Source organism: Pseudorca crassidens, chromosome 16 (assembly GCF_039906515.1).
Source record: "Pseudorca crassidens isolate mPseCra1 chromosome 16, mPseCra1.hap1, whole genome shotgun sequence".
Lineage (NCBI taxonomy): Eukaryota > Metazoa > Chordata > Mammalia > Artiodactyla > Delphinidae > Pseudorca > Pseudorca crassidens.
Window position 1 is genome coordinate 70,074,047 of NC_090311.1, and position 144,179 is coordinate 70,218,225.

At 36.7% G+C, this 144,179-nt stretch overlaps 1 protein-coding gene across 5 annotated transcripts; it reads left to right on the forward strand.

The window, feature by feature from the left end:
* The first annotated feature begins 14,766 nt into the window (after positions 1 to 14,766).
* Positions 14,767 to 95,799, forward strand: RTKN2 (rhotekin 2). Of its 5 annotated transcripts, XR_010935984.1 has the most exons (13): positions 14,767 to 15,007; positions 21,460 to 21,656; positions 37,697 to 37,755; positions 47,534 to 47,587; positions 48,840 to 48,957; positions 51,307 to 51,501; positions 62,001 to 62,095; positions 71,353 to 71,459; positions 72,425 to 72,556; positions 85,929 to 86,094; positions 90,218 to 90,325; positions 91,790 to 93,936; positions 95,240 to 95,799. XR_010935984.1 is itself a non-coding variant. In XM_067710843.1 (12 exons), exons 1-12 carry the CDS (start codon positions 14,948 to 14,950, stop codon positions 92,323 to 92,325), a joined length of 1,827 nt encoding a protein of 608 aa, XP_067566944.1. In that variant the 5' UTR covers positions 14,767 to 14,947; the 3' UTR covers positions 92,326 to 95,798. The 5 variants fall into 5 exon arrangements, 4 of the variants coding, with proteins under 4 accessions (XP_067566944.1, XP_067566947.1, XP_067566946.1 ...); XM_067710843.1 differs by having other exon boundaries at positions 91,790 to 95,798; XM_067710845.1 differs by lacking the exon at positions 14,767 to 15,007 and adding an exon at positions 23,699 to 23,893 and having other exon boundaries at positions 21,533 to 21,656; positions 91,790 to 95,798.
* The last annotated feature ends 48,380 nt before the right edge of the window (positions 95,800 to 144,179 follow it).

Here is a 144,179-nt window from a genome sequence, read left to right on the forward strand (position 1 = left end):
GACTTTCCTGGTGGCACAGTGGTTAAGAATCTGCCTGCCAATGCAGGGAACTCCATTCAAGCCCTGGTCCGGGAATATCCCACATGCCTCGGAGCAACTAAGCCCGAGCGCCACAACTACTGAGCCTGTGCTCTAGAGCCTGTGCTCCGCAACAAGAGAAGCCACTGCAGTGAGAAGCCCGTGCACTACAACCAAGAGTAGCCCCCGCTTGCCGCAGCTAGAGAAACCCCATGCCGGCAATGAAGACCCAATGCAGCCAAAAATAAATTAATTAATTAAAAAAAATAATAATTGGTTGGTAGAATTTTCAAAAAAGAATTGTGTTTTCAGGTTAATGATTCTGCTTATCTTTATCCTGCAATTATTTTCACAATTTTTTCCATTTTATTATTCATCTGTAACTTAGCAATTGCTAAATTAAGTGGTAAATTCTATAAGTACATAAAGGGAATGAACTTTCTCAAACATAGAAACTATGGAAGAGCTTAAGCCTCTGTCAAAAACCCAGCATCTCTTCAACATGCCTAAGATTCAAAGGTTTAATTCTTATTAAACATTTCAGATCTATATTATTTACTATAGCTTGTTAGATAATATGACTCTTGCTAGTATTATATCCTCTGCTAAAAGAAAATTCAAAGAGTTTGATCCTTAATCTTTTGGACTCTAGCCTAAATTAATGACAGATTTGTGTACCAAACATGAAGTCATAAAAATCCAAACCAGAGTACAAAATAATTTAAAAATTAAGGATGTTAATGTCCCCTTTTATACTTTTAGCTAAATATCTTGAAAATAAGTTTCCCCTAATCAATGGTGTAATAATGAGAATGATGTTTGTACTCTGAAGTCAAATATGATTAATTTTAGAGTAAATCAATTTTACAAAATTTATTAGAAGTAGAACTAATAAAATTACTGTGGTATTATCATATTAGTATATGATAATTAAAGAGAAAATGAGCATATCAAATTTAAAGGATCAAAACATGATTTATAATATCCATAAGGATTAATAACTTACAAGAGAATCACTCATTTCTTTAAACAGCTTTGGTTTATTAAAAACTAAAAGTGTGAAATGACTAGCACTCATTTCATGTTGACCTATTTTAGAAAAAAAGCAAGTTGATTATTAGGAAAGCAAATGAGAGCCAAGAGAAATAATCTATCCTAATTGATCATTAATTAATTTTGACTGGTTGTTCTTGCTAGACATTTGTATGAAATTATTAACATTGAAAGTACTTCAATAATTTAGCCAAGTATTTGACACAAGTTATTTTAATGATACATGAAAGACATCTTGTTAACATTCTGGAGTGAATAATGTTATTCATACAATCATAAATATGATGATCATAATAATAGATTCAGATTTGTAGTCTCATTTTTTAAATTGATTACCATGGCATCAGACCAACATTTTATCTAGTTTTGTATAACCTTTTGATATTAACCTTGTTAATTTGGGGTTTATAGCCACAGAAATAAATAATAATGATCCCGAGGAATTATTTAATTCAACATACAGAATTTTATAAAGTATATGGGAGAATTGAGACTGAGGGTGAAGGTGGTAAGGCTTTTTCTTATACTTTTCATCTGAAAAATCAAGTACATAAAATTAAGCAGGTAAAATCCTATGTTGGTTATACTTCTAACAGAAACCTTTCTCTAATAAAACCTGAAAATGCATTCAACAACACTAAGGCTGACTCTTGACTTTAGAGAGAGAGAGATGTGACTACTGATCAAGAGCTCTATCTTAAAAGCTAGATTATGCTTTATTTTTCAAAAGAAAAATTGCTGCTACTGCTAGGAAGAAAAAAATTACTTTCTCAGTGGGCAAATGAATATATTTGTTTTTTGGTTAGTGCAGCTGTACCATAGTGCAGTCAAGGAAACGTTTTATTTAAAAGACATTACAGCTGTCACGACCCCTGAGCTCCTGGTGATTAATGAATCTTACATAAACTATGACAATTGGACATGGAAGACTGGAAAACAAGTGGCACAGCAGGATCTTCAATACTAGGCATCTTTTCCTTCTCACTCTTTTCTTTCCATTTAACTGTTTACATGTCCAATAGGACATGTAAACGTTTAGGCTCACAGCCTGAAAGAGAAACCATAGCAGGAGCCTTTCATATATTTCTGTTGATGTTGATGAACATGAGGAGATGGCCATTGGGGAAATCATAAATTGCTACCTGGGTGAAACCTTTACCAATACTGTAAGCAGTCATTTTAAAGTGATGGAAAAATATTGTGGTAGCCAACCATTAACAACCAATTCATGTCCTTCAGTAAATGTTATCATCAAAAAGGCCACATCAGAAAACCACTTTATGAAATGTTCTTTTGTCAGATATAGGAACTGCACCTTAAGATGCCTTATAGTATATATCAGTGTTTATACAAATACATAATAAATGAAAGCTAGCAATCTATCATATTACTAAAGATCTTTAGGAAGAGATTGCCAGTATGCCTCAGTAGCGTATTAAAAGTATTTAATAAGAAGTAAATTCTTTGTTATTTTTATAACATTTTACAATCATTACATTGTTTCTATCCTCTTTTATAAAATTGTGGAATAGAACTAGATAGATAATCTCTAAGGCTTGTTCTAATTTCTAAAATTCTGTGATTGAATCTTTTTTGCTCTGGAAGTCCTATAGTACATTTTAGTAATAGTCACAAAAATTCTGACCTGATAAGCCATAAAGAATTGACATCAACCCAGATCTTTTTCTGCTAACATTGTCACACAATACGTTTTATTCTATACCTTAGAAAAACATAGTATAGCACTTATCTTGTTCATCTGGTGATAATTAATAAACCATTCTCATATTCAAAATATGTATTGTAAGATCTTCTATTTATTTAATAAATTTAATCTGTTATTCTATTAAGATGAATTTTCTGGGACAACCTACATTTTTTCAGGGGGAAATATTTTGTTTGAATAATAAAAGGTGATTGACATTATCAGTTTGAATTAAAAAGGTGATTAACATGCTTAGTCAACAATTAGTTTGTTTCCCCTATTAATGAATTAAGGCATAGAAAAAAAAGATACACTAAGGGCTTTTAAGAATTTTTTTTTTTTTTTGCGGTACGCGGGCCTCTCACTGTTGTGGCCTCTCCCGTTGCGGAGCACAGGCTCCGGACGCGCAGGATCAGTGGCCATGGCTCACAGGCCCAGCCGCTCCGCGGCATGTGGGATCTTCCTGGACCGGGGCACGAAACTGTGTCCCCTGCATCGGCAGGCGGACTCTCAACCACTGCGCCACCAGGGAAGCACCAAGAATTTTGAAAATTCTAGACATCTTCAACTTATAAAACTTATATTTGTTAAAACTGCAGTATGTTAAAAAGTAACTTAGAGTAATCCCGATTTTGTTAACCATTATTTTAATTTTTTTAATTTTATGAATTTGAAACACAGTTAACAGAGGCAAATTTAGTTTCAGTAAATAAATATAATGTTCAAAAGGGGAAACTAATTTCACATTAGGTAATAAAATACAAATCATTTTGTATGTAATTTCTATAATTAGCTTGAACATAAGAAACTATTAAGCAAAGATGCGAAGTAGAACTCAATTAAATAAAAACTATGCAGAAAAATAAGGTATTAGGCATTGGGAAGAAAATTCTTTCAACAGGGAAACTACCTCATCTTTTCTATTTAGTATAAATAGCCTTTCTCAGTACAGCAACATTTAAAAGAATATTTTGGTTAGATACTTTTCAAGTAAAAATCAAGTGTATGATTAGTACATAGAATTCTTCAAAGTATTTAGAGCTACACATTAAACCTGCATGTAAAATCTCGGGTTTTATTAATACTATGCTAGGGAGAAAGAGTGACATTGTTATACTAACATCTACAAAGCAACAAAATGAAACTCCAAAAGATGAAGATATTGTTAGGACATAAAAAATACAGATGTACATCTAATGACTATATGCTTTGGCATGCACAAATGTCCTTTCAAGAACTCAGAGCCACATTATTTGAGTTACAAGTGACAAGTTTCTTGTTGATGCTATACTATATACTATTCTATATTTTACTTATTTCAACTAAGGAGTTTAGTGCATGTTTTACAAAATGAATATTTTTCTGTAAGTAGCAGAGAAATGATTTGAAGAAGTAACTCAGCATTTCATGTATAATTATTCATCACACATCATCATCATTACTGTGATAGCACCAGACAACCAAGCACTTTATAGAATTAGCATGGAGCCCCACCCTACCTGCCTGGCCATTCATAACACAGCAAATGGCAAGCCAAAATAACATTCCCATAAGACCCAGAATTCTCTCTCACGGACAGCTCTAGTGAACAGTTTAACCAATTCATTGGTCGTCGTTAACCAATGAAGAAGAGCTCAACAGGCTCACACACTTTGCAAAGTGGTCAAAGGATTCTCCTGCCTCTAGGTTTTCAGAAAATAATAGAAACAGCATTTTTACAAGACTCTGTGATTCATTCTTTCCAATGTGAGGATCTCAATGGAAGACAGGGGTCAAGCCCTTGGAACTCAGAATGTGGGGGTGAAGGAAAGGCAGATGGAGTTTGAAAACAAAACAGTTTAATAAGCTTGACTCTGCAATTTGTGGTAAACAAGCCAACTCAGTGCTCACGTTGACATCACACAAAACAAAAATGTAATATTTTCTAAGGTCAAAATAAACTTTTTTCTTCTAAAATTACCTTTGGTTTTACTTTTGTTAGTCACAACTTTTTAACTTACAATAAAATTTCAAAAGCATTAAAGACTCTTTAAAGAAGTTTATGGTTGTAAAAGAAGGTGTGCATAGTTATTTAGCTACTTTAGATGGAAATATTACTACTTCATGCTGAAATTATCAAGTCATTCATTCCACTGTTATCTGATTTAAATCTAGAGTTTTCATAACTTCCCTAATGTTTTCTTCTTGGGATTAGGATTATATAGGGGAGAATAAACCAATTCAGTGTTGTTAATGATACTACTGGCATATATTTGCACATGCTTTACATTTTTCAAACACTTTCACAAATACTGGATACCAAAAAAAAAAAAAAAATCCAGTGACAAGGGAAGAATGATTAATCCTATATCACAAGTGATGAAACTTACATTTACAGATGTCAAGTGACTTGGTGCATAGATATTTGGTGGCAGGGCTAAGACTATAGTTTAAATACCATCTCTTAGTTTGGTACTTGTATCAATCAGGATGGGCTAGGTAATGCTGTAGTGACAAACAATCCCCAGATCCAGAGGCTCAAAACAACAAAGATATATTTCTTGCTCCTAATATATGTCCATCAATAGATGTCTGTGGGTTCTCCAGTTCTCTCACTCTGAAGCCCAGGATTTTGCACCATCCACTACCTGTAAGGTTGCCTGTCACTGGGACAGGGGGAAAGAAAATTGTAGCAAATCACATACTTGCTCTTAAAGCTGCCGCACAGACACTTCTGCTCACGGTTCATCAGCCAAAGCAAGGCTCATAGGCACAGTCAACTGCAAACAGGCAAACTTAGGAGCAAGGGAACCAAACCAAAACTATTTTGTGAATGTCACTGATTACAACAGTCAGTCCTATTAGGCACTAAACATTCAATTCACTCTTCTTCCTATAGGCAATATGTACTCACCTGTCCCTGAAGGAGAAAACCCAGAAGTGTCTTTCAGTGAGAACATCAAGTTCAAAGAGCAGAATCTATGGGTGGTACAGTGTAGTCCCTACATCAGGAAGAAACATGCTTCATGTCTGAGTGTGGCTCTGCTTGATCCAAAAAACTTCTGAACTAAAAAGGCAAGTCATCAGTTCCCTAAACATCCAGTATACACTGGTAAACTTGTGTTCAGGGTAACCTCAATAACTATCCCCTGGAGAAAAATAGGAGACACAGCAGTTGCTGGTGCGTAGCAGGTGTGAAATCCCAGTAGGCAGATATTGTGAGGATCCTTTATCCCGAGACGAGAGAAATGTTCCTTGATTAGACCCGGATGGGGCTTCCCAGTCCAGTTATTCTCCATGGGTCTCTGTTCTAACCTTTGAAAAATGCTGTCTTTTCCATTTTCCTTTTTGGACACATTCAAAGTGAGCATCAGAATATGACCTTGTTAGGACACAGAGCAGCTTCTTCAGTGGCTACATGTGCAGAAGGAGAAAAGCAAAGATAATATGGTGAGTTTTCCTTAAAATCAAATATGTGCAATTTGACTGCTTTTTATTCTGTAATTATTTACTTCTTATATTTGTGGTGATCAAATACCCTTTCTTGTGGACTTTTATATCAGCAGCATGGTGGACTTCATGAATAATGGTTCCTCTCACTTTTGAGTAATTTTGCATGAAACATAAATTTTGCATAAAATATAACTTTTGTAGCATTGCTGAGATCTCCAGAAAGAAGAAAAATCTCTAAGGGACTAAAATTAGAATAACAACAAAAATAACCAACCAAACAAAAAAACCTTGAGTTGAAACCAGAGCTGTAAGCTATATGTGCACACATGCATATGCACTCACACACAAAGCATTTTGCTTTGTCACTGGCAAGTAGGAGGATCTGTACCTGAGAACCTTATATTAAACTTAAGAATCTGGCCTGACTGGTCTTAGGTACCTAGAGCCTTTTGGCTCCAAGCAGAAGCATAGGCAAATTCTCTCTGGAAAAAAGTCGAGATTAGCTGAATTTGAACACAATAAATAAGACGATAGAATAAGGTTTAACCTCTGTCTAATTGTAGTCCCTGAATAACAGAATAGAGAGAACAGAGGAAAGGCAATTTTTGAAGAGTTAATGCTTAAAAATGGAGAAAATAAATCCAAAGTTACTAGGTGATCAATGTATATACTTAGTGAGATAAAGAGTTAAACATTAGAAACATTTCCTTTAAAATCGTGAAGAAAACAAATATACCCACTATCACCACATCATTTAACACTATAATGGCTGCCTGTCTCAGCCACTGCACTAAGTGAGATAAAAAGAATAAGGAAAATTAGAAAAGAAAGAAACAAAATTGTTATTATTCACACTGAGTCATTTACATAGAATACTCCCCCCCAAAACCTACAGACAATTTATTGGAAATAATAAGAGAATATAGCAAGGCATCTGGATATAAAACCAGCAGATGAAAATCGGTTTTATTTCTATATACTAACCACAAATCGAAGACATATTTTTAAAGCATTATTTCCAATAGCAAGAAGAGATACATGGAATCCAAAAATGGAACAAAAGATATGTGAGGCCTATGTGGAAAAAACTGTAAAACTTTAAAGACATTAAATAATCTAAATTTGCAACATATGTGATGTTCACGGATAGGAACGCCCAATAACCTAAATATATCATTTCCTTCTAAATTCAGTGCAATTCTAATAAAAATTCCAGTAGGCTTCTTTTTTATTTCTTTGGAACTTGAAAAGCTGATTCAAAATGTTATGTGAGAGTGCACAGGCCTAGTATGTTGGCTGGATACTCTTGAGACGGAGAAAACAATGGTGCATATCCATAAAGAGAACCTTAAAAGAACCAAAGCAGGAAGAGAAGGGTCTGTCTTTAGCCTAACTGATGGCATTAATGCGCCTAAAGAAAAAAGTTACCTAGAGAAGGAGCTGGGTTTGTCTTGGAAACGAGGGGTGCATATGAGAGGCTGTGAGGGAAGATGGGGAGTGGAAGAAGCAGAATTAGAAAAATTTGAGGAGGTGAGTCTGCAGGTATGCCCTCTGTTAAACATAGATGGGTCTGAGTATTGTAGCGTGATGCTATTAGATATGTAAGTCAGCGGTTTTCAAACATTTTCGTGCAAAACACCTAAAAGAATTTTTTTAAACTTTTTACCCCTTACATATTTTTAAGGCGGCATCTGTTATGTTTTAGCATACATCTAAATAGTTACAAAGGATGTAATTGCTGATGTATTAAAAAAATATAATTTAAAATTTAAAACATATTTATTTAGTGTATCCAATGGAATCTAAAATGTCAAAGACCCAGCCACCATTTAAATATATGAACAACTTAATCTATAAGTTGGAAATTTTAGTGTTACTTTTCCTACTTGAACTTGTATTTTTATTCCACTTCCTCCACAGAATTTTATGCTCATATAAAATATTTTTATGCTTGAGAGGTCTTTATTGCTCATCCTATCATGTTTCTCTGCAGCAAACATATGCATGTTAATTGGAATTTTATATTTAACTGTCAAGAGTTTTCTTTTGGGTTGCATTATTAAAATCATTAGTAGTACACAATTGATAAAAACAAAATAAGTATATTACAAATTATAATGGATCAATATTAAACATCAAAAGTGAAATTTTCCTGGCAATGAACCTCATAATGAGATGGATGAGCCCCTTCTTCCCTGCAATTAGTTTATGTATCCATGGGTGAATATTAAATAATGCTAGAATGAGCCAGCTTTCAACATCAAGTCCACATCTGGTTTTCATTTTTATAAATGTAAGCCCTAAGCTTGTGGTTCATTGCTTATAGCAACATCAATACCAATAAATTTAATTGTCCCTTTGGCTCCCAGATGGCTTTTATACCCTGGGGCATGCAGTAGGAATGGGTAAAAGTGATGCCTTTCTTTTTTAAATTTATTTATTTATTTATTTTTGGCTGCGTTGGGTCTTCGTTGCTGCACACAGGCTTTCTCTAGGTTGTGGTGAGTGGGGGCTACTCTTCGTTGCGGTGCACGGGTTTCTCATTGTGGTGGCTTCTCTTGTTGTGGGGGACAGGCTCTAGGCACACGGGCTTCAGCAGTTGTGGCACGTGGGCTCTAGAGCGCAGGCTCAGTAGTTGTGGCGCAGGGGCTTAGTTGTTCCGCGGCATGTGGGATCTTCCCGGCCCAGGGATCGAACCCGTGTCCTCTGCATTGGCAGGTGGATTCTCAACCACTGCGCCACCAGGGAAGTCCTGATGCCTTTCTTTTGTCAAGTGGGAACAGGTGGCTGTGAAAAGGGGCCTTATGTGAAGCCTAGAGAGCAGGCAGGTCATAGGATGGGGAATATAAGTTGAAGATCATGATGATGATTCCTTTAAAACTGCCCAAGCCTATATAAACCCTGACAAGGTCTTTGTGTGCTATAGTTTGTGGCTCATTGATTCAAGTCCTAAAACCAATTCCTCTGGCTGATTTGCTTGCTCAGTATGGAGCCCTCTGATTTTAACGCCATTCGAATGTCCTTAGGCCTGTGTGTAATATGCATGGCACGTTAACAGTAATAACTCAAACTGCACTTAATTTCGTCCCCACCTGCTGACAGAACCTCTCATCCTTTGCAAATTCCACCCACCCAACCCCCCACCCAAGCTCCTAAACAGCGGCTCTTAAGTGTTCACAGATAAACCCACATGGCCAGTTCTCGTCTCTCACTGGGCATGGGCACCAATGCATTACGGTTGTACTTTTAACTTTCACATAGTATAAAATGTACTGGAAATGAATTAAATGTAAATTAAATTTTGTAAGCCAAAAAATATATTGTTATTTTGTCAAGTAAGTATCTGTTAAAATACCATACATTATTACCATTGTTTAACTTGTACAAGAATATTTTAAATGTTTTAGAAATATTTCTTATTATGAAATGTTTAAGACACACAAAAGAATATATGTAATATTTAGGTAAGTTACCAGGTAAACATTAAAATGAATACATGTGAACCCATCACCCAACATAAGAATTAAAGCATTACCATTACTAAAGCATGCCGGTTCCATCCCATCCCACTGCTTTTCTCCCAGAGAGTCACTATCCTGAGTTTTGTTTTTAGCACTCTCTTCCTTTTTAAATATAAACTTGTAAATACATATATAAGTATATGTATGTATTCCTAAGCAATGTATTGTTTAGATTCTCTTATTCATCTTTATAAAAATTATATATTTTATGTACTCTTCTTCAACTTGCTTTCTTCATTCAGTATTTCTAAGACTCAGGCATGATGTTACATGTATCTATGGTTCATTCATTTTTGTTGATATATAATATTCCATTGGGTAAATCACCACAATTTTTTTGCCCATTCTCCTGAAATGAACATTCGGATTGTCTTAATATTTTTGTTATTACAAGCAGTGTTGCTGGTGCACATTTGCAAGAGTTTATCTAAGGATATATAGATCTAAGAGTGGAATTGCTGGGTATTCCCATTTTCAACTCTGTTAAGATAGTTCTGATTTTTTTTCCAAAGTGATTGAACAAAGTTACATCCCCTCTACCAGTGTATAATATTTTCTTGATTTTCACTTTCACCAATCCTTAGTATTATCAAACTTATTGTTACCAATCTAGTGACTATAAAATATTATCTCAATTTTACAGGTTAAAGCTAATGATAAATTTGAGCAACTTTTCACATTTTATTTGCCATTTGGATTTACTGTCCTGTAATATGTGCCTACCATAACTTTTGATCATTTTCCACTGGGACTTTTTTTGATTTGTAGGAATTCTCCCTATATAATCTAGGTATTATTTTTCAGTGGTGGGTAATATATCTTGAATATATCCAACCCTATTCACATAAGCTTTTCTCATTCAGTTCTCAGTGTTCCTCAGGTCCTGTACGTTAGCTCATAGGCACTGGTGTTTTCTTCCTGCAGTAGCAATGCCTCATGTTTATGTGGGATAGCCAGTTTACAAAGCACTCTCACAAATCTTATCTCATTTGAGTCTCTCAACAACTTCTAAAAGAGAAGTTGGGTATTATTATACTTGTTTTATGGATAAGGACACTGAGTGGCTTGCCCAAGGTCACAGGGCTAATAAGTCCTCAGACTCCGTATTCCATATCCCCCTTATGATTATATGACGCTTCGGCTGTTTATAGATGATGGCTTATTCATTTAAGCAAATGCTGCACTTCTGCTTAGCATCTTTACTTCAGTTCCTTCTTTTTTATGTTTATAATTCAAGATACAGCTCTAGTCTATGAAGTTCATTCTAAATTCATTACCGACAAGATAATGTAAGTATCCAGATGAGTAAAGGAAGCTCCAATATGATTATTTAATAGGGTTTTTAAAAAAAGAATGTCCAGGGCTTCCCTGGTGGCGCAGTGGTTGAGAGTCCACCTGCCGATACAGCGGACACAGGTTCGTGCCCCAGTCCGGGAAGATCCCACATGCCGCAGAGCGGCTGGGCCTGTGAGCCATGGCCACTGAGCCTGCGCGTCCGGAGCCTGTGCTCCGCAAACGGGAGAGGCCACAACAGTGAGAGGCCCGCGTACCGCAAAAAAAAAAAAAAAAAGAGAAAAAAAAAGAATGTCCAGGAGGATACCAGAAACCACAACAGTTACCTGTTCTGGGGCAAATCACATTTTTGAAAGTAATGGGTCTATTATGTAAGAAAGCTGATTTCAAATTCAGTATTTTTCTTTCTTTTGGCCTTTTAGAGAGTTAAAAAGAGGAATACGGTGAATAAAGAGAAGAAAAATGTACTTTAATATTTATTAGTATTATCTAAATTGGCTGTTCTATTTATGTCAAATACTGATTTTCTATTTATTTATTAATTACTAAATATTATTTATTTGTTGTATTAGCTATAATTAATACTTATAATTAGTATTAAATGTTGAACTTATAATGGGAAGTGATATTGATAGGACAGTAATTCCATCACTCAACCTCTGGCTGAAGCTCCTACACCTGGGCAGTTGAGTGAGAAACCACCTACTGTGCGAGCCCAAGTGGGTGGGCTGTTAGCTCTCAAATGAGAGATGCCCAAGTGTCACCTGTCAAGCATTTGAGACGGTGAAATGTAGTACTTCTTACTTTCTGGGAGTTGTTAAATTCGCTCATTCATTCACCCTCAAGCTGATCAAACCACTGCATGTGAAACCTTTAATCATTTGATAGTTTTCATAGATTATTCAATTTTTATGTACATCACATACACCAGAGAAAACTATGTTTGATGAAATTAGCAGTAATAAGAAAGGACCTGAGTATAAATAAAGAAATAGCATTCCTACTCTGAGGTATTTTAATCACCATAATAGTTGTGTCTTAAGCACTTCCTGGGTACATCCCTTGATGAGTAATAAAGAGATAGAACCTCATTGTATCTTCTTCTCCAAAGAGAAAAGTTTTAATAGCAACTGTCTGTTCTACAGATAATTACTAAATATGACCTTTCCTAGGTCTCTTTTTTCTAGTATAAATGCATCTCCAATTATATACCTAGTATTTACTCATCAAATATTCCTACATCAGTGTCCAATTTAAAATTTGTTGGCTTGCTATTTTATTTTTGATTAGTGGCATTTTGCTACTTTAATTAGGGTACTGAACATCACTGTCAGTACTAAGGTTTTTGTTTTTGTTTTTCTTGGGTCTTGCTTTTTTGGCACGTGGAATTTTGTTTCGTATAAAACAAAATGACTTTCTCGTGGTCTCTGATGATGGTCTCCTTTAAAATTAAAGGAGCATCTGGTTTTGGTGTGGGGATGATCCACGATTACGTTGTGACTGATCTATATTAGTTACTTGTACATTTTTTTTTTTTTTTGGAATTTCACAAGGGGAAAACTACAAGTAACGAGTTTTATATAATTAAATTTGTTACAGATTTTCATGTTCAGGATAAACGATTTTTCAACCTTGGGTGAAAAAACTTGCATCAGTTTAAGGTGACTGTGTTTTACCTTAGGACAACTGTTGCATGCCAATTTGCGCCTGCGCACACGCCTGTGTGTGTGTGTGTGTGTGTGTGTGTGTGTGTTTAAACAGTTAAAACTGAGTTAAAAGATGTAAATTTAAAATTGGTTGTGTATCTAATCTGCCCCAGGTTCAGTATATAAACAATTCTTTAAAAACAAACAAACAAAAAAATGGTTGGCTTGGTCCTATTTCCATGAAGTGATGGTTTCTCTCAGTATTTTGTTCTGAGTCTGAGAGCTGTGTATATGAGAAATAATATATGGCTGATAACGAGTACCCTGTGTGTATTTCTGAGTCAGGTACTATACTAGGCTCATAAGGCTCACTTTGAATAGGGGATAATTATACCACAAAGTGGTAAGCATGAGAGAGAGGTGTGCATAAGGGGAGAAGGGTACCTAATGACTCTAGAATTCAGATCTGTGTTTGGAGAGAATGAGTTGAACTCTGTATTGGTAGTTTTGAACTCTACATATTTCATAGTTGTGTGTAAGGATATGGGTCATCCCTAATGACCCATACATTCCTAATGTAAGGGGAGAGCCATTCTTAGATGGGCAGCTTCTAGTGTCACTTGGTCCAGGGCCTTGAAGAGGCAAACTACCCTTTTGAGAGAAAGGGCTTTCTTTACATTTTCACAAATTCATCTCCAAACTAACTGGTTTAAAAAAGTCTTGTGGATAATGTGACCACATAACTTAATATCCACTTTGCCTAGGACAAGACAAGATTTGTGGGACATTGGGACGACAGACCCAAACAAGGACTGTCTCAGGCAAATAAACAGTCACTTTATATATGGAATGAAAAGTGACCTAGGCCTTTAGGAGGTGAGCTGGGATGGTTGATTTGATAGATTCTACCCTCAGGAGAAAAAATTGTCAGAAGCCAGAGACTTCTGTTGCCTTTTCAAGGGAAGGACTGTGGATATTTTTTGTTGTTGTTTTTAATAAATTTGTTTATTTATTTATTTTTGGCTGTGTGGGTCTTTGTTGCTGTGCACAGGCTTTTTCTAGTTGTGGCGAGTGGGGGCTACTATTTGGTGTGGTGCGCAGTCTTCTCATTGCAGTGGCTTGTCTTGCGGAGCACAGGCTCCAGGCGTGTGGGCTTCAGTAGTTGTGGCACATGGGCTCAGTAGTTGTGGCTCATGGGCTCTAGAACACAGGCTCAGCAGTTGTGGCGCACAGTGTAGTTCCTCTGCAGCATGTGGGATCTTCCCCAACCAGGGCTCAAACCCATGTCCCCTGCATTGGCAGGCAGATTCTTAACCACTGCACCACCAGGGAAGTCCAGGACTGTGGATTTTTAAAGAGTTTACAAAGGCCTGAAATCTTTGGCACTTCAATTTTGATTTTTAAAGATTCCATGCTTTGCCATTATATTTAATTCCCAATAATTAGTTTCCCAATATGATTAAAAGGGTCTTTATATTGGTCTTTAGTGACAGCAAGAAATGGGACTCTGGGGAAATGATACCTCTTTCAGCTGTCACTTTGGATGTTGGTGGGGAAAGAGTAATGAAAGAGGTTTTTTGCAAGAAATAACAGACTACTCGGCTGGGGGGGAGGGGCATCTGGAATTACAAAGAAACACTGTGGACACAAGAAAAGGGCTTGTGAAATGCCTGACACGGTGTCTCACCAGCCTGATTAATAAGGCCATGATCTCTAAGTGACCCCGGGTGACAATCTGCGCTGTGTGTGAGTGATCGCTGGGGGCCGTGTCATTTGGTTCTCTGGGAGTGAGACCACGGGTTGTCTGTGGGAGTCCAGGGACTGCAGCCTTGGGTCAGCCCACCCCGAGCGCTTTGGAGGGCCTACGGTGGGATGCAGGCCGAAAGCTCCCTGCGCAAAAGGCTGGCCTTGAAAACCAGCAGCCGAAATCGTGCACCAGGTCAGGTGCTCTCATTGACCAGTGCTTTCCCCACGATCCCGCCTACTCCTGTCTCAGGCCCGCCCACACCCCAAGCATTGCCTTAAGTCGGCCCACCGCTCCCTATTGTCCAGCGGGCACTGAGAACTCGGGTCTCCGCAACGTTCAGGCGTGGGCGGCGCGGGGCGCGCCCACTGCGCGTGCGCGCGCCGGCTCGCAGGCCCCCTCGCCCCCTCTACGCCGGGACTTGGTACGGCCGGGACGTCCCGGCGGTTGGCGTCCTCCGCTGCTCCAGTCAGGGGCGGGCTTTTCAAATCTTACCTTTGGAAGAGTGGCGGCGGCCCAGGCTGTGGCGCTGGTGATGGAGGGGCAGATCCTGAGGGGACCCGAGCTCCGCCCGGCGGGGCTTCCCGCTCAGCAGGTGAGTGAGGAAGGGAGCCGGCTTCAGGTCCTCAAGCGGTCGTTTTGCCTGGACGACGGGAAATTCCCCCCCCCCCCCGGCCCCTTCGCGTCTCGTATTCCGCCGTGGCCAGGAACAAAGAACTAGGCGACTGCACTTTTGAGGCCTTAATGGAGCTTGGAAATCTCCCCGTTCCCGTCTCCCCACCCTCTCCCCCAATTTTCTTAGGGAGGAAACAGGCCCGGAATGGGGAAGCGACGCCGGAGTCTTGAAGCGCGTTTTGGGGCGCACCTGTCCGCCGCCCCTCCTCCCAGGATTGGGACGCTTGTCTTTTTGCAAGGGTGGGTGACGCAGGGGGAATGGGAGCCCCGGGATATCCCGGGAGCCCACCCGAGGCCCGTGGAGGACACTTGGCTTATTACTAGATTTGACGCAAAGCACAATCACTGCAGGAGCTTTGTCTACACACAGTATAAACTTGGTGGAGAGGGTGGAGAAGTAAACTGCAACCGCTGAACTCGAGAAAAAGTTGGTCTGATAGTGGATTCTTTTTGAATTGGATAGGAGAGAAGTTTGGTGTTCGGTATTTATCCATGTAAAATGTGTGTTAGGAACCTTTCTACTTAATATAGTCCAACATTATTTCTTGGCAGTTATTAAAAGTTTATACTTTCCACTCTTAACCTTTAAAGAGAACTTAAAAGATGGGACTTAGAACTCTGATGTCTTTGATCTGGATCTCCACTTCCAGTTTACTCTCCACCGTGTTTTCCCTATTTTTAAAGTAGATTAAACCATATGAAATTCCGAGTTTTGTAGGTCAAAATTGGTAGAATATTAACAATTTTGTATGGTCCCACCTATTACCTTTGCTTAGCAACGCATTTTCTTTTCTGTAAACCTTAGAACCCTCAGCAGATAGAAAATTGTTAGGAAGTCTCCATAATGCTGTGAAAAGGAAAGCAAGACCTTGAGTCGTTATGCAAAGAGGGCAGTAACTTTATCAGTAATTTATGCTGTGTTATGCCAGCATTTCCAAAAATTTCAAACATTTCGATGCAGAGTGTTTCTTTTCTGTTCTATCCTGTTATGTACTTTTGTTACCGAAATTGGGGCCCGGCTGCTGGCTGCTCAAAAGCCAATAAAGAGGCAAGATTGGTGGAAAGGAGTTTGCTTTGTTTTGGATGCCGGCAAAGGCCGGGGTCGGGTGGTGGGGTGCAGTGTTGGACGCCTGTCCAAAGGCTGACTCTGCCCCGCTGACAACCTCTGGACATGAGCTTCTGTAGACAGAGGGAGGGGCCACATGTGGAAACGGCACAGCCAGCTCTGACAGCCTTCTTGAAATTGGTCTTGCAGTGGTCTGACCAGTGTCGTCGTGATTATTTTAAGCACAGTTAACCTTCAGTTCCAGGGTTGGTTTGTTCCCATTTCTTTGAGGCTAGTTCTCGGATTCTGGCAGCTTATGTCTCGGCGCAGTCTGGTCGCCATGTAGTTAACGTCCACCTGCTGGGGGTTTCAGTACCTATCAGACAGCTCCCAGGATGTGGCTCAGAATATTACCTATAGCCCTTGAGAAGGAACTGAAGGCCCTCGACTTGGCTTACTGACTAAATTATTATTGTTTTGTCCCATTTGACTGCTTTTCTTTGCTTCTGCATATTCTCACTTCTCTGATTAAACTTATCGTTTGACTCAAGTTTTTCCACGGGCAAAAAGGCAGGCTGAGGACATGGGGGGCAAGGACCACAGGGTCCTGCTCCGTTTCCCTTTGATTGTACTAATTATTTTTTTAAATTTGATTTCTAGTGAATTGGTGATCTTGAGGTTCTTGCACTTACCATGTAGGTGTTGGTGAGGCCGATCAAGTATATTTCTTGAGCTGTGTGCACCAGTAAATGTTTTTGTATGGTACAAAAGAGATAAGAGGATAAGGTCATAAAAGAAGTTTAGCTACATGGAATGAAAAGAAATATTTAAATATACGTAACGGCTGGATTATTTACATGTAGGAAAGTACATTACTTAAAGATTCTTAGGCAGCAACAAATTAAAATAATTGAGTTGTGGAATTCCTTCTGTTTGGATCTTGGAGAAAAATTGCAAAATAGTAATAGGTTTTAACCTAACAGGAATATTGAGGGTCAGTAAGAGAATTTTATACTTGACTAACACTGTCTCTGTGTTTCCTTTGATCCTAATGAACCTGCCGTCAGATAGGGATAGCACCAAAGATTTTGAGATGGTCACTCACTAGTGTAACACCTCTACTCAAACCTTGGAGTCATCTGTGACTACTCACAGCATAGAATATTGGCTTTGGAGTCAGATTAAGGTAAAATCCAACTCTGTTTGTTGTGCAGCCTTGAATAAGTTACCTGTCTTTTCTAAGTTGCAGTTTCTGCAGTTGTAGAATGGTAAACTGCTTATCACAGAAATTTGTTGGAATTTGAGAACCTCTTTAAAGTACTTGCCACAGTACCTAGCACTCATACATGCTTGAGAGATGACTTATTTTTGTTATTATCTTTTGTCCCATTCATCTGAATAGTTGGCATAGCCACCTACCTTTTCTTACAAATGTTTAAGCTTTTGAAATTTTTATAAAAATAAAATTTGAGAAATAATATTTTCTCATTGCAGAAAAATAAACATAGACAGAAACATGAATTTAAGAATTCTTTCTCCAATTCCATTCCCCAGAATGAGCACTGTTAACAACTTCTAGACTTTTCTCTGTATGTAAACAACTCTTAAAATACACAAAATTTCTTTTGGAAAGAATGTATACTGTATATACTCTTCTGCAATCTTTTTCATCTTGCTCTCTTAGCTAACATGGTTTAACTATACCCATTAGGTGGGTGATAGTTTCTATCTGGATTACTACAGTTTTCTTACCAGCAGCCCAACTTCGTTTGTTTTTTTACTTTTTTTTAGTCAGTGCCTAATTCCAACACTAAAGTCATTTTCTTTGTACTTCCTTTGTGCCCTTCTAGCTCTTAAAATCTAGTATATTTCCATTTTCTACATTATCTAAGTTTGCACATTTAAATCATCTGTTTCATTCTTAGCCTTGCCCTATCCATTTATTTTTACCTGCCTGACTTTAAATACCTACGAGATAAGGCTTCTCTTTGACCTGACAGCAAGCCCTTATTTAGAAAATTGAAGAAGAAATAACAAAAGGAAGGCTCTCTCCCCATTCTCCGCTCTTCTTGGAGGCTTGAATTCACACACTTCTAAGAGGGATGCATACAGGGAAACATGCTTTTGTCATGGGCCCTAGTCAGTCTTGACTCTGCCATTATGGTTGAGGCAGTGATGATTTTCGCTCCCTACTCTTCCTCTTTGAGGTCAGTAAGCATCATCATTGAATGCCACCCTCATTACCTGATCATTGTTCTCTCTGTGGTTCGCACTAGACATCACTCCTAGCCTAGGAGCACTTTGTACCCCTTTTTAACTTAAAACAAATCCTTTGACTCCATTATGTTTTTCTTGGCTAGAGTAGTTTGCTTGACCAGAGATGTTTTCTCTGCATGTAAAGTATAGATGTGTACTATGTATTATAGTATATACTATACTAAAAGAACTTGTATGGAGAACACAAAACTGGCTAATACAATGGTCCTTTTTTTCACCCTGAATGTGTTAAAAAAAGAAACTAGCACAACATTTTAAATCAACTATGCTCCAATAAAAAAAATGCATACACTTAATTTATCCGTCTCTGTCAGCCCTCCCAGATCCACATCCACTCACTGTAGAGCAGGGGAGGTAAGGTCATAGTTTACTAAGTATGTTCATTTGGCTGGGTTAGGGATCAGCAAACCACTTCTGTAAAAGGACAAATAGTAAATATTTTCAGCTTTGTGGGCCACACAGTCTCTTTTGAAATTATTCAGCTCTGCCTTTGTAGCTTGAAAGTAGCCATAGACAACACAAACGGGCATGACTGTGCTCCAGTACAACTTTATTTACAAAAACAGGTACTGGCCAGGCTATAGTTTGCTGCCCACTGCTCTAAAGGACAGAATTCTAATATAATATCTGCTAGCTATATCTCATTTCCTTACTGAATATTTAATCTTAAAAATACTGTAATTTTTTTTAAACCCTGACTTTACATTTCCTTTCTCCACTATATCCCATGCCTCTCTACTTTTATGAAGTCTTTATCAATAAGTGAAGAAAGACAATCTTCATTTACCAGATGGAAACCTTTAGAAGACCGAACTGATTCCTTAGTGTTGTCTCTGGCCACCTACTGGTTTCTAAAGGTTGTTGCAACTTTCCAGATGGCTGGGGAATTTCAAGTAGTGCAGCCCTGGTTCTCTGCCGTGGCTGTGCACTGAATCACCAGGGGAGCTTTAAATAAAAGAGCAGGTTCCACCTCCAGAGATCCTAATTGTTTGGGGGTAGGTCATAAGCTTAGGTACTTTTGTAAGGCCCTTCCTCTCTGCCTGAGGTGATTCTAATGTGCAGCCAGCTTTAAGAAGGACTGTGCTAGTCCTTCAACTGGCTGCCTGACTGTAGTATTTAAACTGGCTGCCTGACTGTAGTATTTAAAAAGCAAACTTGAATTTAATGGCACCAGATGGTATTCGTTTATATTTGAGTTGTGGGGTAAAGTTATTCATCCCACTTTCAAGTTTCTCCCTAAGTAGACTCTCTAATGCTAACCCGCCTGCCAGAGTTTATTTCTATAGACATATGGGTCACATAGATAATTCTTATAATTGATTACTAATTACATTAAAGAAGAATTTACTTTGGGACTGACAAGTCATAAAAAGATGAGATGGAGTTGTTGAAATTCAGTCATGTGTAAAGAAGGAAAAGCAGCAAATGACTACATTTATATAGTACATCAGTTTTGAGTTATACTACAAAAGAAGGTTTTTATGTGGCGATTACATGATGTAATTACAGGAGGTAATTAAACAGATCTGTTTTCTGCGTGTGAATAGCACATTTGATTGATTTGGATAATCAAGTTAAATCATCTGCAGTTTTTCTTTTTGGGTAATCATAGACTATTGCTCTAACTTTCAGCTTTTCTTTTTGAAAAGATTGTCCTTTCAATATCTGGAAATTTTGTTATTAGATTCATTCAGATTTTTGATATAAATTTTATTCCAGTTAAAAGGTAAACTATAGCGTTCATTTTTTGTTTTTTTTAACTGCAGAAGCTAGGATGATCTCTTCATTTTTAGAAATAGACATACTGAAGCATTATTACATGTTTGTAGTATATTAAAGAGTATCTAGTGATTTATAGTTTTTAAAAAGTCACTGAATTTAAATCAGAAAAATACATTTCAGTTTATAGAATTTTGATGTTACGTATGAAACTTGTTTATAGAGCCAGGCCATTTTAAGATCATTGTACAGAATGAAAGACTTTCAGAACTAAAATGATTTAGTAGTTTCATGGTGACTCTTAAAGCTAAAATAAATATATCCAAAAACTGTGTTCTAAATCTCTGTTCCAGGTAGCTAAAGCTTCTGACATTTTCTTAGCATAGTTCTTTCACTCTCTTGCTTCTGAGAGTTTATTTACATTGCTTACCCTAACAAATAGCCTGTTACCTCTCTGCTGTTAAACCTTAGTTCCTTTATTCAGCATCTGTTCTTTTAGAAAGTTTTTCCTTGGTTAATTTAGTGTCATCAGTTACATCTTGCCATCTCACAGTGCAACTTACATAATACATGCACGTGCTGTATTGTTCACATTGGTTATTATATTCTTGTATTGGTTTCCTGAGGCTGCCATAACAAATTACCAAAACTGAGTGGCTTAAAACAGCAGAAATTTGTTCTCTCAGAGTTTTGGAGTCCAGAAGTCTGAAAGCAGGGTACCTGCAGGGCCATGTTCCTGCTGAAGGGACTAGAGAAGAATCTGTCCTTGCCTTTTCCAGCTTCTGGTGGTTGCTGGCAATACTTGGTGTTCCGTGGCTTGTAGACTCATTACTCCAGTCTCTGCCTTCATCTTCACATGGAGTTCTCTATGTATCCCTCTGTGTCTTCACTTGGCTTTCCTATGAGGCCAACAGTCATTGGATTTAGGGCCCACACTAATCCAGTATGACCTCATCTTAACTAATTACATCTGCAAAAGTATGTCCAAATAAGGTTACATTCTAAGGTTCTAGGAGGACAGGAATATGTGGGGGACACTGTTCAACCTTGTACAGTTACAGTAAGAATATATATTATTTCTCACCTTTGTTTCTGTTCTGTTTATCCAGTAGATTGTAAAGACTTCCTAATAAAGCAAGAAATTAAGATTTTGCACAGAGCCTTTAAAAGATTTTATACTATCATACACTAAAACTTTGTTACTTTCCCAATGTATTATAAAATTATAATACTAGATAGTACATTTTCCATCTATTAGGGGTAAAAAGAAATGTTATAATTTTGGGTTTTGCTACCTTTTAAAAATGCTTTTTCTCTCTCTTTTTTTTAAGGACTGCAGCATTCAAGAAAAAATACATTTAGAGATGCGAATACGAGAAGGGGTATGGAAACTCCTTTCTCTGAGCACTCAGAAAGACCAGATTTTGCATGCGGTTAAGAATCTCATGGTGTGCAATGCTCGAATAATGGCTTACACATTGGAGCTGCAGAAATTAGAAGAGCAGATTGCAAATCAAACTGGAAGATGGTTAGTGACATTGTTTACCTATGGCTTTTAATGTACTTAAGTATTTACATTAAAAACACCATATAGGGCTTGCCTGGTGGCGCAGTGGTTGAGAGTCCGCCTGCCAATGCAGGGGACACGGGTTCGTGCCCCGGTCCGGGAAGATCCCACATGCCGCGGAGCAGCTGGGCCCATGAGCCATGGCCACTGAGCCTGCGCGTCCGGAGCCTGTGTTCCGCAAGGGGAGAGGCCACAATAGTGAGAGGCCCGCATATCGCAAAAAAAAACCCCAAAAAACGAAAAAAACAACACCATATAATTTAACCTGAAATGTCAAATCATCAAAGCTTTTAAAAATTACACTGAAGTAGCCTCTGATATCATAAACATTTTTAAGTAGGGCTCAGAGTAAACTTACTATTAAGGCAGCAGTTTTTACTGGCCAGTTTTGTTGTGTTCAGTACTTCCAGATTGTAAAATGAAGTGGTTAAGAAGCAAGGAGTGAGGAAATATTTTAAGAAGAAGGACTAAGACTGATATCTGAGTGTATAGAAATGTAAATTAAAAAAAAAAACTAATTGCTTAAAAATAAACTGATAAAAAGATACTAGCTGAGAGTAATGGAAACTTAGAAATTGAAATGAGTGGGCAGCAAAATTAAAGATATAAATGGAATTAAAGCTATGAATGGGATTAAAGCTATGAATAGACTTAAAGATATGAATGGAAGGGAACTTAAAAATCTGGTAACACATTCCTTTCATATGTTGAGTGTAAGTTCCAGAGAGGCAAGTGACTTACTCAAGGACACTTGAGTGACACTAGTGACGCTAGAACACTAGTGAGTGTTCTAACTAGTGACAGAAGCTAATGAGAGGTTACTTATCATTTGCTAAGTAACTTCTGGTCCTTGTTCTCTCTGTCACTACATGCTGCCTTTTTGGGTCAGGTCTAGAGTTTGTGTATGAAATTTACATCCTATCCTATTTACAATGCCAAGCCTTATTTGGACCTTAGGATTGACTCGATTTAGTGGCTAGATATTGGTTTCCTTTTTTTTTTTTTTTTTTTGTGGTACACGGGCCTCTCACTGTTGTGGCCTCTCCCGTTGCGGAGCACAGGCTCCGGACGCGCGGCTCAGCAGCCATGGCTCATGGGCCCAGCCGCTCCGCGGCATGTGGGATCTTCCCGGACCTGGGCACGAACCCGCGTCCCCTGCATCGGCAGGCGGACTCTCAACCACTGCGCCACCAGGGAAGCCCTGGTTTCCTTTTTAATATAAATGGTTTCACATTATTCATTGTTGATCAGTCTTAAAGCTGTAACACTAATTAAAAGTTTCTTTTTCGACATTAGTGGCCATTGATTGGGCTGTTCATGGTACACCTCCATGAAATTCTTGAAAAGTAAGGTAAAAACACAGGTCAGAGAAAGAGATTTTTGTAAAAATAGAATATTGATGAAATCGTATAATAAACACGTACGAAGTGGCTAATATTTATTAGCTTTATTCCCTTGGGATAGCTATTTAATCTCTTTGTGCCTTATTTCCTTCATTACAGTTGACATAATAATATTTACATTTTGAAAATTAAGATGATATATATTAAAAACCTAATAATACCTTTTATGTAATTAGTACTCAATGTATGTCAAACAATTTTCACTATTATTTATCCCTGGCATTATAAAATGAAATTATTCCAGTATCATAATCCAGGAAAATACTTTTCAGATACACATACACTGGACTAAGTCAGTGCTTCACCAGCTGTGTCAAATATATTACTTAGAGTAGATGATTTTGTATCACAAGATATGCAAAGCCAAAGAATAAATATGGCGTATCTTTTTATAGCATGAATTTTTAAGATAAAGCATTAGGAATTTAGGATTGTGGCATGGTTTTGGATTATGCTGCTCATCGGGATACATGTTCCTTCTCCCAGCCTTTATAACAATATGTTGTCAAGGGGCGGGACTGTTTAAGTGGAAGAATTTTAGAAGCACTGGTTTAAGTACAGTGTGGGACTAAACACTCAGTATTATATCATTTCTCACAGTTACATGGAATGTTCCTCCGGGAATCATGTCTACCCTTCATATTCATGTTCTTTAAGTATAACGAATTGTGAACTGGCCATTTTCTTTAACAACTTTCCTGAAGTTGCTGATTTGGAAAAATGTTAAATAAGCTTAATTCCTGTTGGATTTATATAACAAAGATAAGAAAAAATATCTGGGACTCTCAACTGAAGGTGTGTACAATTTTCAGTTTCTTTACTGATTATCTTTGATAGATGAAAATAGCTTTGATGCTATATTTGTTTTATATTTGAACATTTATATTTGTTCATCACTCCTTGCCTCCATTAATTATTGAATTATTTCTTTAAAAAATCTGAATATTCTATATGAATTATTTTGTTTACAACTTCATTTTGTTATGTACAGATATAACCTGAGGTTACTGATCAAACGTAACTGGAAATTATAGTACTTTCCTTCTTACTACATAAAAATGATCTAAAGATAAAAGAGAATCCCATGATCGTTTTTTTAGTTCCTTGAAGAAAGTTATGTAAATTATGCCATTTGATTAGTCAATCCAATATTTATTGACTATCTACTACTTGTAGAACACTTATTTAGTATTGTGCTACTGTATCCAAATTCAAAGAACAGAATTTGTCGAAATGTGAGTATGTTTGTATATTCAGCAGTCAAATACCTTACCTTTAGAGACTCGGTGGTCTGTTCCTTAGCTTGGTTTTGATGGTCTTTAAGATAGAAAAGTGCTCCACTTTTACTTTGCTACCAGAATTAAAATAGCATTTTAACGAGCCTCCTGCCTACCACTAGTCTACCTTCTCTAAAATTTTATGATAAAATGTAAAAAAAATTAATACAGACAATACATCTAGACTCTTTCAAAGAAGAATCACATCAGTAAGAAATGGTAGACTCGAGGAAGGTCTAATGGAAGAATTGGGTCTGAATCTTCCAGATCATAAAGGATGGGTAGAGTTTGGTTTGTTGAGTAGGAAGAAAGCAGATTAAAAGTAAGAAAAATAGCAAAACAAAAGCTTAGGGTGAAAAATGAGCATGAATTCAAGAACATTGAAGAGATGTGTTTGGTTGAGGCTGAAGATCAAGCCAAAGTTGAAAAGGAGGTGGGTAGCAAAATTCAAGAAAGTTTACAATGACATCAGGTTAACTGGTATTGACTGACAGCCTTTCCAGGTGCCAGATACTGTGCTAGGGTTTCACAAATACCACATCACAAACTGAGAGAGGTATAAACCTCTTTATTAAAGATTTGGGAACAGGAACTTGGAAAATATTAGATAACTGTTTCAAAGGGCACACAGTGACTCTGTGACTAGGATGTGAACCCAAACGACTTAAAAGCCTGAGCCTTGCTTAACCCTCCCCAGAGAAGCCCATGTATTTTGTACTACCCCAAGTTGCCCTGTTAAGTTGTTATAGGACTTTACATTTATTTCATTGTTTATCTTTTACCATTTTATTTTCAGTGAGAAAGAGGCATGATAAAATGGGTGTTTAAGAAGTTATCTGGCAGTAGAGTATTGAAAAGGATGGTGAGACAAAATAATTGAAATAATAAATTTTTAGGGAAAATATTTAAGAACAGGCAGAGAAGTGATCAAATAAGTAACTTTTGATGAGATAAATGAGATAAAAACTAGTGCATGAGTTTTGGGTTATTTTAATAGATATTTACTCAAGGTCCTCTTGATACAGTAACAACCATTCTGCAAACAGTTTCACTTATTTCTCAATTTATTATGAGTTTATTAAAGTAAGCAAATAGTCTTACTTCATTTTACAGCCTGTTTAAACTGGGGTTCCAGGAAAGAGTTAAGCCCTAATGCCCCAAGACATGCATTGTATACAATGACTTAACTTCCGTGTATTTAGAATACTACTAGTTTGGTACCATTCTTGGGAGAATTGAGAAAATAGTCATTCTCTGGTTTAGTTGAGGAACCCCACTTGAGAAATCAGTGATATAGTCATATCATTTATTCTTTTTTTTAACCACCTATCTGAGAATATTGGTAATTGGTTAAATGTTCCATTACCATACTGTTCTAATAATGTAACAGAAGCTTTGTTCTCCTTAAATGTATGTAATTATGAAACACCTTCTGGTATACTATCTATTTTTTACATCTAAATATGCGAACGATACCCAGGTTTGTGTAAAATTCATAATAGAGTTGTGTAAAATTCATAATTATGAAACACCTTCTGGTATACTATTTTTTACATCTAAATATGCGAAAGATACCCAGGTTTGTGTAAAATTCATAATAGAGTCAGGGTGACTCAAAAAAAAAGTAGAATATGGAAAGTTTTCTAGGTTGAGTAGACAGTAGCTAGTGAGGGTATGGAGTGGAGCATGGACAGCTGACTGCCTTATTAGTTCAAAGGGTAGGATTACTTGGTTACAGCAGTCTGTCAGTATGCTAGTCTTTTAAGTGGTAAATGAGACTATCTCCCTGCCTTTTCCCTGCATGTTATAGCCATATATACCTACTTAAAAGACTTGCTTATATTGGTCCACTTCTTAAAAAACAGCTAATGGTTTCCATTTACTAAAATTCCTTAGGTAGGCATCGCATTCCAGGATCTTCGTGGTCTGATCTCAAACTACTTTCATAGTAGTTTACAAATTAGTTCTTAACTTTCTACTTTACGGAGTTATTTCAGCCAAATGCTTGATCTGTATCCCCAAAACAGTTCTTGAATTTTTCTGTCTCCAGTGCTTTTGCTTATACCGAAGTGCCCTATCTTCCATTCCCATTTCATAAGACCTCTTTTGCTCTGCAATACCCTACTTGCATCATCAAAGTTTCCTTTGAAATTGTATTCAGAAAAAGATCATTTCTTCCTTTATGCTCATAGTAAGGACTCAAAAAATGATTATTTGCCTCCTTTTAGTTCTAGTAGCATCTGAACCATGAATATCTCACTGTAGTATATTATATTCTAATATTCTGTATTCCATTTATGAGCATGTATTATCAATTAAATTATAAACTTTTAGGGGCAGGGACAATGTTGGTTCTTACTTATTAGATGAAGAAGTAGAGATGATATCACCGCTCATTTCATACGGTCACTTTCGAGGATTTAGTGGCTGGAGCTTGGAGGCAACTCAACTAATGTTGATTCTTTTCTCTTTCTTCTTTGTATCCCCAGAACACCTAACAGTGCTATATAACTATTTAAGAACAATTTAATTTGTGCTTCATAACGTTTTGCCTCCTCCTCCCTTCCATGTGTATGATGAGCAAATAGGGCTTATAATTTAATAACAGTTAATTATATGGCAGTTACTCATTTTTCTTCTTGTTACTTTCTTCCATGTTCTTAGGTTCTTCCTGTTTTTGTTGGCCTCTGTGCTTGACATGTTCCAGATTATCATTTACTATTTTCTATTTCGTTCACTTTTTTAAAACCAACTTTTTATTATGAAATTTCATATGTAAAAAGTTTAAGAATAGTATAGACGTCATGTATATTCTCCACCTGGAAGGACCAGTTAATAGTTTGCCATATATGTTCATCCATTCTCCTTCTCTATCTTGGTACTCATACACACAGACACATGCTCACACACATATGCATGCATGCATGTACACATATACACATTTTTCTTTTTCTGTGTTGAACCATTTGAAAATAAGTTGCAGACAACATGGCATGTATATCTCAGTAGTTCAGCGTATATCTTCTAAAAACAAGAACATTCTCCTATATAACCAAAATATGGTTATCATATATAAAATATTGACAGTAATTGCATAATCATCCACTAATATTCAGTCCATATTCAATTTTACCTAGTTGTCAAAAGAAAATTCTTTATAGTTCCTTTTCCAAAACCAGAATTCAGTCAAGATTCATTTGGTTATGTTTCTTTAATCATTTTACCTTTATCTAAAAACTCCTTGCCATTGATGCTTTGAAGAGTCTAGACTTTAAAAAATATCCTTTAAAAATATTCTGCACTGTATATTTGTCTATTTAGGGGAGGGAAGAATTTCTGCTCTACCCCTCTTGGTTCTTTTGACTGGTCTAATAATTAAATAGGTACAAGACAGATTAATAGGAGAAAAAGAAATTTAATTTCGTACATATGGTGGTCCCATAGGTATAAGACTCAAGAGGTGACCAAAGCATGTTGTTTATACACCTTTTTAGACAAAGAGTAAATTATTTGTGAAGATTTGACAAAACAAAAGGGTTTGGGCTTGCAGTAGCAAATTAATGAAGAAGTAATAAAGTTTGTTTATACAGCTTCCTCTGCCCCAAACTCTGTATCTCTGGTAATAAGGATGCCCTCCATCCGCCAGCATAGGGAGGATATCTTCCCATGGGAGCTTTGTTTCCTGCTTTCAGGGGAACAAAGGAGGGTTAGTGTGTTCTTCTTGCATGGGCTGTTTCTCAAGTGACTTGATTTCATTTTATTTTTAATAAATTTATTTATTTATTTATTTTTGGCTGTGTTGGGTCTTTGTTGCTGCACGCGGGCTTTCTCTAGTTGCGGCAAGCAGGGGCTGTTCTTCATTGTGGTTCACAGGCTTCGCATTGCGGTGGCTTCTCTTGTTGCGGAGCACAGGCTGCAGGCACGTGGGCTTCAGTAGTTGTGGCACGCGGGCTCAGTAGTTGTGGCTCACGGGCTTAGTTGCACCACGGCATGTGGGATCTTCCCGCACCAGGGCTCGAGCCCGTGTCCCCTACATTGGCAGGAGGATTCTTTACCACTGCACCACCAGGAAAGTCCTCTCAAGTGACTTTAATTCAAAATAGTCAACATTCCACTTTGGCATATTTTGGGGTAGCCTCCCACAAACCCCATCATCTAATTGTTTCTTTTGGTATTATTGAACCTTTTCTCACCTTCCCTGTTTTTGCTGTAACTGGAAGTTGGATCAGACTTAATCAGACTCAGGTTAAACATTTTTTTTGCAAGAATTTTTCTTGGTTAGGTTGGGTACTGTATATGCTGCCAGTGTGGTACGATGTGATGTTTGTTTTTACCGCTCTAAATGATGCTGAGTTTGATCCCTTGGTTTAGATGGCAGTTGCCACATTTCTCCTCTGTGATATAATGGTTTTCCCTTTGCAATTCATAAGTAACCTTTGGGTTATTATATTGGGGCTGGGAGAATATTCTGTTATCCAACAAGCTTTCACTTAATGACTGTATCCATTTATGATCCTTGCCTAAATTATTAGGGCTTTACAAGACAGTGATTATCTAATTCTATTATTTTTTCTATACTTTTTAGCTAATATTCTTCTGTAAGGAAGGCCATTCCTCTTCTTTCTCTCTCCACAGATTTGTGGATTTTTATTTATTCAATGTTTTATCATTTATAGTCATTAATCATTTTGATAGATTAAATTTTCCTAATTTTGTTCAATGGAAGTTCCGTCAAACTGGCTTCTTTTTTCTTTTGACCTGCTTCTATATAAGTCTTTAAGAACTTTCTTACTTTCCGGCCCAAAAGGTGACCCAGGGTTGCCTTGTATTTTCTGTGCCTTAGACCTAGAGTCGGCCATTTCTCTAATGACTCCTGATTCCCTTTAATGGTGAAGAGTACTTTGAAACCAAGATGTGGGCACTAGGTGTGCTCATTGTTATTGGGGATCACTTCTTTTAGGCCTTGAAAAGGACATAGCTATGGGAAAGACTTTTTTAAAAATCATGAGTTTATAGTGATATTTATAGGCTTTGTTTTCTTGAATTACTTTATATTTGTATCTCTTTTTCTTATGCTGAAAATCTTAATTGCTAACCAACAGTAATATATTTCCTTATTTGTTTTATATGTTTCTTATTTGTTTTATACTATGATTATATAAAATAGTTTCATAATTATAGTACCAATATGATTGCTGACATAAACCCACCTGAGCAAGTTCAAGATGTCCTTGTAGTTCTTTTCCAATGTACAGAAATTATGGAAACTTTCCAATATACAGAAAAGTTAAAAGAATTGTACAGTGAAGACTGATATATCCATCACCTAGAGTCTGCAGTTAATATTTTACTATATTTACTTTATCCTATATCCTTTTATTTATCTGTCAATTCATCTTATTTTTTATGATGCAGTTCAAAGAAAGTTCCTTTTTGTGAGTGTGTATGTGTGTATACATACAAATATACATACATTCTTGTGGATAAAGGGTTAGGAGACTATGTTTAAAAGTTACTTAAAATGATCTTTTTCTCTCTGTATGGTTATGTTATCAGTTTCATAAACAGTCATTTGTTACTTGTGTCAGTTTGGGGTTGCCTTTTTTTCCCTCTTTGAATAAATCATGCTTTCTGGATATGTTGTATTTCTTTTTCCCCAAAGCTGGATTAGTAGTACCTGCCTCTGTCCCCACTTCAAGAGGCAGCCACTGTTCTGCTTTTTTTTTCCCCACCATATGTTTTGCCTATTCTAGAACTTAATACAAATGGAATTGTCCAGTGTGTGCCCTATCCTTTTCATCAGCATAATACTTTTGAGATTCTTCAGGTAGCTAGCATGTATCAGTGATTTGTTCCTCTTTATTGGTAAGTAATATTTCACTGTATGAATATACCATGGTGCCATTTCTTTCCTCTGGGGTTGACTTTTCTCTAATTTCTTCCTGGTTTTGGTTGCTTGCCAGTCCCTTCAGGTAGTTGTTTTTTAATAGTTTTTCCATATTTTATATTGTTTTCTATGGGAGAATTTCTCTGATACGAGCTATTCCAACATTACCAGAAGATAAATTCATTTTGTTGCATCTTGAGCAAATAAATTTTTAGTTTTTTCTACTTTATGAAATATTTTGAAATTTTCTTTCTGACTTAATATGGTCAGTTTTCATGACTGTCATGGGCTTTTGAAGTTATATTTCATTTTTCAGAGTACGAAGTTCGATATGTATATATATATTTATATATATGCAAAAGATTTATGTTATTGATTATGTTTTTATCTTTTGACCACTTGAACTATCTTGGACTGAAAGAGATAGGTTAAGATTTTTGTTATTAAGGTTTTGCTGTCTTACCCTTGTATATCCTGTACTTAATGTTTTATGAAACATTTGGTACTTTAGTACTTGTTATATATTTATTGCCAATTGCAGCCTTTAGCATTATAAAAGTGTCCTTTTGTTGTTGTTGTCCTATAATGCTTTTGGATCTGAGTTCTACAGTTTCCTGATAACAAGATCATATACCCTGATTTCTTATTGTTTGCATTTGTTTGGTGTATCTTTGCCCATCTCTTTAGTTTATTAGCCTTTATGAATTGTTTGGTTGAAGGTGTGTTTCTTGTATTCATCCCAGAGTTTGGTTTTACATTATGAGCCTATCTGAAAATCCTTTTACTAGAGGAGTTAAGCATACTTACATATATATTACTGATATATTTGGTTTCAGCTTTGTCATATGTTCTTTTATGTTATGTTAACTTACGTGTATTATAATTATAGCTTGTCTTTTACCCTGTGGTCTGTTTTCTTTTTTTTAAATATTAATTAATTTATTTTTGGCTGCGTTGGGTCTTCGTTGCTGTGCGTGGGCTTTCTGTAGTTGCGGCGAGCGGGGGTACTCTTTGTTGCGGTGCATGGGCTCCTCATTGCAGTGGCTTCTCTTGTTGCAGAGCATGGGCCCTATCTAGGCACATGGGCTTCAGTACGTGTGGCTCGCAGGCTCTAGGGCGCAGGCTCAGTAGCTGTGACACATGGGCTTAGTTGCTCCGCGGCATGTGGGGTCTTCGCGGACCAGGGCTTGAACCTGTGTCCCCTGCATTGGCAGACGGATTCTTAACCACTGTGCAACCAGGGAAGCCTGGTCTGTTTTCTTTATTTAATTTAAGAAGAGTTTTATTGGTCATAGAAGTTACTAGAACTTTATATTTATAAATATATCAGTATATATATATATACTGTATATATATACTGTATATATACTGTATGTATATATATATATCAGTATATATATATACTGATAACTTTATAATGACCTTAGTTCTTTTTTTCTTAGGCTTTTCCTATTTTGTTTTTCTGCTTTAAACGATATCATTTTGTTTCCACTTAATATTTTCTGTGTAGAAATCAATGAACTTACTCTATTTTCCCATGTCTTTCTTCTCTACCTTTCTTTTTTTTTTTAGGGTTGTATTTCTCCTTTGGTAGGTGGATAGTGTTTACATACTAATCTTGTACTTGTAACTTCACCTTTGTTTTAGTCTTTGATCTGCAATTAAATATATATAATGTTCACTACCTGTCCTTTTGTTGTACTTTCCAAAATTATCTCTTGTTTAGAGGAAACTCATGAGCTAGTAGATTCCACAACCTGAGTGCAGTTTTCTTCACATTCTTGCATGTTTAAAGTGCTTTTCTTTAGTGTTGGTACCTAAAGTGCAGCTTGGCTAGATACAAAATCCTTGGCCAACACTTTCTTTCCTTGAGCTTCTTGAATACCTTGCTCCATTGTTGTCGTGTTATCAACAAATCTAATGTCTAATTTTTTTTTCCTTTGTGGACTGATTTTTTTCCCTGTAAATGACTTGGTCTTTTTATCTGGAAGCTGAAAGATGTTTTCTTTATCTTAAAGGCTGGTAATTTTACTGGAATGTGACTACGGCTGAGCATTTTAGCTCATTTAGTGCCTTTTAAATATGTAGATTCAGTTCTTTTATTTTCAGGTTTTCCTGGAATTAAAGCCTCCAGAAAACATTAATTCTGTCCTATCTCATTATTTTATTTTTCTTATGTAAGGACTCCAGTTGCACACAAGTTGGATCTTCTTTGCCTGTCTTCTATGTCTTTCACTTTTTCTTTGATGTTTTTAAACTCTTTATTTTATTTTTGTTCTTTTGATTCTTTGGGTTCTCATCCACTGTGTCCCTTAGTGTACTTTCAGTTTTATATTTTTGTCCTTGGGCACCTTGTATTTACTCTTCATTTTAGAGATGATTTAATTTTTTCCAGCTTCTTTCCTTGTTCTCTTATTTTTTTTTCTTCTTTTTGCATTATTTACCTGCTCTTTATCCTTTACTAATGTGAGGTGTTAGATTTCAGATTCATGGTTTCTCTCATATTTGCAATAGCTTACTTAGCTACACGTAATTTATTTTGGAGTATCGTGTTACCTTGTTTGTTATTCTATATTTTTTGGAAAGTTTTTGATGGGGTATTTTTATCAGCTGAAGCATTCTGATTGTTTCTACTTTCACTTTATAATAGCTTTCTATGGGTGTTTGGATCCTTTTTTGTTGTTGTTCCTAATGAAACAAAATGAAATACGTAGGATATAGCATTTTCCTGGGCCAAGTGATGACGGTGGGGAGGGGGTTGGGTAAAAAGGCTTACTTGGTTTCTTAGTTCAAGAGTGTTTTCTATTATTGGAACTATGAAAAGTAGTTTCTTTAATAAATGGTTCCTTTTGGGATGTTGGTTGGTTGGTTTTCTGATACTTTGATACTGGTTTGTTTCTTAGGGTTTTTAACTTAAGCTGCTTTCTCCTTCTTCTCCTCTTCCTCCTCCCCCTCCCTGTCCCTCTCCCCTCCTCCTCCTCCCTTTTTTTTTTCATGGCCCAGTCTTCAAAGGATACCTCCCCTATTGCATGTCTGTCTTCTCCACAAGACTAACAACTTCTGAACCAGAATTATTTTGGAGCCCCTACCAGTGCTGTGGTAGCACTGGTTTTATATCCATTCTCTTTTCTTATGATCTTCTAGAGGAGATCATAAGTTGATCTTATTTGCGTTTTGCAATACCAGACTCTTTACTTGTGTAAGGCCTCCAGGAACTGGTTTTGATGTTTTCAGTTGTCAGTTTCCTCTCTTACATGTAAATTGAAGTTTGTGATAGTCTCTTTTCTAGTTATGCTGTCGGTGTGGGCTGTAGATGATTTTGCTTTCCTTGTTGACGTGAAACCTTTTGTAGGATTTCCTGGAGAGATTCCAGTTTAGGTGGCTACCATTATTTTACACAAACTGGAAAGTCATACTCTGATCACTTTAACAAATGATTTAGTGCCTCTTCCACATAAGCTCCAAGTTAATACTGAAGCCAAAAATACAAACACTCACAAAGTAATCCTAGTATTTGTGTAGCATTTCTAAGAATGATTCAGAATACATTAAAAATATTGCATTCAGTAGCTGTGAGGTAAGTAGATACTTCCTGCATTTTACAGATGAGGTTGCTGAGGCTAAGAGATTAACAGCAACTCATTAACCAGTTATTGATGGATAAGAGTCACACCTAAGACTTTAGTCTAAATCTACTGCTTGCTCTACCAAAAAGACATATCCTATTTTACTTCATTTAGTATTCACTAAGTCTTTACTGAATGCCTTAGAATGTACTGAGCTGTATACCAGGCACTGGTGATTGAGCAGTGAACAGAATAGACAAAAAAATCCCTATTCTTGCAGAGCTTACATTTTAGCAATAATATTCTCCTCTGCCCCAACCCACTAGTCTATCTCTTGCCTTAACTTCTTAAAACTGTATTTGGCTTTGTGAAAATAATACTAGTCAAAGACATTTATAGTACCTAATTTTAGGTATCATTCACCATAATTCTGATTTTAATAATGCCACAAAAACTAGTTTCTCATACTCCAATTGCCTAGTTTAATTGCTTATATACTACAATATAAACAAAAATAAAAATGTGGGTTGCCAGTGAAAATTATGTACTCCTGGTATTTCTACAATAAAACATGGTATAGTTAAGACATTAATTATTTTTTTAAACTTTATATTGTTTGGTATCTGTTGAAAAGAGGTTGTTGTCTCAAGGTTTGAAGTAGAAAACTCATCTTCCCAGCTTAACATAGTTATGAAGGTATTAATTTTATACCACATAGTTTTAGGATGGTTTAAAAGTCCACATTAAGCATTTCTGTGTGTTTTAGTTTTCACTTATTTGCACAAGAGGTGAAGAATTTTATAACCTGCTTTGAAATAATAGAATAGTATTTAGAATTCTTCTAAATGCTTTGTTAATATAAAATTCTTTCATCATTGTGTTATTTCTCATTGTATCTTGTTAATTCTGGAAAAGAAATGCTATTTTAAATTACCATATGGAACAATATAAAATAGGATAATATGTATTTACTTGACCAATTTTAATACAGATTTTTGAGCAACAAAGTGGCTGATTGGCACCCTCTGTTGGTCATTTTATTTACCTACAGGCAGAAATATAAGTTAATAAAACAAAGTTAAAAGTTTGTCTTATATATTTTTATCTCTATCTTTTAAATTACAAGTCTTACCAAAATAATGCTCTAAACTGGGTTCATAAGAATAAGGTACAAAAAAAAAAGAATAAGGTACACTATTATTTAGCTGTGTTTTTGTTTGAATGATTTTGTGGTTATTTGCTTTTTCCTCAGACTGGCTCTCTAACTGTAGCATTTAGAATTGACATTAACATTGCAGATTTTAAAACAACTATTGATTTAACTGTAGCAAACTGTTAGCTACAGTAGCACATTATTAAACAGATAATGTTTAACAATTTATTGTCAATTTGGATTAATTAGAAAAACATCACATTTTAGCACCCTAAATAGCAGTTGAGTTATTTGAAATGAAAATAATTCAAGCTTCTGAAACATGAGTCTGGATTACTTTAGTTCATCTCTCAATTTTTTAAAGAAAGAATCATTCTGTAAGATTATATGGTTAATTGGATTTATATTATAATTTGATAATATTTGTATATAATAAGTTTGTTGACAGGTCCTGAAAATGCCTATGCAAGTAATTTTATACTTATAGGGGAGAAAGCTATACTCTGCCAGGTGGTTGAATAGTTTGGAGGGGAAAAATTTTTTTGGTAAATGTTCAGCAAGTTTGCTTTTGGTGATTCTAGTATTTTAGAATTTCACTTGTCTGCCAAAGCCTCAAGTTTAATCCAATTTAATAATGCCTAATGGATTTCAATTTTAACATAATTTATGACCTATTCCATAATACTCAAGTTACTCACTGTATTAGAGCTTCCTTGTATTTTTTCACTGAAATAAATATTTTAAGAATTTATATTATGCATTGCTCATATAGAACGTGTTTTTAGAAGTATTACAAATGCCAACCAACTGTATTTATATTGTATTTCTTGTACCAATTTGAGGAAATTGAGATTTGTGTTTGGTTTCTAGTGGGCCTTTCAGTATATTATTTTCACCACAACATAGTAGACTATTCAATTGAATTTTTCACTCTGATGAATTAATAAGCCAGCTAAAATTCTCCAACGTGACAAACTGAACTTGAGTATAAAATACCGAACTTGACTCTTTTTAAAATTTATGATTCAACAAAACATTATTTTGAAATAATGAGTACTTTTATTTTTCACTGAGTGAATTTCCTTTTAACTTAAATACCAGTGTGACCATAAGGTAATTAGATAGGATCCTGAAAATTTATGGCTGTAAGTCCACAACATTACTTTAGTTACACCTAGTGCTTGATTCTGTAAATACCGTATAAATGTCCCATATAAGCTTATCGACTTCAATACATCAGTAAATTCTTTTTGCTCCTTTGGAATATATTTCACCTGTAATACTTATGTGCTTAATCCACTAAGAGAGTAAAAAATGATGGGATGATGTATTTTGTTTTCAAATTTGGATGCATGATAATGAATATATATGCAATCTTTTTAACAAGGCTACTGAAATGTGTTAAGGTGTGTCACTCTCCTGAAACTTAGTTAGATACACTTCAAACTCCCACCCAAGCTTTCTCCAAAAGCCCTTTTAGAATCAAAGCAGTATTCAAATGAAAAGTTTCTATCTTACCACGTATTTGAAGTACCTAGTTAAATTAACTGGCAGTTAATTGGCTAACCAAATTAAATAGAGGCCAGAAAAAAGTGCAAAGAAGAATACTCCTGGATACATTGCTCTAGAAATGGAATGCTAATCTCTAAATGCAGGTTATTAGGAAATAGGATATTGGATAACTATTCAGAGATGGGATTGATTTGGTCTAATAGAAGATAACTATTTTGAAAAAAAATTTTTTTTAATATTTAAGTATTTATTTATTTGGTTGTGTCGGGTCTTAGTTGCAGCTCGTGGGCTCCTTAGTTGCAGCTCATGGGCTCCTTTGTTGTGGCTCACCAGCTTCTTAGTTGTGGTACGTGGGCTCCTTAGTTGTGGCATGCAAACTCTTAGTTGTGGCATGCACGTGGGATCCAGTTCCCATACCAGGGATCGAACCCAGGCCCCCTGCATTGGGAGCATGGAGTGTTAACCACTGCACCACCAGGGAAGTCCCTGAAAAAAATTTTTATGATAATAGTATAGTCTACAGTCAGAACTGGAAGTGTCTTATATCCCAAGAATTTCCTTTGAGACCTTTTCTATTGTCATGATAATGTTTTCCTCTCCACATTTTATTCTCTCTAGAGGGCTACTCCCTTCCTTTGCCAACTTAGTTCATTTATTGTTTCAGTGTATGCTTAGCTTTTTAGAACTTCAAGGAAATGAAATATGATATTACCACACATGAATATGTAGCAGAGAGTAATCTTTTAAATATTTGTTAGATTTTATAAGGATAAGATACTCTTGGGCAGCATGTTCATGGTTGGGAAGTTCATTAACTTTTTCAGGCAACTATAATCTGGTAAGCTAGAAATATAATTTATGAAATGGTGATGCAAGGTATTATACTTCCTAGGACCTGTACAAATATTGCACATCTTGTTTTTAAATGTAAGAGGTCACAAAAGCCTTTCATTATATAATCATCAGGGAATGTAAAGCTTGTATGAAAAAATCAAAGATAATGGCTCTATATATTTCTTTTAAAGCCAGCTACTGTTGACTAAACATCATAAAGTTTAAGTCAAATAGTTTATGTTAACTGGAAGTCATTATTATTCAAAGATGTGTTTATTTTTAATATTTAGGCATTTGTGAAAGTTCGTTAAAACAATTGCTTATTAGAGAAGATCCTTTTTTTCATTAGGGTTTTTTTTCTTTTGACAGTGATGTGAATTTTGAAAGTAAAGCACGAACAGCATGTAAGGGAAAGATTGCCATATCAGGTATGCTATATTGGATCATTTTTCTATTGCTGAATAAATTCTATAAAGTAACTTCCTAGAGTTAGTGGGGCTTTTTAATTCCCTATGTCCATTTTCTCTTTTCATTTTATTTTGCATACCTCTATCAGAATATTTGTTCTAAAACACTGTTTTCATCATTATGCTCTACATTTGTGTAGAATTTTACAATTTGAGAAAACTGTTTCATGTATATTACATATATTATGAAGTTTTCTCCTTACTGCAACACTGTGTAATAGGTAGGGTAGTTCCCTTTTTCTATAGACTCAGAGGTTAAATGACTTTGGTTGAGCTGGGCTGCAAACTCAAGTCTTTTGACTCCCCATTCCGTTTTTGCTCAGAAGTTTCAATACTGTGTTTAACGTTTGTCTACTCCAGAATTTCCATGAGGGTTGGAACCTTGTTTGCTTTGTTTATCACTATATACCCAGGAGCTAACACAGTGCTTGTACGTAGTTATCACTCAGTGAATATTGATTGGATGGATGACTACACTCCATTGCCCATAGGATAGAGACTAGACTTCCCCCTAGAGTTTTCTATTCCCAAATATTTTTCTAGTCATATCTTCCACTACTCCTATACATAAGCTGTCTGCTTTAGCGAGACATTTCTCTTCCTGTTCTGTCAACACACCCCATGTTCCTAATACCCAGTTAGCTCTTGAAATAACTATATTATCTTCAGGATCTATTTGCTCATCTATAAAGCCTTCCCTGTTCCCTGCTAGAAATGTTTTTCCCTTCTGTAATTCTTAATGCAGTTTGGAGACACTTTACCACTAGATGGCACTTATGCTGTGTTGTCTCAGTTTCTCCAAAGTGTTAAGGAAGCTAAAGACAATGGCTTGGAGTTGCCACAGATTGAAGTGAATAAATACATGGCTGACTCATGTGTATACTAGTTAGATAATGTACCTTTTATAAATATTATCTCATTGGTACGTTTTGGAAACAACAGACCTCCAGCGGTCCTTAAATAATAACTACTTTGTTTCATTGGCTAAAAGCCTCAGGGAGGCTGCTGCTGTATTTCAGGCCCTCTTATCCAAGGAACTGTTTGGTTGTTTTTTTTTTTTTTTTCCCAAGGAACTGTTTTTAAAAATGTCTTCATGTTAAAAATTCTCCTACAGGAAGGATATACCTGAATTTTACATATGAAATAATTGTCCTAAATCAGAGGAATTACCCTCAGCAAAAATTCTTCAGAAAAATATCTGAGCTATATATAAAAATCCATTGCTTGTTTTATAGTTATTTATGTTTTCATCTTTCCAATTATGAATGGAATAAAACATGTTTTATATCTTATTTATCCTTTTGATGCCAAGCATAGCACTTTTACATATTAGTTGTTCACTATGTTCAATACATTTTAATGTGAAAAAACAAAATATTATAGATCTTTAAAGGGGGTTTTCTAAAAATACTTAAACATAATCCTCCATTCCTTGCTTCTGGTGTAGTGCCACTCAGTACACAAATGAGAGGTGTTAAATTGCTGTTGAAGACTGAATGCCATGATAAAGTTAGCCTCTACTGTCATTTCATAATAGTTTATTGACTGCAGCAATCATGAAATTAGCATTAACTCTCCATTTAGAAGAGTGTTTAAATAAAAACATTTAAAGTAGAGAAAAAACTATTTTCTTGACCATGAATACTCAAGTATAGAAATTAAACTTATTTCTGCATGTGTTTCTTCTTTTTAAAAGATCATTTTAAATTAAATTAAGGAGTCAAAAGTCTCAGAAAATGGGATACATATGTAATTTGTTTACATCTTTGCGGAGGCTTAATTATATCTTGTCTGTATATTTGTGAAAGATAAAAACAAAGAACATTAAAAACTAATTCACCTTTATAAATTCATTTTCTTTTGACATGGGAATGAAAATGTGACTTTTGTTTTGATCAAAATGAATATTTGCAACAAAGTTTCATAATGTTTCTGAGATTACATTGATTTCCAGGAGATACCGGGAATTTCTATTTCTAGCTTCACCACTCACTGGCCAGATCTTTATAAAAGTAAAAAGAATAATTGAGGTTTATCCCGATTGTTTCTGCTCAACACCAAATAATTGCATACGGTAATTGTCTCAGCCTATTCACTAACTACTGATTCGATGACTAAAGCCAAATCAGTTCACAAAGTACCTCGGTTTTCACTTTTGAAAACGATAGACTTCTAGGACCTGATAGCATCAAGTTAGCGATCCTATTATGGCTCTTTCACTTTACCATTAAAGTGTCAATTAAGACATTAAAAAAAAGACAAAGGTAAGAGTACTGTAAATTAAAACTGAGTCAACCATTTGCAAGAAGCTGGAAGGAATTTCTCCTCTTCGAGACTGAATTTTAAAATGTAGCTAATGAGTTACACATCTTTTGCCATCTGAACAGTACGTGACCACCTGGGAAATAGATAAGAAATGTCCACCTTCTCCTCTTGAGGATCTGACATAGCTAGGCATGGGAAAGGGCAAGACTGACCAATAGGCCATGGTTGTACAGCAAAGTAAGTAAGGGTCCATGTTCCTTCCAAGATAGTGTAAATAGTTAATACCACCCTACTAGAAAAAGAATAGCTGTGAAAAAGAACAGTTGTGAACTGCAGTGAGTCAGCAATTCTGGTCAAGCAAGAAGCAGGCCCTTTGACAGGACACCAGCCAAGTCATAATTATAAAACAATAAAGGTGAGCCCATTAAAATCAAGAACAAAATAGCAATGTCTATTATATTAATATTACAACAGAGTTTTAGAAATTTTAGCTAAAATAGTAAGAATGAAAGATGAAACTACTGAAAATAAATAGATAAATTGAGTACTATTTGAAGATAATAGATTGCAGACCTAGAAAATATAAGGAAATTTACTGAAACATTGTTTGAATTAATAAAGAATTCAGTAAAAGTGGCTAGATTCAAGATATATACATAAAAAGTTGTAGCTGCTCTCAACACCAGCAAGAACGAGTTACAATAAAAGCAGCAAAAAACAAAAACATTAAATACCGCATGAATAACCTTAATAAAAATATGAGGGTAACTGTATTATGCTACTCTATGTAAATAGCATATTGTAAAGTTAACAGTTCCCAAGTTACTTTGGATACTAGAATTCTAATAAAACATTGGAGGGGGAATTTTGACACATTATTTCTAAGATTTACTTAAAGAAATTAGCAAGAGAGAATAAAATGTTTTTGGAAGGACATATTTCTGACAGACGGTAAAGTATATTATAATGTTTCAATGGTTATGATGGTATGGTATTGGTATCAGGATAGATAACGATTCAATTAGATCTATAAAGCATATAGCCAAGGAAAGAACACTTACTCAGAACGGCATATATGATAAAGATGGCATCATTCAATCAGTGAAGAAGAGAAGGCCTATTAAATATATAAATGGAGCTAGAACTGTTTTTATAAGAAGAATATTTATATGTTTACCTCACATACTCAAAAATCTTACAAATATTAAATAATTTTTTAAGATTCATTCATTCATTCATTTATTTGGGCTGCATTGGGTCTTCATTGCCACGTGGGCTTTCTTTAGTTGCGGCGAGGGGGGGTTATTTGTTGTTGCCGTGCATGGGCTTTTCATTGTGATGGCTTCTCTTGTTGTGGAGCACGGGCTCTAGGCTCACGGGCTTCAGTAGTTGTGGCACACAGGCTCAGTAGTTGTGGCTCACAGGCTCTAGAGCATGGGCTCAGTAGTTGTGGCTTGCAGGCTCTAGAGCACAGGCTCAGTAGTTGTGGCGCCTGGGCTTAGTTGCTCTGCGGCATGTGGGATCTTCCTAGACCAGGGCTCGAACCCGTGTCCCCTGCCTCGGCAGGCAGATTCTGAATCACTGCGCCACCAGGGAAGTCCCTAAATAATTAATTTTTAAAAGTACAAACCATAAATATATTTTTAAAAAGAACAAGAAAAATGGGCCATGGATACAAACATATTCACTGAACTGACCAGTAAGTTTATTAACATTTTTCTTAGTCAAGAAAATGCAAATGTCCAGTGGCTAAGACTCCATGTTCCCAATACCTGCCTTCGATCCCTTGTCAGGGAACTAGATCCCACATGCCACAACTAGAGATCCCACATGCAGCAATGAAGATCCCGCGTGCTGCAACTAAGATCCGGTGCAGCCAAATAAATAAATAAATATTTTTAAAAAGAAAAGAAAACGTAAACAATTAAATCCTGTCACTTGACTATTAAATTAGTAAATATATGTATATTTAATTGAAGTACAGTCAGTTTACAATGTTGTGTTACTTTCTGGCATACAGCAAAGTGATTCCGTTATACATATATGTGTGTGTATATATATATATTCTGTTTCATATTCTTCTCTATTATAGGTTATTACAAGATATGAACATAGTTCCCTGTGCTAAACAGTAGGACCTGTTGTTTATTTTATATATAGTAGTTTGTATCTGCTAATCCCAAACTCCTAATTTATCCCTCGCCCACCCCCTTTCCCCTTTGGTAACTGTAAATTTGTTCTCTGTGTCTGTGAGTCTATTTCTGTTTTGTAAATAAGTTCGTGTTGTATTTTAGATCCAAAATATAAATGATACCATATGGTGTTTGTCTTTCTCTTTTTGACTTGCCTCACAGTATGCTAATATCTAGGTCCATTCATATTGCTGCAAATGGCATTATTTCATTCTTTTTTATGGCTGAGTAGTATTCCATTGTATTTATGTACCACATCTTTTTTATTCATTCATCTCTCAATGGACATTTGAGTTGCTTCCATGTCTTGGCTGTTGTAAATAGTGCTGCTATGAACATTGGTGTGCATGTATTTTTTCAAATTATAGTTTTGTCCGGATATATGCCCGGGCTGGGATTGCTGGATCACATGGCAACTCTATTTTTAGTTTTTTGAGGAACTTCCATACTGTTTTCCATAGTGGCTGCACCAATTTACATTCCCACGAACAGTGTAGGAGGGTTCCCTTTTTTCCATACCCGCTCCAGCATTTGTTACTTGTAGACTTTTTCATGATGGCCATCCTGACCAGCATGAGATGGTACCTCACTGGTCAGGTAATTTTTGTAGTTTTGATTTGCATTTCTCTAAAAAATAGTGATGTTGAGCATCTTTATGTGCCTGTTGGCCATCTGTAGGTCTTCTTTGGAGAAATGTCTATTTAGGATTTCTGCCCATTTTTTGATTGACTTGTTTGTTTTTTTTATTACTGAGTTGTATGAGTTGTTTATGTGTTTTGGAAATTAAGGCCTCATGGATCGCATCATTTACAAATATCAATACTTTCTCCCAGTCCGTAGATTGTCTTTTCGCTTCGTTTATGATTTCCTTTGCTGTGCAAAAGCTTTTAAGTTTGATTAGGTCCCATTTGTTTGTTTTTGCTTTTATTTCTATTGCCTTGGGAGACTGACCTAAGAAAACATTGGTATGATTTATGTCAGAGAATGTTTTGCTTATGGTCTCTTCTAGGAGTTTTATGGTATCCTGTTTTATATTTAAGTCTTTAAGCCATTTTGAGTTTTTGTGTATGGTGTTGAGGGAGTGTTCTAACTTCATTGATTTACATGTAGCTGTCCAGCTTTCCCAACATCACTTGCCAAAGAGATTGTCTTTTTTCCATTGTATATTCTTGCCTCCTTTGTTGAAAATTAATTGACTATTGGTGTGTGGGTTTATTTCTGGGCTCTCTTTTCTGTTCTGTTGATCCATATGTCTGTTTTTGTGCCAGTCCATGCTGTTTTGATTACTGTAGCTTTGAGGTATTGTCTGAAGTCTGGGAGAATTATGCCTCTAGCTTTGTTCTTTTTCCTCAGGATTGCTTTGACAATTCTGGGTCTTTTATTGTTCTGTATAAATTTTACGATTATTCAAGTTTGGTATAAAGTGACAGGGGTTAATGTGACAGGGATTGCATTAATTCTGTAGATTGCTTTGGGTAGTATGGCTATTTTAACAATATTAATTATTCCAATCCAAGAGCATGGTATATCTTTCCATTTCTTTAAATCATCTTTAATTTCCCTTATCAGTGTTTTTATAGTTCTCAGCATATGTCACCTCCTTGGTCAGGTTTATTCCTAAATATTTTATTTTTTTGATGTGATTTTAAAAGTGATTTTTTTTTTTTAACTTTCCCTTTCTGGTATTTCATTGTTATCGTAAATAAATGCAACAGATTTCTGTATGTTAATCTTGTATCCTGCTACCTTGCTGAATTTGTTTATCAGTTCTAATAGTTTTTGTATGGAGTCTTTAGGGTTCTTTCTATGTACTATCATGTCATCTGCATATAATGACAATGTAACCTATTGCCTTCCAATTTGGATATATTTTATTTATTTTTTTCTTGTCTGATTGCTGTGGCTAGACTTCCAATGCTATGTTGAATAGAAGTGGTGAAGGAATTCCCTGGTGGTCCAGTGGTTAAGACTTTGTGCTTTCACTGCTGTGGGCCCGGGTTCAGTCCCTGGTTGGGGAACTAAGATCCCACAAACTATGAGGTGCGACCAAAAAAAAAAAAAAAAGTGGTTAGATTGGGCATCCTTGTCTTGTTCCAGAATTTAGTGAGAAGGCTTTCAACTTCTCACCATTGAGTATTATGTCAGCTGTAGGTTTGCCATAAATAGCTTTTATTATGTTGAGATATGTTTCCTCTATACTCACTTTGGTAAGAGTTTTTATCATGAATGGATGTTGAATTTTATCAAGTGCTGTTTTTGCATCTATCGAGATAATCATGTGGTTTTTGTCCTTTCTTTTGTTGATGTGGTGTATCACATTGATTGATTTGCATATGTTGAACCATCCTTGTGACCCTGGGATAAATCCAACTTGATCGTGGCGTATGGTCTTTTTTATGTGTTGTTGGATTTGGTTTGCTAATATTTTGTTGAGAATTTCTGCATCTGTATTCATCAAAGATATTGGCCTATAATTTTCTTTTTTGATAGTGCTTTTGCCTGATTTTGGTATCAGGGTGATGGTGGCTTCATAGAATGACTTTGGGAGTGTTCCCTCCTCTTCAGTGTTTTGGTATAGTTTGAGAAGGATTGGTCTGAGTTCTTTGTATGTTTGGTAGAATTCCACAGTGAAGTCATCCAGTCCTGGACTTTGTTTTGCAGGGAGTTTTTGTTTTTTGTCTGTTTGTTTAATTAATTATTTTTTTGTTAAATTTTTGGCTGTGTTGGGTCTTCGTTGCGGTGCGCGGGCTTCTCATTGTGGTGGCTTCTCTTGTCACAGAACACGGGCTCTAGGTGTGTGGGCTTCAGTAGTTGTGGCACGTGGGCTCAGTAGTTGTGGCTTGTGGGCTCTAGAGCACAGGTTCAGTAGTTGTGGTGCATGGGCTTAGTTGCTCCACAGCATGTTGGATCTTCCCAGACCAGGGCTTGAACCCATGTCCCCTGCGTTGGCAGGCGGATTCTCAACCACTGCACCACGAGGGAAGCCCCTGGAGTTTTTGGTTTTGGTTTTTTTGGAGATTCTATTTCACTTCTAGTGATTGGTCTGTTCAAATTATCCATTTCTTCTTGATTCTTGATTCAATTTTGGTGGGCTCTGTGTTTTTAGAAACTTGTCCATTTCTTCTAGGTTGTTCAGTTTGTTGGCATATAATTGTTCATAGTGTTCTCTTATGGTTTTTTGTATTTCTGAAATATCCATTCTTTCTTCTCCTCTTTCATTTCTTATTTTGTTTATTTGGGTCCTCTCTCTTCTTGGTGAGCCTGACTAGAGGTTTGTCCATTTTGTTTACCCTTTCAAAAAAACAGCTCTTGTTTTTATTGTTTTTTTCCTATAGTTTTTAAATCTCTATTTTATTTATTTCCTCTTTGATCTTTATTGTTTTCTTCCTTCTGCTGAACTTTAGGTTTAGTTTGTTCTTTTTTTTTCTAATTCTTTCAGGTGGTAGGTTAGGTTATTTATTTGAGATTTTTCTTGTTTTTTGAGGAAGGCCTGTGTTGCTATGAACTTCCATCTCAGGACTGCCTTTGCTGCATGCCACAGATTTTGAATGGTTGTGTTTTTACAGTCATTTAAACTTAATTGATATTTTCAGGACATTATATCCAAAAAAATCCAGAATATACATTCTTTGCAAGTGCACATGGAACACTCTTTAGGATAGACCCACATACTAGGACACAAAACAAGCCTCAGCAAATTTAAGAGGATAGAAAGTTTTTCAAGCATCTTTTCCATGTACAACAGTATGAAACTGAAAATAAACCACACAAAGAGAAACAAGAAAAAACAATTACATGGAGACTAAACAACATGGTACTAAAAACCCAGTGGGTCAGTGATGAAATTGAAGAGGGAATTAAAAAATACTTTGAGACAAATGACAATGAAAACACAACCATAAATTAGTAAATATATTTTAAAAATTATTGTTGGATGAAATGTATGTAAAGTGTTTAGCCAAACTTTCTACCTGGTTGGGCAGAATAGGGATGGAGTAATACAAAGATGTTCTAGAAAGGAAATTGGAAATAGGCACTAAGAACCTTAGAATGCTAAACAAATAAAAATGTAGACAAAAGATCATGGGATCTAAAAGTGAAGCACATCATAAAGGTGGCCAAATAGCTTATGTTCAGAAAGATTTATAATTATTTGAAAGTGGCATAATTAATAGGTATGAAAAATATGCAAATAAACTTCCTAAGTGTAATAAGGAAATGTCTTAAACAGAAAATTTCCAGAAAGGTTCGATATCGTTTTTGTACTGAGTACAAAATTAAAAATTAAAACTAACTTCACTTTATCATTGAGATTTCTACTGTGCTGTGTTATGCTGTAATCACACATCTTAATCTATTTGGTAATACCTTAATTCTCTAACTTTGAAACTATGCAGATAGCATAAGAATGTCAGAGGAAAATTGTTACTACATAATGTTAACCTAGTATTAAAAGTAAAGGGAAGAATGGAGAAAACTAGGAAGGCAAAATTTTGACTGTGTCAAAGCTCTAGATTAATTTCCGGAATAAAGATTGTTAACACAGTCACTTTGGAGTTTGAAGAACATGTGAATGAGAGAAATATGTTTAGCTCACTTTTAGAACGTACGCCCTTTTCTTGGCCTGAAAGAAGTAATACATTCCTCTTTTTAGTTTTCTTAAGGAAAATGCTACAGTTTGTAACATGAATATACAAAGATCTGCAAATTCTTTTGTAGACAAGTTAAATCTTCTTAATGGAGAGACCTTGGATTTGTTTGTTAAGAGCTGGGTCTCTCCCAGAAACCAATGATCTTAGACAAGTCAATCTTAGACAACTTAATTTTCTTCATCTTTAAAGTTTGCATAGTGGACAAAAGTTCTAAAGTCATTTCTACCTCTACTATTCTATGATTTTGAAATATATTTAACTACATTTGCTGCTACTGCTTACCCAAAATAGAAATTGAACACTAGGTTACCCAAATTTCACCTATTTCAAAAACATAAATCATGAAAAGAAGATTTTATGGCATAAGCTTATTACAGACCTTTCTTAATCAATTAATTTCTTGCGTAGTAGTTGGTGGGTTTTTTTAGTAAAATAAATATAACAGATTTTATATTCCTAGTCTAAGCTGTTTTTAAGAGAAAACATTATTGTGTTTGAATATTTAAATAATAAATAAATATTGGCTTTAATGGTCAGAATCCATTGTGGAATTCAGAGGTTTATTTCACTCTTAAGAAATGAAATTTACCAAAATTATTACTTGTCATTTCTTTTCCCCTTCCTCTATAGATATTCGTATACCACTAATGTGGAAAGACTCTGATCACTTCAGCAGTAAAGAACGTATGTATGATTTTAATTGTAATTGAAATATCTTCTGTAATATGTAGTAAATTTGAGATTATTAGGAGAAAAAACTGCTTCTCCAGTGAAATAAATGGATGTCATTTGACAGAATAAGCAGAATCTTGTTGATAGGAACCTGTGCAAGGATGGTGAGTAACAGGTAATAGAGAAGGGAATTGTGCAATGGAAGGAAATGTTTGAGTCATGGTAAAGGCAACATTATTTGACCAAGATCTTGGAGATCTTTCTGCCTTGTTTTCTTACTTCAGATTATTTAACAGGATGTAAGAGGAAAAGATTTTTAGCTTGATCTGATTGTTTTCCCCTTCAGCATTTTATGGCTTCATATAGTCTTAACAAATCCATGCATTGTGGGTCATGGAAATTAACCTCAAATGATTTTTAGCTGTTAGAGGCAAAGCAGAAAAGATATGATAATCCTTTATCTTTCTTGTCTATTGTGATAGCTTTGTTCCTCATACTTTAAAATCTGAATCACATTGAGCACAATTAGTTTTATATGAAAAATCCAAAATCAGATTAGTACATTTGTTATTCAATTAGGAAATATAAATTACTTTACAAAGGAATACATGCAGGTATTAAGTACATCTTCCTGATTGCAGTAGAGAGTTAAGTTTTTCTGAAGAGGTACATTTTCTCAGTAATGAGGTTTCAGTCCTTTAATCACCTAATACTTCTTAAAAACATCATCAAATTAGAAGGCCCAGCAGCTATGGTTTTTGTGTTCACATGTCTACTTTTTATTGTTTTTGTGGTTTCCTCCCTTTCAGTTTGGTGGAAAATGTTTTGCTGTTAATGTGCTTGCTCCTAACCTCTCATAATAGAAAACTTATTTTTCTTAAAATATACTTGGAAACCAAATGACAGGGGTAATAGTATGTACATAAAATAATAAATTTGCTATTAATTAAAGCTTAAAGAGTTTTCTAGGAATAAAATTTGTGAGTTTGGTGGGTACTTTTAGGCTGCTGAGAGGCCTCTATTTTTAACTTTATTTTTTGATACTCCCTACTTTAATTGTTGTGCCTTAGTTGGGCAAGCTATTAATATATATTGGCAAAACAGTCTCTATAAAAAGTTAAAGGATTACAGTGTACAATGTATGAAAATAAGAATCTATTAGCAAATATTTAGACTAATTATTTTCATTTTCAAGCAGATTTTAACATAATATAGGCATGATTCATCACATGAATCATTGTGTTATGTTGTTTTTCTTCTCTAGGATCACAGCGCTATGCCATTTTTTGTTTATTCAAAATGGGAGCTGAAGTTTTTGATACTGACATGGTGATTGTGGATAAAACAATCACAGATATATGTTTTGAAAATGTGACCATATTGTAAGTATTTTTTAATCTTCATTGAATGAAAAGAATCTAAAATTCTACCTTTTTCAAAGGAAGGCAAATTTATTGGATTATTTCTGAAGCATTAAAATCTTTAAATTGATTTTGAACATTGCATTGTTCAAAATAAGCCCATCTCTGCATTTGAGATTTTTCCAGTGTAAAATAAAGTGGAAATCATGTAATATTAGTAGTAACACTATGAATACAATGGAATCTCATTATAACATTATTTTATGTAGAGTGAATTTGGGCATAAAAGAGGTTCTTACATCTCATATAGGAGATTTGGTTACAGAAATACCAAAATAGTATAACAACTTTATGAGATAGTTCTGAAATATGTACCATAGGCAAAGTACTTTGGTAAAATTTTGAGATATTTTTTTTCTTATGGTGCACTTCCATGTTTTCACTCCAAAACAATAAAAAGTTGGGTGATCCTCAGGGCTGTTTTTATTGCCCCTGCTCTTTTACAGGCTCATTTTATTGTGGTCATAATATAGAATCAGAAAGAACTCCTCAGGTAGCCATAGAAATCATTTTTAACTAACATAAGTTTTTCCTGGCCTTTTTTTCTATTGGCCTAAATCAGTATGTGATTTTTATTTCTTACAGGGTTTCAAAGACAGTATCTTTGCATCCAAATATTAATAACTACTTAACTATTAAAATCAATATACATGTTTTTTCCATCTTTAGCTATGGAGCTATATACAGTTGAGATTGAAAGTACTAGTTTTGCCACTCATGTAGCATTAAAAAAATGATTGCAAACCATGTTTTGTGGCTTTGGTTCAGTGTCCCGTAAGGAATTGTACAGCACAGAAAAATATAATACATTTTTCTGAGTTATCAGCAGTAGTGCAGGCCATCTTATAAGCTCTGTTGAACTAAAGAAATTTACTTAGGATGCCCCAAATATTGCCAAATGTTTACATAACTGAGACTTAAAAATAAATATTTATTATTTACCTAAATATACTTATTTCCATTATCAACTATTACTAGTGCATCTTTTCCTGCCAAAATCATCCTGTTAATGGACTCTTTTCTTCACATCACTTTGCTATTGTTTGTTTTTACCACAAAGACAAAAATCATAATTTTTTTCACAGAAAGAACAATGCAAGTTACTTGGGAAGACAACTCATGATTTATAATTTTTTTTTAATTCTGTAAATATTTTAAATTGTTCTAAAAATAACTGCTCACAGATGTTCTAAATGTTATTTTAAAATGTGCTTTTTGTTATGATTGTTTTAATAAGTATTCAATATTTATGAATCTCTGGTTTTTCTCTAAATATTGACATTTGTTAGTCATTACCAGGAATACTGTATGTTTCAGAGTTGCCAAATAATAAACTATGAAAATATTTGGAAGTTATTCCTTGGATTTATTCAAACTATAGTTTGGCTATTTAAATCTTAAAAAGTCTATGCTGTGTTTTTAAAATCTCTGAGGCTGATGGATTGTCCTCTACAGACAACATCTACTGCTGATGGACCTCCTTTGCGATTTGAAGTATATTTTACTGTTACTAACATCACCACAATCGTTTATAGTAAAGATAGTTCACTGTGTCTGAGAAAGAGCAAAGCCAATCTTGGCATTGCAGATTTTCTGCATATTGGTTTAATAAATACATACTGAATATCTTTTATGCTAGATTAAGAATACAAAGATTACCAAGACATCACTCCCCCTCAAGGAGTTCATGCCTTGAAATATATCTCTTTATATTCATTTTTTTGTTTGTTTTCTCCTGTACAACTAAATAGTGAAATGTTATTTCAGAGTTATTAGGTACAAAGGTGGAGCGGGGAGGAGGGGCGCGGTGTTGAGTGGACTGTATGACTCTTTATGAAAAAGGCGTGAAAACTAAAGGTTTCAGCAGAAGAAAGCTTTTGTTTCTTTTAATTTTCTTTGTGTTCTTTGTTTTCAAATCTTTTTCCTTTGGAGGAATCGTGATTTCAGGAAATCATACATATAATGTAAATACCTTAAAAACAGCTATATTATAGGAATGAAAAGGAGAAATAGCATTGGCAACGAAATGACCAGGGCATTTTATTCTTTTCCTTTAAATAATTTGCCTGTAAATATTGGTTAAATTGAGTTAAGATTGCCCTACTTTAGAAGCTGGTAGCTCTCGAAGTTGTAGTGACTCTCTCAGGTCATTTAGATACTAAATAAACACTGAGATATTCTATCTCATTAACATATGTTAACATAAACCTGTTCCAAATGCTGCTTTTAAATGTTATGAAAACATCACAGGATGTTATTTTATTTTCTACTGAGTTAAATTTCTAACATTATGATTGTCCTTGTTTTTAGTAATGAAGCAGGGCCAGACTTTCAGATAAAGGTGGAAGTATATAGTTGCTGTACAGAAGACTCTTCTATAACCAACACACCAAAAAAATTAGCTAAGAAACTGAAGACATCTATAAGCAAAGCTACAGGGAAGAAAATAAGTTCAGTGCTTCAAGAAGATCATGAAATGTGCTCGTCCTTCAGTTCTGCTATTTAGTAAGTTTTCTAATACAATATTTACAGCGATACAGTATAATTATGTATTTGTGACATTTTAAAGTATTGTATATGGAGAATATCTTTACATTTTAAATGGGAAAAAACATCCTGAGGCAGGAATATAACTTGGTTGTCTGACATTTACCCAGCTGAGTTATCCTTAATACCTTCCTTTGAAAGTAGAAAGTTGGAGCTTCCCTGGTGGCACAGTGGTTAAGAATCTGCCTGCCAATGCAGGAGACACGGGTTCGAGCTCTGGTCCCGGGAAGATCCCACATGCCGCGGAGCAACTAAGCCCGTGTGCCATAACTACTGAGCCTGCGCTTTAGAGCCCACAAGCCAAAACTTCTGAAGCCCGCGCACCTAGAACCTGTGCTCTGAAGCAAGAGAAGCCACCGCAATGAGAAGCCCGCGCACCGCAACAAAGAGTAGCCCCTGCTCGCCGCAACTAGAGAAAGCCCGCGTGCAGCAACGAAGACCCAACGCAGCCAAAAATAAATTAATTAATTAATTAAAAAAAGAAAGTAGAAAGTTGGGTGACAGTGTGCTTTCAGTGATTTTGAATTCCAGTATCTAGCAGAAAGATGAATTATTTTTCTTGAAAAGGGACTATCTACATGTTAAGTTGTTTGCTACATATCAGTCTACTAATTGGATTTCTGCATATGTCATGCATTAGTCTTAAAGATTTTAAAAAATATTTTATTTCTTTATAACAAAACCACATTACCATTATCACATCTAACAAAATAAAAAATAAGTTCTGAATATCATCTGATGTCCAGTCTGTGTTCAAATTGCCCCAATTCTGAGGAAGTTCTCTTCTGATCTATGCAAGTCAAGATGCAAACAAGGTCTACAACATTGCATTTAGGTGAGTCTTTTAATCTTTAACAATTTCCCATCTACTTTTTTCCTTGCCATTATTTATTGAAGAAGCCAGATCTTATAGATTTCCCATATTTTGAATTTATCTGATTCCATCTTTGTGGTCTTTTTAAACATCTTTTTCTATCCCCTGTGTTTCCTACAACTTGTAGTCAGATCTAGAGGACTGATTAGTTTCAGGTTCTCTTTTAGGACAATGTACTTTCTACTGTATCCCATTTGGAGGTCTTGTCTCACTTTTACTCACGTTAAACCTGACCAGTGGGTTCAGGTGTTGTCAGCCTGATCCATCCATTATAAAGTTCCCTATCAATCTTTTATCTAATGGTGTTAGCAGCTATTGCAGGTCATTCATTATTTCATTAGGGGTTATAATTTGGTGACTTTCTAAATTTGTCCTTTATTTATTTATATTTTATCTTGATTCTTTTCTCTCTTTTTTAAAAAAATTATTTATTTATTATTGGCTGCGCTGGGTCTTTGTTGCTGCATGCGGGCTTTCTCTAGTTGCAGAGAGCAGGGGCTACTCTTCGTTGCGGTGCACAGGCTTCTCATTGTGGTGGCTTCTCTTGTTGCAGAGCACGGGTTCTAGGTGCGCGCACGCGCTTCAGTAGTTGTGGCTTGTGGGCTCTAGAGCACAGACTCAGTAGTTGTGGCGCATGGGCTTAGTTGCTCCATGGCATGTGGGATCTTCCCGGACCAGGGCTCTAACCCATGTCTCCTGCATTGGCAGGCGGATTCTTAACCACTGCGCCACCAGGGAAGTTCTGCATTTATTTTTAAACCTAGAATTCTCTCAAAGAAGAACTTTCTTTTGTTAACTCTCTGGATATAAATGCAAAAAAATTGGTAGAGGAGAAGGAGGAAAAAAATACTCGGTTCCTTCATTTTAGAATAATAAGTTGATGTTCTACCATGGAGGTGATCAATGTTTTGTTTTATTTGAACTCTTGTATTTTTATATATTTGTGTTTCAGTCTATTACAGTTATTCTCTTTGAAGCCAATTTGTCCCATCTTTGATCAGTGGGGAACCTTTAAGCTGACTCTGCGTCCTTTTGACACAACCTAATCTCTGATTAGCTTCTTTGCTCTCTGGCCAGGGAACATGTTCCATGTTCATCTTCTGTTTTTCTGCCCACAGTTGGAATCACCATCTCTTAAGAAGCCCTGGTTTCTTTCAGATACTTTCTTTAAACATTGTGTTTGCTTCTTTACAAGTATTTTTATCTTTTATGTTTCTTGGGAAAACTGTTGTACAGGCTGCATTCCTAGAATTTCTTTGCATGTCTTGGTAGGATTGGCTCTTCAGCATGTAAGTAATTTTACTGTAATTACAAAAAGCAAAATATTTTAGGTGTAGATCCTGGAAATATCAATCATCAAAATGTAACTAAATAACTCTTTTCATATCAGATATATTACATGTGAAAGTGACTTGGGACCCTAGCATTGTGGCTTTCAGTTTATTTTGATTGAGAGCCACAGTAAGAAATACATTTTACATTATTACTGCATGCACAGTAACATAAGCAGACAGATTTCGTGAAGCAATACTTAGCCCTTGCTATTTATAGTATAGTCACTTGACTTTTTTTATTCTAGTTATTTTCAGTTTCTTTTAATTCAGTTTATGAATCATTAAATTGATTTCATGATTGTTGAATGGGTCCCATCCACTGAAAAAAAGAAGGCATAGAAGATGTAAATCTTTGCTAATATAAATGTCATTAAAAAGGAGGGAGGGATACCCTTTCATTTTCTTCCTTTAGAATTAAGGCCGTCTTAAAACTTTTGTAGATTAAGGTGATAATCAAGTATTTGCTGGAAAATGCTTTAATTCAACTATAAGGTAATGGAACTCTGTCTTTTTGATGATTGAATGAACAATTGTATTTCTAGTTTGAAGCATAGATTTTAGAACTGAAAGAGATAATCACCAAGTTAGTAGTTTTAAAACGTTTTTAAGCAGCAAAATTCTTTATTTAAAAAAAAAAAAAACAGGACCAACATAGGCAGAACACTCTGACATAAATCACAGCAAGATCCTTTTTGACCCACCTCCTAGAGAAATGGAAACAAAAACAACAATAAACAAATGGGACCTAATGAAACTTCAAAGCTTTTGCACAGCAAAGGAAAACATAAACAAGATGAAAAGATAACCCTCAGAATGGGAGAAAATATTTGCAAATGAAGCAACTGACAAAGGATTAATCTCCAGAATTTACAAGCAGCTCATGCAGCTCAATATCAAAAAACAAACAACCCAATCCAAAAATGGGCAGAAGACCTAAATAGACATTTCTCCAAAGAAGATATACAGACTGCCAACAAACACATGAAAGGATGCTCAACATCACTAATCATTAGAGAAATACAAGTCAAAACTACAATGAGGTATCACTTCACACTGATCATCGAAATATCTGCAAACAATAAATGCTGGAGAGGGTGTGGAGAAGAGGGAACCCTCTTGCACTGTTGGTGGGAATGTAAATTGATAACAGCCACTATGGAGAACAGTATGGAGGTTCCTTAAAAAACTAAAAATAGAACTACCATACGACCCAGCAATCCCACTATTGGGCATATACCCTAAGAAGGAGTCATGTACCACAATGTTCATTGCAGCTCTATTTACAATAGCCAGTACGTGGAAGCAACCTAAGTGTCCATCGACAGGTGAATGGATGAAGAAGATGTGGGACATATATACAAGGGAATATTGCTCAGCCATAAAAAGAAATGAAATTGAGTTATTTGTAGTGAGGTGGATGGACCTACAGTCTGTCATACAGAGTGAAGTAAGTCAGAAAGAGAAAAACAAATACCGTATGCTAACACATATATATGGAATCTAAAAAAAAAAAAAAAAATGGTTCTGAAGAACCTAGGGGCAGAACAGGAATAAAGATGCAGATGTAGAGAATGGACTTGAGGACACGGGGAGGGGGAAGGGTAAGCTGGGACGAAGTGAGAGAGTGGCATCGACATTTATACACTACCAAATGTAAAATAGCTAGTGGAAAGCAGCCACATAGCACAGGGAGATCAGCTCGGTGCTTTGTGACCACCTAGAGGGGTGGGATAGGGAGGGTGGGAGGGAGACACAAGAGGGAGGTGATATGGGGATATATGTATATGTATAGCTGATTCACTTTGTTATAAAGCAGAAACTAACACACCATTGTAAAGCAATTATATACCAATAAAGATGTTAAAAAAAAAAAAAAAACAGGACCAGTAGTGTCCTGAACAAGTTACATTATTTCCTGGGCCTCAGTTTTCTCATGAAAGGTAAGGATGCTTAGACATAATCATCTATTTTTAGAAGGCTCCTTAGAGACATTTTAGGGTTTCATATACCTTTCAAGCATGTAAAAACAATGACTGGGCTTCTCAAACAGTTTAAAATTTCATTGTTTGGCAGGGAATACTTGATTTTTCTATCCTGTCATTTATTATTTGTGTGACCCAAGACGGATTAATTTACTCTGGGTTTTTATTTTTCCCTCTGTAAAATGGGAATAATAAAAATGTAATAATATCGAACGCCATTGGATTATTATGAGACTCAAAAAGGTAATTCATGAGCTTGGTATGTAGTAAGCATTTAATAAATGTAGCTGTTACTATTATTGTTACTATTTTTACTGTTCTGAGACCAGTGCTTTTTCTGAAATTTTTTTTCAAATTCATGCTGAAGCACTTCAGTTTAGAAACCTTCATAGGATTATAAAATGTAGACAGATATTTTAAAATTGAAAAACCAATGTTTATCATTTCATAGAAGATAGTCTAAGTGATGTTGGAACTTGTGTTTAACCTATACTCCTCTTCAAAGCCTAGAGGTGTATTTGAGAGTAACATTATTGCTATTAAGCTCTTTGTAATAGGGACTGCCATATTTGTCTTGAAGTGTTCATTCTCCTCTTCAGATTTGTCATTCTATTTGGTTTATTTCGTGAATCCAAACACCAATTTTCCTTATCAACATTTCCCATGAAACTTGCATGCCATTTGCTTATTTATACCATTAAAGCTGATCAAAAGATAGGGTAAAGCCTTTTATAACATTTCACCAAATTATATTCTTCTAATACCAGCATTCTTTTGAGCTTCTGGTGTGAATGCCAAGTATACTAGGTTAAACTCATAGCCCAGAACTACTCTTACCTGATACTTCCTTAAGTGACCACTTCAGCACCCTGATAGGAGTTTGAGAATAGCATTAGTAATCAGAATGCATAAGAGGATCAATTTTTATTTCTTTAATAGTGATCTAGTTCAATGAGAAGATTCCTAATATAGCTTTTAATTTTTAACCAAAATGGGCAAACTATATCTTCTCTAATTATATGGCATGTGCCCAAATATAGCTGTTCTTCCTAACAAAAGAGTGCATTTTTTTCAGACTACCGTTTAAGGTAGTCATTTATTTTTTCATAACATTTTTGGAAACCCCGCTCCATCAAATGTTACAACAATTGGCCTATTTGCTTTTTTAAAAAAATGTAGCTGATTAAACTTTTGGGAACTCAATATTAGGGTTGGCTAAAAAGAATGAGAGTAATGTTTTAGTAAGAAAACGTTATCCTGACAAGAATGTTTTAAAACTGAGATCATTGTTGATTTTGGAAGCATTGGCATTGTAATTAGTCATGGTTTAAAAATGAAGTAACTTGAAATATCATCATAAAGTATTGTTTGATCTGAAAGAAGACAGTGAACATTTTTGGTAATTTTTAGCATGCTCCCTGGTGTGATTCATTTACTCATTTTATTTGTGGAATTTAGCTTACTGAAATTCCTGTAGCTAGATTTTCCCAGTGTTTCTAATAGCTGAATTAACTATTTTATGCTCCTTGAGAACCATTTAGTACATTATTCTTCATTGTATAAATTGTAATTTTAAAGAATTGTGAAAACTAGTAAAATTGAGAGTGATTATTTACTGGACAAAAATGTGTATTAAAAAAAATAAGCCCCAATACTACATTTTAAATTGGATTGAAGTTACAAAACAAATATCCTTGGGCAGAATAAGTGGATTATTTATGTTTTGAGGAACAGTGGTGTTAATGGTTTGGTAGTGTGAAAGATAATGCAGTGTTCAAAAATAACTAAGGAATTACTCACCTGTTGGGTATAATTTTGTTTATTCATTCATTTAATCATCTTAGAAATTATAATTCAGCAGTTATGTCACATGGTACTTTGGATCTAAACGTTAGTAAGTCATGTTTCCTGCACTCAAAATTCTTAAGGAAGTATGAAGGTAGTAAGTAAAGTATAGTGGGATTCTGTTTCCAGTGTACCACTTGCTAGTTATAGGCAAGTCAATTACATTCTCTGAACTTCAGTTTCATCATTTGAAAATATGGACCGAAATATCTGCCCTGCCTACCTTAAGTAGCTATTGTGAACTCTTAAAGATATTGCATGTTAAAGTGCCTTAAACTGCACATAGGTAGATGTAGTATTACAAAGCTTTGCATGTCTCTGATTTTTGGGGGAGGTTTTCATCCTACCACCACTTCACAAATCCTATGGCATTTATTATTTCATTACAAAAGTAATATAAACTTGAGAAATAGAATCTAGAAGAGAAAAAAATGTATTCATAGTTCACCCTAAATCAAATACTTTTTATAATTTTGAACTGATATTTTTCCTCCAGGTTTTAAAATTCCTAGCCTTGGGGATAGATATTCATAATTATACTACACATTCATATACATGCATGTATATACACACACACATTTTCTTCTTGAGCTATTACAGAGTCTTCACATGATCATTTTAATGACCACTATCAACCGTCTCTCTCATAGCTTATTCTTAGGGGAGGTTATCAATAATGTTTTTTGTATTGTTATTTTAAGATGTGTAATTCATTGGAAATAGAGGCAAATGTATTACATGTTTACCTTAAAGTAGTTGAGGGAAAGGTGTCTTAGTTACAGTTACTTTTTAAGGCCTGAGAAAAAAATTAAACATATACTTGGGTCATCACATAATTTTAGCCTCTTTTGTCACACAGGTTGTCACCTCTCCAGCGCACTCAGTGCAAATGAGCTTTATTAAAAGTTATATTAGCTACTTCCTGTGCGCACTAAAAGCAGTATTTCGTACTGCACTGTGTATGGAAATGATGCTATTCCTGAAGTGACGCATACTCTAATGTTTTTAGTGGTCAGCGAGAATAAATTACATCACTCCTAAAAATAAAACGCAAAGTATCTTCATTCTCTTTCTCTCCCAGTCTCTGCCTCTCACTATTTCAGGTATTTTTCTTGTTGGATTTAAAATACATACAGACTGTCCATCTAATACTTTGACCTCTAAGTTTGATGACCTCTTTGCCTCCAGTGATCTTGTTCTCATGCCTATTTTAGCCATCCACCCCACAATTGTACCCTAGGTCTTATCTGGTCTCTGTAGTAGTGTCCCACACTATCTACCACCTCCCACGTTTCCAGCTTTCTCCTTTCAGTACTCTGACTCCAACTTAGCTCAAGTTCTATGATTTACCATTTTGTTCTTTCCTAGCATTTCTCTCCTTTTGTCATACTTACCTTGGAAAAAATTCAACCTTGGTTAAATCCTGCCTTTAGCTCTTCTGCACCTGCACTCATGAGGAATAGATGAGGAACCTGGAGAAAACAGTCATACTGACTGGTCTCACTTTAGAGGGATCACTAACCTTAAGTGAGTTCCAGTATGTGCAGTCCTACTAAGTGTCCGTAGCCCTCCACTTTACCTCTCGTCAGAGTATTTCACATTGTGTCACTCTCTCTTATGAAACCTCCAATACCCACTCCTCTCCACTCCTTATTCAAAGCTGATGACTTCATTTCCTATATCATTGATGCTGCTGAAGTAATCAGAAGAGAACTTGCATATCCTCCATCAACCAAATCTATCAGCCTACCTGCATCTGTATATTTATTTGCTGCTTTCCTTCCTTGTAACTGCCTTTGCTCCATCTGAGGCCACCCACCTGTACACTAGATCCCATCTTCTCAAGTACACAGAAGTAGGCTCCTGCACATGTCCCCCACTTCTACTACATCTTCAGTGTTTCTTTTCCTGCATCATTTCCAAAAACATACAAACATGCTGAAATACCTCACATTTCCTCTGCCCCATTTAACAGCTATCCTTTACAGAAAAGTTTTTTATATTCTCTATCTCCACTTTTTGTCCTCCCATTCTCTCTTGAACCATTTCAGTCAAGTTTCATCCATCGTTCAGAAACTGCTCTTGTCAAGGTCAGCAGTGATCTACATGTTGCCAAATACCATGGTCATTTATCATTATTCCTTCTCCTGGACCTTTCAGCATTATTCAACACAACTGATCACTCTCCTGAAACACTTTTTGAACTTGGCTTCCAGGATACCACTTTCGGGGTGTCTCTTCTGCCTCAGTGACTGTCCCTTGCCTGTCTCCTTTGTTCATTGCTCTTCAACTTAATCTGAAATGATGGAGTACTTGTGTCCCAATATTCAGTTCGCACATTTTATTTAACTAACTTTCATTGAATTTCATCTATATACTGTTAACTCCCAAATTTAATTTCTTGAATAGTTTTTCCTCTCCTAACTGCAGATTCATATATCCACCTGCCTACCCTACAACCCATTCTCAAACTTAATCTGTTCAAAACTAAATTCTTACTTCCCATATCCATTCTCTCAGTCAGCCTCCTTGCAGTTAATGACAATTCGCTTTTTCTGGTTGCTCAGGCCAAAAGCCTTGGAGTTGTCCTTGACTCTGTCCTTTCTTTTACATCCCATGACCACATTGGGTCAACTTTAAGACTATATCAGGCATCTTAGCACTTCTCACTACCCCATCAACTACCACCCTGTTCCAGGCCTGCACCAGCTCTGGACTGGTGAGGTGCAGTAACTCTCTAGTTGGCATTACCATTTTCAATCTTGGCCTCTGTGGTCTGTTCTCAACATGGCAGCCAGAGAGATCATTTAAAAATACAAGTCATATCATAGCATATGCCTCTGCTCCAAATCTACCACTTGCTTCCCATCTCACTCAGAATAAAATCCAGGGTCCTTATCATGCTCTACAGGGCATGCCCTACTGCAGTGTAGAGTGTCTGCCCCTTCTTATCTTTTAGACATCTTGTCTCACTCTCCCTCACTGTACTCCAGCCACACGGCCGTCTTGTTGTTTGTCAGATACACGCAGCATCACTTATCCACTTACTGTCAGTAATCTGTTCCTGAAAATAACATGTTTTGCACTAAAATGCTGATAGGGAGTCTATTTACCATTATTGTAAGTAGGAACAATTGTAATGTAGTTGCATAAAACCTATGTTATCAGTTGACAAATTATCATGTTGAGATCATGTTTAACACATTGTGCCCTGATCACCAAACAACTCATATGATTGTTAATAGGCAGTTTTGTGTGTAGTAATATTTACTCTTCATTCTAATTGCTGTTCTCAATTGCTCCTATTCTTTCTCCACAGTTTTTTAAAATACTTCCTCCACTTTGGGGGGGCACTTTTTATGTAACAGTAGGGAAAAATAAGAGCTAATTATGGAAGGCACTACAGAAATTTGTTCAGGATAATAGCAGAGAATGGCCCACACTGAGAATGAGGCTAGTGCCTCTTAGCTTTAGAAACAGTGGAGATTTGTTGATACTTAGTGGACTTTCCCAGTAATCTACACAGGAGTCTGAATTATACCAGTCGTATTCAGAATGTAACTTAAAATTCTACTCGTGCATTGTTTTGTTAAAATTTTTTTGTTGAGTTTTGGAGAAAGAAACATAAATTTTCCTGTGTAAACACTGACAAAAAACATTGGCTGGTGAGAGATACCTCTGGTCTATATTGGTTGTATATTAAAAACCAAGATATATCAAACCAATAAATCAAATGCTTTAAGCCTTAAATTTATACAGTAATGTATGGCAATTATTTCTCAATAAAACTGAAAAAAATACCCAAAACCAAGAGGCATTCTCCCAGGGAACAACATTCTGTGCGGTATGCCATTGTTTATTAAAGAAGTGCATGCATGCATTGCATTCTTGCTACATGTATATATATATTTTTGTGATAGAGATTTTATTACATATTTAGTAAGAGACAAAGAAGGTTTATGAAACATATCACCTGGCCCAATTAATAAAAATTCTCATCAGACTTTATATGGTAATTCTATTTTTAATTTTTTGAAGAATGACCACACTGTTTTCCATAGTGGTTGTACCATTTTATGTTTCCATCAGCAGTGCACAGTGGTTCCAGTTTGACCACATCCTGGCCAACACTCGTTGCTTTGTTTCTTTTTATTTATTTATTTTAGTAATGGCCATTCTAATAGGTGTGAAGTGGTTTCTCATTATGGTTTTGATTTGTGTTTTCCTAAGGATTAATGATCTTGAGTATCTCTTCATGTTTTTATTGGCCATTTGTATATTTTCTTTGGAGAAATGTCTGTTTAAGACCTTTGCCCGTTTTTTAATCGGGTTGTTTATTTTGTTGTTGTTGAACATCTAAATATTTTATGTAGTGGAAAATATACTAAAATACTTAAAACATGTCTTTTTTCTCACTATTAGTGGTACAAAGTACAGTTTGCTAGCTCATACTACCCTGAGCTTGGAAAGTGCTGAGAATAGCTTCAAGACCCATAATCTGTCTATTAATGGGGATGGTAAGTACAGTCTATATTTTACTTATTATACATGTTATGTCAATATATGTGTGGTGACAGTAATAATTTTTAATTTTAATATGTTCCCCTGAAGTGATTATTGGCTTAAATAATGTAGTCACGAGTAACTCTGTGGATTCTTGAAAATATGTCTGTCCCTTTTCCCCCAAAGCAGAAAGTTTATTTTTCTCTTTCTACTGTTTGCTAGAGATTTGTCTGTGAGGCTTGCTTGGTGAGAACAGAAAGGTTTTGCATATTCTGAATCCTTGTCTTTGACTTGAAATTGGTGACTTTACCACTCTTCTAGTTGTCAAAGATGTATCTTATTTTTAAATTTGAAATTGAGGAAGCCAGTAAAAGCATGAAGAGCCATCTATCTTTACAACAAAAGGTATAAGGAAGGTAGTATATAATTTTATATATTATACTTCAAAAATTGAAAAAGAATAAGTAACCCAAATCATATTTCCAAACTACTTTCCCAACACTACTCTATGTTTTTCATCATAGGTAAAAATAATCTTGGAGCGTGGACAGTGCTCCTGCTGTTTTACAAATCTTCTAATCACTTACCTCCCTTCTTCACCTTGCTATATATTTCTTTTTAATAAAATATAACTACAAATTATCATCTAGAGAAGAAGGTTTAAGATTAATTTAGCCCTACCTTCCCATATATCCCCTGCTTGCTACCAACAGAAGGTAGGCATGAGTGGTTCTGTGGATCACTCATTACGTCAGTATATGTTATGTCAATGTATGTGTAAACACTGACAAAAGCATTGGCTAGTGAGAGATATCTCTGGTCTATGATGGTTGTATATTAAAAACCAAGATAAATCAAACCAGTATTTTACATTCAGTATCAAATGGTTTATAACCCATATTATATGATATTAAGTATTTGAGTTTAAATCTACCATCATATTCTGTGTTTTCTGTTTGTCTTACTTATTCCATGGTGGTTTTCTCTTTCTTGCATCTTTAAGGATTGATAGTTTTATCATTTCAGGTTTTCCTTGTTCTAATTAAAGTTATAATTCTTTTTCTCATCTTTTAGACATTACCTCTAGAAATTTTATTAATCATACTTAAGTCTAAAATTAAAAGATAATTTTACCTTTTTCTCAGATCCTGCAAGGACTTTAGAATAAACTCCATTTCTTTGACCTATGTGCTGTTGTTATACATTATAATTCTGTTTGGTTTTTAAATTTCACAAGATGTTTTATACACTTAATATTTATTTAGATTTGCCTGCATGTTTCCATGTACTGCTTGTGTCTTATACCTTACATCTGGTATTATTTTCCTGCTGCTTGAAGTGTAATCCTTAGAATTTATTTCAGTTTGTTCTGCTAATATCATACTTCTTAGTTCTTTGTGTATGTCTGAAGATGACTTTGTTTAGCTTCATTCTTGAAAGATATTTTTTACATGATGTAGAAACTTTAATATTTTACTTTGTGAATATTAAAGATATAATTCCAGTACCTTCTGGCATCTCGTACTGGCTGTCGAAAATCATTTGTCAGTGTGTTGCTTCTGTGAAGGTAACTTTTAATTTTCTCTTTGTCTTTGGTTTTCTGAAGCTTCACCGTGCTATAGGTGTAAAATTGAATTTTATTTATGCTGCTTTTGGACATCCTTGATCTTCTTTAAATTGATGGATGTCTTTCATTATTTCTGGACAAAATCTTACTTGTCTATTCAGGCAGCCTCTGATCCATTCTATTGCCTTTCTCCCTGTAGCATTCCTAGTAAACCTATGTTAGTCTTTCTGACTGTATCCTCTATGTTTAGTACCCTTTATGATGTATTCCTCATCTTTTTGTCTGTCTTTGCTGCTTTTCTGGATTTTTAATGCACTATCTTCTGTTTCCTTTATTCTCTTTGCAGCTCTGTCTGATCTGCTGATAAATCTATATACCAAGTTCTTCATTTCACTTATTGTACTTCTTATTTCTAGAAGTTCTGTTTGACTTTTTCAAATCTGCTATGCCACTTCTCACTTTTTATTCTCTGCATATATTGTTAATATTATCTTTTAGGTTTTTATTAAAAGAGTAGGCATAGCTGTTTTATAGTCTATGGCTAATGATTCAGATATATAAAGTCCCTCTTGATCAGTTTCTCTCTTTTTTTTTTTTTTAACTGGTTCTCAGTCATGATGTCTCAATTTATTGCACGTCTAGTTATCTTCATGTGCTTGTCATTGTAATTGAAAGTCTACATAGAGGAATAAATTAATGCTCGGTGTCTCTTTTTGCATCTCGCAGGCACCTGGTGAGACTATCATTCTGGCCTCACTTTATCCAAAGACCATGTCTGAGTTTCTCTGCATCCCTTCATCCCTACCTCCGGGCAGTGGGAATCCTGGGCAGTTAGGTTGGTTTACTCATGGTTCACCACTGTTGGTGATTCCTTTGGGATATCAGTTTAATATGAGGAGAATCGTCCCATTAATCTGCCTACATTGTTCAGGTCCCAGACTGTGGTTTCTGTTCTGCTTCCCTCGTCTTGCAGGATCATTAAGTCATAAATTGAGATTTTCTGGGATTGGCAAATGCTCTCAGGACAAACACAGCTTCTGTGCTCATTTAACTCACTGGTTCTCATTTATCAGATTTGTACTGGAAGTTTATTATAGTTTTGTTACCTCTTTCTTGCTCTGGGGAAAAGTTTTAAAATATTTTGGTTCAGCATTTTTAGTAGTTTTCAGTGGGAAGATTGGTCTGAACAATCTAATTAAGCCTTCTATCACCCAAAACTTGAAGTTTGCAATAGTATTAGCATTGTCAATTTTATCAGAAAACTTGGCAAATTAAGTTTGTTTAATTCCATTTGTGTTAGTTCTCTAGAATTACCAATATTATCACCATATGTTGAGTGCCTATTATGTGCCAGACATTGTTCATTGAAATATTATTCAGCCTTGAAAAAGGAAATTCTGCAATATGTGACAACATGAATGATCCTTGAGGACACTATGCTAACTGAAACAACCAGTCACAGAAGGACAAATACTACCTGATTCCACTTATATGAGGTATCTAAAATAGACAAACTATTAGAAGCAGAGAGTCGAATGGCAGTTCCTAGGGGCTAGGAGAAGGAGAAAGGAGGAGCTGCTAATAAACAGATCTAAAGCTTCAGTTATACAAGATGAATAAGTTCTAGAGATCTGCTGTACAACATTATAACATTTGTTAACTCTACTGTATTGTACATTAAAAATCTGTTAAGAGAGTACATCTCCTATTACATGTTCGTACCACAATAAAATATAAATAAATAAATGAACACTGTTAAAGCAGTTTTTATTCTTAGTCTCTGTGAGACGTAGTTATAAGGGAGCATCACAGTGAAGTGATTAATAGTGGAGACTGGAGCCATCAGCCTTAGGTTCGTATTCTAGTTCTAGCACTGGCTAGCTGTGTGCTTTCACAAGTTCCTCATTTTGTTATCATTTATATTTTACAAATGAGTAAAATACAGCTTAGAGAATGTAACATGCCAGATTATGTAGCTAGCCAGTGGTCGAGCCAGACTTCAAGTAATCTAGGAAAGGCTGTGCTCTTTCTGCTATGCATTCCGGTTAGGCATGATTACTGATAAAGCACCTAAAGACTCAAAATACTATTGATGTGTGAATAATGGAATTGGCGATGAAAGGTCCCATTCTTTCAACCAAGTCACCTGAAAGGTTGTGGAAGGGAATAAAATTCACAAAGAAATCATCGATTTTAGCAGTGTCACGTCTTCAGTGTTCTATAAGATATTACTAGATTCTCCTTTAATAAAATGCTCCTGAGCAAATAAGCATGGGAACTATGTGGTATACTTCTTTCTTTGAGAAACACAATAAAGACTAGCGTTAAAGACTGTGAAAAGACCTGTGCTTACAGCAATAATACCCAACCCCTGTTGACATTGGAACTTGTAGATTCCACAGAAAAAAATTTCAAGAACACTAACCTATATGCCTAACCCTTTTGATGTGATAGGTATATCTCTAGAAATGTGTGTAAATTAAAATCTTGTAAATCAATTATATTTTGAAAAAAAAAGAAAGCTTGTAATTAAAAAGAAACAAAATTTTATACAGAAAAAAGCCACCCTCGGATTTATTCATTAATAAATCTATGTTTAATAGGGTTTCCTAAATAAATTTATGTCAGTGTCTACCAAATACTATAAAATAAAGAGGAAATACAAGATTTTTGAAATTTATAACTCAACTTTATTACTTGTGCTAGTTTAAGGAAAAAGCCAAAATGATATCCTAAGGCTTATATTTGTCATCAAGAAATTTTTATACTTTTTACAAAACAATGAAACCACATTGTAAAGATTGACTCACATGGAACTGAGATGTTATCGATTCTTTCTCTTGCCTGTGTTTTGTTTTTGTTGTTGCTGTTGTTTTTAAACTCCATTTTGCTCCCCATCTGAAACTACAGATGAATTAGATAAAATCTTTAAGTAATGAAAAGTCAAACTGCTCTTTCACTTCCTGTTTCATTTCATCTTGTCCTAATACCACCTTTGGTTAGAAAAGAAGAATTAAGTATTTTGATTAATGTGTTGCACAAGGGCAGAAAGACAGCATTGAGAAATGGAAAGGATATGGTTTGGGGAGTGAGAGTGCCCTGGATATGAAATTATGAGAAGCATCTTTTACATGCCAGACACAGTGATAAATGTCGTGCACACATTATCTTATGTGATTTCACAGCAACCCTAGTACTTAATAGGTAGTATTTTAAGAATGAGAAATTGATACTCGGGCAAGTTAAGTGAATAGCCTAGATGCTGTATTTCTTGTCAGAAGTAGGGAGAAAAAGCTGTGACTGTGCTTTATTCCACAGTGGTCATGAGCTGTAGAGAAACCTATGTAGGAAGTAAGAGGTGATTGCAGTGTATGTGGCACGTGATCTGTAGAGCAAAGAATTTTACATCCAGTATATCTTTTCAAGGTCTGCAGTGAGAAAGGAATTATTTTTCTTGGTGTGCCATGAAATCTGAACTTATTTTACTAGAGAAGCACACTGTTACATGTGGTATTTAGGTTCCAGATACATTATTGATTGTGACTGGTCTGAAAAACTAATCATTTATGATTCTGTTTCTTTAGGAGGTGGATCCTAACTTAAAAACAAGCCATTCATAAATCTGGGTTTGCTATGTAAAGAAATTCGCTTTTGGGGCTTCCCTCGTGGCGCAGTGGTTGAGAGTCTGCCTGCCGATGCGGGGGACGTGGGTTTGTGCCCCGGTCCAGGAGGATCCCACATCCCATGGAGCGGCTGGGCCCGTGAGCCATGGCTGCTGAGCCTGTGTGTCTGGAGCCTGTGCTCCACAACGGGAGAGGCCACAACAGTGAGAGGCCTGCGTACCGCAAAAATAAATAAATAAATAAATTCCCTTTCAAACTTTAAACTCATAAATCACAAGGGTGATTTCAATTGTATTACGTAGATGCATGCTTTTATAGAATTTTTATTTCATTTCCTGCCTATTTTACAAAAGGAGATTCTCATTTATGTATTTATGTCTGCATTTTTAAATCATTGACTTTATTGTATTTATACACTTATTTCTCTCAGATCAAACCCTTTGTTTCTAAAAGACAGCAGCTTTAACAAAGAGTTGAATAGTCCCAGACAATTTGTGGTATGCTATTCTTTAGTAGAATGTTGAGCAGGTAAATTGTTAAAAAACTGTTTTTGTGTTAACTTTGTGCTCTTCATTTATGCTGGTCTTTTTCATTTAACTGATGTGTCAAGCCTTGGCTACACTGCCTCTATATATTAAATAATTGTATTTTTACAAAAAATGTTTTATTTTCCGGACTTACTAAGACCTTTTGGTCAATGATAGTAACAGCCAATGGTTAGTCATTTAATAGGCAGTTACCAACATGGGTGCAGTGAAAACTTTACAGATATTTTTTATGTGGTCCAGTGTGAACATAGGACCGTATGTTGCATTTTTATTTATACCCCAATACACAGAATAAATTATGCAGTGCTTTCCTTCCATACAGTTATAAAGGTTGTATACCTGCCTGCACACTACATTAAAGGACTATCTTAATGTTTTTTGAAAGAACTTTTTTAAACAATTGCAGACTTACAGAACAGTTAAAAGTTGAATATCAAGATTTTTTTCCCCCCAAAATATATGAGAACAAGTTGCTTACCTGATGCTTCATTACTCCCAAATATGTTAATACCTGTTCCTACTAAAAGACATCTGGCTACATCACTACAGCTATTCAAGTCAGCATTAATACATTACTATTATTTCTACTAATACAGACACCATTCAAATGTTACTCCAATAATGTCCCTTATGACAAAAGGATCCAGTGCAGATTCACGCATTGCATTTAATCATCATGCTTCTTTAGTTTCTTTCAATTTAGATCAGTTCTCCAGTCATTCCTTGGCTTTCATAACCTTGACATTTTTAAACATCATAGTTATTTTGTAGAAGTTCCCTCAGTTTGGGTTCGTCTGATGTTTTCTTGGACTGAGACTCAGGATATGTGTCTTTGGCAGAAATATCGCAGAGGTGATGCTGCGTTCTCATTGCATTCTGTCAGGTGGCATCTTTTGATTCATCCCATTACTGATGATGTTCACTTGATTAGGGTGGTGTCTGTTAAGCTTCTCTACTGTTAAGTTACTCTTTTTGTTTTCCTCTTTGTAATTAATACATATTTTATGTGTGAGAGGGGGATACTTTGAAACTAAGTATATTTATTAGACTTTCAACTTATTCATTGATTTATTTATATCAACATGGACTCATGTTTTACAGTTTTATTCAGTGCCTTATAATTTGCTAATATCTTGTTTAAGATTCAGATTGTCTCCATTTTGGCCAATGGGAGCACATTCAAGATGGCTTCTGTGTCTTTTTACATGTCCTCCTCATTCATTGAGTACTTCCTTACGTAAGGCATAACAAGATATTTCAGGCTCATCATGTACTTTCCCTGCCTCAGTCCTGGAGTCATCCGTTTCTCCAAGGAAGACTGGTTCTTTTTAATAGAAATAATATTTAGAAGACATGATCTGAGCTATAGGTATATTCATTGCTATTAGACTGTCACTATTAGGTGTCACTTTTCCTAGGCCCTCTCAGTGGACATACATGTATATATATTTTGTCATGCATTTCTTTTTTAAAATTTATTTATTTATTTTTGGCTGTGTTGGGTCTTCATTGCAGTGTGCAGGTTTTTCATTGTGGTGGCTTCTCTTGTTGCAGAGCACGGGCTCTAGGTGCACGGGCTTCAGTAGCTGTGGCATGTAGGCTCAGTAGTTGTGGCTTATAGGCTCCAGAGCTCAGGCTCAGTAGTTGTGGTGCACGGGCTTAGTTGCTCCACAGCATGTGGGATCTTCCCGGACCAGGGCTCGAATCCATGTCCCCTGCATCGGCAGGCGGATTCTTAACCACTGCACCCCCAGGGAAGTCCTGTCATGCATTTGTTCTTTTTTTTTTTTAACATCTTTATTGGAGTATAATTGCTTTACAGTGGTGTGTTAGTTTCTGCTGTAAAACAAAGTGAATCAGCTATACATATACATATATCCCCATATCCCCTCCTTCTTGCGTCTCCCTCCCACCCTCCCTATCCCACCCCTCTAGGTGGTCACAAAGCACCGAGCTGATCTCCCTGTGCTATGCGGCTGCTTCCCACTAGCCATCTAGTTTACATTTGGTAGTGTATATAAGTCCATGCCACTCTCTCACTTCGTCCCAGCCTACCCTTCCCCCTCCCCGTGTCCTCAAGTCCATTCTCTACGTCTGCATCTTTATTCCTGTCCTGACCCTAGGTTCTTCAGAACCATCTTTCTTTTTTCAGATTCCATATATGTGTGTTAGCATACGGTATTTGTTTTTCTCTTTCTGACTCACTTCACTCTGTATGTCATGCATTTCTTAATCTCTGTATGTTGAAAACCATGAGTTCACACGAGTATGTCTGGTTCTAATCCAATACCAAAGAGTTCATTCTGCACATTTGTAATTCCTTCCTCTGACAGTGAGAAACCTGTCTTCTATTATCTTTAATGCTTTTTATTCTTTGGTCAGTCTCCTTAAAAGCAACCATTTTCCATCTTTCTCACATAACTGCTTTTCTCTCCTGCCGGGGCTCTGACTCCCCTTCTGGGCTGCCCCTGGCCCCACAGGGATACTCCTTACCTTGCTCAGGCTCACACAGCGCCCCCAGGGCTGCCCTCCTCAGCCCATGTGAACACCGTCCTCAGCCTGCTGTGCTCTGACACCCCATACCCGGCTGTCTCTCTGCTTGCATTTCCATCTCCCCAGGCTCTGACACACTGGTCTGGGTCACCAAATGTGTGAATGGTCCCCTCGTTACTCTCAAACTGACTCCCGTGGCTGGACCGCCCCCCGCACTCTTCTTAATTTCCCTGGATTCGGACACCTCACTTGGGCAGCACCGCACACAGATACCCTCCTTACTCTACCTGGGCCCCTCCTCCCCACGCCAGGCCGGCCACTGAGCAGAGACCCCTTTTGGGTTCTATATTCCCCATGTGATCCGTCCTCCTCAGCCCCTTCAGGCTCTGATTCCTCATGCCAGGCAGCTCTCCCACTCACCTTCCTTACCCTGACTGGCCCCAGCACCCAGCTCTGGCACACTACTGCTTCCCGCCCGCCCCCTGCCCAACTCCTGGCACAGATACCCATTGTGGTGGACTCCACATAATGGCTTACACCTGAGTTGTTCAGTAAGGGAAGGGACAAGGGGAAAGGTCAAAAGGGTTATTATTAAATTCTTATCATAAAGTTGTGCCCTGAAGTGTTTTATTCAGAGCATCACTTTGCTAATTATTATAATGAAAATCAGAGCAAAAAGTAGAATTTGACAAACAAAAATCACTTTATTAGGATGTTTTTTAAAATACATGAGTTTACTTATGTGCCCTGAACTACCTCCATTGATTAATTACTTTAAGATCAAACAAGAGATCAAGAGACTAAACGTTCCATGTCTACTCCAGGTGATAGCATGCTGTAAACTATCAGTTTAATACCATCCTGTCCTGACTGCTTTCTTTTATTTGATTTTGTCATTGAATACAGTCATTTGAGCAGGATGAACCTTTACATATGTTCTTATATAAAGCAAAAAAAAAATTGTAAAAATAATCAAAATGTATAATAATGACCTGAAATAAACATATATTTATAACTTGATTTTTTTCTCATTTAAATAGAAGAGTCCTCGTTTTGGCTTCCCTTATATGGTAACATGTGCTGCCGATTAGTCGCCCAACCAGCTTGTATGGCTGAGGATGCGTTTGCAGGATTTCTTAATCAGCAGGTTAGAGAACTTTAAATATCCTGCAACAATTATAGCTCTAATTTTGATCTTAATATCCTGGCAGTTGTTTGGCATTCTGATATTGTGAAGTATTTTTTTTTTAATAAAGTCTTCTCTTAAATGACAGTTTTCTCCTTGTTAGACATCAAATGTGGGGGGAGGGTGCAGCTGGGAGTGAGAAGGTAGGGAAGGGGAGGGGTCTGATGCAGTTTTGATGGCTAAGGGGCTACCTCTTCCAGGTTCCTCTGCTTCATTAATAGCAGTAACAGGATAATCAGTACCAGAGGACTCCTTGTGGAAACTGATGAGGACTGCTCAACACCTTTCACATGAAGGCCTTTCTGGCAGACAGCTCTTGGCACAGTTTAGGCCTCTGGGCTTCCAAAGCTGCCTCTGTGCCACCTACTCCTAATTTATTTATAACCATAGTTATTTGTATTCAGTAAATAATTAATTATGGGCCTCAATGAATCAATAGCTTTTTAAAAAAGATTCCATTAAGAGGAAAGAAAATTTGCATTCTTACAGGGAAGTCAACATTTTCCAGTGTTCTTAGAACAGTAAGGGAATATTTTGAATATTCAATTATTTTGAATATTCAGTTATTTTTATACTTTTCCTGAGTCAGTACGTGAATTGCTGTGGAATTCCAGTCACTAATTTTTAATAGACTAACTTCTCTAAAACTGCATTGATTTATGATTTTATGTATATAAAAGTTATGTGATAATTATTACCTCTATTTTGCTTAATGCTTTTGAGAATTCCACACCTTTCTTCTCTGATACAAACTTACTTTTTTACTTTGGGCTATTGACTTATTGTATCGTAAATTAATGGGTAACTCTATCACATTAAAACATTTCAAAAAACTAACTTTGCTAATTCAAGTATTTTGTTGAATTTAGAGTTAAGATGATAAATAATGATATAAAGTTGAGAGTTTCTTGATTTTTCTTTTTCAGCAAATGGTAGAAGGTCTGATTAGTTGGAGAAGGTTGTATTGTGTTTTAAGAGGGGGTAAACTCTATTGTTTTTACACTCCAGAAGAAATCGAAGGTAAAGTGGAACCAGCTTTGGTAGTGTCCATTAACAAGGTAAATAAAATGCTATTTTGAAAATAAAGGTATAACATTTTATGAAGTTTGTTCTTTTCTATTACAATTCACACTGTTGTCATCTTATTTACAAAAAGGGAAGGACTGCTAAAACTAGGTTAGTTCGTAAAGATATTCTTATTTTTCTTTCCATTTATAGAGCTTATCTGGTAAAGGAAATACTATATATTTCCTACGAAAACATAGTAATTGGAATCTATACTAGCAAATAGATTTTAAAGCAGAGAATGTAACTCCACATTAACAGGGTATTTAAATTTTTTAGGAATTTATTTAATTAAGAGATTATAAAAACATAAATTGTTAGCTCATGTTAACGATGATGCTCTTTCTAGTTAATACTTAAATGAACCCATTAAAAAGAAATTCCTGAGTATACTTTCTGATTTCTTATGGGGCTAATGGGCAGTTGTTCAACCTTCTGCCAGGACAAGAAAGCCTCACATTCTGTTGAGAATACCACATACACATAAATATACTGGTTTGATACAAAGGAAATTATAAAATTTTAGTTAGAAAGTTTTCACTCAAAAATCTGTAGGAAAAGTTTTCAGTCTAAGGCAGGCTTATTTTCTTTATCTCACAATCTTAATTTGTTTTCATCTATCATCCAAGTCTAGTGTTTATTAGAGGGTTTTTTCCCCTCTTTTTATAGCATTCCTAGTCTAGAGTTAAAATGGCATTTCTAGAGTAGAATGTCATGTTTTCTGCCTATGGACTGCAATTAATTGTCTTAGTTTTTTTACTTTGCTTACCTGCAGAGTGGTTAAAGTGAAGTATATGATAAAATATGAGCCATCACATCTGTTAACTGTAAGATACATGTTCTACTTGCCTTTAAGTTATCTTTTGAGGAAAAATGTAAAGTTATATGTCCTGAAAAAACATGTAGATACTGGTCTGCTAGTGTATAAGGATTTAGTTAATTTCTGTGATCTTTGCAATAGTAACATTTGATCTGTTTCTATCCTGCTTTTAGAAATGACACTACCTTTTGCTCAAAGGAAATCCTTCAGTGAGACCTTTTTACTATGTAATTAAGTCCACTTAATTTGTCTGTTTTGTGTATAAGAAAGATTAATGTTGCTCTTAAATAATATACCTCAGTATTATAACATAGTGAATTTATTTTCATTTAGAAAATTAGGTTAATGAAAGTATAATTTTATTATTGGAAAATTGATACAATTTTTTCATTGTTTTGTTTTGTTTATGCAGTGTTCATTCCCCCCCATAGTCTTTTGAAAATTTCAAATGTACAGAAAAGTTGAAAGAAGAGAAAAGTAAAACCTGATACCCATCACCTAGATTCTTCAGCTATTAACATTTTGCCACATTTGCTTTCTCTCTAGATAGTTAAAAAAAAATTTTTTCCGAACCACTTGAAAGTAAGCAGCATACAGCATAACATTTCTTTCCTAGAATATGTCAGCATATTTCTCCTGAAAACAAGGACATTTCTTTCATAACCATAATATTATTATCACACTCAATAAATTTATTGTTGATAAAATAATATTATCTAAGATACAGAGCAAATTGCCCCAGTTATTCCCAAAATATTCTTTCTTATTTTTATTTTTTGTTTTATCCAAGACCCCATCAAGGGTCACAGATTGCATCTGATCACTATGTCTTTTGTTTCCCTTTTACCTAAATTGTGCCCTTCTCTTGCCTTTTTTTTTTTTGGTTTTTATGACACTAACATTTTTGAAAAGTCCAGGCAAGTCCCCAAATCTGTTTTTGACTAATTGTTTCGCTAGATTCATGTTAAGTATTTTTGGCTGGAGTTCTACATAGATGATTTTGTCTAACCTTATTTTCACTAGGTAGTAAAAATGGAATCCTACCAATTTTTTTCTTACATGATGCACAATGGAATATGGATAGCTATAAACCAAATTAAAATGTAATCTAAGCAAATGAGATTTTAAAAGTTTGATCTGAAAACAGTCTTCAAAGTATTCATTTTACCTATCTCAGCCCTTTAAGGGAGGCAGAGCATGTAGGTCAGCCCTGATTTACAGGTATCTTATTTCTGTTTTACAAGTGACAAAACATACTCAGAGATCAGATAGAACTTGTTTAGCTAGTAAGTAGAATTATATGGCTTACTCTTTCCTAATGGGTAGAAAAAAATAGATAAAAATTCATGGATTGTTTATCTGTTTCTTCATAGACATACTGCAAGACAAGATTTGGAAGGCAAAATTAGACTTTTCCCTATCTCCATATCCACTTTGTATCAGTTTTGAAAGTAAAAAGTAACTCTGAAATGAAGTTCTGAGTCCAAAGCCAAGTTACCTGTAGGCAATGACTTAGGCATGTATTGAATCTTTACCATTCAAATTTAAGAGGACAATTATAATAGAACTCCTCTGTTATTGTAGTCAGTGCATCTGTATTTTCTTATTTGATGACACGAGTCTAATTCCAGAAAAGTAGTTAACAGGATCTACATGGTCTGACTAAATTGACCTTTTTCAATTGACTCATTTTTCCTTGTGGTAATAAAGGTGATGGCCTGGCAACCGATGGGATTCTGTAGTCAATCGACTCCATTATTAAGATGACTGAAATCAGCGTACCTAGAAATCCCAGTGGTGGCTCCACTATTGAGCTTTACAGATTCACAGGAAAATGGTTTGTCTAGTAATTTGTATAGACTCGACCTTAGACTTGGCGGGACAGCGTGGGCTGTATTTGACCCTGAGGACTGATGACATAAATATCTCTTCCATCAAATATGACTTTTGTCTAAACTACCAAAAAGAATTTTAATATTAAACCATGAGGTAAGGTTAAGGTTGGGAAGAATAATATAATTTAGTTGCTTATCTCAAAGATTAAACTGATGACAAAGTGTTACATTCTGTAACTTTGCGATATTTCCGTCTTAATTTTCTCCAGTGCCGGTTCCAGCACTGATTCCTGCCCTTTCTCTTTAGAAACTTTTCCCTTTGCATTTCCTACTTCTTTTTTTTTTTTTTTAATTTTTATTGGAGTATAGTTGATTCACAATGTTGTGTTAGTTTCTGCTGTACAGCAAAGTGAGTCAGTTATACATACACATATATCCACTCTTTTTAGATTCTTTTCCCATATAGGTCATTACAGAGTATTGAGTAGAGTCACCTGTGCTATACAGTACGTCCTTATTAGTTATCTGTTTTATATATAGTAGTGTGTATATGTCAATCCCAATCTCTCAATTTATTCCTCCCCCTCTTTCGTCCCTGGTAACCATAAGATTGTTTTCTACCTCTGTGACTCTATTTCTGTTTTGTAAATAAGTTCATTTGTACCATTTTTTAAGATTCCACATATAAGCAGTATCATGATATTTGTGTTTCTCTGTCTGACTTACTTCACTTAGTATGATAACCTCTGGGTCCATCCATGTTGCTGCAAATAGCATTATTTCATTCTTTTTTATGGCTGAGTAATATTCCATTGTATATATGTACCACATCTTCTTTATCCATTCAAATGTCAATAGACATTTATGTTGCTTCTGTGTCCTGGTTATTGTAAATAGTGCTGCAGTGAACATTGGGGTGCTTGTATCTTTTTGAATTATGGTTTTCTCTGGGTATATGCCCAGGATTGGGATTGCTGGATCATATGGTAGCTCTGTTTTTAGTTTTTTTAGGGAACCTCCATACCATTCTGCATAGTGGTTGTACCAATTTATATTCCCACCAACAGTGTAGAAGGGTTCCCTTTTCTCCACACCCTCTCCAGCATTTACTGTTAGTAAATGTTTTTGATGTTGGCCATTCTGACCATTGTGAGATGATACCTCATTGTAGTTTTGATGTACATTTCTCTAATAGTGATGTTGAGCATCTTTTCATCTTTTTTGGCCATCTTTGTCTTTGGAGAAATGTCTATTTAGATCTTCTGCCCATTTTTTGATTGGATTTTTTGTTGTTGTTGTTATTGAGCCGCATGAGCTATTTGTATATTTTGGAGTTTAATACTTGGTCAGTCACGTTGTTTGCAAATATTTTCTCCCATTCTGTAGGTTGTCTTTTTGTTTACGGTTTCCTTTGCTATGCAAAAGCTTTTAAGTTTCATTAGGTCCCATTCGTTTATTTTTATTTTCATTACTCTAGGAGGTTGTTCAAAAAAGATCTTGCTTTGATTCATGTCAGAGAGTGTTCTGTCTATGTTTTCCTCTAAGAGTTTTATAGTATCTAGCCTTACATTTAGGTCTTTAATCCGTTTTGAGTTTGGTTTTGTATATGGTTTAGGGAGTGTTCTAATTTCATTCTTTTACATGTAGCTGTCCAGTTTTCCCAGCACCACTTATTGAAGAGACTTTCCTTTCACCATTGTATATCCTTGCCTGTTTTGTCATGGATTAGTTGACCATAGGTGTGTGGGTTTATCTCTGGACTTTCTATCCTGTTCCATTGCTGTATATTTCTGGTTTGGGGCCAGTACCGTGCTTTTTTGATGACTGTAGCTTTGTAGTATAGTCTGAAGTCAGGGAACCTGATTCCTCCAGCTCCATTTTTATTTCTCAAGATTTCTTTGGCTAGTCAGGCCTTTTGTGTTTCCATACAAATTGTACAATTTTTTTGTTCTAATTCTGTGAAAAATGCCATTGGTAATTTGGTAGGGATTACACTGAATCTGTAGATTGCTTTGGGTAGTATAGTCATTTTGATAATGTTGATTCTTCCAATCCAAGAACATGGTATATCATCCATCTGTTTGTGTGTCATCTTTGATTTCTTTCATCAGTATCTTATAGTTTTCTGAGTACACGTCTTTTGCCTCCTTAGGTAGGTTTATTCTGGTATTTTATTCTTTTTGATGCAGTGGTCATTGGGATTGTTTCCTTATTTCTCTTTCTGATCTTTTGTTGTTAGTGTATAGGAATGCAAGAGATTTCTGTGTGTTAATTTTATATCCTGCAACTTTACCACATTCATTGATGAGCTCTAGTAGTTTTCTGGTAGCATCTTTAGGATTTTCTATGTAGAGTATCATGTCGTCTGCAAACTGTGACAGTTTTAACTCTTCTTTTCCAACTTGGATTCCTTTTATTTCTTTTCTTCTCTTATTGCCATGGTTAGAACTTCCAAAACTGTGTTGGATAAAAGTGGCGAGCGTGGACATCCTTGTCTTGTTCGTGATCTTAGAGGAAATGCTTTCAGTTTTTCACTGTTGAGGGTGATGTTTGCTGTGGGTTTGTCATATATGGCCCTTATTATGTTGAGGTAGGTTCCCTCTATGCCCACTTTCTGGAGAGCTTTTTTTAATCATAAATGGGTGCTGAATTTTGTCAAAATCTTTTTCCACATCTACTGAGATGATCGTATGGTATTCTTCAATTTGTTAATGTGGTGTATCACATTGATTGATTTGTGTATATTGAAGAATCCTTGCATCCCTCAGATAAATCCCACTTAATCATAGTGTATGATCCTTTTAATGTGTTGTTGGAGCATTTCCTACTTTTATCTCAGGTTTCCTTTGAGCCCTTCCATTCACCTGAAAACTTCACTCTTAATAGTAAATGCCACTGGTCTCGTTATTTAACTATGTCAAACACCATCTCAGTCAAGAAATCTATTTGTTACTTCTAAAAACATGACTGTTATCTAATTATATCTTATATTAAAGTAATTTTTACTTATTTTTCTCAGCTTATAAGATTATTCAAATTTATAGAAAAGTTGAAAAAAACACTACAGTGAACACTTGTATACCACCCAGATTTAACCGTTAACATTTTGTCATATTTGCTTTATCTATTTTTCTTTTTTTGGGAGGAGTTTAAGTACTTTATATTTTATTTAATTTTTTAATCAGCTGTTATGGTGGTATGGTTTACATAAAATAAAATTCACCAGTTTTAAGGGTACAGTTTGATAACTTTGACAAATAATATACAGTTGTGTAATCATTACTATAATCATTATTGGATTATAGTTTTTTAAATCTTTTTTTTGTTTTGTTTTGTTTTGTTTTTTTGCGGTACGCAGGCCTCTCACTCTTGTGGCCTCTCCCGTTGTGGAGCACAGGCTCCGGACGCGCAGGCTCAGCGGCCATGGCTCACCGGCCTAGCTGCTCCACGGCATGTGGGATCTTCCCGGACCGGGGCACAAACCCGTGTCGCCTGCATCGGCAGGCGGACTCTCAACCACTGCACCACCAGGGAAGCCCTAAATCTTTTTTATGAGAACATTAAGTCTACTCTCTTAGAAAATGTCACTTATTCAATAGTGTTATCAACTATAGTCACCATGTTTTACGTTAGATCTTTGGACCTTATTTATCTTATAGCTGAAAGTTTTGTTTTGTTTAGCTGCAAGTTTATAAAGTCTTTTATTTATATTTCTTGCTGAGCCATTTGAACATAAGTCTCCAACATTGATAATTCATCCCTGAATACTTCAACATCTTCCTTTTAGAAATAGGAGCCTCTCAAATTATATAAATTTATATATATATATAAAATTATGTATATGCGTATATATATATAATTACAATACCATTATCACAGCTAAGCAAATTAACAGTAATTCTCTTATATCATCTAATATCCAGTCCATAGTCAAGTTTCCCCGTTGTCTCCAAAATGTCCTTTTAGCTCTTGTTTTCAATCTAGGACTATTCGAAGCTTGTGCATCCTTGGTACTTCTTCTAAACTGTAAATTAGGTCTAGGGGCTTGATTAAATTCATTTTAAACATTATTATGAGAATATTTCATGGATAATAACAAATACTTTATGAAGAATTCTGTTCAGAGGCATATGATGTCAAGTGTCTTACTATTGGCAATGCCAGGTTTAATGACTTGGTTAAGGTGGTTACCACTAGCTCTCTCCACTATAAAGGTAAATTTTTGTCTTTACAATTAGCAAGTAGTCAATGAAGTGATGCTTAGACACAGTGTGACTATCTTTATTGTTCAGCAATCTTTCACATAATGGTTTTAGTGAACTGATTGCCCTTACCTGAATCGGTCATTACATTGGAGATTGTACACGTTCTTCTACTACTGTCCTTCCTTCTGTATGTGTTAGCTGGCATTCTTTTGTAAAGGACTTTTTCTTATCAACTAGGAATGAATTACAGTCTTTCCTGAAAAGGCTGGGTAAATGTTTAATGTTAATGACCAATTTTCAGAGTAAGGAGTTGTGTTATTACATGTTGACATTGTATTGTTATTGGCAATATGTATTGGAGTGGAGTTACCCCCTGCAGAAGTAGCACATGAGTGTTGTTTCTGTTGTCCCACACCACCTCCAATATTATGATAAACTCATAGATTTTAAACTATTCAATCTACTCAGTGTTTTAAATTACTTGGGTTTTAAATATAAGGTAGATGTTTTAATTATTTTGCTTACTTTGTAAATTTCTAAGGGACATGTACTATTAGAGTATTCTTAAATAAAGGGGATCATTGATAAATGCCAACTTGGTTGGATAGTGTTTTTGTTTCAGTTTTTAGTGTATTTCCAGTGCTGGGTCTCTAAGATCTTTTTATGCTTAATAATGTTAAATATTAAATACAAAGTTTCTTTCTTTTGGTTTTCTTTCTCCTCTCATGATTTAGAAAATAATAATTTTGCTTAATGCTGCTTTAAAAATTATGTGAAAACATGAATTTTACAGTTGCTAAGGTATATAAATAATAGTTCTGCTATTTTGATCACAGGATCTGTTCTCTGACTATAATTCTTGTCCTTCTAAATGGCATTTCCTGTAAGGCTAAGTCAGTTCATTAATTTTCAGAGGGAGCCATCTGTGGAAATAGTCACATTAAGGAAAGAAAAGCCTAAAAGCTATCCCCCTCCTCTTTTCAATCCAAATTTGAAAGGATGATTTACTTCAAAGTGATTGCTTCAACTTCAAAAAACTTCCCTATGAATGTTGTTGAGCTAGACATTCTCAATAAGGGGTACTTAACTGGAGCCACTGAATCTCCTGTACGTTGTAGAAAGCATTTTATTAGCCAAAGTTTTATCCATTGCCAGTGGGGTGGGGATTGGAATGGAGAAGAAATGTGAGTCTTTGAGATCAATAGTCTTTTCTTGATCTAAATAGTATGCATCACTTCATTTTAATGAATCATAAAATCTGTACCAAACAAGTCAATAACACTAGTTGGTGTGATAGTCCTTTGTTAAATTGTCTTGAAATTGTTTTTAACCATTACATTTATCATGGACGCTAGCAAGTAAAATTACCATGAAGCACATGGGATTTTCTTCATATTATGTTAGTCCTCTTAATGCATGTATCACCTATTCAGATTGTCCCTTATTAAATACAGCAAAAAGAATTTTTTAAGCAGTCTTTTCCTTTAAGAGTTTACATCTGATTTCATTGACATAAATTGAAAATAACTATATCACTAATACTAATCAGACCTAATGCTTGGTTTAATTTATGGTTATGCTTTATATACTTCAAACATTCCTTGTCATATATTGTAGAAGGTATGCTTTCTTTGTCATTAGAATACATATAAGGTCTAAAGCTTGTTTTTAGCCATCAACAATTTTGTCTTCATCCCTGGTTAACAAGACTTTAGACCAGACACCTTTCAAAGAACTCATTTATCTTTACAACATGTTTGTGAGGAAGGTGTGAGTGAAATATTATCTCTGCATTATAGATAAGAAAGCAGGCTCTTAGTTTTTTGTACTTGTATTTTATTTTTTAATTGTTTTTTTGAAAAATTTCAAGATAATCTATAGAAAGAATAGTATAAATGAACCCGTCTGTACCCTCACACATTTCCTCCACCGTTGGATTATTTTGAAGCAGATCCTAGCAATCATATCATTTTACTTGTAAATATTACAACTGCCGTACTGAAAATTTATAGCCGTACATGAAGTCAATATATCATCAAAAATCCAGACAGTGTTCAAATGTCTCAGTCTTGTAATTTTTTAAACAACTTTTTGAATCAGGATCCAAATAAGGACCATACATTGCATTGATTGATTAGTTCTCTTAAATCTCTTAGTCTGTTGGCTTTTATTCTACCCCTCTCTTTATCTCGCTCTCTCTTTCCCCTACACATATACACACACAATTTGTTTGTTGAAGAAATTTGGTCATTTATCCTACAGAGTTTTTCAGAGTCTAGAATTTGCTGATTGCATCTTCAAGTTGTCTTTTTTCTTCTATTTCTGAATCAGATTTAGGTTTGTTTGTTGGTTGATTAGTAAGGATATGTCTTAGTACTTTTATCAGGAGGCATATAATAACGTCTGGGTCTTCCACTCACGTTAACATCCACTAATGAACGTTGCTTAGATTCTTTATTTCATTAGGGATTGCAAACTGCTGCTATTTTACCATTCTTTCTTCATTTATTAGCTGGGACACCTCTACTTCATCAGCTGTTAGGTTGAAGGACAGTTTTTACAAGATACCCAAGATAAAGGTTTGATTTTTTGCATTTATATACTAGTTACCAAATCTATGAGGCGGTTCCCTAGCATCCTTCAGAGGTGACCAATGAGTTAGTTTTTAAATATCATTATGAATTTGTGGATTTAAAGACTTTTCATGCATCAGTCCATTACCATTGTAATTCTTATTGATGCTCAGATTGTCCCATCCTTGGCTACTGGAAGCCTCTTCAAGTTTACTTTTGAGTCCTTTTGGTACAACCCTAGTAATCTTTGATTTCTGGTAGGACAAGATGTTCCAGGCCCATCCTATATATTTCCTGGCCCAGGCTGGGGATAAGCCATTTCTCTAAAGAGTTCTGATTCCTTTTATTAGGAAAGAGTATTTAGAAACTATAATCTGGGTATGTAGTAGACATTTTTAAAGTCATATAGTCAAAAGTAAAGTAGGAAACAATTTATAAATCTAGTTCTGATCTAGTAATTTTCCATTACTACAGAAATAGAGAGGTTGAAGTACAGTTTTAATTCAAAAATAATGAAAAACCTAAAAGAAACTTTCCTTTGACTTCAGAGTTAATTATATTTTGTTACAAAATTGACTTCTCAGATTGTACCTTTCTTGACTTCACTTGGCCTTCTTGGGGTAACCATCGTCTCATGCAGTGGAAAGTTGTAGTTCAATATGTGCCGATTGACAAAAGTAGAGCCAGCCAAGGATGAAAATTTCATCGTGAATAATCTCAAATCTATCTACGTATCAATAGGAGTTGGTTTTAAAGCCTCCCAAATCAAATAAAAAGGTTTGGAATTAGCAAAAACAAAACAAGAAACTGACCTTGCAGAGAACGCTTATCTCAGAACATGTTTCCTCATCTATAAATTAAAGAGCAGATTATCTCTAGGATCTGAGTCTATCAGTGTAAAACTTTTTAGCATTATCTGAGTTATTCTTTTGTTATTCATTTATTCATCAAATATTTTTCAATCACTTAGTGGGTACCAGGCAGTATTTTAGTTGATGTAAATAATGGGGGCAAGAATACCAAGTTGCTTGCTTTCATACCCTGCTGAGAGGAGATACTTATCTATACATTGTGTGAGCCCATAATGATAACAGTCCTAAAATTCATCTTGTGTTTTCTAATCCATTCCTTGTTTGGGAAGTGAAGTCCTGAGCACTATTATTGATACTTTAGCCATAGTGAAAAAAAAAATTGCACGAACTTTCTGACATTATCAGAAACTTTGTTTACTCACTTTTTCTTTGACATACAGTTTTTTTGGTGGAAAAAATTTCCCATTAGTTAAATTATTTTGGATGATAAAATATAGAGGTTAATTCAGATGATCTGTGTTTCATTTGCACCTTTTAGAAACCTCTCGTGTTGTAAAAATTTAGCGGTATTTATGGTTACCAGTGTTAACGGAGTGTACAGTATTTATATACTATTGTATTATTTTCTATTAGAAGGATATACATGACCCAGCTTGTCAGATTTTCTACATAGCTATTTTTGTTTGAAATGGTATCCTGGTATTATTAATAATTGTACCTATTCATCTGTAAAAATTTCAACTTATTTAAAAGTTGAATCCATTTTAATTCTATATACAAAAGGTAGTCAGAAATTTGTATTAAAATGGATTTGGGTGGAGGGAATCACAATTTCAGCAACAAGAATACTTCATATTTTATCATTCAGGTTTTTTTTTTTAATACAGCAATAGAGGGTTGTCCCCCCAGCCCTCCATCTGAGTCAGCTTTCATTTAGTCTGAAAGAAGCATATCAAAGATTCTTCTGAGAGCTTAAGTCATTCTCTGCTAGTGATAATAAACTTTATATTTAAAGAGGTTGATTACATGTTATCAGGCTCCAAAGATGCCATTTAGGCAGCATTTTTTTTTTTTTTTTTTGCGGTACGCGGGCCTCTCACTGTTGTGGCCTCTCCCGTTGCGGAGCACAGGCTCCCGACGCGCAGGCTCAGCGGCCATGGCTCACGGGCCCAGCTGCTCTGCGGCATGTGGGATCTTCCCGGACCGGGGCACGAACCCGTGTCCCCTGCATCGGCAGGCGGACTCTCAACCACTGCGCCACCAGGGAAGCCCCTAGGCAGCATTTTTAAATACTGTGTAAGTAATTACTTTAAAAAGTTAATTCACAAAGTTTATTACCAAGGAGTATAAAGTATAAAGGAGTATAAAAAGACCCTATTATGATAAAATTACAGTGTCGGCCATAAGTGTTAACAATCCTCTGAAGACACTCGCATTCCTGCTTTTTAAAAAATGACAGGATAGACTGTCTCTAAGTTATCAATCCTTATATTTTGGGATACTTGAAAATTTCAAAGTTATGTTGCTACTTTATATAGCATACTTTTTCTCAAGTGATTTTTGAATAGGAGTTCCTTCCTTCAGAAAAGAACTTCTTATGTAGCCTGTATGGTGTTCACCTGCCCATATTTACCTGTTTTTCAGGGAGTGAACAGCTTTTCTTCCAAACTCTTTCCAACTTCTATAATGTCCACATAGACATCATTAAATGTGTATTTTGGTGTGTGACTCTGCACACAGACTTTCTTCACTCTAAACTCAATGAAGTGAAGAATTTCTTCCCACTCTGAATCAGCTTTTGTAACTGCTAGCCAAGTATTCTTCTACACGCATTACAGTAAGCTTAACCATACTGCTGTAGAGCTGCTCTAGCCGATACAGTAGCCACTAGCCACCAGTGGCTGTTAGGCACTTAGGATGTGGCCAGTCCAAGTTGAGATATGTTGTAAGTATAAAATACAGACTGGATTTTGGCGGCGTAGTGTGAAAAAAGAATGTAAAGTATCTCAAATTTTTCTTATCAATTATATGTTAAAATAATACTTTGAATATATGGGTTACAAAAAATACATTATTTTAAAATAATATATTAATTAATTATTACATAATTATTTTCACCAGTTTCATTTTACCCTTTTTAATGTGGTTACTAGAAAATCTTAAGTTACTTACATGGCTCACATTATATTTCTAACGAACAGCATTGCTGTAGAAAATGTCATGTCAATCATTATCCAGGCAGCCAAATCACTATCTTTGCTTAATAGATAGGTCTATTCCAGACTTTCTTTTCCACGATTCCTTGGAAACTACATGTAGTTGCTCGCTTATCATGTGACTTAGCAGTGCCTGTGTGTGACTTGGGAATAGTCTCTTCTACACATAGACACAAGAAGGATCACACAATGTCATACCTAGTACCACTCAGAAAAAAGGTTTAGACTATCAACGTGTATGAAACCATTGCCTTTGTTGTAAAATGTTGCATTCATCGTTTAAAAAAATAATTTTTACCATTATAAAGGTTATATTACTTTATGGATCTTTACCTATGAGCTTTGTAAATGAATGTTACATATGAAATAAGTGTTAATGATGAAAGCCTAATTGTTTACTGTAGTAAACATTAAGTTATGGTTTTACTGCTTTAACTGATAACACTGTATACTATGCATGAGTATTAGAATAAGAAACATACTTTACTGATTCTTCTATTTTATTACTGTTGAAAACACAGTTAACATAACTCAGAGTTATAACATACTGTACTTGTTTTATTGCAAATTTTAAGACGTATATAAAAGACAGCAAACTCCTACTTAAACTAAGAGATAGACACAGAGATTATGTTTTAATCTCATGTAATTTAACATAAGTGCTATATGTAGTATACTTTGAAATATTACTCAGTATTTTTAATATCAAGCATTTTTAAAATAACCTTCTAGATATGAGCTTGAATATTGAAAATTCTCAAAATTACATATTTTAAATTTCAGACGATCAGCAATAAGATTGTAATTGCACCTGGTATAAATATGGTAGCTAAGCAATAAAACATTTATTCGATCATTACAGAAATAGTCTCTTGTAAAACAACAGTTTTGTCTTAATATTTAGGAAACCAGAATTCGGGCAATGGATAAGGATAAAAAGAAAAGAATCCATAATTTCTCTGTCATCAACCCTGTTGCTGGACAGGCTACAACTCATATTTTTGCAGCTGACAACAGAGAAGATCTTCAGAAGTGGATGGAAGCCTTCTGGCAGCATCTCTTTGATCTTAGTAAGTTGACATTTGGATTTTCTAGTAGTATATTCATGTCACATGAAGGGCTGTACATAGCAATCTAAATATTAAGATTATATTATAATTGTATAGCTTGTATCAAGAATTTGTTATGCTCTTGAATAAAATGGTAGTATATCATCAGTGCATTGATGCTTTTTTCTCTCCATCTTTCCCCAGTGCATGACTGATTATAGTATAGTATACCTTTGAATTCCTAGTATACTTACCTGTTACTTTTAAGTTCTGGTCTCTAAAACAACTAGACCACAGTTTTTCAAAATATTCGGTCAAACTACCTAAGGCAGTGTGTTTGATCAAAGGAATAATAAACTATATGAGGAGTAAAAAACTTCTCTAGGGTAGTGATGATCATAAAATATTGAAATGTTCAAAAGGAGATTCATTTTTATGTAGGCTTCGGTTAACTCTCAATTCATTATTATATCATTTTGGACATCATCCAAAGAGATTTTTTTTTTTTAACTGCACATATGGTTTTTCAGTTTCAATAATACAGTTCAATGGCATGGATTATAAAAACAATGTGATAGTAATGTAATAGAGTCCTAGTATGTAAAATATGTGAAGTTCTAATATTCTCAATTTAAGGAGGAATTTTATCAACAGGAAAATACTAAAATTGTATATTGAAGATGTAGACTATTGATAATGGCTGTTTCTAAGCAAACTAAGCCTACTGTAGATTCAATCAGAATTTTATGTCTTTAGAATACTTTTCTACAGAACTGAAAAGTAGAGCCATTTCCAAACAATAGAAAGTTATTTCTGCAACTCCTAGAAATAATCCTGGAGATATTTTAGGACATTTTAGGAGCTGTTACCGAGAACTCTAAAAACAGTTAATATCTGCAGTCCTCAGATTAATTTTTATAAGCCTTCTCTGATCCATGGCCTGGTCAGTTATTACACTGATGGTTGAGGAGGGGGAAGAAAAGGGATCTAAATTTATTGATTACCTTCCACATACCATATGGCTTCATTTATTTTTCATAACAACCCAGTGAGGTAGAAATTTTTTCCCACTGCTCTAAAGATGAGAAAATTGAGGCCTGAAAAGGTTACAGGTTTATTGCAGGGAACCAGAGGACTCTCTGCATGGCTTTCTTGGATTCTTTATAATTTGTTTTCCTTAAATACTGTCCTTTGACACTCAGTAGATATTTAAATATTTCTTCCAGGCTTATTAGCATGCGCTACATTTCTTTATTTTAAAATTTCAGCTGATCTTAGGTGTGTAACTTAAAAGACAGCAACTTCCTTTCATTTGCTGATCACAGCTAAAATTTTAACCGCTTTCCTAAATGCTCTGATTTAGAGAGTCTGTCTTATAAAAAAGACTGTGTTACTTTTAGAAATGATTCTGGCATTTTATAATTTTTATGTAGACAAAAACAGGAAGGAGGAGTAAAGGAAAGTAAAAATGCCAGAATATTATAGTCTGGATATCAACTACTATTAGATGATCTCATGTTTTCATTCCCCAAATTATGTAAAATAATTTATCATGCTAAAAGAGGGACTTAGAGGGATAAGAATCTCATGACATTTTTATAGTGTCAAAGTAATAAGAAAGTGATGACGACTAGGTTCTCAGGTCTGGCTACTTTTTTAGTATTTAATGCTTTGGGGATAAAATCTGCCAATCTGTCTAATTTTTAAAGTATAAATTCTATTACATTTGCTGTTTAGAATTCATTGTGTAAGATATGAAGGTATGAAGCAAAGATGGAAGGGTTTATACTATCCTGAAGATTGACTTGTACTTTAAAATTTTTACCCTCCTAGTGATAAGTGTAGCCTCTTGTGATCTTAGGTGAAATATGATGTGTAGAACAAAGTAGAGGATAGATATCCAGGGCAGAATAAAGTAACAGTAATTTAGTACTTAGAACAAATTTCAATTACTTGACTTAGCTTAAGAGTATAAAATCGTGAGGGTGAGATAACTGTAAATCATGAGAAAACACTAATGGAACTCGGTGTGTTTAGCCTGTGGCAGAACAGCCTAAGGAGTGAAGGTTAGGAGGCAAGGGGGAGGTAATAGCTAATTTTTAATATTGGAGAGCTAACAAACATGTAAAAGAGGAATGACACTTGCTTTGGATGATCAAATAGGGTAGAGCTAGGAATGGTGAGTCAAAGATAAATTTTTTCAAATATTTAATAATATAAATACTGAGTTAAATAAGCAGCTTAACTTGACTGGGAACATTGTAACAATAAATATGGTGGGAAACATCTTCAATATACAGATTTTATGTGAACAAAATGTATCCATTTAATATTTCATATTGGGCCTTTATTTTTATGTTAGCATATTAGTATTACGTTTAACTGTGCATGGAAAATTTATTTACTGGTAAAGTAAATGTCTAATTGTAACATCTTGACCAGTGAACATACCACATTTATACCTATGACTCTGTAATACATGGGATAATGTGGCTTTATATTCCAGTTTTCAACATGATTAGTATTCTGCTATCAGTTTAACAATGAAGAGCTTTCATCTATCAATATAGAAAAAAATACTGCACTACATAACTTGTCTAAGGTTTGACAGAGAATTGTTTGCTGGTTTAAAGTGTTTCATTACTTTCCCAGTAGATAAGGCCTTTTTTTCCTGCCCCCAAGAAGGAAAGGCTGGCTTTTACATATTCATCTAAAAAAGTAGAAAGGTGGAATAAGTTATCGGATCTCAGATCCTACTAGATTTAAATTCTACAGGGCAACCTCTGAAGCCTCAAACTCAAGATTTTATTCCCTTTATAAACTGCTGTGTGAGTTATTTTGAAATTTTTACCATATTCTATACTTAGCATTGTAATAAAACATACTGAAAGGTTTTTTTCATGCTTCTTAACTATTTTTTATGTTTCTAAGCATACTGAAAGGTTTTTTTATGTTTCTTAACTATTAGGTGGTGGATTTTAAGTTTATGCATATATTACCTTATTAACATGACAGTAAATTAGACTTAAATCAACAAAAATAGATAATTTGACTAAACATGAAGTGTCTTTAATTTTTAAGCCATGGAAAATAAGTTGGATATTGAATATGGAGGTTGAGAATTAATAAGAGAGAAATATAGATCATAAATCATTATAAAAAGGCACGTGTATATTACATTTACTTTTCTGCTAATGTAAGATAGAATATAAGAATGGTAAACCTCCATAACTTACTTTTGTAATGAATATATAGACACATAGTTTCTAGCACAGCTGTTACCCAGCGTGCAGGTCCACAATAAAGACGGAAAGGTTACATTTCTTTTACACCCACTCAGGAGAAATAAATCTGAGAATTTTATTTTGAGATGAACATAGTAAAACATAATTACAAGAAAAATTAATGTTGTCCACACTTTTGAATTTTAACTTAATTGAAACAACTTATTCAAGAGTATTTTTATTATTATTCTGAATGCCTAATGGCTTTATTTAACGTGTCCGTCCTAAAACAGATTAGATCCAGTTAGAATTTTGAGTGATCTGTCTTTATGCTAACAGGTTTTTATATATCCTAACTAAAATGAAAATACAGCATTTTTCTAGTTTCCTGATTTTTGAAAGGACATGATAATCATCTTAAGAGATCATTTTTATATAAGCAACTCTTATTTCTTAATTAAAATTTTCAAAGTTAAAATCATTTTTGAGAACCACTACTCCTTACGTTTTTTTCTACTTCCTGCTAGGTAATTATATTTCAGTTAATTTTTACCTTTCAACTGTATTAAATACTGGATGTTTTTATTTAATATTTAAAATGAGAGAATTTATACAAACCTTTGCTGTAAATAGAGATTTCAGTTATTGACCATCTAGTGAAGTAGTATAGTATTTAATAGCCTACAGATCTTAGCTTAATATCTGTTCATAGAGATTTATATTTAAACTAGAGTACTTTTATGCCTAGACTTAGACTTTGAAATCATGGGAAGTACTAGGATTTTATAGCTTCTTTAAGATAATGCTTTATAAATTCACTTACTTTTCAAATCAAAAAATGTGTTAATATCTGTTGAAAATTAAATATACATCTTCACATTTATGTTTTAAACTAGCGTGCCTTTTTCTGTCTTTCTTAGGCCAATGGAAGCATTGTTGTGAAGAACTTATGAAAATTGAGAGTATGTCACCACGGAAACCACCTTTGTTCTTGACAAAAGAGGCAACCTCAGTCTACCATGATATGAGTAAGTGGGGTTTGTCTTTTCTAAGCTGCAGGGTAACAAAAACAACATTGTCCTTACTCAAGCAGCTTATTCTGTTGACATTAAAATGCTAAAATTTTCAGGGCACAGTCAAAATGAATGAAAAAAGACTATGATTATAGTCTAAGGAACTCATGTTTAATAGATGAATTAATACAAAATTAATGAATACACATTTTTCATAGTTTGAATGCTTAAGATCAAACAAAAATGTTAAGGCTTCAAAATGAATAAGGGTGCACTGAAAATAAATATTAGCTAAGTAGCTCATGAAAATTCTGAAATGTAAACTTGAGATTCTAAAATATAATTATGTTCAGTAATTTTTTTCCATATTTTATTAAATTTGTTTTAAAGTAGCATTGATAAATGAATATTAATAAATGGACCCTTTCATCTCAGGCCAAAAAATTGGTTAAGTTTAATACTTTGGAAAATTTAAAATTTCTAGACTCATTAATATTCCATTTTCCCACACTTTGAAGGTTATTTGTCTTTGTGGGATTGCCTCAGTGAATAGTGTTGTGAATAAGCACAAGTCAGAGCTAAATTCTGGTGTATTTTTCCACCAGTGTCCCTGCACTTACATATACCTTAAAATGTTGGATTTAAAATGAAACATTTGAGTTTACACATTTGAATATGTCATGTAATAGACGTTTATCTGTGTTCTATTTTTCCCAAGGATCATAACCAAAGTGGTATTAAGGCTTCACTCTGTTTCCATGGGTTTTTTGTTTTGGATTTTTCCCCTATTACAGAGACCGCTGGTCTACAGGAAAGAATACTAATCCAGTTACATTTTCCCAGTTTACATATCAGGGTTTTATAAAAGGGAATCCACTCTTACCTAGAAGTCAGAATAGATTTTAAATCCAACAAAAGATATTTTATAAATACTTAACCTGTAGAATTCAAAAAAATTCTGATGTAGCTCCACTCCTTTGAAAGCTGGATTTTACACATTTGTTTAGGAATATCTTTAAGTGTGTGTGTGTGTGTGTGTGTGTGTGTGTGTGCAGTGCACAGTACATGATCTCCTTATTTTTTTATTTTTTTTTTGCGGTACGCGGGCCTGTCACTGTTGTGGCCTCTCCCACTGCGGAGCACAGCCTCCGGACGCGCAGGCTCAGCGGCCATGGCTCACGGGCCCAGCCGCTCTGCGGCATGTGGGATCCTCCCGGACCGGCGCACAAACCCGTGTCCCCTGCATCGGCAGGCGGACTCTCAACCACTGTGCCACCAGGGAAGCCCGATCTCCTTATTTTTTGGTTCCATTAGTTCGGTTATTTTTACAAGTAAACACATTAAAAAAAAAAAACACTTGTTTATCCTAGTCTGTTTTTGATAACTATTTTTAGATAACATATTGTAATAACTTTCTTGGGCAAAGCATATACTGCTTTTGAATTTTTTTCCATGTATTTTTTCTTAAAATTATTACAGGCATTGATTCACCTATAAAACTTGAAAGTTTAACTGATATAATACAAAAAAAAATTGAACAGACAAATGGAGAGTTCCTTATTGGTCAGCATGAAGAATCCTCACCACCTCCTTGGGCCACACTCTTTGATGGTAATCACCAAGTTGTCATCAAGAAAAAGGTATTATCTCCTGCAAGCAAGCAGTTACATGATGGGAAAGGGAAAAAGAGACGAGCTCCCCTTCCTCCTTCTGGTAAAGCTGCATTCAGCTTAAAAACACAGAGCAACACAGATCAATTGGTTAAGGACAACTGGGAAAAGACAAGTGTATCTCAGACCTCACCTTTGGATACCAAATTATCGACCCTAATGCATCACTTACAGAAACCAATGGCTGCTCCTCGAAAACTTCTTCCTGCCAGGAAAAATAGTTTAACTGATGGTGAGCACACAGACACTAAAACCAATTTTGAAGCCAAGCCAGTGCCAGCTCCACGGCAGAAATCTATCAAAGACATTTTGGACCCTAGATCATGGTTGCAGGCACACGTGTAGAAAACCCTTAACGTCTAAGACATTTAACAAAATCTGTAACTGTGTGGCTTAATTCAGAAGCACTATAGATGTAGTAATATGTAATTATGTAGGTAAATATGACAGTGATTTACATCAATAATTAATAAGCTATTAGTTGTAAAAAAATGTTTTATAATGAAGAAATGGATTTCTCTAGCAGAGTGCAGGAGGCAGTTTCTAGACAATATCCCAATTATTGGAAGGGTTAATTTATTCCTAAGTTAGTACCAGGCAGTGAACAAGCACTAGGCAGAAGAAAGCATTAAAATTTCTTCGGGGAGGGATTGTCTAGTAATTTAAAATGTGTTAAATAAGAGCCATATTCTCACTGTGAGGATTTTAATACTAATGGAATGTTTCAAAAGTTTTATTCAAACCACAAATTATAAAATCCACCCAAGAAAATTTCTTCTTAGCATTCTGGAATTCTCATCTAATGGTCCACTGGCTCTCATCTATTGTTTAACTCACTACTTAACTCAGTGACCTTTCAGATTCCTGAGATACATTTTTGAATATTAAATTCTTCATTTTTAAAGGGAATATGTAATGTGCTGTTCAAAGTTGTTTCCTTGATGAGCCCTGAAATCCTGTTGACATTAACTCTCATAAGTAAAGCAAAACATTTTTTAGTTTAAGAAACAGGTAGATGAAATATACTTTACTTCCACTTTTCTATGCATGGTACTAATTTCTATTGTGACATTGGCATTAGGGGAAGTGAGTAGCTGATTAACACCTTAAGATTCATTCAGTACTTATTTAAAAAGCAGATGGCCGATTCAAAATATCAGAAAAGTTGGCCATGATAATAATTTTCAGAATTAATCCATCTAAAAAATTTTAATTAGATTTCCTTTTTCTATTAAGGGTTCATGTCTGCTACTGATATTTGTCATTAAAAGTCATACTCTTTCAATAATGACATTGGAATCATTTCCATAGGAGGTAATTTCCATAGCAACTAATCATAGTGACACAAACAAGATTATGAAATCAAGTGATGAATAAAGAGCAACAGAATGAATACCTCAAAGGAACAAAAAAATCCATTTTCTTAATAATTATGTTTCTTATAAACAACAGCTAGACAATCTTAAAAAATCTAATCAGAATTTCCAAGTAAAATAAAACAGTTTCCTTAAGGTGTCAGCAACAGCACTAAAAATCTCAATTCACACTGAACCCTAAATGTCATTGCAACAAATGAAAATATAAGAATTAAATTACTGCCCTGTGTGTAATCTCTAGAGATCTTTTTAAAGCTTGTAAGAACTCTATTTGGATCAGAACTACATTATTTTAAAGTAAAATGAACACTTGACAAAAAATAACATTAATTTAAATGGAGCCTTTCATTATTTTTAGATAGCAGAGTCTTTTTTCATTTATGTAGAATGATGTAACTGCCAGGTTACTTTTGTGTTTACCCAGGACTCCTAGTAAGAATTGGGACTCAAGGGAGTAATGATACAAAAGGTCTCTTGTGACTGGCGACACCAGGATAGACATAGCATTTGATGAGAAGGAAATCCTATATGCTTGCCTGATAGAATTTAGAGACAATCAAGTGTATGAAAACCTAAAAAGGTAGGATTAATTTGTTTTTTCTAACTAGAAGGGTCTCGTAAATCTCAGTTGTGATTGCCGATTCAGTAAATGACATTAAAAATCTAATGGATATTATTTTTGTTTATTTTTTAAACCTCACTGCTGTTTTTGACAGCATTTTAACTGTCGTTGCCACTAAATTATTGAGCTAGAAGATGCTGCAGGAAAAATTGTTTCTGAAACTGGCATCTAAGCATTCTTGTATTTTTGGGTTTTTTTAGTTAAAGCCTTCCTTAGAACAAACCAGTGTTAAAACTTCTAAATTATATGCTTGTCATTTCTCCTTATGCGTATTATATCAAGAAGGATTTAAGTTGTACAGGAAACAGAATTTGTTCTTAGAGAAATTACCTAGCAGTTGTGCCCTTAGGGGGCACTTTGAAACAAGCCTGAAGCCCATCTTCCTAGAAACATTTAGGCGAAGTCTGACCAAGGACCACCTCCCCCCAAAATTATTTAGGCTGTTTCTGAGGTCCCATCTTAACTGTATGTTACAAAGCCTTTAAAATCCGACTGTAGTCTTCAGCTGTACTTCTTTTGACATGGTACTCATTAGATGTTAGTTCTCCCCACTCTCCACTCCCCTCGAAAGGTATAATAAAAAGTTAAGGATCCTTCCCTCCTTCCTTCCCTCCCTCTCCCTTCCTTCCACAGTTAAACAAAAATCTAAAAATACAGAGTTAAACACTTTGTCGAGGAGTTTGTCAAAAGAACTATTTGTTTTCTCATTTCCTAAACCGGAAGTTTATGACAGAGAAAAATATACCATGTAATAAAAACATTTCAGCTTTTTATGAGCTGGCTTTTTACATTCCTTGTTTGTCCTTTTCATTTGTTTCTTGATATATGAAGACTAATAAACTTGAAACAAGGAGTTAGCTGTCAGATCTTGATAATAATGTTATAATTGGAGATACATAATAGAAAGAATAGGTATTTTATTATAATTCAGATGATCTGATAATAATAGCTTAGAAAATTACATTTCAAGCTCTGGGATATAAATTACTTAAAACATCATTAAGATAGTATTTTAATTGCTACAAAGTAATGAGCTTTTTATTTAAACATCTTGCAAGGACAAAGAAAGCATTTTGTTACTATAAATGCACACCTCCTAAGGTAAACAGTCTTTAAAAATATCAGACATGCCAACTCGTGGTTAGTTTTGTTAAATCCTCCCTAATTGTCTGCAGTGCCCCCCTGACTTCTTTTAAATGGACGTGCATATATGTGGAAAATTAAATCCATTTATTATAAATGCCTTATCTTTACCCTTTAGGTTCCTACTAAATGTATTTTACCGGGTACTGTTTATTAAAATGGAAGCTTCCTTGATTTAGAGACAGTGCATGTAAGGTAGGTAAGCAGTCAAGTATTTCTTTAGGCTTATGTTCAGCTCCTCAGCCACCTACTGAGAAGTTAATTAATTCAGTACAAAATGAAATTATAGGGCAGTTTGGTGCAGTTTATGTTAAATGCCATTTGAATGTAATCACCTGTGTTACCTTGAACGAGGAACAACCATACTAGATAGAGATAGAATGCTGCACCATGAGCAAGAGAAGTGCTTTGGCAGGAAAAATATCTGTCCCTGTGGTTAGAATTTATCAAAACTCATTGTCTTTTTAAAGAGTGAATTATTGAGCAGTAATTAAACTTTAACTGATGACCATTTATATTCTCATAATTCTCTTTGGTGTTCTATTAGTCTTAAACTATAATGTAGATAGAGTTGACTTTTTGCATTTACATTTCAAAGACATTACTATTTGTAAATGTTTACATGTTTATGTGTAACTGCTTCATTGCTAATAATAGTTATAATAAAAATGGTTTATTCTGTATCATGCATATTCTAAGTTAATACTAGAAAAGTGTTACCTTTGTTTTTTTTTGTTTTTGTTTTTGTTTTTTTTGCAGTACACGGGCCCCTCACGGCTGTGGCCTTTCCTGTTGCGGAGCACAGGCTCCGGACGCACAGGCTCAGCGGCCATGGCTCACGGGCCCAGCCGCTCCGCGGCATGTGGGATCTTCCCGGACCGGGGCACAAACCCGTGTCCCCTGCATCGGCAGGCGGACTCTCAACCACTGCGCCACCAGGGAAGCCCCTTTGAATTTTTAAGAGACGAGACTTCAGTTGAAAATATGGTCAGATATGTTATTTTCTATGACATACTTATATCATTGGCATTGTTTATAATTTTTATTTTTTAATTAAATGCGGGTCAAGCTTCTGGATTAGAAAATATTATATCATGGATACATATATATATATTTTTTTAAGTATTAGAGATTGATAAGGAAGCCAAGGTCATGTGATTAAAACTTCTATATTTTAGAAGAAGTGATTCATGAAAGCATTTTCTAGATTTTTCCTTTAGGTACCCCCTCTGGGCTATAGACTGGTAGAAGTAAACAGTGTTGTGAAATCAGGTTAAACAGAGAAAGACATACTACCCAGCAGCTGGTGCTAATTATTGTAAAACTAATATTCACAAGCCTTGGTATAACTTACATTTATTACAGTGTTGTACATAATCCTCTTACACTGTATTCTTCTGAAAATCCATTGACGTATCCTTGGTTTTTAGGTTAGTGGTGCATAATTTCCCCAGAGCTTAAGTTACTCTGATAATAAATTAGGGACCTAGGATACTCAGTTGCTGTTAGCCACAAGGAGACTCATTTTAATGCACCTCCCTCAGTACTTAATTTATTCCCATGGAGCACCTCAGGGAAGAGGGAGAGAAATGAGCAATCCTGGCTCAAATATATTATTTCAGCATTTTACTTCTAAATCTGTAGTGTGACCAGAAATATTTAGCATTCCTTTTTAGAAGAAACATCCCTTTCTGTAAGGAGAGAGGACTGCTAATCAATGTGCTCACAGAAGCAAAATACCTTAAGTTTCCAATAACATAAATTTAACTATTAAAGAAATATTAACATTTTTATTTACCTCAAGATAGGAAAAAATACCAATCCTGGCATGTTTGATAGGCAAAGTCATTCCAAATCTTGGTAAAATTGTGTTTTAAATTGCAGCCATTTGCTTTGAGAGATGTGGTAATCTCTTAATGTAACTACTAAAGGAGAGATAGATTGAAAAGATCTTATATATACATAATTATGCTATATCATAAACATGTTGCAAGATATCCAAATAGATCATTTTGCTGAAAATGAAAACTTTTCTGAGTGTTGTATCAAGATATATTTTATTTTTGTTTACTCAAAAGAAGACAAATTTTTTGTGTGTGTGAATGGATATATTTTTGTTGAATTTAGCCAACTGAGAAACATATTTTCAACTTAATTAGTTGCAGCAATTTTAATTTTACCTTAAAGGGGAGAAAAAGTATCAAGAGTTATCCATCTATTCACCTTAAGTATTAAAACATATGTTTTATATTTATTACATATAAAAGTAGAAGTGTATACATACATATACATACATGTACCCTGTCAAATCTTCAATCCAGATATTTTCAATTAATTTTAAAAGATTCCTTTAAAATGTGCTGCCAGTGCTAGCAGAGTCAAAGTCCAAACCTCTTTCCACAGTTCACAGGAAACATCACAACCCAGCTTCAACTGCCATACCCTTCTAGGCGCTTTCCTCTTATGGCTCTCATCTTTTGGATGTTGCCTCAACAATCTGTGCTGTTTCTACTTGCTCTTCATTTCTTATGCTGTCCTCTCTTTGCCTAGAATATCTTTTCTGCTCCTCTTCTTCATGCATTCTCCTCTCAACCCACAGTCAACAAATTTTATTCATTCTTCAAAATGGTAGCACCACTAAATTCACAAAGACTTTGTACCCTCCTCAACCTCTCCATCTAGGTGAAGTTATACTCCTTCCTCGTGCTTTATATGTACCTCTATTTATAGCCTGAAGTCCTTGTTTGTATTTTTGTATTCCCCTATGTATTAATTTTATGAATTTGTTGCTCCTGCGTAACAAATTACCATCAACTTAGAACAACACCCTTTCATTATCTCACATTTCTTTGGAATAGAAGTCTGGATGGGCTTCAATGGGTTCTCTGCTTAGGATCCCACAAGGCTTATATCACGGTGTCAGCCAGGCTAGGCTCTAATCTGGAGGCTCTGGGAAAATCCGCTTCCAGTCTTTTTTAGGTTGTCAGCAAAATTCAGTTTCTCATGCTTGTTGATTGGCCAAGGGTCACTCTCCTAGAGACCACCCTCCAGTCCTTGTACGTGGCCCCCTCAATCTTCAAAGCCAGTAATAGCTCATTAAACCTGACACATCCAAATTCTCCTTAAGGAGGATTTGAATCTGTCTGACTTTTCTATCCACAATCAACTGGAGAAAACTGCCTTTTAAGGGCTCATGTGATTAGATGTAGCCCACCAGGATAATCTCCCTTTTGATTAATTCCAGGTCCACTGATTAGTAACCTTAATTACATCTGGAAAAATCTCTTTTGACTATAATGTAACATAGTCATAGGCATGATATCATATTCATAGGACAGGAGATCTTGGGGGCCATTTAAAAATTCTGCCACCTACCGCAAGTTAGATTTTTCAAGGGCAGGGAGCGTGTGTTATTTGACTTTTAACCCTGTCATAATAGTAATGAGGGAGGATTATTGTGTATTTATTATATGTAAGGTATTGTGCTAAACACATGAATTAACTCATTTAATCCTTAAAATAGTCCTCCTAGTAACCCCACTAAACAAATGTAATGTAGGAGACTTGCCCTGGGTCACACTGCGTGGTAGTTAAGAGTGTGATTTCTGGAATTAGACCTTGATTAAATTCTAGCTCTGCCATGACGTAGCTGTGTGATGGTGCTGTTTTTTTTTTTTTAACCTCATCTAAGTTTGGGGGTTTTTTTTGGTGTTTTTTTTTTTTACATCTTTAAGCTAGAAATAGTACTTACCTCATAGGATAGTTGTGATTACTCAAAAAGATAACGCATGTAACACATAGCCCAGGGCCTTCAATTGTTTTTATGACCCGACATGTAGCATGAAACAAATGTGTGGTATGTGTATATACATACATATATATCCTTAAAAGAAATTATAACCCTTGTCCCATTTTTATTTTTTGCTTGATGAGAACATACTGGAATTACAGTACATAAGAATTTAAGAGATACTTAAGATATGTCCATATACTCACTGTCCTAATATAAGAACCCTATGTTATGCACTCCTGGGGTTTATAAGATTAAGAAGAATACTTGGGCTTCCCTGGTGGCGCAGTGGTTGAGAGTCCGCCTGCCGATGCAGGGGACACAGTTTCGTGCCCCGGTCCGGGAGGATCCCACGTGCCGCGAAGCGGCTGGGCCCGTGAGCCATGGCCGCTGAGCCTGCGCGTCCGGAGCCTGTGCTCCGCAACGGGAGAGGCCACAACAGTGAGAGGCCCGCGTACCGCAAAAAAAAAAAAAAAGAAGAAGAAGAATACTTATTCTGGAGAAGTTCACATTGTAGTTGGTGGGATCAACTGTATTAGAGAATATTGATATGGATTACTGCTTAAACTTGACTCCTGTATATATAACATAGATGTATCTGTATACAGACATTTAAAACAATCCCTACCTACCATCAGTGAACTTAAAAAATTAGTTGAAAAGGTTAAATAATACATAAAATAACAGTGGGCAATATAAAAAAACAGTCAGTGTAACACAATTAAGCATCTGATTTTAAGTGCTATGAGAGATCTGTGAGGGGCATGAGAACTTTTACACAGCAATTTTTCGACAAGAGCAAAAGGCCTTGTATCTTTTTACTACTAAAATGATGAATTAAGCAGTGCAAAATTATATACTATGAATATCTTTGCTGTGAGAACAAGTCATATTAGGAAGATTTTTCAAATCTAGGGGAAATAAGTGAAATAGAATTCAATTTATCCAACAGGCTCCTGGAGGAGTTTAATTTTATACCATTCAAATTTAAGGGAGATTAGTTGTCATGGAAGTCTGTGGAAAGGAATGGATTGGATAGGCAGTTAGCCTATTGTTAAGAATCAACAAGAAGATTAGCATGGCTGAAGTAAAAGTGGCAGTAGGGGAAAGGTAGGGTATGTTGGACCACATGCAAGACCTTAATGCCAGTTCAGAAACATAAGTTAAACTAAGTAGGAGTAGTTGACAACAGGACTAGAGTTGGCAGAGTTAGTGGAAAGAGCACGCAGCTTATGAATTGGGAGAATTGGATTCTAGTCCCTGGTTTACAATTAACTAGCCATCTTGCCTTGGGTAAGCTATTATTTACCAGTTCAACTTCATTATCAGTAGAACCACTGAAATGGCTGTTGGTGTTTGTCTCGAGCTCATCTAGAGAGCCCTAGGTTCCTGAGTTGATGCCCTTAGAGTCTGCAACCAGTGGGGGTGATGCCAAGTGAGTGAGTCTCTGGGGCTCCCTCTCCTAAACCTCCTGAATCAGCTAGAGCAGCTCCAAGTTGATCTGTTTAATTTTAAACCCCATGAGGTAGTATTATACTAGCCACCGTTTTACAGATGAGCAGTTTGAGGCACAGAACAGTTAAGTAACTTGCCCGAGGTCTCATGGTGAATGAGACAGGATTTGAAAGTAATCAGTCATCATCCAAAGTGAGTGATCAACCTCCTCATTGTACTACAACCTCTAATAAACGTGAAATAACAAAAAAACATTGAGAGCAAGTTTTGCCAGCCTAACCTGAAAACTGTTTTTCCCTAGTGATGTGATCACTGGAGTATCTCTTTGTATTAAAGCCCCCCATGAAAATCGGTTTCATTCACAGTTACATCCAGCCTGTACTATTCTGGGCATCATGTCTGGCCCTGGGAGGTATTTGGGAGGGGAGGTTTGGGTATATGTAAACCTGACTCTACTAGCAGGCCGTGGAGAGCATTATAATAGAAATATGAAAGGGAGGAAAAGATAAATTCCATCCAGGAACATCTGGGAGGATGGGTATTTGAGCCAGGCTTGAAGTATGAGTTGGTTTTTATTAATTACATTTCTTTTTGGTAAAAAAGCAACAGGTGATAACTTAAGCAAAAGCAACAATAGCAAAACTGGTGGGGGACTTTATTGAAAGGCTATTAGAATCATCCAGAGGAATGAAGGGGGCCTAAGGAAGGTTGGACAGGACAAGTCAGGGTCCTCAGCAACATAAAGATTGAAAGAGTAAAGTTTTATTCTCCTAGAGTAGTGACTACATCAACATATTAAAACTTTTTAATATTGGGGTGAAAACATGAATCACAGAACTTAACATCTAGAACTGTGGTTCTAAATCAGGAGTAATTTGTGTTCACCATGGAATATTTGGCAGTGTCTGGAGACATTTTTGATTGCCCCGACGGAGGTTCAGAGTGCTGCTTGAATCTGGTAGGAAGAGACCAGGGATGCTGCTAAGTCTTGTAGGATTGGGCTCTGCAGATATGGGAAAGGGCATTCCGAACAGGGAACAGAAAGAACAGTGGAGCAGGAGGATCACCGTGGTTTAAAATATGTCCACAGATTCTTTCACACTTCTTCAAACGTAGAACGTAATTCTCCTCCCGTTGAATTTGGACTTAGGGATTCACTTCTAATGAATAGAGTATGGTGGAAATGATGTTGTGTGACTTGTGAGGCTAAGATATGAAGGAGAGTTTATACCTAAGCACTCTGTCTTGGATCACTGACTTTGAGGGAAGCCAGCAACTACACTCCCATCAGTCCTGGAAGAGACCCATGTGGAGAGAAACTGACACCTCTGCCCCACAACCAGCACCAACTTTCGAATGAGCACTCAGAAGCAGATCCACAAACCTAGGCATGATGGCAGCCTCTGGAGAAATTCCAAGCCAGAACCACCAAGCTAAGCACCTCCTAAATTCTTGACCTGCAGAAATTGATAATAAGATAATAAATATTTATTATTATTATTTTTAACATCTTTATTGGAGTATAATTGCTTTACAATGGTGTGTTAGTTTCTGCTTTATAACAAAGTGAATCAGCTATACATATGCATACATCCCAATGTCTCCTCCCTCTTGCATCTCCCTCCCACCCTCCCTATCCCACCCCTCTAGGTGGTCACAAAGCAGTGAGCTGATCTCCCTGTGACATGCGGCTGCTTCCCACTAGCTATCTGTTTTACATTTGGTAGTGTGTATATGTCCAAGCCACTCTCTCACTTCATCTCAGCTTCCCCTTCCCCTTCCCCGTGTCCTCAAGTCCATTCTCTACATCTGCGTCTTTATTCCTGTCCTGCCCTTACGTTCTCCGGAACCTTTTTTTTTTTCTTTTAGATTCCATATATATATGTGTTAGCATATGGTATTTGTTTTTCTCTTTCTGACTTACTTCACTCTGTATAACAGACTCTAGGTCCATCCACCTCACTACAAATAACTCAATTTCGTTTCTTTTTATGGCTGAGTAAAAATAGTCCATTGTATATATGTGCCACATCTTCTTTATCCATTCATCCGATGATGGACACTTAGGTTGCTTCCACGTACTGGCTATTGTAAATAGAACTGCAATGAACACTGTGGTACATGACTCTTTTTGAATTATGGTTTTCTCAGGGTATAAGCCCGGTAGTGGGATTGCTGGGTCGTATGGTAGTTCTATTTTTAGATCTTTAAGGAACCTCCATAGTGGCTGTATCAATTTACATTCCCACCAACAGTGCAAGAGGGTTCCCTTTTCTCCACACCCTCTCCAGCATTTATTGTTTGTAGATTTTTGATGATGGCCATTCTGACGGGTGTGAGGTGATACCTAATTGTAGTTTTGATTTGCATTTCTCTAATGATTAGTGATGTTGAGCATCCTTTCATGTGTTTGTTGGCAATCTGTATATCTTCTTTGGAGAAATGTCTATTTAGGTCTTCTGCCCATTTTTGGATTGGGTTTGTTTTTTTGATACTGAGCTTCATGAGCTGCTTGTAAATTTAGGAGATTAATCTTTTGTCAGGTGCTTCATTTGCAAATATTTTCTCCCATTCTGAGGGTTGTCTTTTCGTCTTGTTTATGTTTTCCTTTGCTGTGCAAAAGCTTTGAAGTTTCATTAGGTCCCATTTGTTTATTTTTGCTTTTATTTCCATTTCTCTAGGAGGTGGATCAAAAAGGATCTTGCTGTGATTTATGTCATAGAGTGTTCTGCCTATGTTTTCCTCTAAGAGTTTTATAGTGTCTGGCTTTACATTTAGGTCTTTAATCCATTTTGAGTTTATTTTTGTGTATGGTGTTAGGGAGTGTTCTAATTTCATTCTTTTACATGTAGCTGTCCAGTTTTCCCAGCACCACTTATTGAAGAGGGTGTCTTTTCTCCGTTGTGTATTCTCGCCTTCTTTATCAAAAATAACGTGACCATAGGTGTGTGGGTTTATCTCTGGGCTTTCTATCCTGTTCCATTGATCTCTATTTCTGTTTTTGTGCCAGTACCATACAGTCTGGTTTACTGTAGCTTTGTAGTATAGTCTGAAGTCTGGGAGCCTGATTCCTCCATCTCCGTTTTTCTTTCTCAAGATTGCTTTGGCTATTTGGGGTCTTTTGTGTTTCCATAGAAATTGTGAAATTTTTTGTTCTAGTTCTGTGAAAAATGCCATTGTTTGATAGGGATTGCATTGAATCTGTAGATTTCTTTGGGTAGTATAGTCATTTTCACAATGTTGATTCTTCCAATCCAAGAACATGGTATATCTCTCCATTTGTTTGTATCATCTGTAATTTCTTTCATCACTTTCTTACAGTTTTCTACATACAGGTCTTTTGTCTCCTTAGGTAGGTTTATTCCTAGGTATTTGATTCTTTTTGTTGCAATGGTAAATGAGAGTGTTTCCTTAATTTCTCTTAGATTTTTCATCATTAGTGTGTAGGAATTCCAGAGATTTCTGTGCATTAATTTTGTATCCTGCTACTTTACCAAATTCATTGATTAGCTCTAGTAGTTTTCTGGTAGCATCTTTAGGATTCTCTACGTATAGTATCATGTCATTTGCAGACAGAGACAGCTTTACTTCTTCTTTTCTGATTAGGATTCCTTTTATTTCTTTTTCTTCTCTGATTGCTGTTGCTAAAACTTCCAAAACTATGTTGAATAATAGTTGTGAGAGTTGACAACCTTGTCTTGTTCCTGATCTTAGAGGAAATGGTTTCAGTTTTTCACAATTGAGAACAATGTAGGCTGTGGGTTTGTCATATATGGCCTTTATTATGCTGTGGTAAGTTCCCTCTGTGCCTACTTTCTGGAGGGTTTTTATCATAAATGGGTGTTGAACTTTGTCAAAAGCGTTTTCTTCATCTACTGATATGATCATATGTTTTTTCTCCTTCAGTTTGTTAATATGTTGTATCACAGTGATTGATTTGCGTATATTGAAGAATCCTTGCATTCCTGGGATAAACCCCACTTGATCCTGGTGCTGTTGGATTCTGTTTGCTAGTATTTTGTTGAGGATTTTTGCATCTATGTTCATCAGTGATACTGGCCTGTAGTTTTCTTTCTTTGTGACGTCTTTGTTTGGTTTTGGTATCAGGGTGATGGTGGCCTCGTAGAATGAGTTTGGGAGTGTTCCTCCCTCTGCTCTATTTTGGAAGAGTTTGAGAAGGATCGGTGTTAGCTCTTCTCTAAATGTTTGATAGAATTCGCCTGTGAAGCCATCTGGTCCTGAGCTTTTGTTTGTTGTAAGATTTTGAATCACAGTTGTAATTTCAGTGCTTGTGATTGGTCTGTTTATATTTTTTATTTCTTCCTGGTTCAGTTGTGGAAGGTTGTGCTTTTCTAAGAATTTGTTCATTTCTTCCAGGTTGTCCATTTTATTGGCATATAGTTGCTTGTAGTAATCTCTCATGATCTGGCTAATGGTTTATCAATTTTGTTTATCTTCTCAAAGAACCAGCTTTTAGTTTTATTGATCTTTGCTATTGTTTTCTTCATTTCTTTTTCATTTATTTCTGATTTGATCTTTATGGTTTCTTTCCTTCTGCTAACTTTGGGGTTCTTTTGTTCTTCTTTCTCTAATTGCTTTAGGTGTAATGTTAGGTTGTTTATTTGAGATGTTTCTTGTTTCTTGAGGTAGGATTGTATTGCTATAAACTTCCCTCTGAGAACTGCTTTTGGTGAGTCCCATAGGTTTTGGGTCATCGTGTTTTCATTGTCATTTGTTTCTAGGCATTTTTTGATTCCCTCTTTGATTTTTTCAGTGATCTCTTGGTTATTTAGTAGCATATTGTTTAGCCTCCATATGTTTGTATGTTTTACAGATTTTTTCCTGTAATTGATATCTAGTCTCATAGCATTGTGGTCAGAAAAGATACTTGATATGATTTCAATTTTCTTAAATTTACCAAGGCTTTATTTGTGACCCAAGATATGATCTATTCTGGAGAATGTTCCATGAGCACTTGAGAAGTGTATTCTGTTGTTTTTGGATGGAATGTCCTATAAATATCAATTAAGTCCATCTTGTTTAAGGTATCATTTAAAGCTTGTGTTTCCTTATTTATTTTCATTTTGGATGATCTGTCCATTGGTGAAAGTGGGGTGTTAAAGTCCCCTACTATGATTGTGTTACTATTGATTTCCCCTTTTATGACTGTTAGCATTTGCCTTATGTATTGAGGTGCTCCTATGTTGGATGCATAAATATTTACAATTGTTATATCTTCTTCTTGGATTGATCCCTTGATCATTATGTAGTGTCCTTCTTTGTCTCTTGTAATAGTCTTTATTTTAAAGTCTATTTCGTCTGCTATGAGAATTACTACTCCAGCTTTCTTTTGATTTCCATTTGCATGGAATATCTTTTTCCATCCCCTCACTTTCAATCTGTATGCGTCCCTATGTCTGAAATGGGTCTCCTGTAGACAGCATATATATGGGTCTTGTTTTTGTATCCATTCAGCCAGTCTATGTCTCTTGGTTGGAGCATTTAATCCATTTACATTTAAGGTAGTTATTGATATGTATGTTTCTATTACCATTTTCTTAATTGTTTTGGGTTTGTTATTATAGGTCTTTTCCTTCTCTTGTGTTTCCTGCCTAGAGAAGTTCCTTTAGCATTTGTTGTAAAGCTGGTTTGGTGGTGCTGAATTCTCTTAGCTTTTGCTTGTCTGTAAAGGTTTTGATTTCTCTGTCGAATCTGACTGAGATCCTTTCTGGGTAGAGTAATCTTGGTTGTAGGTTTTTCCCTTTCATCACTTTAAGTATGTCCTGCCACTCCCTTCTGGCTTGCAGAGTTTCTGCTGAGAGATCAGCTGTTATCCTTATGGGGATTCCCTTGTATGATATTTAATTTTTGATAGTTTGATTAATATGTGTCTTGGCATGTTTCTCCTTGGATTTATCCTGTATGGGACCCTGTGCACTTCCTGGACTTGATTGACTGTTTCCTTTCCTGTGTTAGGGAAGTTTTCTACTATAATCTCTTCAAATATTTTCTCAGACCCTTTCTTTTTCTCTTCTTCTGGGACCCCTACAATTCTAATGTTGGTGCATTTAATGTTGTCCCAGAGGTCTCTGAGACTGTCCTCAATTCTTTTCATTCTTTTTTCTTTATTCTGCTCTGTGGTAGTTATTTCCACTATTTAATCTTCCAGGTCACTCATCTGTTCTTCTGCCTCAGTTATTCTGCTATTGATTCCTTCTAGAGAATTTTTAATTTCATTTATTGTGTTGTTCATCATTGTTTGTTTGCTCTTTAGTTCTTCTAGGTCCTTGTTAAACGTTTCTTGTATTTTCTCCATTCTATTTCCAAGATTTTAGATCACGTTTACTATCATTACTCTGAATTCGTTTTCAGGTAGACTGCCTACTTCCTCTTCATTTGTTAGGTCTGTTGGGTTATTACCTTGCTTCTTCATCTGCTGTGTGTTTCTCTGTCTTCTCATTTTCTTAACTTACTGTGTTTGGGGTCTTCTTTTCACAGGCTCTAAGTTCATAGTTCCCGTTGTTTTTGGTGTCTGCCCCCAGTGGGTGAGGTTGGTTCAGTGGGTTGTGTAGGCTTCCTGGTGGAGGGGACTGGTGCCTGTGTTCTGGTGGATGAGGCTGGATCTTGTCTTTCTCGTGAGCAGGACCATGTCCCTTGGTGTTTTGGGGGTGTCTGTGACCTTATTATGAATTGAGGCAGCCTCTCTGCTAGTGGGTGGGGTTGTGTTCCTGTCTTGCTCATTGTTTGGCATAGGGTGTCCAGCACTGTAGCTTGCTGGTTGTTGAGTTGAGCTGGATTTAGCGTTGAGATGGAGATCTCTGAGAGAGCTTTCACCGTTTGATATTACGTGGAGCCGGGAGGTCTCTGGTGGACCAGTGTCCTGAACTCAGCTCTCCCACCTCAGAGGCACAGGCCTGACACCGAAGTGGGGCACCAAGACCCTGTCAGCCACACGGCTCAGCAGAAAAGGGAGGAAGGAGGGAGGAAGGAAGCAAGGAAGGAAGGAAGGAAGGAAAAATTAATAAAATAAAAAAGGGCTTCCCTGGTGGCACAGTGGTTGAGAGTCTGCCTGCCGATGCAGGGGATGCGGGTTCGTGCCCCAGTCCGGGAGGATCCCACATGCCACGGAGCGGCTGGGCCCGTGAGCCACGGCCGCTGAGCCTGCACGTCCGGAGCCTGTGCTCCACAATGGGAGAGGCCACAACAGTGAGAGGCCTGCGTACCACAAAAAAAATAAATAAATTAAAAAATAATAATAATAAATTATTAAAAATTAAAAAAAATTGAAAAGTAATTTAAAGAAAAGAAAGAAGAGATCAACCAAACCAAAGAAACAAATCCACCAGTGATAACAAGTGCTAAAAAACTATACCAGAAAAACAGGCGGAACCCTAGGAGAAATGGTAAAAGCAAAGCTATACAGACAAAATCACAAGAAAGTCCATCGCCTCAATTTGGGATGATTCGTTGTCTATTCATGTATTCCACAGATGCAGGGTACATCAAGTTGATTGTGGAGATTTAATCCGCTGCTCCTGAGGCCACTGGGAGAGATTTCTGTTTCTCTTCTTTGTTCGCACAGCTCCAGGGGTTCGGCTTTGGATTGGCCCCGCCTCTGCGTGTAGGTCGCCTGAGGGCATCTGTTCCCGCTCAGACAGGACGGGGTTAAAGGAGCAGCTGATTTGGGGGCTCTGGCTCACTCAGGCCAGGGGGAGGGAGGGGTACAGAAGAATGTGGGGTGAGCCTGCGGCAGCAGAGGCCAGCATAATGTTGCAACAGCCTGTGGCGCGCCATGTGTTCTCCTGGGGAAGTTGTCCCTAGATCACGGGACCCTGGCAGTGGTGGGCGGCACAGGCTCCCCGGAAGCAGGGTGTGGATAGTGACCTGTGCTCGCACACAGGCTTCCTGGTGGCTGTAGCAGCAGGCACCTTAGCGTTTCATGCCAGTGTCTGGTGTCCGCGCTCACAGCCACGGCTCGTGCCCGTCTCTGGAGCTCCTTTAAGCAGCGCTCTTAATCCCCTCTCCTCGCGCACCAGGAAACAAAGAGGGAAGAAAAAGTCTCTTGCCTCTTCGGCAGCTCCAGACTTTTTCCCGGACGCCCTCCCGGCTAGCTGTGGTGCACTAACCCCTGCAGGCTGTGTTCACGCCGCCAGTCCTCTCCCTGCGCTCCGACCGAAGCCCGAGCCTCAGCTCCCAGCCCCGCCTGCCCCGGTGGGTGAGCAGACAAGCCTCTTGGGCTGGTGAGTGCTGGTAAGCGCCAATCCTCTTTGCGGCAATCTCTCCGCTGTTCCCTCCGCACCCCTGTTGCTGCGCTCTCCTCCGCAGCTCCGAAGCTTCCCCCCACTCCCACCACCACCGCCCCCCCCCCCCCGTCTCCGCCAGTGAAGGGGCTTCCTAGTGTGTGGAAACCTTTCCTCCTTCACAGCTCCCTCCCACTGGTGCAGGTCCCGTCCCTATTCTTTTGTCTCTGTTTATTCTGTTTTCTTTTGCCCTACCCAGGTACGTGGGGAAGTTTCTTGCCTTTTGGGAAGTCTGAGGTCTTCTGACAGCCTTCAGTAGGTGTTCTGTAGGAGTTGTTCCACGTGTAGATGTATTTCTGATGTATTTGTGGGGAGGAAGGTGATCTCCGCGTGTTACTTTTCCGCCATCTTGAAAGTCTCTCAAATGTTTATTATTTTAACCAGTAGGTTTTGGGCTATTGGTTTCCATGGCAGTATATATTTTTAAAAAGCATAAAAATATAGGGTATGCCAAGGGCTTGAAATGGTTTAATTGTGTATGGTTGGGAATTAGTGAGAAATAAGGTTGACTAGGCAGGTGAACTCAGGTCATGGAAGGCCTTGAATGTCAGGCTGAAGAATTTACCTTTTGTTTGGTAGCTGAAGAAATCTGCCATATGGGCGTAGTATATCCAGATCACATCTGGCTTATTCTCTGTTAGAGTAGCAAGGGAAGAAGTAACTACAGTTAGTATTGGGGTTCATGCACATCATTAAATTGTCTCTAGAAGAAAAACAACCTATAAATGTCAGCACTACATGTTAAGTTCATGGAGGGCAGGGGCCATTTTATCTGTCATGCTTTGTCAATATAAAGGTACTGAGAAGATCAAGTCTCCCCTGGCTTTATAAAAAAATTTTTGAAGAAGAGAGAAACCTCTCACAGGTGTCCAGGTCACTAATGTGACACCATTGAGTTGATTTTTCTTACCTGCCAGCCTTTTTGCAAGGGTAGGGTGACACATTAAATTGCTTCCACCTGCAGCATCTTAGCATGACTGGGTTTATCAAGTTCTCTTTTCAGTAGGCAAGAAGGAAGGAGAGGCCTGAAGGGCTGTGAAGAGTGACACAGAGGGGTGAACAGATTGAAGGGAGGAAACATTCAGGGGCCCAGAGCAAACCTCATTGGCATGCGTCCACACCAAGGGGTTTGAGTGGATTCCATGATTCCTCCTCCCTGCTGGGGGAAATTCAGCTGTGTATTTGGTTTGGTTTGGGTGGGGTTTTGTTTGCTTGTTTTTATCATTTGTAATACCAAAAGTGTTTTTTAAATAGTCAGTTATGAGAGCGGAGCTGTTATCATCCCAAAATCAATCACTCAGGGTTTCTCAGGGAAATTAGAATAGCATGCCCGGTGTACTTCAACACCTTTACTATGTCATGTAGCAAACATCCCAAGAAATTAAATTCAGTAAAAATTTGGAGATATGATTACACTTGAGATGGATTTCAACCCAAATCAATTGCTAAAATAAAAAACTGAGACTGGAGAACTCAGAAAGTATAGGACTAAATGTACCACAAGTCTTATCAACTCCAGTGTAAATAGTCTGTTTAATTTTCTGCCGTGAACTTCCTGGGAAGCAGTTGATAACTTGTTCTGTTTATATATTATTTTGGGGACGAAAACAACATGTATTCAGCCAACACTTTGCTAATCGCCGTCATAGGTAGACCTCTGCTCATTGCCTGGGCGTGTGAAGATGAGGATGAAGGCTAGTCTGTCCTCACAGAGTGTATCGATTAGTTGGATTGATTCATGCGGTTTAGTTCCAGTGTCAGAAAAAAAACAAGTATTTTTCTGATCAGTAACCAGCATTGAAATGACAACAGTACAATGGTTTACTTTTGTTTCAGCAGCAGAGCCCTGTTTCCAAATAAAATTTTATGTAGGCCTTTTAATACGTAAAACAGGTCAAAGTGGAACTAGTCTGGAGTGGGAAGGGAGTGAGGAGCCCTTGGCTTCCTATCCTACCTCGTCACCCATTTCACCTCCTAGCAGTCTCTGTAGGACCTTGGGGTTTCCCAGAACAGTTTGAAAACTGCTGATCTAGTGCATTGCTTGAGTCTTGGTGAAGTATTGCTGGACATTCAGTTTAGAAGCTGATGAGCTATAGATTAACTCTTCTTTCTTTTTGCAGTTAATTGGCCTTTTAGAACCTTACATTTTGACTGCTCAGTACTGGATTACTCAGTAGGCAAAAATAAGCAATGCTCAATCCAACAACACACACACACACACACACACACACACACACACACACACACAGAAGAAAGAGACCAGACTTTTTAATAAGAAAAAAAGAAACTATATTAATTCCATCACAAGTATAATATTTATATTTTATGGGTTGGTATAGTATTGTTTTTTAATTATATAGGGTGGAGGGAAGAGGGCACCAAAATTTTCAGTGCTTGAAGTCTTCCAAAGGCTTCCTTCCCCACTCAGTAGCCGTCAACTGATTCCCGGGGCCATGAATCAAGGAGAGAACATAGCTCCTTAAACCACACAGGTCCTTCTCTGTCAGGGCTGGTAGCCACATTCCCTGTTGTACCAATGCCCATTCCAGTTAGCAGACAAAAGAATGCAAAGATGTTCACTGTGCCCTGTCTGCCTCCATGGTTGCAAAGTCTCCATATTTGTCCCCTTCAAGTCAAGAACAGTTTCCCTCATCAATTCTGTTTCTCGTAAATCACTCACTTAACTTGTCCTTTAAGCAAAACTTTACATGGATTTGTAGAGAGGAACCTTTTGGGGAACTTCTCAATATCTAGATGCATTAAGTAGAAACTTTCACTGCATTATAAAATATTTCCCCAATGTAAAATAAAACAAGCACAAAATAAAAGTTTATATGTTAAGAATAGGTGAGCGTGAGATCCCCTAGGCAGGGCAGTCAGGCATGGAGGGGAGAAAAGCAAAGGTGTGATGGCCCAGCTCCCTCCTGTGGTTAGTCACGTTTTACAGTCTCCTTCCATTGCAGTGCTAAAAGTGCACCACCCTGGGTTCCAGTCCCAAAGGTGCTGCCTTCACCAACCCGCTTTAGGTCAATACCTAACTCTGCTAAGCCTCAGACCGTGTAAAATGGTAATAATAGAACCTTCCTCAGAGTGTCGTTGCAAGCATTCAATGAGAAATTGTAAAGCTATCTGTAAAGTTCCAGGAAAATAGTAAGTGTCCAATAAATGTTAGCTACTAAGGCTATTAGTATGGCAGCCACTGAGGTGGTGCTGAGCGCGAACAATACCTGATACACTGTTTAGGAAACAACACAGCTTGGGGTGGCTGCAAGGTGAGGAGCCACTGGTCAGGTACCATGGCTTCTCTTGTTAGGTTCACCTGGACTCCTCCTTGAAAACCAGCCCAAGAGCTCGTCCTTCGAAGTCTCACTACAGTTTGAAAGTGAGGCAAGTCTTTACCAAAAGCATTTTTTTTTAATTGAAGTATAGTTGATTTACAATGTTGTATTAATTTCTGCTATATAGCAAAGTGATTCATTTATAAACATATAAATTCGTTGTTATATTCTTTTCCATTATGGTTTATCCTGGGATATTGAATATAGTTCCCTGTGCTCTACTGTAAGACCTTGTTGTTTATCTATTCTATATATAATAGTTTGTATCTGCTAATCCCAAACTCCCAATTCATCCCTCCTCCACCCTCTCTCCCCCATGGCCACCACAAGTCTGTTCTCTGTGTCTGTGAGTCTGTTCCTGTTTCGTAGATAGTTTCATTTGTGTCATGTTTAAGATTCCACATATAAGTGATATCATATGGCATTTGTCTTTCTCTTTCTGACTTATTTCACTTAGTATGATCACCTCTGGGTCCATCCATGTTGCTGCAAATGGCAGTATTTCATTATTTTTTATGGCTGAGTAGTATTCCATTGTATATATGTACCACCTCTTCTTCATCCATTCATCCATTGATGGACATTTAGGTTGTTTCCATGTCTTGGCTGTTGTGAATAGTGCTTCTATGAACGTAGGGGTGCATGTATCTTATTGAGTTATAGTTTTGTTTGGATATATGCCCAGGAGTGGGATTGCTGGGTCACATGGCAACTCTATTTTTAGGTTTTTGGGGACCTGCCATACTGTTTTCCATAGTGGCTGCACCAATTTACATTTCCACCAACAGTGTAGGAGGGTTCCCTTTTCTCCACACCCTCTCCAGCATTTGTTATTTGTACACTTTTTAATAATGGCCATTCTGATGAATGTGAGGTGATACCTCATTGTTGTTTTGATTTGCATTTCTCTAACAGCAATTTGAAGCATCTTTTCATGTGCCTGTTGGCCATCTGTATGTCTTCTTTGGAGAAATGTCTGTTTATGTCTTCTGCCTGTTTTTTTATTGGGTTGTTTGTCTTTTGTTATTGTTGAGTTGTATAAGCTGTTTGTATATTTTGGAAATTAAGCCCTCGTTGGTCGCATCATTTGCAAATATTTTCTCCCAGTCCGTAGGTTGTCTTTTCGTTTTGTTTATGTTATGTTTCCTTTGCTGTACAAAAGCTTGTAAGTTTGATTAGGTCCCATTAGTTTATTTTTGCTCCAAAAGCAGTGTTGGAATCAGAGGTGGAGGAACTGATGGAATCAAATGCTTATTAGCTTAGGACTCAGTGCCTAAGTCAACTTGGAGAGGCTGCCACTCAAAAATGTGAGTTTTTATTTTTACTGTGGAGGTCATATTTATGATAACTTCTAGAAGCAAGAAATGGCAAGTTAAATTATCATAAGACAAAACAAGAGTCATCTGAAGTTGACACTTAAATCAGATATGTCAGTGGCAAAATTAATTAGAACATGGAGGCAAAAGCAATGGGAAAGATTTTAGCAAGATTTCTGGGGAGTTGGGGATGGTGATGGTGGGGGAGCCTGGACTGACCATTGACCAGCGGTTTACCTATTAAATCTGACAGGCGTTTGGCCAGTGAATGGTAATATTCATTATGAGGCAAGAGAATATCTGGTAAAACCTATACTTTTATTCTCTCTTCAGTAATTAACAAGGCCTGTTTGTTTTCTTTACTCATCTCTGGTTTGAGATCATCATTAAATAATTATAAAATATAAACAGAGTGCTAGCATCTTGGGTGTCTTTGGTTTTTGAGAAATCTTTCTCTAGGGAATATATAACTTCACAATCGCTGTACTTATTTTAAGTTCTTTAGGCTGGAAAGGAACCTCAAAGGCAATCTACTCCAACTTCCTTCCCAAGGCAGAAGCACTCCCCTAACCCATAATATCCATGTGTGCCAGCTTCTAGTTGACATGATTTTTTTTGTTTTTTACTTTTTAGATTGTTTGTGTTTAGAATATTCAGACTGATTTCTTGTAAGTTCCAGTTCTAAGAAAGGTCCTCTTACATATTTTGATGGCTCATTTTTCTTGAAACTTGCAGCTTTCCTCTGACTCCCCTTTGTGATGCTGACTGGCAGTGACTTTCTAGTTTTCTTCTCACCTTTATGGGAGTAAAGGTGATTTTTTCCAAAATATTAATAATGAACTACATAATCTCCAGAAACAGATACTGCCAGCAGTCTTCAAATTCCTCTTCACATAGTATCTCAAATACTATATTAAAACAGCTGCACAAAATTTAAAATACAATATGGCATTTCTCTGGCAGAATATAAGCTTCATAAGGGAAAAGACATGTGTTTTCTTCTTGTATTCTTAGCACCTAATACAGTACCTGACACATAATAATGGCTTTAGAACAATTCTTAAGAGGCATTGAATGAACGTTCTGTAGAGCTGTCGCTGTTTATTATTTTCCATTCAGCATTTACAGGTACCTTTCTTTTAAAGACGTCTGCTGTTTACATAGCCACTTCATTGTTCATTAGTACATGACTCTGGTAAGCGTATCTCCTGTGAAGAGAAATATTATAACAAATTATTACGGCATTCAATACTGGTATTTCAGTTACTCAACTAATCCACCCACTGATAGAGTGAACTGAATTAAATACTTTGAAGAATAAACTCAGGTAAATCTTGATAAAAATCAAAGGCTGAGGAAATCTTGTTTGACAGAAGTCATGAACAAAAATGCTAAAATGAATACTGTTTAGGAAGAAATCCTCATTCTACAGCAGACTAAATGAAGAGTAGTAGTTCAAGAGTATCAAAATGCCTATGTGATCAAAAGGCAGAAACAGCTTCTTTTTACTATGTCTCTTAATATTCCAGGACTCATAATATCCTGCCTGCATGAGCACCTGTCTTTGTGGTAATTCAGAGTATTTGAACACCTTATCTAATCCAACCTCAAATTTCCTGTGAGGTAGGTAAGCACTGAGGGCTCTTGGTACTGTTTTCAAGATGAGGCAAGTGAATTAGAGAGACTGTTTACACACTCCAAATTTCACAGAAACTTAAGGAGGAAGTGAGGGTAAGAATTAGCAGTTAATTCCCAGTCATAGAAATCAATATCAGAGCTTGAAAGGACATTGTTGATAACCTGGCCCAACATGGGCTTTCCTGATGATACTTACTTGTGGTGACTTGATTCATTTCACCAACCACACAAATTTTGTGTAATTTTTAAATCATAAAAATACTATAGAACATAGTTTTATGTGTGTGTGTGTGTATATATATATATATATATATATATATAAATACACGGTATAGAAGGGTATTAAATTTTAAAAACAAACAAAAGATATGTATTACTCCCTCCTTTCACATCTCAGTGCCACTTTTGAAGATTCTCATTACCCAGATGTAGCTATTAACAGTTTTTAATATATATTTCAAAAAAATTTTCTAAGCATTTTAAAGTATGTGTGTGTATACATGTACACACACACACATGCAACTGTATGTTCCACTTTCTATTAAATAGCTATCCTTGGAAATGTAATAGTCATTCCAAACTTAACATGACCTTCTGCTGTTCTCTCCCAACCTGATGTTCCCAGTTTTCTCCATCTGGTGAATATCAAATTCATCTTTCCAGTTGCCCAGGTCAAAAATCATGAAATCATCTTCAGCTTCTCTCTTTCCTCCCTACTCTATGTCCAGTCCATCAACAAATCTTATTGAGTATATGTTAAAAATATATCCAGAATCCAACCAGTTATCACCATCCCTGTTGCTTCCACCCTAGTTCAAACCACCATCATCTGTTGCCTGAGTTGTTGCAATAGTCTTCTAACTGTTCTCCCCACTTCTCTTTAGCTTCCTGTTGTCTATACTCAGTATAGCAGGCGGGCATCCTGTGAAAACACAATTCAGTTATATCTCTTCCATATTCAAAAACCATCCATGGACTTTCCCTGGTGGCACAGTGGTTAAGAATCCGCCTGCCAATGCAGGGGACGTGGGTTTGAGCCCTGGTCCGGGAAGATCCCATGTGCCACAACTACTGAAGCCGGCGTGCCTAGAACCCCTGCTCTGTAGCAAGAGAAGCCACCGCAAGGAGAAGCCCATGCACCGCAATGAAGAGTAGCCCTTGCTTGTCGCAACTAGAGAAAGCCCTCCTGCAGCAACAAAGACCCAGCGCAGCCAAAAATAAATATAAATAAATAAATAAGTTTATTAAAAAAAAAAAAAAATCCAAAGGCTCCCCATTCAATTCAGAGTAAAAGCCAAATGACCTGTAAGACTCTACATGATATCTTGACCCCTTACCTCTCTTACTTTATCTCCTGCTCTTCTTGAGACGCCTCACTCTCTTTGCTTTAGACATACTGGCCTTTTTGCTGTCTTGAACATTCCAAGCATGTTCCTGCCTCAGAGCCTTTTGCACTTGCTGTTTCTTTTGCCTGGAATGTTCTTGCCCGACTTATCCTCCCTTCCTTCAAGTCTTAATTTAAATGTGACTTTCTTAATGAGTCCTTCCCTAGCCAGCCTACTTATAATTGTTACTCTATTCCCAAGCTCATACTTTCTACACCCTTCCTTGCTTCAGTTTTCTCCTTAGAATTCATTTTTACTTATTTGTCTTACTAGTTATCAATCCCTCTGAGATAGATGGCTTCCAAATGTAACCACATTAACTTCCATCCCACATACTCTTTTCTGATGTGACATTGCTGCTCCCCCCCACCTTCAAGAGATGGAGTCTGTTTCCCCTCCACTTGATTCTGGGCTTCCGTCTTCTATGTTTGGAATGCTTCCACTGGAGGCCAGTGGCCACATAAGAAAACCAACTACCCTGAGACCACCAAGCTTTAAGGAAGGCCAAGCTAGTGGAGAGAAGCCACATATGGATGAGTACCCCAAGGCTCCAGACATGGGTAAAGTCTTACTCTAGACTGAGCAAAGGCTTCTTGAACTTTCTAGCCCATCATAGCCATCAGCTGAACGGAGTCAAGTGATTGACCCATCATCCGACACGATATGAACAGAACTGTCAAGCCAGGCCCTAAATTCCTAAATCATAGAATTGTGAGGAAATAAAAAGTTTGCTTGAAGACACTATGTTTTGGGGTAGTGTATTAAGCAACAATAGATATGTGAAACATTCCCATACTAGAATGTAAGCTCCATGAGGACAAGGATATTTACTGGTTTTGTTGACTGCTGTATCCCCAGTGTATCCAGTAGTACTTGGAACAAGTTAGGTGCTCAGTAAACATCTGTTGAGTGAACGAATAAGTAAATCAAAGAGAGAGAGAACATCATGAAGGGAACATTACTAGCAGATCAGTATTTCTTTCTAATGCCATAAAACAGTAGGATATGGGTCCTAACTATGGCCATGATGCTGCCCACAGGGCCAACTTCCCAGGCTGGCCAGGACACAGAGGGTGCTCAGCACTGCATCTCAGGAAAACCAGGTTCACAGACATTGTCTTCAAACTTTTTATTTGAGATATTAAATCAAACTTTTAATTAACCAAATAAACTTTTAAGATGAAGTTTGTCTTTCTAAATATAAAAGGAACACAGATACATGGCAAAAATTTTAAACATCACAGGAAGTTTGTGCCATGAAAAGTGAGTTTCATTTTTCTCCCCATGTTAACAGTTCCTTTGGTAATAGTCTAGAAAATGTCTCGGCACAAGTGAGGCCTAAAGATTATCCCATTCTGTTCCTTGCTTTTTTCACTCTACACAGTATATTAAAGAAGGTTCCCTAAATGTACCAAAAACAGCATTTAGCCCCCATTTACCGAATACCTACTATAGCCACCATCCAATGGCCCATTTAATCCTCACAACAACCCAGTAAGGTAGATAATATCATTTTATAGATGGAGGAATTGAGGCTTGAATAAGTGACATAACTTGTCCAAAGTTAAACACTTTGGAAATGATAGATTCAAGGTCTAACTCCAGAGCTATGCTTAACTTCCTTCCTCTACCGCCTGTGTAGCAGAGATGGAACTCATCGAGTTCTGCATTGTTATATTCCATTGACACAATCTTTTGGGCATTTTAGGCTTGAGCAAATGACTAAATATATTGAAGGTAATGGGAGCCAGGTTTCCCACTATTGGGGAAGGGAGTTATAAGTATGGAAAGGGAAAGAGTAGAATATACCCCTTCATGTTAGATTGGAATTGGAAGTATCACTATGAACTCATTTTTATTACATATCTATATCTTAGCTCTGTCCACTGAGAAGGCCTAGATATAAAGACATACCAGTAGCAATGAATGTGCTCAGATCTTGCTTCTAAATACTATTCTCCACTAAAAGGAACCAGAGTTCCTTGGAGAAATGAGTGAGTCTGTTGCTGGCACAGGGACAGCACAAGATAAGTCTGGAACATTTTAACGCACCAGAAAGTAAGAAAGTGCTCCCAGTAGTCAAGCTGGAACCATTTGAGCAACCAAATAAAGTAGTCTTGGATTATAACACACAGTATAAAATAACTATTCATGAATTCATACTGACAAAAATAAAAGAATGAGTAAATAACAAGGGAGAAGAATTCCAATATACCTTTATATATGTTATATTTATACATTTATAATTTACATAGATACCCCTTTCTCAAGGAAGTGGGGCATAACTCCCCACTCCATGAACTGGGGCTACACATAGTGACCTCCTTCCAAAGAGCACAGTATGGAAAGAAGGAAGAAAAGTGTGGTGAGATGTGATAAACACTACCTCATCTAGGTGAGCTCTTTCACTTGGCCCAGTATTCCTTTGACATACCTCATACATTGCATTTTTGTTTGAGTACTTCCTCGTTTTCTGGTACTACAGAATTCTCCAGGCTCATCTGTGTATTTCCAGCCCCAATCCTAGAATCACCGATTTCTCCAAGGAGCCCTGATTCCTTTTACTGGGGAATGGTTTTAGAAACCAAGATCTGATTGCTCACTGTGCTCATTGTTACTGACGTATCCTTGCTTCTAGCTCTCTCTGCTGACAGAATAAGAAAATGTATGTGTATATACTAACATATGTATGTGTTTTTCAAAGAATTTGTGCATTTCATCTAAGTGGTCAAATTTATTGCCATAACACTGATAATTTCTTATTTTTTCTGATCGGTTTGGCTAGAGATTTATTAATTTTTTTATTTTTTCTGATCAGTATGGCTAGAGATTTATTAATTTTTTTTTAAGAAGATGTTGGGGGTAGGAGTTTATTAATTAATTAATTTATTTTTCCTGTGTTGGGTCTTCATTTCTGTGTGACGACTTTCTCTAGTTTTGGCAAGCGGGGACCACTCTTCATCGTGGTGTGTGGGCCTCTCACTATCATGTCTCCTCTTGTTGTGGAGCACAGGCTCCAGACGCACAGGCTCTGTAGTTGTGGCTCACGGGCCTAGTTGCTCCACGGCATGTGGGATCCTCCCAGACCAGGGCTCGAACCCGTGTCCCCTGCATTAGCAGGCAGATTCTCAACCACTGCACCACCAGGGAAGCCCTATTAATTTTATTGATCTAAAAAAATCAGCTCCAGGCTTCCCTGGTGGCACAGTGGTTAGGAATCCGCCTGCCGGTGCAGGGGACACGGGTTTAAGCCCTGGTTCAGGAAGATCCCACATGCTGTGGAGCAACTAAGCCCATGTGCCACAGCTACTGAGCCTGCACTCTAGAGCCTGTGTGCCACAGCTACTGAAGCCTGTGTGCCTAGAGCCCATGCTCCACAACAAGAGAAGCCACTGCAGTAAGAAGCCCGCGCACCGCAAGGAAGAGTAGCCCCGCATGCAGCAACCAGAGGAAGCCTGCACACAGCAACAAAGACCCAATGCAGCCAAAAATAAATAAATTTATAAAAAATTTTAAAATCAGCCTTTATTGATTTTTTAATTGCTTCTTTGTTTTCAAGGTCATCAATTTCCACTTAATTCTGTATTATTTTTCTTCTTCTCCTTTGGATTTCATTTGCTCTTCATTTTCTACTTTCTTAAGGTGGAAGCTAAGGTCACTAATTTGAGACTGCTTTTCTTTTTTTTTTTTTTAACTACAGGCACTTATTGCATGAATTTCCCTCTAAGTACAGCTTTACCAGCATCTTACAAATGTTGATAATGCTGTGTTTTCATTTCATTCAGTTCAAAATACTTTTAATTTTCCTTTATTTCTTTTTTGATCACAGGTTATTTAGAAGAGTATTATTTAGTTTCTAAACATTTTAAGATTTTCTGCAGATCTTTCTGGTATTGATTTTTAGTTTAATAGCACTGTGTCAGAGAACATGCTTTGTATAGCCTGAATTCTTTTAAACATGTTGAGTTTTGTTTTATGGCCCAGAATGTGGTGTCTCTGGATGAGTGTTCCATGTACATACACTTAAAAAGAATGCATATTCTACCGTCATTGGGTGGAGTGTTCTATAAATGTCAATTAAGTCCTGTTGTGTTGTTTAACTCTTCTATGTACCTGTTATCCACCTTTTGTCTACCTGTTTAGTCAGTTATTGAGAGAGGGATATTGAAATCCCTAACTATAATTGTGGATGTATTTATTTCTCCTTGCAGTTTTATCAGTTTTTACTCATGTATTTTAAAAATCTGTTATCGGTTTCATAAAAGTTTAGGATTTTCATGTCCTCCTGATGAACTAACTGATCCCTTTATCTTTGAGAAATGACCTTTTTTCTTCTTATTACTATCTTTGCTCTGTAATTACTTCATCTGATATTAACATAGCCACTCTTACTTCCTTTTGATTAATGTTAGCTTGGTACCTCTCATTTCAGCCTTTTACATCATTTTACATTTAACCCCATTTGTTCTTTATGTTTTAAGTGAGTTTCTTATAGGATTAGACAGTTAAGCGCTTGCTTTTTAATCCAATCTGACAATCTCTGCTTTTTAATTAGGATGTTTATTTAGATCATTTACATTTAAGATGATTATTTATATGATAAAGTGTAAATTTTTCATTTTGCTATTGTTTTCTTTTTTTAAATATTTACTTGGCTGCGTTGGGTTTTCATTGCAGCATGTGGGATCTTCATTGCAGCACGCAGGATCTTTCAGTGTGGCGTGCAGGAGTTGTGGTGCACGGGCTCAGTTGTTGCGGCATGCAGGCTCAGTAGTTGCAGCATGCAGGCACAGTTGTCCTGCGGCATGTGGGATCTTAGTTCCCCGACCAGGGATCAAACCCATGTCCCCTGCATTGGGAGGTGGGTTCTTAACCACTGGACCATCAGGAAGTCCCTGCTATTGTTTTCTGTTTAAGCCATACATCATTTCATTGTTCCTCTCTTCTTTTTTTTTTTTTTTTGCCTTCTTTTAGATTAACAGAGTATTATTATTATTATTACATTTTATCACCTTTGTTGGCTTATTTTTATTATTATTACATTTTGTCACCTTTGTTGGCTTACTAACTCTTAGTAACTCTTGTCGTTTTAATGGTTCTTTTATACTGTAATAAAGACCGACTTGTTAGATTAGCAGTTGAATTTCTCTTTTATATTACTGCCTAACTTTTAAAACAGAAATAACATTGAGTATCTACTATGTGCCAGGTACTGTTCAGCACTTGTAATATCTTGTAATTAGCTCATGTAATACAAGAAGACTGTGAGGTATGCACTGTTGCTTTCATTTTACAAAACAGGCCTGAGAGGTTCACTTGCTCAAGGTTACACAGCGAGTAAATTGTTGAGTCTGGATTAACCTACCCTCTCCTTAGCCCTGTATCTCTGAGTCTTAGTAAATTCACAGTGGTGATCTCAAATCAATACTGTCTGATTTGAGATCACCACTGCTTCCTTTGAAAATTTAGTTTTATATGATTATTTTTATTTTTTATTATTTTAACTCACAAATCTATTTGTGGTAGCTTAACAATTAAGGGTTTCCTTGCATTTTTAATTTTATGTGATTTGGGAAATTTCCATACCACGTGGCTCCAGCCATGGCCTTCTCAGTTCCTGCAAAGTAATCCATCAAACAGAAACCAGAGCATTTATTGTTGTAAGTATTCTTTCACTGGAGGTTATACTGAACTCCATAATTTCTGAGGTTGTTTACCAACTTTACCAGTCTGCATTTAAAAATGCTCCCAAGAACTAATTACTTAAAAATCATAACTTGTTTATAATTTTTTAAATTTGGTGTTTTCCCATTTAATATGGATGTACATTTTCTTGTTGCCAAGAAGATGTTATACCAAAAGAATAAGATTCCATTACTGAATGATTTCAGCCAATATGAATGTATGTTTAGCAGATTGGTATATAACTGATTTTCTGAGTATGTGCCAAGGTCCGCAAATCCTTGGCAGTAGTGGTAATAGGGGTATCTCTGAGACCCCTTCAGCAATATGAGAAAACGAAACAATTTTCATAATAACACTAAAAAGATAATTTGCCTTGTTGACTTTGTTGACATTTACACTGATGGTAAAAAAAAAAAAGAAAAGAGCACTAATGGATAAAACTGCTGGCACCTTAGAGGGAATAACAGACTATACTTAGTAGTCATGTTTTCTTCACCACCATGTGGGAGAAAAAAGACAGTTTTGTTAAATGTCCTTGATGGATCAGTTAAAAATTATTAATTTTACTAAACACTGATGCTTGGTTACATGTGTTTTTAGTGTTCTGTCTGATGAAATAGGAATTATGAATATTCGTATATTTCATAATTAGGAATATGAATAAAGCACTTCTCTGTACCAAAGTATGACAGTTGTCTCGAGGAAAAGCACTTACGTGGTTGCTTGGGTTGTGAGCTCAACTAGACTTTTTTCATGGAACATTTTTACTTAAAAGAACAAGTGACAGGCAAATTATGGTTATTTAGACTTGGTTATTTGGCAGACATTTTCTCAAAAACGGATGAAGTCAGTCTGTTTCTACAAGACATGCAATTGACAGTATTTTTTTCCAATGCTGAAATTTAAGCTTTCAAGTGAAAATTAGAATTTTGGAAAACTAGTATCTGTTACCATGAATGTGACAGTTTCCCAATACTTAAAAACTTTTCTGAAGAGATTGGTAGCGATATTAGAAGCTGTGATTTTTGTATATTGTATAATGAAATTCATCAACATTTGGAATATCTACATAACTCTGTCAGCCACTATTTTCCAAATGACCCATGCATGATGTTACAAAATCCTGCACAGGTAAAATTGCAAGATAAACCAATGGATACTATTGCAATAGAGTACAAAATTTCCATTGATATAATTTCAGATTCTAGATTGCATCTGTCTCTTGTCAGATTTTAGCATAGTATCAAAAAAGATCTACGATTATATTAAAAGGCTAAAATACTCCTTTTTTTTTTTTTTTTAACTATGTACATATCTATGTGAGGCCAGTTTTCTACATACACTTTAGCCGAAATAACATAGATTAAATGCAAAAGCAGGTATGAGAATCAGGCTGTTTCTTATCAAGCCAGACATTAAAGAGACTTGTAAAAATGTAAAATAATGCTACTTTCCTCACTAATTTTTTATTTTTTTAAATATAGTTATTTTTCATAAAAATTTTAATGATGTTAACATATAATGGGTTTTTTAAATGAATTAGAAATTAAATATTTTTATATTTCTGTTTTAATTTCTAATAGTAAATATTTATAGCTACAGTGCACATAAACACTGTTGGGGTCTTGGAATAATTTTTACGACTCTAAAGGGATTCTGAGACCAAAGCATTTGAGAACTGACAGTATAGATCTTCCAGCTCACACTGAGCCTGCCTCTCTGACAACTGACCCTCCCTCTATCCACAGCAGTTGTTTATTTACCTAAGCTACAATTCTTCCCCTCCTCCCCCCTCCTCTCTAGTGTACTGGGGGCCAGGAGGAAATGGGGAGACTGAATGGATACCTGACTCCAGCAAGGCCTGTCTTGTTCTCTTACAGTTCAGGTGGGGCTAAAAGAGTGTTGGTGTCTCTCCAGTGCCTGATTCCATAATACATGATGTCAGTTACCACACAGGGCCCAACTTTCCACCTAGTGGAGGAAATAAGAGCAGAAATTGGTTTGCAGACCGAGAAGTGAATGAAGCAGATAGACAAAGAGAAGTCGAGATGAGAGGCAGAGCAAAAACATAAATTCCTAGGGTTTCCCACAGACCTCCAGCTTGGTTCCAGTTTATGGCTGAGTACTGGCTTGGGTTCTATGAAAGAGCCCAGTATCATAGTAATAAATAATATCTTTTCCTTTAGCCGGCTTGAGTGGGTTTCTCTTACTTGAAACCACATGAATCATTTATAGCTAATAAAGTAGGACTCGTGATCCGTTATCAAACTTTATAAAGTTTATGATCTGGTATACATTTCAGAGTATATTAGGCTAGAAACACAAAGCCAGTTTCCTGGAAATGCAAATGTACTATTTTTATATTGGAATTAAAAGGAATAATTAGCATAGGCTACATATGGATTAATTCCTACCTTCAAAGAATTAGGACTCTACCAAACATTCTTACCACAAAATTACGCTGAACAAAATTTAGTCTTTCTGTGATTCAAAAGAATTTAGAATCTTTTAATGCTCCAGGGACATTACCATTTTATAAATTGCACAAAAAATTCTCATTATTTCAGCTTTCTGGTAGTTTGGATTCAGAATAAATGGGAATTTACTGCAATACTTTGAATTATTAAGTTCTGAGGAGCTCAAAGTACTTCAAATTCACATGAATTATATCATTTATCTTTCTCAACAGTAGAATGAAATTTACAAATGGAAACAGCAATGGGTGGATTCAGGCTACAAAGTCATGTTTCTCAATGTTCAAATGAGTATTTCTTCTCTTGGGCTATTCTGAATGGATACTGGCTTCTTTTTCCACTTCAAAATATGATTTTTTTCAGCTAATGATCAAATAGGACTAAGGCCAGCAGCAAAGAATTTGGGCTATAATTTTATTTTATTGTTAAGTACATAGTGATTTGATTATGGGTATCGGCTCATAAATTTTCTGATGAACCTTTATTTTCATGAAAAAGGAAAACTCAAACGTAATGGTGAAAAATCAAATGCATCTACATATACTTCTGGCTTTCACCAGGGCTAAAAATATGCTTTAAGATGTACAGGAAATAAAGTGTTTTAATTTTAAAAACTTTTGCTGTAGTGTGCAGCCTTGGCCATAGTATACTAGAGTTTGATTTTCTATTTATGGATTATCTATGACCAAATACAATATTTAATATATAAATGACCCTCTTGCCATCCAAGCTCCCTCTGAACACCTCTCTCCCTTAAAATGTAATTAGTTTCTTTCTGCTGCTAAAAAATTTAACGCTTTCTGAAGCCAAAGCTTATTTCTATATCACCTGCTGTTTTGGAGTATCTGTACCTTTCCTCCTTCCTGCCAGTTAGCATGGATAATCAGAAGCGAACTGTAAGGAGAAATCTTCCATTTAGAACACATCAATTTGTACTAAGTCTAATCTAAAAGATTAATATGGAGCATGTGGTACATTCAACAGGAAAATGGCATTTAAATATTAATACTAGATAAATACATTCTTGCTGCTATCTTTGATAATTTATAAGTCATACACTTCTAGAAGGAAGTAGATCACTTTTTTCTTTTATGCTGTTACTCAGTAACATTATACAGCAACATGTAAAACAAGGCACCATTTTCCTAGTCAGATTTGACAAGGGAAAGTGAAAAATTTGGGTCCAATTTCAACCTCATTTCCTTACAGCCTAGATTTGTGTCACATGCTTGATCCTAACTGGTGCTTTCCAAATTAAATGTATATTTCTCAAACCAATATCTTAAGTGGTAATGTTCCAACAGTCCAAATGTCGATTACCAAAACAAACATTTGTTTCTCTAGCGAGTGTTTTCACACAAAAGCATTTGATTCACGTACTGCAGCAAACAAACATTTGCTTTAGGCAGTTGAGGCAGCCAAAAGTTCTTACAGAAACATTTCACAGGCTGGCTGGCATCCCTCCCTGGAGCAGGGCTTGCTGATGTCCGAGAATGCTTGTGAAGCCGGTTGCTGACCAAGAGAATCCTTTGCAAGACATTTAGGCCATGAAGAGGCACAAGCATTTTCAAAACAAATCTTATGAGAAAATGTGCTTCTAATTATGATGTTTCTATTAGAAAATTTCTTCATGTCTTCACAAAGCTACATTTGCTGATATAAATTCAGCCTTTGATGTAATCACAAAACCAAATTCTTATGAAAGTTCACAAAGGCAGATTTCACATAAAAACTCATACAGTTCAGGAATCATTATTTATGCAAGAGCCCATGAGAGTTTCATTACATAAATAGTCCTATTACTACATTAAAGGCTATTTTCTCTCTGAACAAGATGTAGATTATATGCGTAAATATGTTTTTCTTAAGTGCGTGTCTACTTCACTGTAAAGATGCAGCTTCCACATAAAAACCTCTTATTTTCCATATTATTTGAATGCTATTAGAATGAATCAGTATTTCTGAGGAAGTCATTTACTTAACTATATGTTCTTTAAGGCATGGGGAAATTGATTCTTAACTTCTGCACCAAAGACAGAGTTTCCTAGCAACAGGGTGAAGACTGATTCTTTGAATAGTTCTAAGCTGAGAATAGTTACTAGCTGGCTTAAAAGCAAACTAAGAGAGGTTATTCTTAGATGAATGAATGATTGAAAACACACACAAAGTGTCACTTGGAGTATATTTGATAGAACACATGAGAAGTTGGATTGCTAAGCTAATCAACTTGCAAGAAGAGTTTACTGATTACTTTCTATGGATTTGATTCTATTTTGACATTGCTGCGATGGGGCAGATATGATGCAGGTATGCAACCATAATCATTATAGTAACAATTGATTTAGCATGTATTATGGGCCAGTGCATACAGGTGAAATAACTTAAAAAATAGGTAGAGAATGGCTGATCAAGGTCCAACCCAGGTCTGTCTGATATTAAAACCTTGTAAACTGTACTGCCTTTACATGGGAAGCCCAAAGTATTTCTTGTCTTCCAGAAACTTTCAAGCTCATTGTAAAGAAAACACGCCCAAAAGATTTAGGGACTCGCCTAAGAGAGTAGTTGTTTAAGGATTAATAATATTAAAGTAACAAAAGCTTGCTTTTATTGAGCCTTACTTGGTGTCAGGGACTGTGCTAAGGACCTGACATCATTAAGGAGATGGAGCTTGGGCTTGGCCTCAAAACGGGTGGGCAAAGATAGAAGCCAGGTCCTTTGAGAGGATGAAACAGCATGGGGGAGGGGGTGCTATGTGGCATCTGTCAGGCTTGGGGTGACAGGTTGGTGTGAGGAGTGGCACTGAATGGGTAGGTGGCCCCAATTATGGAGGACCTTGCAAACCAGACTCTAATGCAGACGTTTGACCCAGGAGAGACATGTGGACTCATTCCATGTTCTTAAACATTGGAGACATGATCGTTCCCCCCTGTAATTACTAGGATAAAGGGAATACAGTTATGCCCCGCTTCTCAAAAGTTCACTTTACACCACTTTGCTTTAGCAAAACACCTACACTAACACCTGTTTCTGAAAGCCAAAAGAAATCCAAAGAGTATTTTCACTTTTACAAAAAAAAGGGGGAAAGTGCAGATAGCATTCAGTATGTGTTTTGCAGTGAGCCATTATAGAGGCAGCTCACAGCGCACCCCAAGCAGTGAGAATAGCAGTGAGAACAGCACCGCCAAGCTCCTTCCCGGGGACTACACTCAGCATCTCAGCATGAAGCTGGCATAACTTGAACTGAGTCCATGAGCATCTGTGCTTTATCTTGATTTATTTTGTGCATTTGTTAGCAGAATGTGTCCTAAGGTAATTGCTGCTCCACTCTACGCCATTTCTGCTTATGAAAGGTTTCACAGGAGCACTCTACTTTCAGATAGTGGGGGGAACCTGTATGGATTTTCTGTTGAAGTAGCTACTGCCAATGTTCTCTCTGAAAGGCTTGCCAATTACTCTACCACCAATATGCCAACAGGATTTTAGAGTTTTCCATCTGCCATATTTTCAAACACTTTAATATTTGCTAATTTTTTCTTTAAAAGTGATATCCCATATTTTTTGTTTTGCACATCTTTGGCTTTGGATGTGATTGTGCACCTATTTATATATAAAGTTAATTTACAGTAACTGGCCATTTACATTTATTTTTCTGTGAATTCATGTTTGTATTTCTTTTCTTATCCTAGTGGGTAGGTTTTTTTCTTGTTGATTTGTGGAAACTCTTTATATATTATGTTTTCTGTCTCTTTGTTTATCATATATGTTCAGTATTGTCTCAGGGTATTGTTTTTCTTCCAACTTGGATTATAGTATATTTTTTCCATATACATTACTATTTATGTAGCTAAAGGTAAAAATCTTTTAAATACAGATACTAGGCTTCATATGCCTAGAAGGAAATGCCAACATTATAAAAAATATTCCAGTATTTTCTCCTAGAACTTAAATTTTTTGATACATTTACATTTCTACACATTGGATACATTTGATCCATCTGGAATATAATTTGGTTTAGGTGTGAAGTAGAAATTTATTTTCATTTTTGCTACTGATTTGAAATGTCTGATTATCATATGTTAATTTTCTATACATGGGTCTGTTTCAGATTTCTGTTCTATTTCCTTACTCTATGATGAAATGACACCATATTGGTTTAATTACTATCATTTTATTAAAATGTCCTGTTACAGTATAGCACAGTGGTTAGGAGCCTAGTAGAGAAGAGCGCAGACTCTGGCACTGAGACAAGTTGCTCAGTCTCTCTGTTCCTCAGTTCCCTATCTTTAAAACAAGGATAATAGGGTGGTCATGAGGATTTTATGAGTTTCTATATATAAAGTACTTAAAACAGTGCCTGGCATGTAGTAAGTATTTGTAAAGGTGTTGACTGTTATTATTTGTCATAATTTTTCAGCAAAATTTTCTTGCTTGTATTCTGCATCTCCTGGATGATTTTTAGAATCAATCCCTAAGAGGGCTTATCAAGAGATTCTCAAAAGACCATTCCCTTCTTACGAGGAACTCTGATGCCACCTGTTAAGGTAATTTCATTTTCCCCTTGGCACATAATAAGCATGTAATAAGTGGCAATAACTTCATTGTTAAAGTTATTATTTTGGAAGGAACAGCAATAGTGCGGAAGTGAATACATTTTCCTCAGATGTGTCATTTTCCTCCACCTGCTTGTAACGGAATCTATGTAGAGAAGGGAGAGAAAGCTGGGGAGTGGGGGATGGAGGGAGGGTGCCAAAGGAGCAGCTTCTCTTACATTCCTTTGCAGGAATTTGTAAGTAGATCTCTTTCTTGCTCCCTCAGCATTCTTCTGTGGCCCTTGCCTTTAAAGAACTTTTGTGGAAATCAGAAAGGGCTGTATTTCAGCCCCTTCCTCCCCAGCAGGCATGTTGGATCCTCAGAGATCCGGGGGAGATGAAAACTCCCAGAAACTGCACTTGGGGATTAACATAGGCTTTAGCAGAGAGATACTCAGTTGTTTAGCTAAAGCAGAAATCATACTGAAATGCCTACAGGTGCCAGCAGCCAATGCAAATCAAAGGTAGTCAAACTATTCTCTCATGAACCTCCTGAAAAATTTTCGGAAAACCATGTACCCTTATCAGATTTTAGGTTAACATCTAAAATTCTTAATAGTGAGCTTAATAGTTAGTTTTACAAGGTAATTAGTGGTGCACTGTAAACGGTGAAATTTTAAAATAAAAGCCTTATATCACTCTGATAGAAGTTAAACCCCACTGCAATTTGATAACCACCATCAACCATAAAAAGGTACACCAACAAATTTTATTTGACAAACAAATTTTACTTCCTTTTTCTCCTTGAACTTATTTTTTAATTTCTCTTCTCCCACAAAATTTTATTTGAATATAATGTTTGATTTAAAGTGTTTTATTCATCACACTTTCAGACTTCTCTGCCACATAAATTAAAATACAAATTGAGAGTTTATTTCCTGTGACCGTAAAGAGCATATGTGTTAAAATCTTTTCTTCTGGAAAAATTGATTAAAACAGCCTGAATATACTTATAAAGTTGTTATGAATACCTGTTAAACATAAAATTTTATTTGAAATGCATACCTGTATGAGATAGGTGGGTTTTATTTTTTCCAATTAGTTCGTATATGCGTAGGTGAACATTACTTAATGCTAGAATGAGATCGGGTTCAGCACCAAATCTGTTCCTGTGTTTGGTGTTTATAGATGTAAGGGCTGAGAAACCTCGTTTATAAAAACAGGTAAACGGGAACAGGAAGCATTTCGTTACAGCAACGTCAAGATCAATATTTGGAATTGTCTCATCGTCACCCAGGGAGTTGTAACGCCCCGAGGCAATGCACCACGGTAGGATTTGAGATGGGTAGAATGTGTGCGTTTGTTCTGCCTGACGGGTTGGGTTCTCCGGAGGCAGATGCTGAGACAGAAGGTGAGGGCAAGCGTTCTGGACTGGAGAGAACTTGGTGAGCACATGGCCAACCCAGGAGGCAGCTCTGAAGCAATTATTGCCCATTAAAGTTGTGCTGGTGACAGGCTGAGGTGGCGGGCCTCGATGCCGCCACACGCTCAGTCACCCAGGTAGGGTGGGCCTTTAGTGGACGAGGCCAACCCTGAAGGAGCTTGCCCAGGGGGCCAGTGTAGTCATTTCCTGGGGTTGCCATAACCAATTGCCACAAACTGGGTGGCTTAAAAGTGACAACTTTATCCTCTCAGTTCTGGAGGCCAGAAGTCCAAAGGCAAGGTGTTGACGGGCAGTTCCTTCTGGAGGCTCTGAAGGAGGCTGCTCCGTGCTTCTCTCCCAGCTTCTGCAGGCTCCTGGCGCTCCTGGGCATTCCCTGGCTCAGATCTCTGCCTCTGTCTTCACGTGGCCTTCCCCTCTGTGTTTCTGTGGTTCCCTACTTTTCAGTTCCTTCTAAAAAAACACTCCTCATTGGATTTAGGGCCCTCCCCCCATAATGTAGGATGATCTCAAGACCCTTACCTTAATTATATCTACAAAGACCTTTATTCCGTGTAAGGCAACAATCTGAGGCTCCAGATGGCTGTATCTTTTGGAGGTCACCATTTGACCCACTACAGGCAGCTAGTGCTTTGTTGAAGGGGGTGTTGAGCAGTGTATCTTGGTATCTCCCACATTTTGCAACGTGAGAAAAAGGTGATTGTAAAGGGAAGCTGAGAAAAAGAGGGCAACTCTGAGGCTCAGAAGGCAAGCAGTTTGCCAATCAGATCGGCCTTAGAAATGAGAGCATATGGAAGCTGAGTGTCTAGAAATTGATACTCCTTGGAAAGCCTTTGTGTACCCCAGGGTGACAAGTAACCCAATTTGAGGATTTAGTTCCAGCTGACTGTTTCCTTGCAGGAATACAGGCCTCAGGTTCCTAGATCTCCAGTTATTTAAGAGAATGAGGAATTCACACTTTAAGTGGTATCTCCTTATTTTTAAATGTTGTCAACTAATTCAAAACAAACAAACAAATAAAACCTGTAGAAACCCAAGGAAAAAAATGTTGTGAGCTGAATACATAGCCACTGAGATAACCTGTGCTCTATGTTTCTATCCCTACTCCTCCCATAGTAAGTAAAAGAAATATCATTGCATCTTCTTTGATGGCCACCAATTTACCATCTCACCTGGAGAGCTGCATCAGTCAGGGTTCTCCAGAGAAAGAGAACCAATAAAATATGTGTGTATGTATGTGTGCGTGTGTATATATATATATATATATATATATATATATATATATATTTATTTATTTATTTATTTATTTATTTTAAGAAATTGGCTCATACGATTGCGGGGGCTGGCAAGCCTGGAATCCGTAGGGCAGTTTGGCAAGCTGGAAACTCAGGCAGGAATTAATGCTGTGGTCTTGAGGCAGAATTGTTTTCTTCTCCAGGAAAGCTCAGTTTTTGCTGTTAAGAACTTCTGGTTAATTGGATGAGGCCCGAGGGTAATCTCATTCACTTAAAGTCCACTGGTTTTATTTTATTTTATTTATTTTTTTAATTTTTATTTTATATTGGAGTATAGTTGATTAACAATGCTGTGTTAGTTTCAGGTGTACAGCAAAGCAAATCAGTTATACATGAATCTATTCTTTTTCAAATTCTTTTCCCATTTAACTTATTACAGAGTATTGAGCAGAGTTCCCTGTGCTATACAGTAGGTCCTTGTTGGTTGTCTATTTTAAATATAGCAGTGTGTACGAGTCAATCCCAAACTCCTAATCTATCCCTCCCCCCAACCCTTCCTTCCTGGTAACCATAAATTCATTCTCTAAGTCTACGAGTCTGTTTCTGTTTTGTAAATAAGTTCATTTGTATCCTTTTTTCTTTTAAGATTCCACATATAAATGATATCATATGGTATTTTTCTTCCTCTCTCTGACTTACTTCACTTAGTAGTATGATAATCTCCAGGTCCATCCATGTTGCTGCAAATGGCATTATTTCATTCTTTTTTATGGCTGAGTAATATTCCACTGTATATATATACCACATCGTCTTTATCCATTCATCTGTCAATGGACATTTAGGTTGCTTTCATGTCTTGGCTATTGTAAACAGCACTGCAATGAACATTGGGTTGCATATATCCTTTTGAACCATGTTTTTCTCCAGATATATGCCCAGGAGGGGGATTGCTGGATCATATGGTAGCTTTATTTTTAGTTTCTTAAGGAACCTCCATGCTGTTTTCTAGAGTGGCTATACCGGTGTACATTCCCACCAACAGTGTAGGAGGGTTCCCTTTTCTCCACACCCTCTCCAGCATTTATTGTTTGTAGATGCAAAAATCCTCAACAAAATACTAGCAAACTGAATCCAACAGTACATTAAAAGGATCATACACCTTGAACAAGTGGGATTTATCCTAGGGATGCAAGGATTTTTCAATATCCACAAATTAATCATTCTGATACACCACATGAACCAAATGAATAATAAAAATCATATGATCTTCTCAACAGGTGCAGAAAAAGCTTTTGACAAAATTCAATACCGATCTATGATTAAAAAAAAAAAAAAACTCTCCAGAAAGTGGGCATAGAGGGAACATACCTCAATATAATAAAGGTCATATATGACAAACCTACAGCTCATATCATACTCAACAGTGAAAAGCTGAAAGCATTTCCTCTAAGATCAGGACCAAGACAGGATGTCCACTCTCGCCATTTTTAGTCAACATAGTTTTGGAAGTCCTGCCACGGCAGTCAAGAGAAGATAAAGTCAACTGATTTTAGATGTTAGCTGTAACTGGAAAATCACCGTCACAGCAACACCTGGGTTGGTGTTTAATTAAATAAGTGGGTACTATAGCTTTGCCAAGTCTACTCATAGAAGTAAATTATAAGAGCCATTACCTACTGTGTTGAATTGAACCCGAGATGTAGAAGGGATCATACAAGTCACCTGGTTCAGTAGCACCTCATAGTACAGAGGAGGAAAATGAGGCGCCGGAAGATGAAGCAACTTGTCCAGGATCACACAGCTGGCCTGGGAATGCAAACTCAAAGCAACGCTCTGGCCTCTGAGCACAGTGCTCTTACCACTGTTTTACCTTCATGTGCCTCAATGTCTCAAGGCCAAAATCATGGCATTTCAGACGGACAGAAAGTCCCTCAGAGGTTATATGGTACACACCTCTCATTTTATAATGAGGTCTATAGCCATCATGCTTATAGCCTCAGTACAAAATGAGAATTTTGATTCCTAGTGAAAGGCATTTTATACCACACTGCATAGCCTTTCACACTAGGCAGAGATGATTGTACTTAAACTCGTCTCTGTTAAGTTTTTCTTTCAAAACATCCTCTCTAATAGAAGCTAGTTTGCTTGTCATTGACTTCCCGTGAGTGTGTAATGGTCAACAAAGCAAAACAAAGACGGTACCAGTCTGATTAATTTAAAAGTTGTATTGGTTGGATGCCAGTCAATATTTTTCCTGAAATTTTTGTGGATATTGACTATATTTCTAGAACTGCAAGACCAAGAATTCAGCATTTCCCTTATGGATAATCCTTTACGGATAATAACCCCCACCTTTTCTGCTTGTACCAGTTATTCTCCCAAAAGCCCATAGGACTGGCTCCGTTTTATTAGCTCATAACAAAATAAATTTAACTCTAATCAATTTTATATCGCATTACAGTCATTTCTCTGTCTTAGATCATAAGTTATATTTCTGAATCACCTTTGAGGGGGATAAGAATTCCCCCCCACCAAAATACACCAATTTGGTATAAAGGTTATTTTGAGCTGAAGGCATTGAGGAAAATGGCAGACACATTAAGAGCTCTCTGCCCTCCCCAAGTCTGCCTAAGAGTGGGGCATAAATTCTCCTTTGTGAAGGTGTACCCCTCCCATATCCCATACCAGGAAGGGGAGAACAGGCCTTGTCACTGGAAACAGAGATGACACTGTCATGAGTCTGCATAAGTAAACCTTACTAAATAACCCTTATCTACCATTAGTTTCCCTCATATGTTTACCTTCCCACAAATGTACTTGCCCTTAGAAGCCCAAACCCCTCTTTCCTTTGTTTAGTCACTTCTCCACAATCTATTGCCCTTTGTTAAAATAGTACCTAAGCTCCCAAGTCTAATCACTTCTTCAGGAATTCACTTCTTTTCTGTGAAGATTCCACACATGTAAAATTTTCTCTTGTTAATCTGATTTTTTGTTAGTTTAATTCACAGGCCCCTGTGACTGAACGTAAGAGGATGAAGGAAAGGTGTTTTTCCTCCCCTACATCTTCTCCATTAAATGACCCCACTTCAGCTGGTCCCAGCCATAGGATGAGGAAGAATGGCCTCTATGATGATGTTTTCCCATTTTCCAAGTACGGTTATCATTCACCCTAACGTGCACATTTGTAATCCCAACATGGTTAGAGCTGGTCAAGGGCACCTTAGGTGATAAAGGGAGGCCAGTGTGAGGCTTTCTAAGAGGCCAAAGCCAGAGTCATTTCTGATTTCTGAGGTCTAGCTGAGAGAGGGAAGTGATATCTAAATGGGTGCTGGTGAGCAAGCTCTTCCTCTTCTTACCTCCTCCATGATAAAGCTCTGACTTTCATTTCCAACAGGGTCTTGATATTTCTAATATATTTCGTTTATTATTTTAAGAAGGTCTGAAATCAGAGATTTTGCTTGTGTGTTTGAGAGAGGGGCAAAAAAAAAAAATCTATTTCCAAGGCTTAGCTGAAGAAAATGAAAATTCCTAAAACTACATAATCTCTTCTACCTCGCTGTCTCTTCCCCATTAAAAAAAAGAAAGGAAGATGGAAGAATGAATATAATTTTAGAGTAGCGTGGATTTCACTGTTTCTCTAGGCAGCGAGGGGAAGAATCAAGTCTCTGGATACCACATGTCCTCTGAAATAACAGTGAAAGAAAAATAATTCAGCAAATTCTATTTATTTTCACAGCCAAAGTCACAATTCTCTTCCCAGAGAGCCAAGGTCTAGAATCCTGTTATCAAATTTAACAGTATCAAATTCTTTGTTTTCCAGGATAAACAGGTTTGAGAAATGGCCAGTGGAATTTTCCAGTTCAGTTAGCCACAGTGGGGAGTTTATATTATTATACAACTGCAGTGAAGTTTAGTAATGGGCATCACAATGGAAAATTAATAAAGGTTCAGTGTAGCCCAGCCCATTCAAGTAATTGTCAATTAAGGCTACAATCAATACCGAGGTAATAGCTCATGAACAAGGATAGTTGGGTACTTACTTCATTAACATTGCAAATCGATGTCAACCATTTGGGAGTTAGTGCAGAGAAATGAGCTCATGTATTGGAGGAAATCATAGCTGGGGAATTTGCTGGCTGGCTGGAGATTTAGGGATCAGAAGCTACAACAGGCAAATGCCAGGGAATGGCCCCACCTGGTTAACAGAGTGTTCTGGTTACTAAAAGGCGAAACCTTCTTTGTTCCAACCCTTGATGCTGAAATCCTTTGAAAGGACCTTCATCTCTTTTCCTATACTTTGGGCACTGATCGATTTGCGTTTATGTCCTTCTTATTCTTCTTGAGTCTCCTACAGATCTCCCATTAAAAAATGGCTATAAATATATTTTTTCGGTAGTCCTGTGTAGCACCAGGCAGCCCCCCCTGAGTAAGGTATGTTCATTCAGCAGGTGGACCTTCAGTTGATATTTGCTTAGGGAATAATCTCTTTAGGGTCAGCATCGGTTGACACTATCTTTGCCCTCCCCCCACCCTCTATCCCCTCTTCCCCTTCCCTCGCAATAGCACCTAAAACAAATCTTCACGTAATATGGAGTCAGAATGTATTCCTAAACCTGAAATAATTATTGAATTATATGCCTGATGGGAGGAGCCTGATCACATAGCGAGTACCCTAAACAGTGTGTGGTTGTTGACTCTCCATCCTAAGCTGCAAACAGTACAAATCCAGCACTGCAGTCATGCCAGTGAATTCCCCTTATTGTCGTGCAAAGCATTTATTTTCCTGACCTTATTGTCTGAGAATTTATGAATGTCTTTCCTGCTTCATATTCCTCACCAGAATGTACAGCCCGTGGCACTGAAATCTCCCTGGTCCCTTGGTTCAGATGTGAGCACTCAGAAAACCTCTTGGTATTGGTCATGTTGTGTGGAAAAGAGAGACACGATGACAGGACTAGGGTTCCAGACAAGCCTGGGTCAGAAGGCTAGGAGGGGATTCTAATGCCAACCTTGTGATCTGAGGCTCGGCGAACTTCCACAGCCTTTGTTGGTTTCTGAGGTCTTTATGTTTAGAGCATTTCCACTTGGGACTCATGGAAAAGCAGATATCTGTGCAAAGTGGGACTAGCAGATAAGACCATGGAAGCAGCTGCACTCATAGCCCTCAACCTAAGAGTATCCCTTTAGTAGAAAAGTGGAGAAAAAGGTAAGGGGTGGGGAAATGAAGAATTGCTGGGCTCCTGTTGCCCCATCGACGTCCTCTCATGTAAAGAGCTCTCAGCTGAGTTTAGAAGCTGGGAATTTAGGAGCCACCTGTGTGGCCTTGGAAATGGCACTTAACCTTTGTGGAGGCCCCACTTTCCCATCTACAAGCGGTGACAAAGAACTTTGCAAGAGGTAAAGCTTTCCTTTCAAGTGCCCGACATCATCAGAGCATAACATAGGTTATGTCTGCACACACAGATCTGGTGGAAAATCCAGTGAGTTTAAACCATGCTTACAGTCATTCAAAAAGAACAATATTTTTCAAGGAGACGTTTTTCTATCTTGAATTCACCATGATTTTCTTTTCGAAACCAAATGTTCTCTTCCACGAAGAAGCCACTGAGAGTCTATGCTTATGCAATAGCAGTATCTGCCCTTACTGATTCCAGGGGAGCTGTAAAGTGCGGCACACACACGCAGCCAAAGGAAACCATTTCCTTGCCTGTCACCTCATATGTCAGCCATCAGTCAGGACCACGTTTTTACGGCCCAGGAAGTGGGGGACCCTGATGGAGCTGCACGCAGGCCTTGGACGACCCGTCCACTAACTGCGCACGTTCTGTGAGCTTGTCAGCCAGGAGATGTTTTCTTCACAGAGTTGAAATACGAGGTGTTTACTATAGCACTTCATGAAGTGATTCCCCCCTCCGCAAGTCTCTCCTCTGCGTAGGCCTCCCTCTCCTTCACTTTGTTCCAGGAGGGCAGAAAGCTACTCCACGCAGGGTGTAAGTGGGGAGGTATCTCCTGTATTCTGAGTTACTCCGTTCCAGAGGCGTGCAAGATGTATGCATGTGCCTGGCTCCATCAAGCTCCAGCGTGCTTGGGTCCCAGCCACCTCGATCCTCGGCTTCCCAGCCCGCATCTGTCCCTCTGGTACCCAACCTTGGTCACCAGAAAGGTGCCTGCTCTGCCTCTTCCCAGTCACCTTGATCGAATTGGGCCCAGCTATGCCTGGATAATGCTCCCGGGATTTTCCAGAAACGGCCATTTGAAACTCACAACTGTATTGTTTTAGGGATGTTGTTATATACTACCTCACAGAAAATCACTTTATGAAGACCCATAAAAATTTCTCTTTGACTCAATACAAGAAAAGAACTGGACTTTTCCTGAGCCACTGCCTTCTTGTTCTTGTTCTTAATTTTGTATCTGTGAATCTAGCAACTGACCTTGGTCTCTTTTCTCTGGCTGCTAACAAGACTTTATAATTCACCTCTGTTCAAAGCTACTTGCTAAGGATTTTCAACCGTAATGTATTTCCCTACCTTCACATTTCCTTCCTCTAATTTTCTCATTTATTTTGTGTTTTAATAATATATGTAGCTCTGCATACAATTTCATAACTTTTTGTAACTGGATGGAGGATAAATACCCAAAAAGCAGACCATCTATTCCAACATTTGTTGAGCAACTTTATTGAGCTCCTACTCTCTCCCAGGTACTAAGCTTGGTCCTGAGGCATGTAGGTAAAAATAACGAGCTGGCTGCTCCTGGGGAGTCCACAGCCCGAGTTTGCTGTAACCTCCTGTGGACCTTAGAGCCTGGAAGTTACCATCAAGCAAACTGCACTTACATCGGACCCTGGAGGGATGGGAGGCAGAGCCATGACAAGGAAGGGCCACTCGCTTTCTGGTCGCCGTCTCCTTCTCACACCTCCTGCAACGTACAGACGTTGGTCTTCTGCACGCTGGCTACTTGTGTCTGTCTTTTCTCTAGAAAGCTAAATCTCCAGCGCAGTTCATGCCCACGAACACCAGGCAAGAGAAGCGTCTCAAGTAACGTTCATTGACCGGAAGGATGGTTGAAAGAATGTCGTTTTTCTGCTTAAATCTTCCAGGTTTTTTTTTTTTTTTTTTTTTTTTGAGTCACACTTAGCGTAAAATTAAAGCTCCTTACATTGGCCTGCAATGAGCTACATCATCTGGCATCCGTCTATTGATACCTTCCACCTCTCTGAACTCCTTTGCTCTACTGTCAACCTTCCTTTCATTATTGCTGGTGCCTGGAAGGTTTTGCCCCAGGATACGGCAAGGCCAGATCCTTCTCCTCATTCAGGTCTCAGCTCAAATGTTACCACTTTTGAGAGGCTTTCATCTCAACCCCCACTGCCAGCCCCATCTCCAGCGCTATGGATTGAGTGGCCCTGCTTCTTGTACTTCACACCACTCATGTTGACTGCTGATTCCTACACAGACTCCTGAAATGGCCTGCTGATTGCACAAAGCCAAACGTATTGCTTAGTGCAGTAAGGGATATCATTACTTTGATGGAATCATAGAAGCTTTTTAGAAGGGGGAGGTCAGGGTGGAATATTAAGATTTTGAGGTTCTAGTTTAACGTGGGTCTTTCACTGTGGAGTCCTGGTTGGAATTGTGCAGTTTGTGATATAATAGTTTAGGACGGATGAACACAGCAAGGTGAGGGCTTTGCAGGGGACCTTGAAGAGTACATAAACAAGTTGGGTTGTTCTGAGAAAGGGGCAACCACCCTGATCCCCATTAGTTGAAGAGTTTGTTGTTCAGATAAATGGGTTTTCAGGAAGTTCCTAAAACAAACAGTACCACTGTTTGCAACTCCATCTTTTTGGACTAGAATTTTCTAGAATGTTGCTGTCATGTTAACGCTGAGTGTCAAATAGTTGAATCATGTTAGCATGGACAGTAAGCCTTGTGGCTGCAGTGGTTTCGGGCCTCATTTATTACTAATGTATGAAATTATATTTATTTACTCTCTTATTATCTGTCTCCCCACCACACACACACACACACACACACACACACACACACACACACACACATACAATTTCACACGAATGTGATTGCTCTAGCCTGTTTGTTTCTGTGTCCATAGCACTTACTACGGGGCCTGGCACTGATACTATTTGTGAAATTTAAAGCAAAATCAGGACTTTGCGTATGTTCAACGCCAGGGGCCACAAGGCTGTGCTCTAAATTACCAGCTCCCTGCTGAAGGACCCGTACAATGGAAATGTGGGTATTGTGTTTGGGCTAGTGTGCTCCCAGGGTCTACAGGCGTTCATTCACTTACTTACTCATTTAATCAAAAGCATTTCTGGAATCCCTCCTGTGGGTCCGGCATGGTGCAGGGTGTTTGCCACATTAAGCATCTGATGGCTAACTGCTGTCTGCCAAAATGGAGGGCTCTGAGATCCGTTCCTCTCATTCCCCTACATGCCCGAGCTGGGAATTAGAGTCAGCATTTGTCAGCCATTAAAAGACCTGGTGATGAAAGATATTTGAAGACATAGGAAAATATATAGCAGTAAATATATACAATGATATATGAAATGAATGATATATGAAATATATGAATGATATATTGAATGATATATGAAATAAAGCATGTTATACACATATATTATAACATATAATGTTATAGGGAAAAACATAATATAAAACTGAATATTTGGATGTTTGGTGTAATCCAAATTTTATAAATATATAAGTGACAATAAATCACACACACACACGTGTGTGTGTGTGTGTGTGTGTGTGTGTGTGTGTGTAGACAAGGAATAAACCAAAATAATAACAACTCTGGGTGGTAAAATTATTACTGGTTTTAATTTAATGTTTCATATTTTTCTGCACTTTTGACAGTGAATGTATGTTTTTTTTTTAGAATGGTATTTGAAAATGTCACTTTCCTGTTTGAGGGTGGAGAGGGTGGGAGAGTTGCCAGATAAAATACATAATGCCCAGTCGGATTTGAATCTCAGATAAACAACAATTTTTTTTAGTATAAGTGTGTCTTTAGTATCACATAGGACATACTTATAGTAGAAAGTATTCACTGTTTATCTGAAAGTCCCATGAAACTGGGTGTCCTGTTTTTTATTTGCTAAATCTAGCAACCCTAGCGGGTGAGGGCAACTCATCAGAACCATGTGGGGAGCTTTTTCAAACCTGTCCTCTGGCTCCCACCCCCAACCAGATTCTGATGTGCCTACCTAACCTTACCCGCCAACATTCAGAGTTTGAAATCTCCCAAGGTTACCCCTGCAGTGAGGCGGTGAGGGCAGCGTTGCAGTGGGGTGCTGTGGTTTGACAAGCCTGCAAGGGGGTTTCAGTCACGTCTCTCCTGTTCTCCCTGGTGGAACTCACTGAATTCCACACTGTGAGGACGACTCTTCACAGTGTCTGGACCCTCCCGACTGTGTTGTGATTGGGCTGTTTACATAATTCTAGTCCTCAAGGAGGAACGAGTGGGCCCTGGACAGTGGTGGAGCTGCTTTGCAGGAAAGAGGGAGCTCTCGAGGTTACTTGAGGTCTCTGACCTTGAAGATTCTCCTCTGGATCACTGGGTCCCCCGCAGACCCAGGGACTGAGACAGAGCGAGAGCTGTCTCCCCAGAGCACGAGTGTCTGGCAAGTCACCCACTAAAGGCCGGGAAGCCAACAGAACTGTTCCAGCCTCTGTGAGACTCTCTCCTCCAGCTTCACCACCGTGGGCATGGAAAAATGCTTTTCTGCCAGAAGACAAATATGTCCAGAGAACAGCCCTCTGTCAGGAAGGAAGTATCTGGGACCCAGGGCCAGTGACCATGCACCAGCTTGGCACCTCTGGAGAGCTGTGAAGAATTCACAGCATTGTCCTTTTGGGAGACCTGTGCAGAAGACCTGAAATAACTCTGTGGGGCAGCACCTCACAAAATAGTACTGGAGATGCAAAGAGCTAAACATTAGCCAGGACTTGTAAACACAGACTTCAAAAAGGTGATAATTAACAAGGTACAGGGCAAAGAGCAATAGAGGAGAAACAGTAGGCTTTGAACAAGGCCCCTGAACCCTCTAGGCCTCAATTTCATCATCCGTAAAATGGATGGTTTGAACAAGATGAACAAGATGATAGAAAAGTACCTTCTAATTTTGATGTTCTGGAAGGTTAATTTTGGGAGTTAACTGGGGGTCAGTTTCTGAACCACGGAAGCAGAATGATGACTCATAAACACAGCATCATTTACTGAACGCTGCCGTATGGGGGGTGATGGGGAAGAGGGATTCATATTCTTCAGGTGTATATTTGGTACTAGCCATTTTGGTACATGTTTGATCTCATTTCTATGCTTTATAACAGTTCTTGGAGCGTAGTATCATTGTCTTCATTTTATATCCAGGGAATTGGAGCCACAGAGAGATTAAGTGACTTTTTTGAGGTCACACAGGGGCACGTGCAAAGCCAGGATTTTTAACCAGGGCTGTTTTCTGCGGAACTCGATGCCTCGGCCACCACACCATGTAGACTTCCCCTGGCCACCTCTGTTGCTGAGCTGAAGCTGAAGTTACCTGTTCCTGAGCTCCCAGCAGCACCAGGTGAGGTACAGAGATGGGGGGCAGAGGGAGGTCCATCTAGAGAGAGCTACTCCCCTTTCAACTGTGATTAATCTATCAACTCTGTAAATAAGGAATTGCCTACAACTGACTTTTGCTTACCAGGGACAGATGCCAGGGGCTATCTTTAAGGGCCCCTGTGCTCCAAAATTCTCCTCATATCAATTGTCTGATCTCTGAAATACCTTGAACAACATCCAGAGCTTTTTATTATGTAGGGAAAGGGTATATTTTAAATACCCGAATGCTCTCCACCCCATCCATCACCGAGAGAAGAAAAGTAGAAACTGCATTTCAGCCACTGACTGGTTTAATCATTTCTCATGAACAGATTTTGACTGGGCAAGTTGGAAAAGATATAGGGGCGTTTTTGCCTGAATGAGGGCACTGGGAGAGAAAAAGAGAGGACAGGAAAGGAGTCAAAGTCTTAACTGTAGTGGTCACCAGTGGGGAGAGGGCAGTGGGGGGCCGAGATCGGGGTGGGGGATTAAGAGATACAAACTACTATGTATAAACTAAGTCCGCAACAAGGGTGTATTGTACAGCACAGGGAAATATAGCCATTATTTTATAATAACTTTAAACGGAGTATAATCCGCAAAAAAGATTGAATCATTACGCTGTACACCCGAAACTAATATGATGTTGTAAATCAACTAAACTTAAATTAAAAAATGCAAATTAAAACCATGATGAGATACCATTACACAACTATTAAATTAAATTACAATTAAATTGAAATCATAAAGACTGACCGTACCAAGATTTGGTGAAAATGCAGAGGAACTGAAACTTTCATATGTTGCTGCTGAGAGTATAAAACGATATAACCACTTTGGAAAGTGTTTTTGCAGTTTCTTAAGAAATTAGACATATACCAACAATATGATCCAAGTATTTCATGTGTAATCATTCACGCAAGAGAACAAAGAAAGTACGTGTTCATACAAAGACGTGTGAATGAATGTTCATAGCAACTTTATTTGTAATAGCCCCAGACTGGAAACAACCCAAGTATCCTGACAGGTGAACCTATCAACATTGCGGTATATCCATGCAATGGAATGCTGCTTAACAATTAAATGGAATGAACTTCAATCCATGCACCAACACGGATGAAACCCAAAATAATTATGCTGAGTGTAAAACTCCAACAGCTACAAAAAAAGAATACATAGTATACAATTCTATTTATATAAAGTTTTAGAAAATGCAAACTAATCTATCAGGACAGAAAGCAGGTTAATGGCTGCTTGGGAGAGGGGCGAAAGGAGTGGAAGGGAGACACCGTAAAGGGATGTGGGGAAACTTTTGGAGGTGAAGCATATGTTCACAGTCTTGACTGTAGTAGTGGATTCACGGGTTTATGCATACGTCAAAACTTATCAAATTGTATACTTTCAATATGTGCAGCTTATTGTATGTCAGTTATGCCTCAATGAAGCTGTTGAACATCCTTAAAAGAGGAAGTCTTAACTGATTTTAGAGTAAATATTCAAGCAAGCTTCCGTGAATACAGTGGTGGTTGATCCAATGAATTATTTGGCTACTGTGGGCCCTGACCTTTTCAGACCTCTAAGGGCACAAGAAGACATGTTAAGTAAAAAGATTGGAAATCACCAATAGCAAAGAATGTGGGTGGGCGGGAACAGAAAAATTTGTTTATTTGTATGAGCAGCTGGCATTTAAATGTCAGCCACTTCACTTGGAGGAAGCAAATCGCTTTGGAGTCGATTAAGGGGAAAATGTAAGACCAGAAGGCATTCAGCACCTTGAAACTTTTGGTTGGTGTCTTCAGTTGAGTTCCCCAGGCGCAGACTCTGAGATGAAAGCCACGAGGAAATGGTTGATGAGGGA

Excerpts from the sequence above, each read along its gene's own strand:
- RTKN2 (XM_067710843.1), top strand. The coding sequence starts at position 14,948 with ATGGAGGGGCAGATCCTGAGGGGACCCGAGCTCCGCCCGGCGGGGCTT. Across the intron at positions 21,657-37,696 it reads GCAAATCAAACTGGAAGATG|TGATGTGAATTTTGAAAGTA; the intron begins GTTAGTGACATT and ends TTCTTTTGACAG. Across the intron at positions 71,460-72,424 it reads CAGGATTTCTTAATCAGCAG|CAAATGGTAGAAGGTCTGAT; the intron begins GTTAGAGAACTT and ends TTTCTTTTTCAG.